This window comes from Phoenix dactylifera, unplaced genomic scaffold, assembly GCF_009389715.1.
Source record: "Phoenix dactylifera cultivar Barhee BC4 unplaced genomic scaffold, palm_55x_up_171113_PBpolish2nd_filt_p 000481F, whole genome shotgun sequence".
NCBI lineage: Eukaryota > Viridiplantae > Streptophyta > Magnoliopsida > Arecales > Arecaceae > Phoenix > Phoenix dactylifera.
The window spans coordinates 221789-365967 of record NW_024067902.1 but is presented as its reverse complement, the minus strand read 5'-3'; the positions used below and the strand labels follow the sequence as shown (position 1 = coordinate 365967).

At 41.4% G+C, this 144179-nt stretch overlaps 2 protein-coding genes, 1 long non-coding RNA gene and 1 pseudogene across 8 annotated transcripts; 3 read left to right on the top strand and 1 right to left on the bottom strand.

Moving 5' to 3' along the window:
• Positions 1 to 22462: 22462 nt before the first annotated feature.
• On the top strand, positions 22463 to 32867 carry LOC120103837 (probable potassium transporter 13). 5 transcript variants are annotated; one of them, XR_005508384.1, is made up of 10 exons: positions 22463 to 22729; positions 24103 to 24334; positions 24428 to 24676; positions 26176 to 26226; positions 26638 to 26898; positions 27108 to 27160; positions 30159 to 30273; positions 30763 to 31017; positions 31107 to 32458; positions 32526 to 32867. XR_005508384.1 is itself a non-coding variant. In XM_039119061.1 (9 exons), exons 1-9 carry the CDS (start codon positions 22685 to 22687, stop codon positions 32072 to 32074), a joined length of 2229 nt encoding a protein of 742 aa, XP_038974989.1. In that variant the 5' UTR covers positions 22463 to 22684; the 3' UTR covers positions 32075 to 32497. The 5 variants fall into 5 exon arrangements, 3 of the variants coding, with proteins under 3 accessions (XP_038974989.1, XP_038974992.1, XP_038974991.1); XR_005508383.1 differs by having other exon boundaries at positions 31107 to 32430; positions 32526 to 32758; XM_039119061.1 differs by lacking the exon at positions 32526 to 32867 and having other exon boundaries at positions 31107 to 32497.
• An 8294-nt stretch (positions 32868 to 41161) lies between these two features.
• Positions 41162 to 44265, top strand: LOC120106163. Its single transcript, XR_005508382.1, has 2 exons — positions 41162 to 42251; positions 42958 to 44265. It is a non-coding gene; the product is annotated as an uncharacterized LOC120106163 (long non-coding RNA).
• A 1862-nt stretch (positions 44266 to 46127) lies between these two features.
• On the bottom strand, positions 46128 to 74756 carry LOC120106162. 2 transcript variants are annotated; one of them, XR_005508381.1, is made up of 4 exons: positions 48706 to 48770; positions 48556 to 48634; positions 47045 to 47094; positions 46128 to 46286 (listed from the first exon to the last, which is right to left on the bottom strand). XR_005508381.1 is itself a non-coding variant. In XM_039119060.1 (2 exons), the coding sequence occupies exons 1-2, from the start codon at positions 74742 to 74744 to the stop codon at positions 46279 to 46281; spliced, it is 534 nt and encodes a 177-aa protein (XP_038974988.1). In that variant the 5' UTR covers positions 74745 to 74756; the 3' UTR covers positions 46128 to 46278. The 2 variants fall into 2 exon arrangements, 1 of the variants encoding a protein (XP_038974988.1); XM_039119060.1 differs by lacking the exons at positions 47045 to 47094; positions 48556 to 48634; positions 48706 to 48770 and adding an exon at positions 74219 to 74756.
• A 636-nt stretch (positions 74757 to 75392) lies between these two features.
• Positions 75393 to 121873, top strand: LOC120106161 (annotated as a pseudogene).
• The last annotated feature ends 22306 nt before the right edge of the window (positions 121874 to 144179 follow it).

The following is a 144179-nucleotide window of genomic DNA, read 5'->3' as shown; positions in this document are numbered from 1 at the left end:
TAACCTGATGGGTTGTAATCAAGCTAAGGCTATGATTAAATAGGTTTTGGTCCTGATTCGATCGTTATAATTAATTATGTATGGGGCAAAGTTTGATTAACCTTTTTATTAGGTCACGGTCCGGTTTTTAGTCTTGTCTGGTCGAGTTCGATCTGAAGCAGCTCAGCAAGAATTAAATTTAATAAATTGGGTTCAAGAACAATTTCAAGCAAATCAACGATCATGACCCACCTCAAACCCAAAGTCAATTCCCAACCAATGCCTTGCGTGCCTTCATATAAAATTTATAATTTTTTAAAAAAATATATAATAATAAATAATAATAAATAATAAAATAAATAAAATAAGTTCGGGAAGAATTACTGGATTCACTTTCATATGAACAGTATCCCGTGAAAACACTGTTCATATGACAGTGTTTTACAAATATATATATTTATGTGTATATATATATCAATAAATAAATAAATTAATAAATAATATATATATAATTCACTGTTATCTTCTTCTCTTCCACTGTTATCTTCTTCCCCCCCTCCCTCGCAGTGCATCCAAACATTCCGCATTAGCTTCCCGTCGATCCCGCGGCCGTCCACCTTCCCCGACGTCCTCCCGTCGATCCCGCGGCCAGCCGTCCGTGATCAGCCATCCACAGAGCATCCGAAGCCACCGACAAGCCGTGAAGCCCTCAGCCATTCCGTGCATTCATTCTTCCCCCTTCCGGATCTGCAGCTCCTCCGCCCTCCACGCGCGCCTCCTTCCTTCCACGATCGATCCCGTTACTGCAGCCTCCGCGTCCGACAGCCCGCGACCCCACGTTCCGCCTCCAAGCCGGCACCGCATCCGTGAATGGCGTCTCCCGTGATCGGCTCCTCCCAGCGCCCGGATCCACGTCTCCCTCCTCTTCCAAAGCTTCCGGATTAGCACTCATCCTAGCTGCTCGTGAAGCGCCTCCTTCCTTCCGCAAGCGATCCATCCCACCATCCGTGCATTCCTCCCAACGATCAAGCCATGATCCGTTTTCCGAGAAGAAGAAATCAAGCGCCCATTGATCCCGCGACCGTTTGATCCTTCGCCGGCTTCAGGCTTTGGCAAGCTATATAAATGGGAGGACGGCAGAGGAGAAGAGGGGCTCGGTTGGAAGAAAGAAAACAGGGGAGAACCCCTGTTTCGGTGAAGAAGAAGAAGCCACCAGCCGAGAGAAAGAAATAAAAAAAAAAAAAAAAAGAAGAGAGAGAGGAGGAAAGAGAAGAGTTTGTGTATTCTGGGAAGAATGAGAGGTGAAGGCTTTCATTGAAGATGGAAGGACATCCGGCCACCATGCGCGGCTGAACACCTAGTCTAGGGCTGGATGAAGCCCTAGCAATGTAACAGGGCATTGTAGTTCTTACTCTTTTAATCTTTTTGGAGTTTGTTTAAATTCTCATTCTCAATGAAAAATTATTTATGATGTTTAAACCTTGAGCATGCCATTTACTATTCATGTTGCTAAAGTAGTCTAAGATGATCCATGCCTAGGAAGATGAGATGTGCTACACCCTAGATTAGCATACTTAGGTAGACACTTCATGCTATACCGAAGATGGATCTTTCTAAAACTCTTTATGCTTTTATTTTATAAGGCTTGTAGCCAAAATTGCATGCCTCTCCAAAAGATAAGATTAAGAACACAATCTTGATGCAATGCTATGTGGTGGATTCCAAATCCTAGATCTATTTACTTTGATAAATTTCAATCCGTACTCATAGTTTGATTAGTTAAATCAAGTTAGCAAATCCTTCTTGTTGATTTATTTTTAAAAGAAAAATAACTTATTCTTCAATCCCTGTGGACCGACACCCGTAATCACTATCCTACAGTGATAACGTGCTATTTGCGGTGGTTTATTTTTGAAATTGAAATAAACCGATCAGTACTGTAGATAGAATCCGGGCCACCAGACTTAAATTCTGTTCACAATAATAAATTGTAGCCAGTAATTTTAGTCAAATAGCTGATGTTATTTAGGTTCTCATTCTCAACATATACATTGAATTGAAAGCCTTCTAGTAATATTATTAGGATCGACCGTTATAATTTCATGGGATTATTATATTAAAAGTAATATATTTTGGACTTTGATAAACTGCCACTAGTAATACCAACATCACTAATACTAATCTCAATGCGACGTATGAGGTTACACTTTCCTTTTTCTTCTTTTTTAACAATTTTTGAAATGTAATGAATACAATAAATTACAATAAATAGAAGACTTTAATATCCCAAATTTTTGTTAAACATAAAGTATATATTTTTATAATGGCTAAGCACATCGATATCGACATCATTAATATAGCATCTGTGATGCCCAAATCCTATCTGATCATGTCTCTGAATTTTAGAGGCATGAAAGGTGCATAACAACCCACTCGGTCTACTGCGTAGTGTGAAAACGGAATGCCAACTGTCGTGGAGAGTCGTGGATCTGTACATAAAGAGAAGAGACTCGCATCCTGATTTCTAAGAAAGCGCCAATGGAGAGGACTCGCAATCCTATATGCATGGTGCTTGGATCTTGGCTGGCACGAAAGGCCGGCCTTTAGGGATGCAAATCTCGGTCTCCAAAGACTCACATCTCGTCTGGAGAGGATATAGCATGCATGGATGGTTGTGGAAGAGGAGTTGGGTATAGAGGTAACTAAAAGAGATTCTTGCCATAAAAGCTTGTTTGTTATGAGAGCTTGAGAGTTAGGAGCCTATGGTTGCTCATTCCCTTCCTTTGGGAATTCCTTAGCTTTTGTCTATATAGAGGACGTTAGAATGGATCCGTTGATGATTTTTGGAGGCAAATCAAGAGATTGTCATAACTTCCTTCTTTAGTTGTATTTTTTGTAATCTCCTTCATTGGACCCCGCCAAGAATTTAGATTTTTTGAATTCAAATCTTTTCAAATAGTCCTCACATATCGACCCATGATGGACAGATTAAATTTAGGACACATCACCATCGATATGGTAAATAGAGAATTGATATGAGTTGAGCCTCTATTTAGATATATAATATGTGATAATAGGTATGATATAACATATTAGATTAGCAGATATTTAGAGATTTTACAAATAAGTGGCACTTGCGCGCATGCATGAGAGTGTGTGTGCGCGCCGCGCGCGCGTGTTGGGCCTTGGGACTGTAAGGAATGACTAACCCATCAGGTTGGCTGCCAACCTTAGTCAAGTATGAAAACATGGATTTGATCTCTATAGCTGCTGGGACTTGAGTGGAGGTTCAGGGTTGATCATATGGTTTTTAAGATATCTGAAAAGAAATAGAATTTGTTCCAAACCTTAATAATGCGGAGTTTGGAGATGTCTTAGGCTACTCCAAATGTCAATTGAGAAGGTTAGTACATTCTATGCTTGCAAGTGGACCACGCATTTGATTCAGGTCAGAGTTCAAGCAGGTTTCAGCTACATGTTCCTGTAAACGTGGTCCTAGCCTTTTAAAGTCAACCTAACGAAGCTAAAACCATGGTGACTCCTACAAGATTTGATAATAGTAGCTATCATGGCTCCTTATAGTACCTGGCAGACCAACTCTAAGGCTCCGTGGCCCAACCATGACAATCTTGAAACCCCAACCTAATAAAATCTCAAATTCATGCACGTAACGATCAAATCAAAGTTTGCCCTAAAGTAAACCTAGTTTATGAGCAAGTGAAGGTATCTCGAAATAACTTTACTTTCGGCTGTCATTCATTGAAAAAAAAAAAAAGGAAACCTATCAAATGCTCCATAAAAATTTCTTGTAAGTGTGGTTGCAAATCTGCCAGCAAAGTTATATGATGAAATTTTCAAATTATTTAAGTCCATTTTTCTTACAGCCTAGTCCACTATAATTATCGATATTATTTTACCTATAAATTCATGCCAACAAAAATACATATGTTGCATGACATGCGCAATATGAAAGGTGCTTGGCTACGATTTCAGTTGTTGATTATGATGTGCTGTGCGAGCAGTTGGAAGAATTCTTCAAAGATTCCTTAACAACTTGGAGTTAGGGCCCTTATGCCGGAAATTTGGAAAGCCTTCCTGCCGGCCGTTTGATGTCAACTGATTGTCCTCCCTATAACGCTTGATACCTTCAGCCGACAGACAGGCCGTACCAATGCCTTTTTGTTTTTCTTTTTAAATTGTTATTTTTGCCCCACACGGAAGGGAAGCAATTGAGTGGTCTTGGTGTCTTTTGGGTTTCGTGCACCCCTTGGAGCTTGACATTAGCAGTATATATGAATGAGTGGTCCTGCTCATCAGAGTCAAACTATAATCTATTTGTATAGCTTGAGAGTTGAGGTGACATGCTGAGGCTGGAAGGAAAAATGAAACTGTGATTGATTTGGACATGCGGAGACTTGAAGGGCAAATGAAATGGTGATTGATATGGACATGGTGAGACTGAAGAACAAAAAAAAAAAAAAAAATTGATGAACCATGCACTCAAGAGGAACAGTAAAAAAAAAAAAAGTGCTTGTCACAAGGGCTTCTTCCAAGTGCCCTCCCTCTCTCATTACAAAATGTTTGATTGATCTAAGGGAAGAATTTTAGATGAATGTCCGTTCCTCAATCGACGAGATATATTAATGTAATCCTCTCTTTGTCCTGATTTTTTTCTATTTAGTTGCATTGTTAAATGGACTACTTTTAGTTTGTGCAGTTTTTGTTGTCATTAGGAGGGAGACATTTCTGATGCATAATATTTATGTGAGAATAAAATACGCAATCCTCTTTATTTTCTTAGTTGGATGCATGGGATAGCCGTTGGGTAACAGTTACCAGCGAGGGAGATGCACAAAGAGAGAGATATGTTCAGTAAAGATTAGAACTTGAATTTTGTTGGTGCAAAAGCATCCATAAGTAATTTAACTAAAATTTTTAATGGTTGGATACAATGTTTCGATACAATTAGTAGGTTAGAAACTAAATTTTAATTGCTTCATGTTTTTTTTTGTGCGTGTATATCATAATCAGCTATATGAATCTGCATTTTACTTTTGATATGGTATAAGAGTATTACTGGTGTAGTTTATTTATTTTTCAACTTGATGTAAGAACAAAAAAATCCCAAAGGCCTATTTTTAGATATTTTACAATTTGTAGGTCATGATCAAGCTAGCAGATCAAATTATAACTTATGTTAAAATATAGCATCTGCCATCGAACTCAATAATCCATGGCCTTCTATATCCTAAAATACATGGAGACCAACCATCCTCTTGTGATGCATCATTATGTTGGCCATTATTAGACACAGTATTAATACTTTCTTTTTCCATGAAGGCTTGGCTTGTATAATATTTTTCATTCATTAGACATATGTTGGTATTAATGATAGAAATTTCTGCTCAATTATTGTTTGCATTTATTGTTTAATATATAACAATAATTTGACTATTAGAATATTTTATTTACTATAATTTTTTATATTTTTATATTATATTTCAAGAAGAAAAAGATAATGTACCTCAAGGATTGTAAAATTATATGCTAGTATTTTTTTCTATTTTGCAAATATAATCTTGTCACAATCATTGCTAAGTATGTTTGCAATTAAGAGAACTATTTAGTACAAACCAGCTAATTATAGTTGCCAAACACCCACAGGCTCCAATCAACCCCCAAGTGTGCCCAACAATCATATATTCTATCTAATTTCTCAGCATCTTCAACTAGCTTGCCAAGAACCATATTTTGCTTGCAACATAAAAATTTGAACCTTGACAAGATTTTGATTTTATATTTTAGTCTTATTCTCAACAAAAAATAGATTTTAGTCTTATATAAATCAGGCTAGAAAGCAACCCAAACCTTCAAAGCATATTCAAAAGGAGTTATAAACTGCTGTTTCAAATGGAAGTCAAAGATGATGGTTTACCCCAAAGAGAAATGATGCATCTTTTTTTTATTTAAGGACAAACTGCTATCAAAGAAGCCACGCGTCTTTTGGTACCAAAGTAGCTTTTGGTAATTTTGTGTACATCTAGTATCTCATATTTAGTTATAAATTTTGTGGTTAACAACTTGGACAAGCCGCATTATGCTTTCAGCAAGGCCTCTTCTTGGCTTTTTTTTTATTTTTTTAATCAAAACTAGACCCTCCTTATTGCTTGTAAATAGAGGAGCTCAATAGTGAGAATGTCATGTAAGGATGCTGATAGGTTGGATTTCGATGAAGCACAAAAGACTTACCAGGATGTTGATAGTGAGAATGTCATGTAAGATGCGAGCCAACCATCTCACCAGTATATTTGTAAATTCTCCAAGGGGGGAAATAATGATGGTAAACATTTCTTTTCGAGAAAAGAATATACCAAATAAATGAGATGATAGAAATGACTAGCAATGAATGACAAGTTTATTAGTTTTAAGAGAAATGGTTCACCATGTTTAATGGATTGGTCTCTTAAAATAGAGACCACCTCCAGAAAAATTACTCAAAACAACGGCATCGCATTGGCTCATTTGAATAGTTGGATTTAGTTTGGTTCATGGGACTACTTAATTATATTAATGTTTAAAGTTTTCAATTCTTCTCATTTTAAGATGAAATTTAAAAGAAATCTGCCATGTCACAAGTGTCAAATCACGAACAACTAGCATCACCATATATAAAAGAATTATTTGAGCCTATGACTAATAAAGCTGCGGACTGTGTTGCATCTTTTGTTGCCGATTACTCTGGAGAAATATTGTGGATGAGGGGTATAGCCTTGCCATCCCTTTCCAGAATATTTTATTTTCTGACTCCTGTAGATGTATTTATACTAGATTTGTGTGATTTATCCAACTTATTTTTAAAAAAAGAATTATTTGAGATTGTTTTCAGCTAAGCCTAATCTAGCATAACACCGCCTTGGATAAGCTAAGTTTCAACATTGAAGGCTCTTTAAACTATTTAAACTTATAAATTGATATTTTGAAATTAGAAGACTATATTGATCACATACATACATTGGTTGGTATATACATCTACTTAGACATTTTTTGGAAGGGAACTCAGAATGACAAAGTTAGACCATCTATTTAAACCACTAAAAAGTCATTCAAAAAGAGGATGCACAAGAGGTTTTTAAGATTCCATCCGTGTCTATAACAATTAGGAGAGGAGAAAGGAATAATCGTAGTTTCCATACTCACATGTTATAGCCATATAACAAACTATATCTTTAGAATTGTTGACCAGTCTAATTTTGTTGAATTAGACCAAATTGGGCATACTAAATTAGAAAAATTATTTTAAGATTTATATGATCAACGTACTAAAATATCCAACAGTAATTTGTTTATGTGTTTAGAGAGAGAGAGAGTGAGTGAGAGTAGAACTTGAATGCTTTTGAGAATTCAAACTATTGGGATTATGCGCTTTCTATTTTAGTAGAACTCTTAAAATCTACATAGTTCATCATGATTTGTAATATAAAAATGACCTAGGATCTAGATATTATGTTTTCTAAAGTCTTTTACCTATGCATCAAGTGAATGTATAAAGACTATGCAAATTTAACAAGTGGATTTCATGTTTTGGATGTGTCAATGTGTGCATGTGCACATAGATCACATAGAAAAAACTGCCACCTTTCTCTCTATTGTTTGTACTTATTTCATTTTTTGAGAAAAATATATTGATTTCACTATCTTATGAAAAATATATTGATAATCAAATTATTAATATTCAAACTTTTATTAAAATAACTAAATCAAAATTTAATATCTCACCAAACAAATAATATTCTAAATTGTTGCATCAACTTAAATAAAAATCTAATCTAAATAAACATGTCAAAATTCTATCTCTAGTTGCTCTCCCATAACGAATCTCCAGGTCAAGCTAGTTTGCCGAATATATAAAAACAATGGAATAATGAGCTAGACAACCCAGTAAGCAATGAATATTTTAGCTAGATAAATCAAGCAATAAAATAATTAATAATATGATGAAAATAAGTATATAAAATACATCAATTCAAAACCAAATCTAAACACTATCTAAAGAGGAAGAGAGAGAGAGAGGGTGGCTGTGGGTGGTGCCTTGGGGTCAGGGGACCCGCGGTTGGCCCATAACGACCGATGACCTTAAAACTGATCAAAAACAAAAATTTCAACATCTTAAATCATGAAATTTATGGCATCCTAGTAGTCTAAGCTTCGGCTATGGCTATGGTAGTCGGAGCTTCGGCTATGGCATTTTGGTGGCGTTTGGCCACGACGATAGCGCAAATGGCAATCGATGCTCAAAGAGGAATTCGAAGAAATGCTCCAGCAGTGAGCTCTAATCGAGGCTGAATCTTTGGTGGGACAAACGAGGAATCAGGGGAGCTCTAAATAGAGCTCGGTCGCAAACATGGTAGGAAGAGGACTCTCATCGCATGTGTCATGCACATGCGGCCATTTTTTGTTTGTTTTGGGCTGAAATTCTTTTCAACTAAGCTAGTCAAGTGGACCAAGCCCAACTCTCTAATTGGGTCGGGCATCATAATAATTTTAAAGATCAACACAAAGTATTATGCCAAAGGCAGAGCCATACAAAGAGCACGCTCACTGAAGAGAGCATAGAGCGCACGCCTAGTGAGCCAACACCATAAGCAAAATTCGCTCTATTTGATATAAGTTACTTATCAATGATTATCGTATAAAATAAGAATAAATAATATAACTTAGAAAATAGTAAAAGATCAAGTAGCATGTGTGTTAATAGTATATGAATAGTTACTTACAAGATTTACTATATATTTTATATGCTAGCACATAAGGATTATGGAATGCAACGGAATAATGTACATACAAGTATCAATTATTAAATAGTATTAGATAGAAAATTTTAGAATGTTAGATAAAAACTAAAAATTAATTAAAATTACTAACTAAAGTAAAAAATAAAAATAAACTATATCTAGGCATTATTAAAATGTGAATAAAATCATAACAAAAGTAGAAATAAATAAGACCAAAATTTTAAAGACTAAAATATTAAATTTAAACTATAAAATTTGAATAAATAAAAATAAAATAAAATAAAATCTTCTAGTAGAAAATATAAAAATAGAAATAGGAAACATTATATATTATGTCGTAGTGCTAAGGAAAATTCAAAAAGTTTTAGAGTGCCCAACAAAAGAATTACTGATCATTATTATAAAATTAGTTAATTTCTTAGTTAATATAAGACGTATGTTAAATTGAAATTAAATCTATTTCTTTTCTATGCATTCCTCCATTTCACGTTCAAACAATGGAATAGGAATCACGATTCAAATTTCTTGCCTTCTAATTCTATTTTATTATGATTCTTTCTATTTTTTGGAAGCCAAATGTGGCGTCAGTATTCCTGCAATGGATCATACCTGAGAACACAACAAGAAAATCAAAATTGGCCAGATTGAGATGTCGATAAATTTGATTTGGTACATTCTATTTCAAATCATATCAAGTTAGCTGTCCTAGGTTTGGATAACATAAGGAAGCTTTAGGTTTTAGGTTCAGCTTGATGCAGAGTGTGGATGCTTGTATTAGTATACCCAACTTTTTCTTATTCAAGTCTGTTATCGATTCTAATATTGGAAATTAGACCTATTCATATGTTTGGCTCGGGCCGGGTTTGCCTAAAGATTAACATTATGTACTTAGACTGGGTCCGAATCATCTCGGCTTCCAAGCCTATGATCCAAGCCCAAGCCTAGCACTTAATCGAGCTTTGAACTTCAGGCCTGGCCTTGAACTTTCTCACCATCTTTTTAATTTTTTCTTGAAATACATAAAAATACTTTAAAAAATGCTAAATATAAATAAAATATTATCAATAATCTACAGCATGTCGAGCCTCCCCCTCTCCTCTTCCCAAATGCTTCGAATTTGAGGTTGAGCTGGCTGAGCGGGCCACCCAACTTGTGAATAGGTCTACTAGAGAAGCAAATGAGCTAGCCTATCTGCCAATATTATATTTGCCCAGTTTGCAACTTTAGTCTGACCGTACATTTTGGTATATGGGGCATAGGACCAGCCCATTGCAGCCCCCCTTAAGTGATTATCATTTACATGCTATATGTCTACATGTATATGGGCATACATCTTTCTGTATCGAACACTCTTTTGTGGCTCTTTACTAGCTACACACACACTATATATAGACATATACAGAGAGAGCTAGACTGTGCTCCACTCAAGTAGATCTCTACTTAGATTTGGTTAAGTCTATGCTGGACAGTAGAGGTCTCACGTTGATGATCCGAACCATTGGATGTAATCTACTAACTTTAAGACTACTTATATATTAAAAATTATATAGTTTGAAAATTTCCTAATCTATTCATCAAGTGATTAATATATATATATATATATATATATATATATATATAATTTCGTGTAATTTAGATTGTCCATGTGTGTGTGTGTGTCTATATATATATATATATATATATATATATATATATATATATATATATAACATTGCACTGATGTTATTGATGAGAAACCTATTTCGGCAAAGAATTTTTTTGTAATCGTGCTTATCCGTAGTCACATTAACCATCAAATATGGTGTTACTACATTGGTCAAGGCTTGACAATATGTTATCTTGTCATGCTTGGACCTTGCTAGGTATATGCGGATGAGATAACACCGCAACCTTACTTAGAATTTATTTTTCATTACTTTTGACTTTAAACGCAAATCATACTTGTAAGAAACTCAATAATTTTTCGAATTCGATTCCTCCATTTCAAATTTCATGTCACAGTCGACCAAATTATCAACTAACCCAAATATGACTTTAAAATTTGGATGTCAGATCATAAACTAACATCAATTGATTTGCAGCTTGACATGGGCACCAAAGTAGAGCATAAGATACACGTGGGTCAGCATGTTCCACAAGCCGGGTGGCCCACAAGATCTCCTTCCATCATCCAATCCCAAGTTCTGCGCTTCTTTTTTTTTTTTGTTAGGAAAATGGGAAGCCGGGGATGAGGAGAACCTCACCCGCGTAGCAATCCCCACAGAGCCCCCTCTCCACTGGAGAATCTTCAATGCAGGTAGAACCCTTTTTACTCATATCCTCCCCACCTGAGGCAGAGCCCCACCAGCATGGCAGCCCTATCCCTGTGTGAGTACGTCACACCAGCACCACCTAAGCAAACGGCAGACCAGATAGCGACTTCATCGGGCAAACCAGACGGAAGGCATCCGGTCTCTATATTTAATCGACGTCCGCGCATTTCAAACCTAGGCCACTCCGGTGGAATTAAAGCCTCGGTCCCACCATGCCACCACTTCGGTGGTAGTTCTGTGCTTCTTTAACCAATTGTGAACCACGTCTAGCTATAAAATTCAGCTTCCATCCCTATAATGTCAAACTGAAGTGGCACATCTCCAACTTGATTGATAGCTTGATGATGGTCGGCCCCAAAAGTCTAGTCCCATGACCTCCCTTCAGACCCAAATATCTTTGAAAGGCAACAAACATCCATTCTCGATGGGCCCCATGGCTAATGATTTTTGACATTATTCTCATAATCAAGTGCATTATTTTTTGACTAATCTTCTTGATTTTTTGGGCTTTTGTTCCTTTTTTTTTAAAAAAATTCTGATATGGTGTCCAAATCTATATGAACCATGCAAGGTTGACATAGGCGCATTATATTCAAAATTAGTTGTTGTTTTGAATTTGAACTCCTAAATGGAGATATTTGGAAATGAAATAACACTTATTATTGTGATAATAGAAAACTAATAGTCAATAACGAAAGAAATACCATTCTTTGTTTTAATCATCATTCATTAAATAACAAATTAGATGTTTGATCTAGTTGGCATAGATATTTTAGTTTAAAAATAAAAGGATTTTATTTTGATGAAAATGATAACATCAAATGATCCAAAAAGTTTATAAAAGAAATGCCTTAGTTCCGGTTCAAGCTAAACAATCCTCTGCCACAAGTGCAATGTAGATAGAATCCGGGCCACCGGACTTAAATTCTGTTCACAATAATAAATTATATCCAGTAATTTTAGTCAAATAGTTGATGTTATTTAGGTTCTCATTCTCAACATATACATTGAATTAGAAGCCTCTAGTAATAGTATTAGGATCACCGTTATAATTTCATGGGATTATTATATTAAAAGTAATATATTTTGGACTTTGATAAACTGCCACTATTAATACCAACGTCATTAATACTAATCTCATGCGATGGATGAGGTACACTTTCTTTTTCTTCTTTTTTAACAATTTTTGAAATGTAATAATACAACAAATTACAATAAATAGAAGACTTTAATATCCAAATTTTTGTTACACATAAAGTAATATATTTTTATAATGGCTAAAAACATCAAATATCGATGTCATTAATATAGCATCTGTTGATGCCCAAATTCTACCCGATCATATTCTGATGATCTAGAGGCATGGAGGGTGCATAACAATCTGCTCGATCTATGGTGGTGAAAAATGGAATGCCAACTGCTGTGGAGAGCCGTGGATCTGTACATAAGAAAAATGTGATCCTACAACTGCTGGGACTTGAGAGGAGGTTCAGGGTTGATCATATGTGTTTTAAGATATATGAAAAGAAACAGAATTTGTTCCAAACCTTAATAATGTGGAGTTTGGAGATCTAAAGATTTCTTAGTTACTCTAAACATCAAATGAGAAGGTTGGTACTTTCTACGTATGAACTTACGCACAGGAAGGTTGGTGATACATTCTCTGCTTTGAAAGTGGACCATACATTTGATTCAAGTCAGAGTTCAAGCAAGTTTCAGCTACATGTTCCTGTAAACATTGTCCTAACCTTTTAAAGTCAACCTAACGAAGCTAAAACCATGGTGACTCCTACAAGATTTGATAATAGTAGCTATCATGGCTCCTTGTAGTATCTAGCAGACAACCCCAAGGCTCCATGGCCCAACCATGACAATCTTGGAACCCAGCCCAATGAAAACTCAAATTCATGCACGTAACAATCAAATCAAAGTTTGCCCTAAAACAGACCTAGTTTATGAGCAGGTCAAGATATCTCGAAATAACTTTAAGTTTAAATTCATGTCGAACACGTATACAGGCGACTTGAATCAATGTAATAGCCACATTTTAATCGACGCCGCAGCGACTCGAACTTGGAACCATGAGGATAGAAAATACACCCAATACCACTAGGCTACCACCTTGGTGGCAATATGAGTTTTACTTTTGACCGTCATTCATTGGAAAAAAAAGGGAAAAAAAGGGATAGTCAGAAGTCCGACCAAAATGAGCAAGTGAGTGCACAACTCAAACTTTGCCATCGACGATGAATCTTGAGTAACTTCGCCAATCGAAGCGATTGGCACTCAGACCATCCAAACGAATATTAGATATATGGTGTAATAAGAGAAAATAGATGATACAACTCTATAAGAAATATGGAAACCTATCAAATGCTTCCGTGTGCTCCATAAAAATTTCTTGTTAGTGTGGTGGTTGCAGAAGATCTGCCAACAAATTTATGTGGTGGAGTTTTTATTTGATGAAATTTTCAAATTATTCAAGTCCATTTTTCTTATAGCCCAGTCACTATAATTATCGATATTATTTCATTCATAAATTCATGCCGACAAAAATACCACGCATTGTATGACACGTGCAATATGAAAGGTGCTTGGTTACAATTTCAGTTGGTTGATTATGATGTGCTGTACGGGCAGAGTGATTTTTCAGGATCTGCTCTCATCATCCGATCCTTTTTTTTGGAAGATTTTTTCAAAGATTTCTCCAATAGTTTGGAGCTAAAACCCTAATGCCGGAAATTTTGAAAGCCTTCGTGCCAGCTCGTTTGATGTCAACTGATTGTCCTCCCTTATCTACTGAAAAAATTGGTAGTTTGGATTCCTTTTTCACACCTCATTAGGAAACGTGAAAGGCCACATACTTATAACACCTAATTTGATACCTTCTGCCGACAGACAGACCGTACCAATGCCTTTTGTTTTTCTTTTTAAACTGTTATTTTTGTCCCGCACTGAAGGGAGGCAATTGAGTGGTCTTGGTGTCTTTTGGGTTCCGTGCACTCCTTGGAGCTTGACATTAGGCGTATATGTGAATGAGTGGTCCTCCTCATCAGAGTCAAACTATAATCTATTTGTATAGCCTGAGAGTTGAGGTGACATGCTGAGGCTGGAATGGACATGCGGAGACTTGAAGAGCAAATGAAATGGTGATTGATATGGACATGGTGACACCTCAGCATATTGCGTCAGACGGGGTATTGTCGTCCGTTGTTGTGCCTCAGGTCAAAAAAAGAAAAACAAAAAAAAAGTGCTTGTCATGAGGGCTTCATCCTTCCTCTCTCATTACAAAATGATTGGTTGATCTAAGGGAAGAATTTTAGATGAATGTCTGTTCCTTAATCGACGAGATATGTGAACGTAATCCGCTCTTTGTCATGATTTTTTTTAATATTTACTTGATTGATAAATGTGCTCTTACTTTTAGTTTGTGCAGTTTTTGTTGCTATTAAGAGGGAGACATTTTTGAAGTATAATAATTATATGAGAATAAAATGCGCAATCCTTTTTTTTTTTTTAATTAGATGCTTGGGCTAGCCGTTGGATGATAGTTACCAGAGAGAGATACTTTCAGTAGGGATTAGAACTTGAATTCAACTAAAATTTTTAATGGTTGGATACAATGTTTTGATACAATTAGTAGTTTAGAAACTAAATTGCTTCATGCTTTTTTTTGGGTGCATGTAAATTTTAATCAGCTATATGAATCTGAATTTTACTTTGGATATCGCTTAAGAGTATTACTGGTGTAGTTTATTTCTTTAGCAACTTGATGTAAAAACAAAAAAATCCCCAAAGCCTATCTTTAGACATTTTACAATATGTAGATCATAAACAACCTAGCAGATCAAATTATGCCTTATGCTAAAATAGAGCATTTGCCATCGAATTCAATGGTCCATGGCCTTCTATATCCTAAAATACATGCAGACCAACCATCCTCTTGTGATGCACCACTATATTGCCCATTATTAGACACGGTATTAATAAAAAAAATTTCCATGAAGGCTTAGCTCGTACAGTATTTTTCATTCATTATACATATGCTGCTATTAATGATAAAAATTTCTACTTAGCTATTGTTCGCATTTATTGTTTAATATAAAACAAAAATTTGACTATTAGAATATTTTATTTACTATAATTTATTATATTTTATATTATATTTCAAGAAGAAAAAGATAATGTACCTCAAGGATTGTTATATGCTAGTATTTTTTTCTATTTCGGAAATATAATCTTGTCACAATCATCGCTAAGTATGTTTGCAATTAAGAGAATTATTTAGTACAAACCAACTAATTGTAGTTGCCAAACACCCACAGACTCCAATCAACCACTAAGTGTGCCCAACGTTCATAAATTCTATCTAATTTCTTAGCATCTTCCACTAGCTTGCCAAGAACCATATTTTGCTTGCAACATAAAAATTTGAACCTAGACAAGATTTTGATTTTATATTTTATCTTATTCTCAACCAAAAATAGATTTTAGTCTTATACAAATCAGGCTAGAAGGCAACCCAAACCTTCAAAGCATATTTCAAAAGTAGTTATAAAGCATCCTGTTTCGAATGGAAGTCAAAGATGATGGTTTACCCCAAAGAGAAATGATGCATCCTTTTTTTCTTAGAAGCTAACCTACATATTGGTTATAAGCATCTGGCCATTAAGCATAAGATAGGTTTCAGCAAAATGAACTTTTTTCCCTACAAACACGGCCAACTATTCAACAAAAACTCCATGCTAGCCTTCTATTTCTCTCCAGCCATAATGACCAAGTCATAATAACTACGAGAACAATCTATCCTTTGTGAAGTTGCTCTTCATTGAATTGCTCCTCCAAATAGCTGGTAAATTCACAAGGTCCTCGGGTACAAGAGGCAATCCAACAAACTAAGTGATGAAATTCCAAATCTATTTGGAAAATGCACAACCCAATAATAAATTGCCACTAGCCTCCTCCTTGTTCATGTAGTTCAAGCAAAGGGGCATTCTAGCATTGCTTCTTCGAATTTTCCTCCCCTAATATTCTATCTTGAGTAGTTAGCCAATTAGAAAACACAAGGAACTGGGATCCTCTATGGTGCGAGTTTTGCACAGCAAAGTCTCGTGTATATTTGGATGGGTAGCATGTTGCCTTTCACAAAAATAGATGGTTATCACCTATCTTCCAACCTACCATGTTCGGTATACTAGCCATATTTGGCATAGCAAGTGATGGGCGATAGCCATCTATGTCCAAGATGGGCAATATATCGCCGATCCAAATATGCACAGCTCTTTGCGATGCAAAGCAAACACTGTAGAGGATCCAAACTCAAAAATGAAAGCTTTTGATGGAAGAGACCAGTTTCCAAGGATACTTAAAGCACTATATGACAATACTACATAATTAAGAACTCTGAAAGCTTCCTTTTTGAAAGTTTACCCCTTCCAATCCATCTCCATTGGACTATATCCTTCCTTCAGTTAATTATAAGAATACCATGCATCACTTGAGCTTCCTTCGCAGCTTCATTTGAAATCGGTTCTCTAAGTTTAATGCTCCCCGTGCCTTGACCTCTTCAAGCATTGTTTAACTAAGCTATCCTGGTTTAGAGATAATGAAAGCAAGTTGAGAAGTGACCAAAAATTGTCATTGTTAGCCAAAAGTTAGTACTCAACCAATCTTGTGAGAGCCTGTATCGGCATATATTTAGTCCTACATTACTTATACAATGAGGAGATTTTGGGTACTTAAGAGTCAAAAAATTTTAAACAATACCTTTCGATCAGATATTTTTGAGTGAGATCATGCATTGCTACAAATGATAATAGAGCAAATGCAACCCATAACTCATATAGACTAGGAGACACTATAGCATGGGCTAATCTTGGTGTTTCTAACTGGATTTGGATCTTTAGCCTAGAGAATGCCAAGGCTTAAACGGAGAGAGCCCGTGTTGGCGTGTGTATAGTTCTACATTAGTTATATAGTGGGGAGATTATGGGCGTTTATATGTGGTTAAGAAATCTAAATAATACATTCTTGGATAGCTTTTTTGAATAAGGTTCTACGTCATTACAAATCTTTCACATGAAGCTCGAGCCTTTCAAAGTTTAGCTTCTCACAATTATTTACCCCGCTTTTGAGAATGGTGACACCATGCTAATTTCATTAATGTAGTTACCTCCAAGTTTTCTTCTCTGATGGTACTTGCTCTTTATTAATGGCTTCCAAATACTTCTTTGTTCATAGCACCACTATTTAGCTAGCATTGTTCCATTAAACTTCTTTACATCTTTCATACTTTTTCATTTAGACAAACTCCAACAAGAGCTTACCCTCCTCCTTGCCTTTCTATACAAAATTTTCTCTCTATTGATCCTTTTAATTAGCCAATTTGAAAAAAATGTAGCTATCCAATGTAACAATTGAAGATAAAACTGGATTGAGAAGTATAAACTATCCTCCTATTGAAAGAATATTTTTCTTCCATCCAGCATGTTTCCTCTCAATGCTTTTTAGTAAGAAGTACCAGTGTTTCTTTGTAGGTTGTAATGTATTGGCACCCCCACACGTAAAGCCTGGTGCACCACACTCCATCGATGCAGGGTTACTACTAATGCGATATTCCAACTGCTGTGTTGGGCTCTACTCAGGCTGGATGATCACCACTCGATCGTTGATCGTGGAGATGCCTCCTTGATAAATATTGTGGCAATTTGTGATGTGGACTCTTTCTCCCTAGCTTAGAGCATGCTTAGCATTAGGGGCTTCATGAGACAGCTACATAAATAGGTGGGATTGAGGACTAGACTCATAGAAACATAGTATCATAGTCAATACATGCATTATGAATAACACTACCGTTAAGTGATACACATTGGTGTATGGTGGGGAAGCAATGGGGTATGAGACTCTCTCTAAACTACTTAAGAAAAGAGTAGGTAGGTCAAATAGTACTGTATATGTTTGCATAGGAGGTATGAATGAAAAAATGTGAATGAAGGGAAAAAAAAGGAAGAGAGAGTAAAAGAGAGAGAGTAGGTTTGATGTAGGATAATCCCTGAGCACCTCTATAATGCCTAGCACCTCCAGCTCTACCCTCGCAATTTAAGATGACCCTTTTAAAGCCTTCCATTACTCAAGAACTAGGAGTGGAATATGAATATTGACCATCATTTGTGAGGCGAGGGTGGAGGCCTATTTATAGAGGCCTTTGGAGGTGGATAACCTTAGCCTATCCACCAAGCAAATTTGAAATTTTGTTGCACCAAAATCACATCAAGGAAAAGAACTTTTAATGGTAGAACTCTACCATAAGAAAGCTTCAAGGCAAAAAAAAAAAAAAAAAATGCCACTAGAAGTCCCTGATGGTAGAATCTACCATGGGGTACTAGCATGCTGTTAGGCCATTCCATGATCTCAAGGACAAATCCAAGGACAACAAAATTCAAAATTTGAATCTGATTACGAAACTATACTAGTCCGAATATCAAAACAAAAAAGAAAAGATTTGAAACCCTTTCGAAGAAAGAAATTTACCATCAGAAGGCCTAATGCTAGGGCTGCTGTGATTGAGGCATAGTGCATGAATGAATGATGAGTTGGACTGCAAAAGCTCAATAGGCCTAAGTTTTTGGCTAATTATGTATGGTGACACCTGCAAATAGTGTGCAGTGAGTCAAGAATAGAGTGTCTACAACTATCCCTTTATAACTTGTGTTTTAAGACGAAGTTCTTGTTGAGGCTCCAAACAATCCTGTATTTGCTGCCACAAGAAATAAGTGCAAACCATAACAAGACTTTTATTTTTGAGAGAGAAAGATGTAATATTATCAAAAGATCCTTATATTTTGATCGATAAATACTATAGTAACAATGTATTCCTCGGAACGACAAGCATCAGTTTTGGATCATATGCATTATAATACAAAATTATTGTGAGGCACGTGCTAGTACTTTATTAAAAAGAAAGAAAAAAAAATAAAAAGGTGAAAGAGAATAAGTTTTTTTTTCTTTTTATGAGATAAAGATTGGAAGTGAGAATAAATTTCCAAAAAAAAATACACTCGTGTGCCAATAAAATTATTTAACTATAGTTCAATAATGGTGGTCATGTTGAAGATCAATCAAGCTGGATGTAGACGTTATACATAAAATACAAATCTTTTTGAAGAAGTCTTACATAGAAATTAATGGCCCATCATGTTGCCGGTCCATTACGACTGCTGAAGTCTTATCAATCTAGAACATGATTAATGAAAAATTACATGATTTAGAAATCACAATCTTCGTCTTGACATTCTCATAAGCACTAACTAGTTTTTCTTTTCTTCCAGTTCTTTCTTTCTTTTTCTTTTTTTTTTTGCTAAATCGGTCCTATACCTCATGTTCAAGTAGTGGCCGAAGCCACATTTTAATCGTCGCCGCAGCAACTCGAACTTGGGACCATAAAGTTAGAATCCCCGTCCAGTACCATTAGGCTATCACCTTGGTGGCCCTTCCTGTTTTCCAAACATAACTAGTTTCAAGTAGTGGCCGAAGCCACATTTTAATCGTCGCCGCAGCAACTCGAACTTGGGACCATAAGGTTAGAATCCCCGTCCAGTACCATTAGGCTATCACCTTGGTGGCCCTTCCTGTTTTCCAGATGCCGGTCTCCACACAGCCACAATGTATGTATGAGTAATGGATGGATGGAATCCAATGTTGGGTAAATATTCTTCATGAGAAACTTTCTCAGAATGTGTAATCCAATATTGGGTAAATACTCCTCATGAAGAACCTTCTCAGAATATGTATTCTTTGACAAAAAAAAGTGATACATTTTAAATGAGAAAAATGTTTGAGATAACAATTTTGAAAAACTTGTGTTGTGAGCATGTTGTATGGCAGAAGAAGATCAGTATTTTGTACTAGGTTTAGCTCCCTTACTTTCAAATTTTTTTTGAGGATAACTAAGTTTGAGAGTTTAGCATTACTTCTTAAATCATTGGATCTAACAAGTAATGAGTTTTCATTACGCATTGGAGGCAAATTCGATCCTTGATAAAATAAGCAAGGCTTTGGTCTCTTGGGAGGAGATTGCTTAACCTACAATGGACTATATCATATAAATTACTAGAAAATAAATATTTTTTATGGGATTTAACTTCGGGTTAAACTCTATGTATTCGTTAAACATAGCAATCTCCATAAGCTTCTCCCGCACAAAATTAGCTATGCATTTTGCCAAAAAAAAAAGGGTAAAACTCAGTATGTGTTTGTGATCCATGTCCAATAAATATTTAGGCTGATTGAAGTCTAATGCAAGCTTAAAAACACTACATACAACATATGAATTTGAATTCAACTCGATCCATACTGGCATAGAGCAAGAATAAGTTTAATTAACCTCGTATACATAGAGCCACACTAATCGTGGCCTTGCTCTTTAAAGGTCTAGTAATACTATTTGTCAAACTTAGGTCAGAGTCATCACTTCTCTTCATTAATTACAAGCACATGAGCCGAAATGGCCCATTACACATATAGAAGGTCCAATTGCTAGAGCAAATTTTGTAAATACCGACTATGTTTCTAATCTAATCTCTAGTAGATTAGTCGATTTCCTTCGAGTTAATATCCAATTCGATATGGTCCATCATAACCCACCTAACCAACCCAACTCAATCCATCATCATTTAAATTCCATGCTAAAGTTTGGTACACATATCCTGCCTGAATTGGGTAAAGATCATGTCAAGCCCAAACTCAAACGAGTCCTACCCAACACTGGCAACGTGCCAGGTCAGTGTCCGTAAGATACCATATCCGCTGTTTCCTTCCCACAGCTGATCCAAAACATACACCATATCTTTCATCATGTCAGCTACAGCGGTAGATCATATCCGGCATCGTACGGTAGGCTGCCATTTGCTTGCGCTTGTACCCATAAGAGGACACACGGAAGCGGAGGATTCCCACGCGGGCCCCACATGGAAAGGAATAATGAAACCAACAGCTGTCACCTTTTCTATATCCATTAGGACTCTAATTTGAGACCAAACAGCAAACCGGTGATGGGTCTTTCATCCAAAGCACCGCATAAATATTTATATGCCGAGATAATATTTACCGTCCATATGGCTACCTGAAAACATCCCGCCCGTCCAACGGGTCGAGGGTTGGTGCCGTATGCGGACAGACGGGATGACGCGCTCGTTTTTGAATGTCTATGAGGATATCCGTAAGGTAGTTTGGCCGCATCGGAGAAATGGGAGGTGGGTAGGTGTAAACGTTGGGAACGGTAAAAGTTTTTAAAACTAATAATAAAAAAACGTTAGTGCTATTGTTACTCTCTGACTTCTAAATTTTGTCCGCCGCTTTAATTTGTGGCTATTCATGGATGGGGTGGTGCTTTTTTTTTTTTTTCTCTTTGATGTTTGGCTACACCAATTTACTTGGTTGATAAATAAATAAAATAATAATCCAAACTTAAGATTAAGATCTAAATATAAAGAACTTCTTAGTTTGAAATGTGACTATTTTTTGCTTCAATCTGATTATATCAAGTGGAATAACTTGCAGATACCCTAAAATCAGATCCGCTATCTTCATTCTTCTATTTATACAAAAATAAATAGTAATTCTATTTTAATTTGGCATCTACTATGTCATTCTCTATCCATATGAAGTTTTTAGGATGTCATTAATATATAATTAAATTATGAAAAGTTATTTTTTGTTTTAAGTATACAGAAATAAAGATCAGCAAATTTGTTTAAGATAAAATTGTCATTGGCAACCAGAAATCCACCTTAAATCCTCTATATATATAATCCCAAAACAACTTATATCTTGTGAGGTGTTCTGCATTTACTAATCTAAATAATTATTATATGTTGTGCCATACTAAAGTAGGTATTTAAATTCCGATATCACAACCACCTCTAGAAGAAGTGGCCAGCCCTGATGGTTTCTTGTCGAAAAGTTTAGGTAGCAACCAAATTTAGTTCTTACTTACATTGGAAACAAAAACCGTTATTATCTTATATAACCAAAATATTCCTTAGCTATAAAGAAACCCTTCAATGAATCAAAGGTTGTCATCCTCTATTCCTTTTCACAACTTGCCTATCAGTGACATTATCTTATTCCTTTTCATAACTAGCCTATCAGAGGCATCTTGAGCTCGAGTCGAACCAGAAAGTAACCAAATTCCTGTAGGCTTGGAAGCCAGTCCTCAGGCTAGTCGAGGCCGTGCAGTACACTGTACTGTTTACACAGTATCAGAGTGCGAGGACAAAAAAAAAAATTGGGGGGTGTAGAATATCAAATTTGGCTATAAAAGGAAGTGGGCTCAAGATGCCCCTGAAAGAGGAGAGACGTTTTGGCGCTCCCTCTCTCTCTCTCTCTCTCACAGTCTTCTAGGACACGTCTTCCCCCTTAACCGCTCTCTCTCTCTCTCTCTCTCGGCGCGCGACGCGAACGAAACTTCGAGAGGCGTTCGATCGAGCTCTCCGTTCGGAATTCCTTCTTCCGGGCGAAATTTTTATCCCCTGGCGGTGGATTTCGGCGGTGGCGTTGTTCGGGAGTGGGAGTATTAAGGGGTTTGTGACCGGGGCTCGGGTGATGGATCCGGAGTCCGGCTCTCGGTCTCCCGGGAGTCGCTCTTGGGTGAGTGTTTCTTCGGCGTTCTTAAATTTCCCCTTTTCTTTGTCCTTCCTCTTGTTGTTTGAAGGTTGATTTTTTCAGTGACTTTACTGACTTATCTTGCTGTTCTTGTTTTATTTGTTGCATGTTAAAACATTTTCCTTTTATCAAATTTCTTCAATGCGAGTGTACTCTTCTGGTGTCTACCGGGCACAATGAAGAATTCTTCTGATTTTACGGGAGATAGCTGTTGACATTTTACTTTTTATAGAATTAAATTTTAATTTGTTGAGGTGTTTACTTCGTAAAATTCTGAGAAAATCTAATTTTTATTATCTGTACTGGAATCTTGATTACAAAAATGTAATTTTTATGGTCATTCAGTATACAAATGTACAGATTTTGTTTCAGGTCTTATTTATTTCAAATTGTTTTCTTTAGAAAATTATGAAAAAAATCTGTTTTGTATGCTGACTGACATTTTGGTCAATGAAAAAGAGATAAGGTTTTGTTCTTGTTTAATTTTCTTTATATTTTCTTGTTAAGGGATTTGCGGACTGCGAAATTCTCGGGTGATCAGATCATTTTATTTTATTTTTTTCAAAGTCTTTCCTTTTAAGATTCTGAGAAATCCTTAAGTATGTGTGTGTGTGTGTGTGTGTAATTTTAACGAAATAATGATTATTGCAATGGAAGTTTAATATTTCCGCGTTCAATTATCTAGAATTTTATTTTTTTAAGAGAATAATTTTTAAAGCATTTGCTTCTTAAATTTTGAAAAAATATGATTTTCTTTTAGTATCACCAGTGTCTTGATTATTAAAGCCATATCATTATTCCCCATGGGTTCTCAATTTTTTTTATTATCTGTGAAGATTTTCAACGATTCGTTTAACTAAGTTTATATTCTGTTTTCCAACAATTAACTATAATGTTTTTGCTGGAGTGTTATTGGAGGAAAAGTATGAAATTTTTAATCCACTGCACTTACGCAATTCTGTAAATTTTGGTTTAATCTGGTTATCGCGTAAGATAACAGTTCCATGGATTATATGTTCTGGCTACCAAACTATCTTGAGCGGTCTTTTTCATGCTTAAGAACCTGCTTAACTGCAGAAATATCAAGTTAATCATTGTTTTTTTATTGGATATCTTCTTTCTTTTTTCTTACATTTAGTTTCCTCCAATCACACCCTTTATCTTATCCCTCTGATTCTTCGTAGTTTTTTATTTCTCAGATTGTTCTGATTCCTTTTTTTTTTTTGGTTTATTGTAGAATTTGTCAAATCCATTCATACCAACCCTTTTTTAAATTTTATTGATTCCACTTCATCAATTTTTCCCTTGTCTGTTTGTTTGGATGAAAGACCTGATGGGTTTTGCTATTTCACTTGTAGAAAGCATACAGAACCACTCTTTTGTTGGCCTACCAGAGCTTTGGTGTTGTATATGGTGATCTAAGCATTTCACCCATCTACGTCTACAAGAGCACTTTCTCGGGAAAGCTACGCCTCCACGAGGAAGAAGCTGAAGTCCTTGGAGTCCTCTCTCTGGTATTCTGGACTCTGACTCTGATTCCTCTTTGCAAGTACATCATCTTTGTGTTAGGAGCAGATGACAACGGCGAAGGTGGTCCCAGGATCCACAAAATGTCTGTCTAAAATTCTTCTTTCTTCTATGAATTGGTTCAAGCCCTTTTCTTAGTTGTTATAACGTGTGCAGGTGGGACATTTGCTTTGTATTCATTAATGTGCCGGAAAACAAAGATGGGACTTCTGGCTACCCCTCAAGCTGCCAACGAGCATTTATCTGCTTATAAACTGGAAACATCTAGCAAGGAGACACGGACTAGTTTGTTGGTGAAGAATTTTTTTGAGAAGCATCGGACTTCTCGAATTGCATTGCTTCTTTTTGTGCTTCTGGGGACAAGCATGGTTATCGGTGATGGTGTTTTGACCCCAGCAATGTCGGGTATGGTTGGCCTGCTTGTTAAAAATGATATAATATGTCTACTTCAATCAAATAAATAGGTCTTATTTACCAAAAAAAATCCTATAAATAGGTCTTTATTTTGAATGGGGAATGATTTGATGTTTTGATGAACTATTATTTATTCTAAATGCTTCTTGACATACGAAATCCATATTCTTTAGTTTACAAATTTATGACAGTTATAGGTTTTTAAAGATCTGGCATGGTCTGCCGAATTGACTGGAACCGGTCGGTTCAGGTTGTACCGAATCGGTGCTGACAGCTACCGGTACGGTTCGGCTGTGAAAACCAGTACCGAACTGAAACCGGTGCGATCGGCACCGGTAGAAGCAGGAAAGAAGAGGAGGAAGAAGAGGAAGAAAGAAGAGAAGAAGCGGGGAAGAAGAGAAAGAAAGAAGAGAAGAAGCGGGGAAGAAGAAAAAGCAAGTACCGGAAAAAGGATGACCTCTCTTCCTTGCTCGCGAGCGGAACCTCTCTTCCTTCCTTGCTCGCGGGAGAACGGGGGAATCGGAAAAGAGAGGAGAAGAGAGGAGAGAGGGGAAGAAGAAGGGTTCGGGAAGAAGAAGGGGAAGAAAAAATAAAGAAAGGTTCCTTGCTCGCGAGCAGAACCTCTCTTCCTTCCTTGCTCGTGGGAGAACGGGGGAATCGGGAAAGAGAGGAGAAGAGAGGAGAGAGGGGAAGAAGAAGGGTTCGGGAAGAAGAAGGGGAAGAAAAAAAATAAAGGGGAAAAAAAACTCCCGCGCGTGGGGCCGAGTGGGGAACTGGGCACGAGTGGGGAATCGCGAGCCCGCTTGCAGGGAACCGTGCCCGCACGCGGTTACCTGCGCTGGCTCGATTCCCTGTGCGGGCTCACCGCACGGGGCAGCAAGCCTACGTGGGGCAGCCCGCGTGGGCTTTAAATGCTGCACAGAGTGGCTTTAACGCGCAGGCGTGCGGGTGCGTGCGCGTCCGCACGTCGGACGTAGGTTTTTTTTCTATCTCAACCGGTTCGGTACCGGTTCCGACCGGTACCGATTCTGACCGGTACCGTACCGAAACCGGTCTTCACCGGTACACTGGTACTATTGGTATTTGCAAACCTTGAGATCTGGTAACGTTAATCTGCAAAACATTCTCTCCCTCTCTCTCTCTCTCTTTTTTTCTGTGTTGAGAAATATGGGATGACAGGTCGATTGCAGGCTTCGAGTTTGGCAATTTTGGGAAATCCACCTCATATTTGATAGCATTTCTGTTCTAGTTTCACATGACAGGTTGAAGGTTTTACAGATAGTAAAATTGTTTAGTGCTGAAATTTAGAATTTTTGTAGTAGTAGCTGACTGACTCTCTTGCTCAAATTTGCTGAAAATGATGGAAACCTTTTTTCTTCGTATATGTTTGTAGAACACGAAGATTCTGATACTTTTAGAAGTTTTTATATCAAGTTATTAACACCTTTGTGAAATTTTCACTAACCTTTGTTTCATTTGCATTTTTCCAGTCCTCTCTGCAGTATCTGGCCTCAAAATTAAGATTCCCAGACTACATGAAAGTAAGCATCAACTTCTCTACCTGAACTGTGGGTTCTTCCATATGATAATTTCTTACTTTTGAAAAGTCACCAGCGCCTGGAAAGATAACCTCACTGATGCTGTAAGTCTACAGCGTTGTTTTTGAATATGCACTGAAGGCTCCTTACTGGAGTATGCTATCGTTATTATGTAGAGCTCTTACATTATCAGCTTTTATGCTTTGATCTATGATCTGTTTTTGTCCTTGGTACTGTTATACCATTCCTTCCCAGATAATTTCTTTCTGCCCGGGAGTTGTTATTAGTGCATGTATATATTTTATTTTGTCATAGATTTACATACTTAACCCAAACAGGAAAATATTATCCCAATAGTACATGCATTATCATCTACAACTGTTCTGTCTTATTGAACTATCTTTTGGCATACAGATTGCATTGTATTTGTGTCCTGCATTGTGTTAGTGGGCCTTTTTGCATTGCAACACTATGGGACACATCGTGTCAGCTTTCTTTTTGCTCCAATCTTGATTGCGTGGCTTGGCTGCATTAGTGGAATTGGGATTTACAACATATTCAAGTGGAATCCTGGTGTTGTCCGTGCCCTATCACCATATTATGTTTATAACTTCTTTAAGAAAGCTGGAAAAGATGGCTGGAGTTCACTTGGAGGTGTTGTTCTTTGCATTACAGGTTGGTGGCATTTTGGTTGTATACAAATGCATATATACATATTTATACATATATCTGTACAAACATACAAACATATGTACATGTATATGTGTCTGTGTACAAATAAACATCTATATATATATATTCATGTATGTACATATGTATATGTCTATGTAGAATATAGTCTTTACTCTTTCACTTGGGCTCATAAACTGGGTATGCTTGACCAGGTGCTGAGGCCATGTTTGCTGACCTGGGGCACTTCTCAAAGCTTTCAATCAGGGTAAGGTCATTTTTTAGACGCAAACATGTTGACTATATAATTTAGAAGGTATCCGAGTAATGAAAAAAGATAGGTTCAAAAGTTCCTTTGATCTTTATAACATGACTTTTACATCCAAGAAACTCTTTTTATCTTTTACTAGTTTATTTGTTGGGCTAAAAATTTTCAGTTATGTGCACATGCGTACGTATATACATGTACATTCAGAAAATACATTTGTATCTATGTACAGGCATATAATATAAAATATGCTTGGACTACTGCTATTCTTTTTTTAGAATTAAGATTCTTCATCTTTAGCTGCTGCTGGTTTAATATTTCTGATAATAGTTTTTGTTGTCAAATTTATGGAATCATAAATTTGATCAAGATCAAGGAACTAACTTTACATTCCATATCATTGCAATAGTTTTGTTAAAAGAACTTTTGTCAAACTGAAGAAGCTAGCATGTTGAAGGTTATTTTGTTAGCTGAGGTTCTTTTAAATAAAATGAAAGCCGAAAGTTTGAAGCCAAAATTTTTCATAAAGTTGAGTATGCTGTCTCGATGCCCTTTGCGTAATCATGGAACAGTTCCAATAAGTTGAGTATTATCGAAAAGCATCACTTGCTCCAACCTCATAATGTTTTTAGTTCTTGCAATAGCCAAGTTACATCTAAAAATAAAGATATGCAGCCATGCTGCATGTCTCTTTCTCAGCCCATGGTCATATGTGGAAGCCCACTTATTTTTCGATTTTATTCAAATTTGGGCCTTTATCACTATGCGCATGATTGTACCTAAACTTGAATAAAGTGACATTAAATGTTGGTCGAGTGTAGCATGCATACCCCTAAAGATGCTTGTTATTTTATAGTATTTTATTATTATTAATTTATTTCTTATTTTTAATCCAAAAATATATATTTTTAAATTTAAAAATTACAGATTTATTAAAAAATAAAGATTTCGGTGTCTTGTAGATCATTTCCAGATCTACAATAGTAGCATGAAATCATGCCAAAATTGAAAAATTTGGCATGACCTTTCCTATTTTTCTAATTTACTGCCGGCATCAAAATGAAAAGAAAAGAGAAGAAATGAAGAGGGAGAGAGAGGAACGATACATTTCTTTGGTTTGGATCCAGCTTGAAATCATCAAAATCCCCTCTCTTTTTGTGAGTTTTCAAGATTTTACAAAAAATGAGAGAAGAGGCATTGAGAAGGCACGAGAAGCCTTCTCAGCCTCTATATATTCAGCCCAATTTTTTTTTTTTTGCAGGAAATTACCATTCACTCTCTTGTGATACCACCTTCTCATGGAGGCCTACAATTGAAGGCCTTCTTATGACTTGTACTGGGGTTGGAGTGAGGGTGGATTGGATTTATAGATCAGCAGTGGAGAGAAGGAAGGTCCATGAGATAGATAAGAGGGGATACGGGGTAAGGGGATCAATGTGGTCTGAAGCTGCATGAGAGAGGGAAAAGAAAGTAGGGAGGAGGTGAGAGGGACAGGGAACTTGACAACCAGGGGATTGGAATTGTATGAGGTGGGGCAAAGGTAGTTGGTATATGGATTAAGAGGACTGTTGCGATAATCTTTTTGCTTTCAGGGAACAGGTGTGGCCAGTTTCAGATGACTGGCATATCAGTTGGGAGAGCTAGGTGTGGCTTCCTAGCTTTTATCTTACTTCAAACACTGTTAGGCTAAAGATATCCGAACCTCCCCACATCAAGAATACCAAATTGTTCTTAAAATTGATCTTCTTATCTAGTATCTATCTGGAGATTTTGTTATGCACCAATTTTATAAGATATATGCGTCGTAACTTTGCTCTTCTACCTTTTACCTGATGATATCATGATCATAATTTTAATAGGCAACCCTTATTAGTACAGGGTTTGCTTTATGCATCTTGTCCTCCATGATTCCATGTATACCTCTTCAGTTCATGAGTTCTTAATTAATTCAAATATTTAGCATGACCGCAAGATGCAAACTCTAGAATGATGATATCATTCAAAAGGTTATCTCTATTTTGTGAATATCTTGGTATCTCACATGCACTTTCACATGTATGGATGTACCCTGACTTGAAGGTAAAACTACAAATATCCTTGCATTTTATGCATTTGGGAAGATACGAGGACACATCAATTAGAGGAGGCAAGTATGGAAGGGATGAGGATTCTCTCATCTTTGTATGTAGAAGACATGTACTCATAAAATATATGCAACTCTATCCATTAATTGGGTACCGGATTGTTTTATTGTTGTCATAGTGTTATGCACTATGAATATCACTTCTGGAGAAGGGAAACAGATGGATTTGATTTATAAATGTATTATTTGTAACTTTCACTTTAATGATTCATGAAACAACTAGTTGTCTAGGATTGGATAAAATGACAACAATCGTAATTTTGTTTATCAAGGTTTGAAAAATCAATTTCAGTTTAGGCTGGACCAATTAAGCTTCAATGTCTGTACTTACACTTTGAGTTTAGGATTTTTGGCCAGAAAAAGAGATAAAACTAAAAAATTAATGAAGTTAATATATGATTATGTATTTAAAGTAAACAAGCCAATATACACATTATGTATTTAAAGTAATACAAACAGTCAATATACACATTAAATTGGGCCAGTATGTCATTTTTGGCCAAAACTTTGAAACCAACCTAGTTTCAGACTGATTCTTAGCATAATCAAGTCCAGTTTCCAAGTATGGCCAAAATTCAAAATCATGGTCTATTTATGGTGATGCAAAAGATAGCAGAGGCCTTGCATTTTGCTTCGCCAATTACGCATCAATATTCACAGTCATTTACATATATTCTTGTGGTTGTTTGAGACTTGTGATCTCATTTTCTTGAATTCCCAAGTTATCTTGTTGTGCATTCCATATTTTCTTCATACTATCATGTTGATTATTATCATTAATATACCTCTAGTCTGCCAAATACTGTGCTTATTCAGTGTTAATTTATATTTATGTTAGATGTGTTCTGGTGGCAGGTGGCATTTACAGCAGTAGTTTATCCCTGCTTGGTAGTGGCATACATGGGTGAAGCTGCCTACCTATCAAAGCATAGGGAGGACCTCCACAGTAGCTTCTACAAAGCCCTTCCTGGTATATTAGCTTACAGCTCCTGTTTTATGACATGGAAACATAAGATATGCTTTGTTTATGAACATACTGGAAGATGAAGATCACGTTTGTTGTCCTACATAATTAAAAAAAGTCAAAGTGCCTGTGTTTTTTTAACCACTTGCTTTTAGAGTGATTCATGGACATCAACAAAGGAAATCTTAACTTGTCCCTTTAATAATCCTATAAAATTGAAGAAGGAAATGTTAGGAATTTACATGATTATTTAGTTTGTTACTGACAACTATAACCTTATGAGCTTTTTTTGTTTCACCTAATATTGCTCGCTAATATTTGCTGGGTCCTCTATTATTTACTTGTAGATGTAAGAACTGGGTCAAGCTGGTCCTTTATTATGATGGCTTTATCATATAAAACATTTAGTATTTATTCATGAGCTACTAGTTTACTAATCATTTTTAAGTGATATAATCTTATGCTTTCTCTGCAATCTGTTTTCCCCCAATCCAGAGAGCGTATTTTGGCCAGTGCTTGTCATTGCAACGTTAGCCACGGTTGTTGGGAGTCAGGCAATTATCTCAGCTACCTTCTCCATAATTAGTCAATGTAGGGCTTTGGGATGTTTCCCCCGTGTGAAAATTATACACACATCGAGCCATGTACATGGGCAGATATACATACCAGAGGTGAACTGGCTTCTCATGCTGTTATGTCTTGCTGTCACCATTGGCTTTAGAGACATTGATATGATAGGAAATGCTTATGGTATGTGTTTCTTCACTTTCCATTTTGATTATAACGAAACAGAGTGGACTGGTGTTATGTGAGCATATGACATATATTTCCTTTTGCAGGCCTTGCTGTGATTATTGTAATGTTTGTAACAACTTGTCTTATGTTCCTAATCATCACTACTGTCTGGAAGCGATCCATATTCTTGGTGCTCCTCTTTGTTATTACCTTCGGATCCTTGGAGCTCCTCTACTTCTCCGCATGCCTTGTCAAAGTTCCTCATGGAGGCTGGTTTCCCCTCATCTTTTCACTAATCATTTTGCTTGTTATGTCCGCATGGCACTATGGCACTGCTAAGAAACAGGCCTTCGAGCTACAGAACAAGGTCTGCCTCGACTATCTCCTCAGCATCAGCCCCAGCCTTGGCCTTGTTCGAGTGCCTGGAGTTGGCCTTGTATACTCCAACATCATGACTGGTGTCCCTCCCATGTTTGCTCACTTTGTCACAAACTTTCCTGCATTCCATCGCATCCTCATCTTTGTCTGCTTACGGACACTTACAGTGCCAAAAGTTCCAGTTGATGAGCGCTTCTTGATTGGAAGGATTGGCCCACCAGAGTATCGCCTCTTTCGGTGCATTGTGAGGTATGGGTACAAGGATGGAGGAAGGGACAGTTACGAGTTTGAGAATCAGCTGCTCATGAAAGTGGCAGAATATCTGCAGCAGGAAGTGGGGGATTCGTTGGTTAATGGTGAGATGTCAGTGGTTGGTCAGCCATCTAACCTGGTGGTGGATGCTGTGATGGGGTCTGAAAGGACTGAGAGAAGTAAGAAGAGGGTGCGATTCAAAGAGGCGGTTGGTGCAGATGTGAGGCAAGAGGTGAGGGAATTGGCGGACGAGAGGGAGGCTGGTGTGTCATACATGATGGGCCATACATGTGTGGTGGCTCATGAGTCCTCATCATTTATCAAGAAGTTTGTGATTGATGTTGTGTACGGGTTTCTTCGGCGTAACTCCCGCAGGCCAGCCGTCGCACTTGGGATCCCACATGCCTCCCTGATTGAGGTCGGCATGGTTTATCATGTATGATGCTGAAGACTCCTGCTATTATAGAAGATTATGCTCGGTTCATATACAAGTGGAAAAGAACAAACATCCTTTTTAGCTCTGAACATTTTTGCGGTCAAGGAGAAAAAAAATCAATCCAGCATTTACTATTTCTTCCACTGGAGTAATGGCCGATGCAAAACATGGATGAAGATTTAATATACTGTTTGGAGAATGCAATGGTTCCTGCGTAGTAATTAAAACCATACCTATGAGTTGAATTGATTAGGAGGTGGGGAAGAAAGTAGGCACTGCACCAACTTGGCCTGGCATTCAAGAGAAACTACTAGGGTGGGAAAGAATTGATATTTGAAAAGGTTGACATTGTATTAGAAGAGGTCTGACATTTCTGTACATAATAAAGAGGTATTTTTTTCATGACATAAATTTATTGCTTTTGAAGTATTTCTTAGCATCTACATTCTTTCGACAGATAAGATTCTGCCCAGCTGAGAAGCCTGCTGATACCTCTTTTTCGCTCACGGCCAAACATATACCTAGTGTTGTATATAAGTTGATTAGCAATTTGTCAACAAGGTGAATTGGAGCTCACTATCTTATGTTCGAGAGCAGCTTCCCAAAGAATAGGCAGTGTTAAGAGCTTAATTTTGTATTTTTTTCTGAATTTAAAGTTGCAGATCAATGTGCAAGATCTCTTCCATAATAGTATTTCCATCTCAAAAAAAAGTATTTTTTGTGTGCATTCATATATATGTCAAATGTGTTGGGGTTGTGTACAAGTCCTTTTGCCTGAACATGTATCCATGGATCATGAAATCCAAGATGCGATGATTGATTTTTTTTCAAAAGATTATTTATTTATAAGATATTTTTAATAGTTCCGTATAACCACACCAATTCAAAAAATTATTCTACATGCATTCAGAATTTCTTTATGACTTTCTGACTATTTATATAGCTTCTGATGTCCTATGCAAAATTAATCCAGGGAGTATATTCTTCTTGTATAAATCTTTGACAGTTTGGTGAGCAAGTCTGTCTGTCTGCCAGTCTAGTAAAGTTTCAAACACAATGAATATATGCACCCAAAACAGGGAACATTGTTTTCACGAACTCCCCATGCTTTTTATCTGTCTGTTTGTTTGTTTGCTTCTCCATTTTGTAAGCTTGGAGGATAAAGGCCCACCTTGCCTCCTATTGTAACATTCATGCCCTTGAAGGATTAATGCATATGGAAAGTGAATAAGAGGTTGGGATAAGGCAGTTACCTGCATAATCCGTGGAATTAATGGCAATTGACAAATGGACTGTTTCAGTGGGACGCAGTTACTGGTCCTTGACAATTATGGTCAGGTCTGGGACAATTGGTGTTTAGCGGATTGTTGGCATCCGGGGGATAATTTATCTTTAAGGGTAACCAAGCAAGAAGGTAAAGTCTTGTTAGTCATTTAATCCAAAAGTAATTACTATAATATTTTTTTGATAAAGAATAAGGCACGGATCGCTCGCTTTCAAGATAGTTATTATAATATCAGTTAGTGCAATTGTACAGCATAATCATGAGACAGGATAAAAATGATTTATCCCAAAAAAGACAAGCCTTTTCCTACATTATTCTTGAATTAGTTATACTCATTGAGGATAACAACATCTTGTCCTTGGATTGCTTCTCCTTTTTCCATAGTAGGTCATGAGATCCAGTTTGGTTGGAGAATAGGGGGGAAGTGGGGATAAATTGGAGTTACTCGGGTGGATACTGGTGGTTCCAGGATAAGGAAATTGTGTTCTGGGATAAAGGCTGTTATCCCCAGTAGTGATTACCTGTAAGCTGAAATTGCTGTTTGTGTCTTTTATGAGTATCAGGGTAGAAAAGGTGATATTTCATTGGATTGCACAAGTTTGCCCTTCCTATTCTCATTGGTTTTGTGAGATTATGTGAAAAATATTTGGGGATGAATTAAGATAAGGTGTTTGGGGCTGTTCGAAGGAAAAAATTGGCCTAGTCCTGAAAACATATATATGGTTAGCAAGTTTGTAGCTATTAGAAATGCATGCATGGGTTCATATAAAAAATTTGGAAGGTACCAAGGAATAGGCTACATGCCAAGCACGCGTAGATACATATAAGGGCTGAAACAGAGTCCGAATTTATTTTTTGGGCCGGGCTCGGGTATGTCCCTGGTCTGACCGAGCCTGGGCCCGAATAAAGGTTGAAACAAAACCGAATTTAGGCTCGAATCATTTTATTTTTGTATTTTATTTTTTTAGAAAAATAATGAGGAAATGAAGGACAAATGAAAACAAATTTAGCTAAAAATATGAGCCTTCAAACTTTGAGATGTCAATTTGAGCTTTTACAAATGATAAATGTCAAAACTATTTCTTCCTAATATTTCGAGTGTTGGCCTTGACAAACTAGATGAGAGCAAATGGAGATTGCTATGGCAGAAAGGATCTTGCGAATACTAATAGCAACATTTGAACACATTGTCATCGCAAGTGATTAGTCTTGTGAATACTAATAGTATGGTTTGAACAATTAAAGAGTCGAAGGATTTATCCATAATGACAATGGATGAGTTAACAGGCTCACTAGAAGCTCATGAGCAGCGGTTGAATGTGAAAAGTGCAGAGAAACCGATCAAGCAAGCTCTCCAAAGCCAACTTCCATCAAAGCTGAGAAAAACAGGTCACGCCCAATTCCACTAGCAAGGTGCCTAACATCCTAAATCCGACCCGAACCAAGGGGCAATCAACAAGGTCAAGGGAAGGGGGATCCAATATAAGCAAGGATTAGGGGTCCAAAGTCGTGAATGACCTGCCAAAAGAGGATGGTCGGTAGGGGTGTCATCACGGGAATCAAACGGTGCAAATGGCGTCAGGGGAAGGAGAGAGAAAGTGAGAGGGAGCTGGCTTCATCATTAGGGGTTCAGACGGCTCCAGATTTTCGATACCTTTATCCTCGAGGTAGAATTGAGGACTGCCTAGACCGGCCTAAAGTATGCTTGACGTGTGTTGCAGGTCAATACCTTAGTGCTTAAGAGCGACTCAGCTACTGTCATTAGTTGGATCTAGCAGAGTGTGGGAGGAGCGGATGATTACCATGTGGGCACAAGTGTGGTGCATCCAAAGCAGAAAATACAAGAAACTGTAGAAAAAACAGTGTAAAGGTCGACTCATGTTGTTAAAGAGTCGACTCTTGAAGAGCAAGGGTCGGCTCATGCTGTTAAAGAGTCGACTCCTGAAGAGCAAGGGTCGGCTCATGCTGTTAAAGTGTCGACTCCTGAAGAGCAAGGGTCGACCCCTGGTCTGTTTCAAATTTAGGTAGAGATGAGATTTGGTCTTCTACCTGCTTAAGACTCAAGTACTTGGGTCTTGAGGTGGCTAACTATTATTGGTCTAGGTTTAGGCTCAAAGGGAGAGAGAGCATGCAAGTCATGGGTGTACATGGGCTTGGGTTGAGTGCTTTCTCACGTGGTTTAGCCTAGAGGAGTTTTTGGATTTGGGTCATGATTAACCAAGTATATATACACTCACGTCTTTTGTGTATGGGGAATGAAATTAGATGATATTCCTTTCTCCTTGAAAACCCTATTCTCTTCTCTTCTCTTCCTCTCATGCACGTAAGCCGCTGTCCCTAAGAACCCTAGGTCGTAAGGAAGAAGAGCCTATTTTCGCTTGGCTCTTGTTCTCCTCTACCATTAAAGAACCAGCGATCCACACCTCTAGCAGCCAAGGAAAGTCTACAGGTGCTGTGGTTTGAGGCAGTTCATCTTCTCAAGATTGGGATCAAATCCGTAAGGTCTCCCACAATTGGTATCAGAGCTATTGGTTACTGATTCGGTGGAGGAAAATCAAAATCTGTGGTAAGTCTTCAAAATAGAATTTTCTGCGTTCATTAAATCTCTGTTTGGCGTTATGGCTTCGGAAAATCTCAAAACAGATTTTGAGAAGTTTGATGGCAAGGGAAACTTCACCCTATGGCAGCAAAGAGTGAAGGATTTGCTGGTGCAACAGCGGATCTATAAGGTCTTGGTTAGGGAAAGACCGGAAAGGATTAGTTTGGAAGACTGGGAGGAGTTAGAAGAGATTGCTTTTAGCACGATTCGTATGTGCTTGGCTGTTCAGGTACTACCTGAGATTTGTTCAAAGACAACGGCCAGAGGGCTATGAGAGAGGTTAGAGAACACCTACATGGGCAAGAGCATGACAAATAAACTGTGGTTGAAGAAACAGTTGTATAGTCTGCGGATGCCGGAGGGAGGAGATTTGATTTCTCATATTTAGAAATTCAATCAAGTTTGCTCAGAGGTCATGAGCCTTGATGTGAAGATTGAGGAAGAAGATAGGACCCTTCTACTACTGTGTTCTCTTCCAGGATCATATGATGGGTTGATCACTACCCTGGTGTATGGGAAAAACACCCTGAATTATGAAGAGGTGATTGGTGTTCTTCGGTCTAATAAGCAAAGGAAGAAAAAATGCAAGGGGAGTTCTAACTCAGAGGTTCTTGCTATTAATGAGAGGTAAGGGAGGCCTCGGGAAAGGATTAGAGAGAAGTCCAAGGGCAGATCTAAGTCTCGGGGCAAGCAGAAGGCTTGGAAGTGCTATAAGTGTCATCAGATTGGTCACATAAGGAGAAATTGTCCTTTGCTGAAATCTGATAAGGAAAAAAACTCTTCAAAGGGTGGTTCGGCCAGTCATGGTGGTGCTCTTACATCTGAAGACAGTGGAGATGATATCCTGGTTGTTTCAGATGGTCACATGAAGGAAGACAGTCGGTGGACATTGGATTCAGCATGTTCGCATCACTACACTTCACATCGGGAGTGGTTTGATACCTATGAGAAAATCGATGGAGGGAGTGTGAGTTTAGGTGATGATCATCCTTGCAAGGTTGCTGGGGTAGGCACCATTAAGGTGAGGATGTATGATGGAGTCATCAGAACATTGACCAATACCAAGCATGTCCCGGAGTTGAAGAAAAATCTGATTTTATTAGGCTACTTGGAGAAGCACGGGTGTGCTTTTGGTAGCCAACCGGGCAGCGGCTGTTTGAGGATCACTAAGGGGGCCTTGGTGGTGATGAAGGGCAGAAGGATGGCCAATAATCTCTATGAGATGGAAGACTCAGTGGTGACAGATGGTGCAGAGGTGTTGGCGGCAGCACAGGAGAAGCAGTTGGTCTACAAACTGTGGCACTATTGGATGGGTCACATGAGCGACAGAGAGCTCACAAAACTCGGTAAGAGGGTCTGATTCCAGTAGTTGAAAAGGAAGGAAATAACATATGTGAGCCTTGCATTTATGGCAAACAGCATAGGGTAAAGTTTGCCAACAGTTTCAAGCGGAGTGAAGGCGTTCTACAGCTAGTTCACTCGGATGTTTGGGGACCGGCGCCTGTTTCAGCTAGAGGTGGAACAAGGTATTTTTTGACCTTCATTGATGACTTCTCCAGGAAGGTATGGGTCTATCTGACTAGAGAAAAATCAGAGGTGTTTGCTCGGTTTAAATCCTAGAGGGCTGAAGTTAAAAAAGAAACAGGGCAGTCAGTAAGGTACCTGAGGTCTGACAATGGAGGGGAGTACACAAGCTTTGAGTTCAGAAGATACTGTGAGAAGAATGGGATCAAACGCCATTTCACAGTGAGGATGACTCCCCAACAGAATGGTGTGGCCAAGAGGATGAACCGTACATTGACAGAGAAGGCTAGGAGTTTGAGGCTGCAGACATCACTTCCCAAAATATTTTGGGGTGATGCGATAACTTTCTCTTGTTTTCTTGTTAACAGGTCCCCCAATAGAAAACTTGATGGAGGCATTCCAGAGGAGATCTGGAGTGGAAAGAAGATGGAGCTTGGCCACCTAAAGGTATTTGGTTGCCCGGCCTAAGCATTAGTGGAGGCAACCGAAAGAAGCAAACTTGATCCAAAATCGCAGAAGATGGTCTTCATCGGATATCCATAAGGGATCAAGGGTTATTTGCTATGGGATCCTCATTCACAGAAATCCACCATCAGTAAAAATGTTATCTTTGATGAAGAGAGCATCCTGAAGAGGCCGGGAGTAGCAGATGAAGCGCAAAAGGCTGGACAGGACAGCAGTGGACAACACTCACTAACAGGTGATATTCCTTCAAATTCTATCTCGAAACGTGTTTCTTTTGAGATGAAATTTGGTAGGCATGTTCCCACACGTGTGGAGGACCAGCTAGGAGGGCCATCAGTCCAGGAAGAGGTGCAGGTAGAGCCATAGAGTTCCGGTTTGAGGGACCTTGTTAGGGGAGTGGCATCGCACAGGCAAAAACATATCATCTTTAAGCCTATCAGGTATGGCATTGATGAGACCATCTCCTATGCTCTCATCACTGCAAATGGAGATCCAGAGACATTTGAAGAGGCCATGGAGAGCTCTGAAAGGGAATCATGGATTCAAACCATGATGGAAGAGATGCAATCTCTTGAGAAGAACGGGACATGGCAGCTTGTGGATCAACCGGAAGGTGCTCGGGCCATTGGTTCTAAATGGGTTTTCACAAAGAAAGAGGTGCCTTCAGAGCAAAGTGGAGTTAGGTACAAGGCAAGGCTAGTAGCCAAGGGGTATTCACAGAGAGAGGGAGTGGACCACACAGAGGTATTCTCTCCGGTAGTGCGACATGCTTCAATTCGGGTGTTATTGTCTTTGGTAGCACAGTATGATATGGAATTGGAGCAGATGGATGTGAAGACGGCATTCTTACATGGGAGCCTAGAGGAGAGGATATACATGCAGCAACCAGCTGGTTTCAGACAACCGGGGTTGGAAGAAAAGGTGTATCTACAGAAGAGATCTCTTTACGGTTTGAAGCAGTCACCCCGAAAGTGGTATAAGAGGTTTGATACATTTGTTCTTAGCCTTGAATTTTTCAGATGTGAGCATGATAATTGTGTCTATGTGAAGGAAGTGGATGAGGAGAATGCTCTATATTTGCTTCTACATGTGGATGATATGCTCATTGCCAGCAGGAGTATCAATGCAGTGAATGAGCTGAAATCAGCATTGTCAGCAGAATTTGAGATGAAAAATTTAGATCCTTCCAAGAAAATTCATGGAATGGAGATTTGTAGAGATAGAAATGAAGGTGTCCTCCACTTGTCATTGGGAGGATACATTCAGAAGGTTTTGATTAGGTTTGGATGGATAAATCTAAATCAGTTGGAACACCGCTTGCAAGCCACATGTCTCTTTCGAAGTTGCAGTCCTCCCAGACGGATGAGGAGAAAGAGTACATGGATAGAGTTCCATATGCCAATGTCGTGGGCAGCATGATGTATGCTATGGTGTGTTGTAGGCCAGACATAGCACATGCAGTGAGCCAGGTGAGCAAGTATATGGCAAACCCGGGGAAGGAGCACTGGCAGACACTAAAGTGGATATTTCGATATCTACAAGGAACTCGGAAACTTGGTCTGACTTTTGAGCAGCAAGATGGACATGGGAGGAACTCCAATGCCTCAAGGGAGTTTTCAGGTCCATTGCAAGAGTTTGTGGATGCAAATTTTGCAGGTGATCTAAATACGAGGAGGTCTACTACAGGTTATGTGTTCAGTATGTTTAGTGGACCGGTTTCATGGAGATCAACCCTTCAACCTATCATGGCCTTGTCCACCACAGAGGCCGAGTACATAGGGATCACAAAGGCTGCCAAGGAGGCTCTTTGGTTCAAGAGACTCATTTAGGAGATGGGGGTGAAGCAGAGTACAGTGGTGCTACACAGCGACAGTCAGAGTACTCCGCAATTGGTTCAGAATCCAGTCTATCATGGTCGCACAAAGTATATAGACGCGAGGTACCACAAGATCAGAGAGTTAGTGGAGGATGGTGAAATGATGTTGGTGAAAGTTCATACGAAGAAGAACCAGTCGGATACACTTACGAAGATTCTTATACGGGATAGTTTTCTCTCTTATGTGGGGTTGATGGGGTTGACGAACCAGGTGGAGCTTGCGGAGGCTTTGGAGCACCAAGGTGGAGATTGTGGGCACAAGTGTGGTGCATCCAAAGCAAGGAATGCAAGAAACTGCAGAAAAAATAGTGTAAGGGTCGACTCATGCTGTTAAAGAGTTGACCCCTAAAGAGCAAAGGTTGGCTCATGCTGTTAAAGAGTCGACTCCTGAAAAGCAAGGGTCGCCTCATGCTGTTAAAGAGTCGACTCCTGAAGAGCAAGGGTCGACTCATGCTGTTAAAGGGTCGACCCCTGGTCTGTTTCAGATTTAGGTAGAGACGGAATTTAGTCTTCTACCTGCTTGAGACTCAAGTACTTGGATCTTGAGGTGGCTAACTATTATTGGGCTAGGTTTAGGCTCAAAGGGAGAGAGAGCATGCAAGTCATGGGTGTACATGGGCTTGGGTTGAGTGCTTTCTCACGTGCTTTAGCCTAGGGGAGTTTTTGGATTTGGGTCATGAGTAACTATGTATGTATACACTCACGTCTTTTGTGTATGGGGAATGAAATTAGATGATACTCCTTTCTCCCTGAAAACCCTATTTTCTTCTCTTCTCTTCTCTTCCTCTTATGCATGTAAGCCGCCGTCCCTAAGAACCCTAGGCCATAAGGAAGAAGAGCCTATTTTCGCTTAGCTCTTGTTCTTTACTACCATTAAAGAACCAGTGATCCACGCCTTTAGCATCCAAGAAAAGTCTCCAGGTATTGTAGTTTGAGGCGGTTCATCTTCTCAAGATTGGGATCAGATCCGTAAGGTCTCCCACATACCATCCGCTATTTAGAAATATTCGGAAGATGGTGAAGGAGGATGGCCCTGCAGGCCAAGCTTGTGTATCGAGAGGCAAACGGGACAGTAGATTAGATACCCTCCTATATAGCTAACCACTGTGGGGAAACCTTATGGCTGGGGGAGAAGGAACTATCCGGTGAATTTTTTTTTTATTTTTTTTTTTTTTGAGTGCACTCGTGTCCGTTATGTATGATTCATTCATAATAATAATAATAATAATAATAAAAAGAGGAAAAGAAAGGAAAAAGTGTGAGAGGGAAAGGGACGAGGGAAGTGAAATGGAGGGGGTTGGGACCCATCTACGATGACACCATAGGTAGGCGGAGGATCCACAGGCGGCGTCAGGCATGATGGCGATGGGAGGAAGGAGAAGGGTCAAAACAGGGCAGTTCCAGAACAGGGACTTCTCGACCAAGAAAATAAGGGATTTGGCGGTCGGCTTGGCTCAGATCGGCCGCTCGAGTGAGTCGCAATGTCCGGCCACCCTGCCGGCAAGATGAGCGATGGTTGGAAGTAGGGAAAAAAATTGGTGAAATGAGTCTATGGGATCGGTACCCCAAAGACAAACTCGGGATCGATCGCCGCCGGGTGGTGGAATCCGGCGGGATGTCGATGTGCAAGCCTTCAGAGGGTGGAATAGAGAGAGAAGAAGAAAAAGATAAAGAATTCCTACACGAGCTTGCCGGGATTGGAATGGAAACTCAATGCTTGGAATCCAGCAAGGAGAAAGAGGCTGGCGCAAGGTCAAGGGTTGAGGAGGTAGAAAGGAATTTGAGGGAGAGAAACGGGATGAGAAAAAGGAAAAGGGGCGAGGGTTCTGGGAATCCTTGCATGCTTCGCCGATTGATTCGCGACGGCGCCGACCTAATCTCGCCGCTCGGCCGGGTTTTGCATCCCTCCCATGTAACCAGTTACCGTTGGTTTGATTCAGCTGAGTCGAGGTTGAGTTAGGGATCGGATGCAAGCAATGATGATATTGGTGCTGAAAAGCTATGGAAATAGTAGAGGCCGTGGTAGAGGCCAGCGAGGTAATTGTAGAGGATGTGGTGGTAGAAGCACTCATGGTCATGGTTATGGTATAATAAATAGAAGGAATGAGTTTTTACTAATCAGATGGTCACCAATCTGACTCAGGTCAATGAAGCTCGCAAAGAGGACATGGATGATGGTCGACAAGCTAAATGTTAAATGCTATAAATGTTATCCTTATGGGCATTACGCATCTGAGTGCAGATTTCAAAAAGAAGATCAGTCTGGAGAATAAGCTCGTTTCTTCAAAAGAGGAAGATGGAGGCAAAGATACTTGGTTCCTTGACACTGGCTGCACCAACCACATGACCAGAAGCAAGGAGTTGTTCGTTGATTTGGATGAATCAGTGTGGACTGTAGTCAGATTTGTAGATGACAATATGGTGCCAGTAATAGGTAAAAGGAGGATTTTTATTCAACTAAAAAATAGTAATCATTCATGTATTTCTGATGTGTTTTTTATTCCTGCCACGAAGCGTAATTTACTCAGTCCAGGATAATATATTGAAATGGGGTATGATATGCAGTGGGATAATAAGCATATTGCTTGCCATTTATGATGATAGAGGTATCTAAAGGCTCCATTGTCAAAGAATTGCATGTTTCTAGTAGAAATTAAGAGTCATGTTTATCGTTACTTGAGTGCTACTGTAAAAGATGAGTCATGGTTGTGGCATCTTAGATTTGGTCATTTAAATTTTTCGGAGACCAAATTTGTTGCCAAAAAATATATGGTGAAGAGCCTACCTATGATAGATTATCCTGAATAATTTTGTGAGGGATGTGTTTTTGGAAAGCAGCAAAGAAGCCTACTTTTAGGAGTAAATGTCCGGCGTGTCCCAAAACCACTAGTATTAGTGCATTCCGATGCATGTGGTTCAATGAATGCTCCATCCATTGAGAAAAATCGATATTTTCTTACTTCATAGAAAATTTTAGTAGGAAAATATGGATTTATTCTTTGAAGAGAAAACCTGAAGTTTTTGATAATGTCAAGTATTTCAAGGCATTAGTTGAAAAGGAAAGTGGTTATGTTTTTAAATTTTAAGAACTAATAGTGGGTGTGAATACACTTCTAAAGAATTTGAGGACTATTATGCAGATCAAGAAATTGAGTATGAAATCACCATTCCTCACATGTCAAATCATAATGGAGTTGTTGAGAGAAAGAATGGGACCATCATGGACATGACCAGGAGCATGCTAAAGGCCAAAGTTATGCTAAATAGTTTTTGGGCTGAATTTATCTCATATGCTGTTTATTTGTTGAACAGATCTACCAGGAGCTTTGTATAAAATGTCACACTGGAAGATGGTTGGAGTGGATTCAGGCCAAGTGTAAAGCATCTCAAATTATTTGGCTCGATTGCCTATGTTCATGTTCCTAGTGAAGGAGGGAGAAAACTGGATGATAGAGGAGAGAAGGTTGTATTTATTGGCTACAAATTCTGCCATGGGGTACAAGCTGTACAAATGTACAATCCTACTACGAATAAAATGATTTTGAGTAGAGATGTCATCTTTTATGAAGAAAGCATGTAGCATTGGGATGAAGCAACATAGCAATACTTGCAACAAAATCCACACTTAATTGAAATTGAAGATGAAGCTCCTCAAGATGTAATCCCCACTGCAAATAGAGAGACACAAGCTGCCCCCTTAGTTGAAGCTTCAATGATGCAAGCCCCACTTAATAAGAGGCCAGGAGGAGTGCGACAACCATACATACGGCTAAGAGAATTTGAGGTTATAGATGAGGATACAATTAATGATGATGAAGAATTAGTTCACTTTATGATATTTGCAGATTATGATCCTCTTATGAAGAAATGGCCAAAAGTGACAAATGGGTGGAAGCCATGAATGAAGAGATACAGAGAAATGATACGTGGAAACTCAAAAGTATTCCATGAGGACACAAAGCGATTGATGTGAACTGGGTTTTCAAGAGAAAAATCAAACAAAGTGGTGAAGTTGAATGGTACAAAGCGAGTGGTAGCAAAGGGCTATGAGCAACGTCCTAAACTTGATTATCAAAGAGCTTTTTTCTCCAATTGCCAGAATATAACTGTTAGATTATTTATTGCTTTACCTGCACAAAAGTACTGGAAGATTCATCAAATAAACATAAAGTTAGCATTGTTGAATGGTCCACTTGATGAAGAAGTATATGTCAAACAACCGCTGAATTTCATGAAGAAAGGGAGTGAAGGAAAAGTGTATTGGTTTAAAAAAAACTTTATTCGTGTTGAAGCAAGCTCCAAGAGTATAGAATAAGTGCATTAATATATGTCCTTCCAAGAAAATGGGTTTGAAAAATGCTTGTATGAGTATGCTTTATATGTGAAAATTGGAGTTTCCAATGATGTACTGATTGTGTGCCTTTTATGTTGATGACTTAGTTTTTACAGGAAACAACCTTAGCATGATTGAAGAATTCAAGTGAGCAGTGGTGAAAGAATTTGATATGTCCGATTTGGTAATGATGTCGTAATTTATTGGGTTGAGGTTGTGCTAAGCAAATATACAAATTTTCTCTGTTAAAAGAGGTATGCTGTAGAAATTTTGAAGAAGTTTAATATTTTTGACTGCAATCCTGTGCATACTCTAGTTGAAGTTGGAACCAAACTATCCAGAAAATATCATGATTCAGCTATGGATCCTAGATACTTCAAGAGAATAGTTGGTAGCTTGAGGTATTTAACCTGCACAAGGCTTGATATAGCTTACAGAGTTGGTTTGATAAGCAAGTTTTTTTAACACTTAACGCGTAGGCTAGAAGTCTCCAAATCATAAATTTTTTGATAAGTAAATAATATAAAGATAGTAGATCACATCTAATGGCTCGGATCATCAATGTGGAACCTCCCTTGTTCGATCTAAAGCTGATCCGATTCGAGTGGAGATCCACTTGAGTCATATAACGAAGTTTACTTTTCGCTCTCTCTCTATGTGTATATATGTGCGCATATATATATATATATATATATATATATATATATATATATATATATATATATATATATATATATATATATATAGAGAGAGAGAGAGAGAGAGAGAGAGAGAGAGAGAGAGAGATTTGGGTACACTTGAGTGGATCTTCACTCAAATTTGATCTTTGGTCAGATCTAGATAGAACGATGGAGCCCCACACTAATAACTAGAGTTGTTAAATTATTTCCATACTAAAAATCATATGACTTAGAGATCTTCAGCATATGCATCAAGTGATAAAAAAATTGGACAGTTTAAAAAATATGAAATAATGTATATTTTTTCGACCACTTGATTTATAGGTCAATGGTCTTAAATCATATACTTTTTGGTGCCTAAGAAGTTTAGAGATAATAAATTATATCCAATAGCTCAAATTATCTCTAAATTTGTCTGAATCTTAGCAAAAATAGGCTCTTTCGAAAAGAGAATGTGAGTTCAACATAGCAAGATTAAATAAAGAAAATAAAAATGTGATACATTCTAGAAAGGGAAGAATCAAGTTCGTTCCTTGTAACACAATAGAATCTATAATATGGAAGGTGGTTCAAATCTGGCGGCCAAGGAGTACCTTCAGATTGGTTTCGGGTGGTATCTTTCATGCGAAAGAATGATTAATCTTCTTTAGTGATGTCAACCGTTGGATCATTCTGCATGGATCTCAAAGCACTCCAAACTCTATTCATGCACCTCGAAACAGCTATTGCATAATCCAATGATGGATTCGCTCAAGGGAATGATGGTGAGTCCCACTGTGAGGACCCGTGCAGGCGTGTGTTTAGTCCCACATCGGTTATTCGCTGGGTAGATCTTGGGTACTTATACAGGATCAAGGAACCCAAACAATAATCTTCCGGCTAGCCATTTTGGGTGAGGTCCTGGGTTGTTACAAATGGTATCAGAGCGGACCCGGCCCATAACTTATGTGGACTAGGGGACACTGCAGCACGGATCCATTGGGGTTGACCACGGACCGATCGTGGTGTTTGTGATTAGATTTGAATGGATTTGAACCCTTAGCCTGACGAGGACGTCAGGGCTTGAACGGGGGGAATATGTGAGGACCCGTGCGGGCGTGTGTTTAGTCCCACATCGGTTATTCGCTGGGTAGATCTTGTGTACTTATACAGGATCAAGGAACCCAAACAATAACTTCCGGCTAGCTATTTTGGGTGAGGTCCTGGGTTGTTACAAAATGTCACGCCCCAAATCCGGATCATGACACGGCCGTGCTATTGCTATCTTATGCACACAATAACACGAAGCCACATAAAATTTCATAATAAAAATAAATAGTTTCATTTACTAATATCATAACATTGTTCATGAAGTTGGAACAGTACAGAGCTTCTAAAATCTGATTATTACATAACATTTTCAATTACCCCAACCCTGAATAACATCAAGCTCCCTGCTCCTAGTGGTCTTAATCATCTGTAGGAAAAAAATAGATAAAAGGTATGAGCTACACAGCTCAGTAAGTAACCAGGTACTATCTTATTGGATCAAGTACAATTATGCCAATGCAGTGATTAAAAAGCCAACAGTTGATGTAAAATAAAATATTTTATAGATGATATACACAAATCAGGTCATAAAGCAATGCATGTTCTATCCATAAAAGTTTATAATCATGATAATGCAAGTCATATAAAAATATTGCCATTTATCCATACTTTATAAAACATACTCTCAGACAGATGTGCTGCTATGGTCACTATAATCCCGTGACAGGGCCTGTTAATCTTAGTCGACTAATTCTGTTATTCGTTACCAACTTTAACCCGTTGGCAGAGGGCCTGTTATTCTTTGGATGCTAGCTCCAGGGTGTCGACTGGCCTCTATTTCTAGAGGTGGTCATAGCTATCTGAGAGTTCATAAATCATATTCTTTTTCTTTCATAAATCATAATCATCATAAATAGGTTTGAAAATGATAAATGGCATTATATAATTTAAAATGCATAACCATGCCTCAAATATCATTTTTCATACAATTTAACATAATCATAATTTCATAACTCATACATCATCAAATATTCATGAAGGATGCTCTTTAATCAAATTCATGTATCACATGCAATCATATACTTGATCCTAATTTTGAGGAAAATATATCATAAGCAATACATTTTCATAATGATGAATAAACAGTAATTTAAAAACTTTAAGATCAGTGCCAAGGTTACTTACTGCAATATGCTTTCCAATTTCTTACGTCCGGGTGACAAATCCTTGATCACCTAAATAAATCACATAAGGGTCGCATTATTCTCTATTTATTTTATAATTTTCTAATTTATCATAACATGAATTTACTTGCTTGGATCTCAAGTCCAATTTATTTAATTTAGAGCCCTTGGCCTCGATTTAGAACCAGATTGGGTTCACGTAGGTCAATTGGGTCTTTAATTAAAGAATTGGGCTCGGTTCCTGATTGGGTCTAGCCCTATCGGGTCAATTTGGTCTTCTGATTATGTTATTGGGCTCAATTTCAAGTCCAATTAAGTTTAATTTTGGTCCAGGGTCAATGTGGCTCATCTAGGCTTGAGTCAGGGTCAGCCCAAAGTCAATTCGGTCTCAATTTAGTTAAACTGGTTTTGAATTGGGCTTGATTCATATTCAATTTGGGTCTGCTGAGACTAACTCAGCTTAATTAGGTTCAGATCCAACTCAATTGGGTTTAATTTGGTTCGGATTTAACCTAATTTATAGTTTGGGTTCGTCCGGACTTAGCCTAATCTGACTGGGCTCGGTATTAATCAAATTTGGCTAAACCCTTTTTTGTTTTTTTTATTTGAGCCTAACAGGTTCGGATCCGTACCCGGATCAGACCCGTTAGGTCGGACCCGTTAAGGGTCTCTCACTTCTTTTCTTTTTTTTTTTCCTTTCCTTTTCTTTTCTTTTTCTTTTCTTTTTCTTCTTTTCTTCTTTTTCTTTTCTTCCTTCTTCCTTCTTCCTTCCCGAACCTTCTTCTCCCTTTTTTTTTTCTTTCTTTTTCTTCTCCTCCTCTTCTCTTCTCCCGATTTCTCCTTCCCCCTTTTCTTCCCATTTCTTCTCCCATGGAGGGAGGAGGGCGAGCTCGGGAGGAACAGGCAGCGGCCGATGGCGCCCGGCGGCCGGCCCGCGGCCGTGCCCGTGGTCGTGCTCGGGGGCGCATCGGCGGCCCGCGGCCGCGTCTGCCTCCCGCTGCCGGCGACCCGCGTCCCACGGCCGACGACCCGCGGCCCACGGCCGAGGCCGGTGTCCGCGGTTGCGGCTGCGGATCACCCACTGGTAAGTCTTTTTTTTTTTTTTTTAATCTTCTCCTCCCCCTTCCTTCTCCTGTGAAGGGGAATAGGCTCGGGAGAGGGTCGGCTTGGGGCCGACGGCACCAGCTGCGCCTATGGCAGCCTCGGTAGCCGCGGTCTGCCTCCCCCTCTTCATCTCTCTTATTCTTTTTTTTTTTTTTTTCTTCCTCCCCTTCTTTCTCCCGTGGAGTGGAGATCGGACTCGGGGAGGGCCTGAGCCACAGTCGGTGGCGCTCCCCGGCCGGTCAGCGACACCAGCCGCGCCTGCAGCCGCAACTGGTGCTCACGGCCGACGGCCTGCGGCCGCCGTGGCCTGTGACCGATGCTGCTCGGCCACCCCGACCGACGCCCGTCTTTTTTTTTTTTTATCTCTAAGCTGGATCTTAAAAAAAAATAAATGAAGAAGGGCTTTACCTGCTTTGAAGGGGATCGTTCGTCTCCTACTCCGACGATGCAGCCCTCTGCTCCGATGGCGTGGGTCTAACACCGGATCCTGCCAACCGTGAAGGTTTGTGAGAGAGAGAGACAGTGGAGAAGAGGGAAGAGGATGATGAAATTCCCCACCGATCGAGGCTTCTTGAAGCCTCCGATTGCTGGGAAAGGCGGGCGGTTGTAACCGCCCACCATCGACGGTGTAATGCCCCCCCCCCCTCCGTTTCTCTTGGGAGTGAGGCGGTTATCACATTCTCCCCTCCTTATTAAAATTTCGTCCTCGAAATTTACATACCTGCATTGTCAAAGAGTTGTGGATGTCTCGCTCGCATATCCTCCTCAAGTTCCCATGTGGCCTCTCTCTCCGAATGGTTGCTCCACTGAACTTTCACATAGGGGATGATACGTCGCCTCAGGACCTGCTCCTTATGATCAATGATGCGTATAGGATACTCTTTATAAATCAGGTCTCAATCAATCTGCAGGGGCTTGTGCTGTACTATATGGTTGGGATCAGGAATGTATCTCCGTAGAAGAGAAACGTGAAAGACATTATGCACACTGGATAACTCTGGTGGCAAAGCTAGTGTTAGCATCCCACATATGCCAAATTTTCAGATTGCAGCGGAAAAACTATGCGGGATCCGTTCATCGCATGAACGTATTTTAAAACCATTCGTTTGTAGATAGATTAGAATTAAATTATTTTAAACCATTTTAAAATCATTAAGAAGATCAGATCTTCACCTTGTGCGGGTAGATGGTCTCCGCAAATCTGATTTACGTGGATTTGTAGAAGGTTCGATGGAAGCCGAACAAACGTCCGGCCTCTACGGGTATCCACACGAGGTAATGATTCGATCGAAGCCTATGTATCTCCCCGGGGTGCTAGCTCCCTTGCAGAGATGGCTTTTGATGGCTGAAGTCCTCCCTTTCAATCAACTCTTGAATGCTTAGGGAGGAGGAGGAAGAAAGACGGATCAAAGGGAACAAGAACAAAACACTTTCAGCCTTTTTCCCTTTTCTTTTGTTGGCACCAAGAATAAAGAAGGAGGAGAGCCACCAAGGATTCTTCTTCCTCTTCTCTTGCTTGCAGATGAAAGGAGGAGGAAGGGGGTCCTATTTGCTGCCGTGAACACCAAAAGAGGGATTAGAGGAGGGGCTGAACCCCTCCTCCTTTTATTTCTCCATGAGATAAGGATGAGCTCCTTATTTTTAGGAGCTCACCCTTATCTCCCCAATTCGGCGGCAAGGAGGGGCTTACGCCCCTCCTTTTTCTTCCACGCACTTCCCAAGGGGAGGGGCGTGGGCCCCTCCCCCATATCCCATTTTATTAGCCATTTAATCAAATTAAGTGGCAAGATGGTTTGGGTTCATTTTATGAGTCCAATCCTAGTCAAAATAGGATTTTTATGAACCCATTTCAATTTCCTCCAATTCCTAATCCAATTAGAATTTAATTGAGCCATGACTCTATTGAACTCTTCAATCCTAACCTAATTAGGAGTCATGAAATTAATTAAATTAAATTTAAAATTAATTAGGACTTAAAATAATCCTAATCTAATTAGGACTTATTAAATTTCAGCCCTAAGACAATTAGGACTTTAAAAATCCTATTCCAAATAGGATTCTAATTTAATTTGAAATCCTAATCCAATTAGGACTCCAAGGATCCTACTCCAAGTAGGACTCGTGATCAAGTCCAATTAATTAAATTTAATTAATTAAATTAAATTACAATTCGATTGCAATTGTTCCTTCTTCCAACCACTAACTCTTAGCGGGTTATCCATTTATCAATCTAATTGATTATTTGTGATTCCTAATCACATTCAACCATCGGATCGGTCAATACCTCTAATATGTGTGACCCCATAGGTTCTATTATGACTGGTAGTGAGATATATTGCGATCTCTATCACAATATCATTGAAAACTCCTTTCAATGGGTTGAAACAATTTCAACTCAACTCATCAGGGTTTATCGACCATCAAGATGATCCCTGTGAGTCTCACCATCCACCAGTGACACCTAGCAGTATGTAGTGGCCACCCAGTAGAATAGAATGATGAACCTCTAGGTGCAGTTATCGTATGATACAGTCCTTCTATCGTGGATTCCTACAGACCGGAGGTCATGGATAACTCGTCAAACCCCGTTGTCTGTCATATGTCTAGATTTATTCGACTTGAGTTCGATAGTGGAAAACTCTTTCTCCACTTTATATTATTGCCCTGGCCAAGGTCTTAGAACTCAGTCTAATAAATCACATAGGATCACTCCTCTTCTATCAAGGTCGATAGATTCCATGTAAGTGCATACCCTACTCCTACAGTGAACTTACTGCAGCCAATCTACACTACAAGGACCCATATGGCTAGAGACCATGTATACGTGTAGTCAAACTACAATAACCTCACTGTGAGTAGCCGAAGCACCGCAGGTCAAAGGACCAGTCATACTACTGCAACATCAAGCAAGTCATTGACGAGTGGATAGACATCCAAGTGACTTCTTGTCTTGGTCACGCTCAGTACCCTTGTTCTCTAACAAGCACCTGCACTATCACTTCAGTGTCCCTACACTGTGGACTCGAGTCTCGTCCATCCAGAAGAATAGTGATCTGTGCACTGATCGGATCGATCACCGTCCTCGTGATGATCCATTGATCAGGAGCATTTAGAAGTTAATCACCAATGATACATGGCTCAAATTCTCAACTCTTGAGAATATGTATCATCATCTTATTAATTCCTTGGACGATTCATAGACACATAAACAATATGAATGAAAAAGATGCCCATTTATTATTCAATAATAATAAAGTCAAGTACAAATTTATGTCCTAGAATTAATAATGTGTCCGCCAGATTGGCTTCTAGGGCATACATCTAACAATCTCCCACTTGCACTAAAGCCAATCAGATATATATCTAAGTCCCATCTTCTCAAGGTGGGCTTCTGTCTTCTGTTAATTTAACTACTTAGTGAGCGGGTCTGCCACGTTGTCCGCGGAGTCTACTCTCTGCACCTCGACATATTTCTTCTCGAGGTATTCGCGTATGAGGTGAAAGCGCCGCTCTATGTGCTTGGACTTCTGATGAGACCTTGGCTCCTTAGCAAGAGCTATGGCACCATTATTATCGCAGTAGAGTGTGATGGCATCCGATGGCATTACATCTAGCTCTGCAATGAATTTGTTGAACCAGAAGGCTTCCTTTGCAGCTTCAGAGGCGGCGATATACTCAGCTTCATGGTAGAATCAGCAATGATCGGTTGTTTGGAACTCTTCCAATTTACCGTACCACCATTGCACAAGAACACATATCCAGATGTAGACTTTCTATCATCAATATCAGTCATAAAATCTGAATCTGTGTATCCTTCTATCTTTAACTCTGATGATCCTCCAAAAACCAAGAACAAATCTTTAGTTCTTCTCAAGTACTTAAGAATGTTCTTCACAGCTGTCCAGTGCTCTTCACCTGGATTCGACTGATATCTGCTAGTGACACTCACAGCAAGGGCTATATCAGGTCGTGTACACAGCATGGCATACATGAGGCTTCCTATTGCAGAAGCATAAGGAATCCTGCTCATGCGTTGAATCTCTTCAGATGTGTTGGGGCACATCTTTCTGGAGAGATGAATCCCATGCCTAAGGGGTAATAGACCCCTCTTGGAGTTTTTCATACTGAACCTCTTCAGTACCTCCTCTATGTACATCTTTTGTGATAGGCCAAGCATCCTTTTAGATCTATCCCTATAGACCTTTATCCCCAAAATGTAGGATGCTTCCCCAAGGTCTTTCATGGAGAACTCTTTTGATAACCAGACCTTGACCGAGGTTAGCATAGGAATATCATTTCCTATCAGGAGGATGTCATCCACGTACAGTACGAGGAACACGACAGTACTCCCACTAACCTTCTTGTAAACACACGGTTCCTCTTCGTTCTTGATGAACTCAAACGATTTGATCGCATCATTAAAACGAGTGTTCCAACTCCGAGATGCTTGCTTTAGTCCATAGATGGACCTTTGCAGCTTACAGACCTTGTGATCACCATCACTGGAAGTGAAACCCAAAGGCTGCTCCATATAGATATCTTCATCAAGATATCCATTCAGGAAAGCAGTTTTCACATCCATCTGCCATATTTCATAATCATGAAATGCTGCAATGGCAAGCAATGTTCGAATGGATTTCAGCATGGCTACAGGTGAAAAGGTCTCCTGATAGTCAATGCCTTCGCGCTGACTATACCCTTTCGCTACTAGCCTTGCCTTATAGGTCTCTACCTTTCCATCCGAACCTATCTTCCTTTTATAGATCCATTTACATCCAATAGGTACTATACCTTCTGGTGGATCTACTAAGATCCAGACTTGGTTGGAATACATGGAGTCTATCTCTGACTTCATGGCTTCCAGCCATTTCTCGGAATCGATATCAGATATCGCCTCGTCGTAGGTATTGGGATCCTGTACATGTTCCCTATCTCCCATGAGGAACATTTTCTCGGTGTCCTCTACTAGTATACCTAAGTATCTATCGGGAGGATGGGAGACCCTACTAGATCTACGAGGTGGAGGAGGTACTACGTGTACTGGCTCTGTATGAATAGGTTCTATAGGATCCATGACTCGTTGCTTTTTAGAGACTCTCTCTTCAAGCTCAATTTTTCTCTCACTGCCTCTATCAAGGATAAACTGTTTTTCCAGAAAGACGGCATGTCGGCTCACAAACACATTGTGATCCTCAGAGATGTAAAAATTGTATCCTAATGACTCTTTAGGATATCCAATGAAACGAGCACTTATGGTCCTAGGCTCTAACTTGTCCGCCTGTAGTCGCTTGACGTGGGCCGGACATCCCCAAATCTTGAGATGACCAAGACTCGGCTTCTTACCATGCCATATCTCATACGGTGTGGTAGGAACGGATTTAGAGGGAATTCTATTCAATAAATAAATCGCGGATAATAAGGCATCTTTCCAAAGAAACATAGGCAGATCTGTGAAGCTCATCATGGATCGGACCATATCCAATAGAGTCCGATTCCTCCTTTCTGACACCCCGTTGAGTTGAGGTGTACCCGGAGGTGTCCATTGTGAGACTATGCCATTCTCCTTGAGATAGTCCCGGAATTTCCCACTAAGGTATTCTCCTCCTCGATCTGATCAAAGAACCTTAAGGGTTTTTCCTGTCTGTTTTTCTACTTCATTTCTGAACTCTTTGAACTTTTCGAAAGACTCAGATTTGTATCTCATAAGATACACATACCCATATCGTGAATAGTCATCGGTAAAGGTAATGAAGTATGAATAATTACCCCTGGCTAGCACATCGAATGGGCCACACACATCAGTGTGTAGCAGGGTAAGTATTTCAGTGGTCCTCTCCCCATGTCCTACAAAGGGTAATCTAGCCATTTTTCCTTGAAGACAGGACTCACAAACTGGATATGACTCAGAAGTCAATGGGCCGAGAAACCCATCTTTCTCCAATTTGTTCATTCTGTCCTCTCCAATATGGCCAAGCCTGAGGTGCCACAAATACTTCTGGTTTATCTCATCTCTCGATCTTTTAGATCCTATGGCATCCACTACTTGCTCAGACACATTCACAGACACATCAATATGCAAGTGATAGAGACTGTCAATCATGAAACCACGTGCAACTAATTTATTTCTGAAATAAATAGAACAGCAGTCTTTGTCAAAAGTCAAAACATGACCATCCTGTGCTAAACACGAAACAGAAATCAAATTCCTGCTAGCAGCAGGGACATAATAACAGTCTCCAAGCAATAAACTAAATCTAGACGGTAATCGCAGAGGGTAGGTGCCCACAGCTACAGCAGCAACTCTTGCCCCGTTGCCAACCCGAAGGGTCACTGCACCTTCCGCCAGCCTCCTACTTTCCTTTAGACCCTGCATAGTAGTGCACAAATGAGCACTAGAACCAGAATCTATAACCCAACTAGAAGTAGAAGAAACCGTAAGGTTAGTTTCAATCACGAGCAAGTCTAGCATACCTTCAGAAGGTGTGTCCTTTTTGTTCTTCAGGCTCTCGAGGTATGAAGGGCAGTTCCTTTTCCAGTGGCCATTGACGTTGCAGTGGAAACATTTTCCTTTGTCATCAGCCCTTTTCTTATGAACTTCCTTCTTAGGCTTTTTGTCTTTCTTGTGCTTCTTTGCAGGCTTCTTTTTCTTCCAAGTAGACTTTCTCTTGGAACTAGAAGTCAGCTCAGTAGCCAGAACAGAGCCCCTTGAACCTTTCAAGGCCCCTTCAGCAGTTACCAACATATTCAACAATTCGGTCTTTGCGCATTCAATTTTATTCATATGGTAGTTTACTATAAACTGACAAAATGAATCAGGAAGGGATTGCAGGATCAGATCTATCTGCAGTTCCTTATGCATGGACATACCGAGCTTCTCAAGTTCCTCGAGGTCCTTGATCATAGTCAAACAGTGATCGTGGACAGACTGCCCCTCACGCATCTTTGCCTTGAAGAGCCTCTTGGACACTTCAAAGCGTGCAGTGCGGCTCTGCTCACCATACAACTCTTGCAGATGAGCCAGTATTTCCCTAGCAGTCTTTATGTTCTCATGCTGGCATTGAAGTTCGTTAGTCATGGATGCCATGATGTAGCACTTGACCCTAATGTCGTCATCAGTCCATTTCTGATGCGTCTCACGCTGATCATCAGTAGGACGTGCTGGTAGCCTAGGGATATCTTTTTCGAGCACATACCCTATTTTCTCACAATTCAGAACAATTTTCAGGTTCCTAAGCCAGTCTTTATAGTTGGTTCCGGTCAGTCTGTTGGTCTCAAGGATTCGGGTCAAAGGGTTTGAAGCTGACATTGTGATCTGTAGAGAGTAAAGATTCTAGTTAGACTTTGTACTTGAACTAAATTTGTTCTAGGGACTTTTAAAACAAATATGCTCCCACTATTTTCTCGAATCCTTCATACTCCCCTGATGGAGAAACGAAAATCCTACGCGACTAGGATTTTTAGTGGGTACTGCGGTCTCACCGATTTACATGCCGCCTCACCTAACAGTTATTGGTGACATATAAATGGATGAGTGTACAACTCTTGTACAATGTTTCTCAAGCAAATTGCAGTGGTACTTGGTCTCTAAGTCATGAAGACCTCACCTAACAGTTATTGGCCCCATTACTTAGTTAAGTCAGACCCACCATATAACCGCAGAAATAAAGTCGTCATTGGGTCCTCACCTAACAGTTATTGGTGCCCAACCCCACCTTTACCCCACAACATCTCATGTCTAATAGAGAGGTCCAGTCCCCCGATGCAACTTGCCCACTATGTCCAGCCGAGACAAATCAACACCGAAAAGACCTTAGCAGCTCTACTATGGTGGAAGACCTATGGACTTAATATTGCATAATCAAGTCTTAGTGTTTGCAACTTGAGTTCTTCATAAGAGGTAATCGAACAATTGGCCAGGTAAGCAGGTGGGAGGCTCCCCTTACTCAGAGAGTAAGGTCCTAATTAAGTAATCACCTTATAGGCTTGCCTAGACACCAATTAGATCAATTAATCTAATATGACTAACTCATGTTGGTTCACCCTCGACTGATTAGGGAGGTTTCAATTTAGGTCTCACTCGATCGCGTATTCACATCTCATGCAAATATAAGTCTACCCGCATAGACATAAGCATTAAACATCCAAGCATTTATCAAAAATAAAATTAAATGGTGATGATCATGGATCCAAGATGGGGTCATTTTACAAGCACATGCACGTCAATTGGTTTGATCGTCTTCAACTCTTGACTCGATCTTGATCCTCTAGGTCCAATTGTGATCAACTCCTTGATCCATCTTCAATCAACCCTTGATCTTGATCCGCGCATGTTGAGCTTGTTGATGTACATATCGATCAACCATCGACGTGCAACACACATCACAGTTTACATCCCAGATTGCTTTAAAAATTAAATAAAAATAAAAATAAAATTACAACCCTTTTCATTGAGACACACAGGTCTCTAATACATGAATTTAAGATGCACGCAGGCATCTGAAAATTAAAATTACATGCATCACAGAACATCACAGAACATTTCAGCACATTCAAAGGGTCCATCCATGATCATCACCATACGCATCACATGCATAAAAAATTATTTTCAGATCTGTAATTTAACTGATTATATCATCTCATGACTTGCTGATCATGCATGATTTGATTCTAAACATTTGTAATTACATTATTAATGCATTAGAATCATTAATCTAAGCATCCATTAATTAGTATGCAGAAAAAACAGCAAGCTGAAAATTCTGCATACTTAATTTTCAGCAAGCATAATCCCTTAAATTTCAGATCTAAAATGCCTTGAAAAATTTAATTCTAATCTTAATCTACATAACCATGGCTCTGATATCACTGTTAGCATCCCACATATGCCATGAAAATTTCGAATAATTTTCAGATTGCAGCGAAAAAACTATGCGGGATCCGTTCATCGCATGAACGTATTTTAAAACCATTTGTTTGTAGATAGATTAGAATTAAATTATTTTAAACCATTTTAAAATCATTAAGAAGATCAGATCTTCACCTTGTGCGGGTAGATGGTCTCCGCAAATCTGATTTACGTGGATTTGTAGAAGGTTCGATGGAAGCCGCACACGCGTCCGGCCTCTACGGGTATCCACACAAGGTAATGATTCGATCGAAGCCTATGTATCTCCCCGGGGTGCTAGCTCCCTTGCAGAGATGGCTTTTGATGGCTGAAGTCCTCCCTTTCAATCAACTCTTGAATGCTTAGGGAGGAGGAGGAAGAAAGACGGATCAAAGGGAACAAGAACAAAACACTTTCAGCCTTTTTCCCTTTTCTTTTGTTGGCACCAAGAATGAAGAAGGAGGAGAGCCACCAAGGATTCTTCTTCCTCTTCTCTTGCTTGCAGATGAAAGGAGGAGGAAGGGGGTCCTATTTGCTGCCGTGAACACCAAAAGAGGGATTAGAGGAGGGGCCGAACCCCTCCTCCTTTTATTTCTCCATGAGATAAGGATGAGCTCCTTATTTTTAGGAGCTCACCCTTATCTCCCCAATTCGGCAGCAAGGAGGGGCTTACGCCCCTCCTTTTTCTTCCACGCACTTCCCAAGGGGAGGGGCGTGGGCCCCTCCCCCATATCCCATTTTATTAGCCATTTAATCAAATTAAGTGGCAAGATGGTTTGGGTTCATTTTATGAGTCCAATCCTAGTCAAAATAGGATTTTTATGAACCCATTTCAATTTCCTCCAATTCCTAATCCAATTAGAATTTAATTGAGCCATGACTCTATTGAACTCTTCAATCCTAATCTAATTAGAAGTCATGAAATTAATTAAATTAAATTTAAAATTAATTAGGACTTAAAATAATCCTAATCTAATTAGGACTTATTAAATTTCAGCCCTAAGACAATTAGGACTTTAAAAATCCTATTCCAAATAGGATTCTAATTTAATTTGAAATCCTAATCCAATTAGGACTCCAAGGATCCTACTCCAAGTAGGACTCGTGATCAAGTCCAATTAATTAAATTTAATTAATTAAATTAAATTACAATTCGATTGCAATTGTTCCTTCTTCCAACCACTAACTCTTAGCGGGTTATCCATTTATCAATCTAATTGATTATTTGTGATTCCTAATCACATTCAACCATCGGATCGGTCAATACCTCTAATGTGTGTGACCCCATAGGTTCTATTCTGACTGGTAGTGAGATATATTGCGATCTCTATCACAATATCATTGAAAACTCCTTTCAATGGGTTGAAACAATTTCAACTCAACTCATCAGGGTTTATCGACCATCAAGATGATCCCTGTGAGTCTCACCATCCACCAGTGACACCTAGCAGTATGTAGTGGCCACCCAGTAGAATAGAATGATGAACCTCTAGGTGCAGTTATCGTATGATACAGTCCTTCTATCGTGGATCCCTACAGACCGGAGGTCATGGATAACTCGTCAAACTCTGTTGTCTGTCATATGTCTAGATTTATTCGACTTGAGTTCGATAGTGGAAAACTCTTTCTCCACTTTATATTACTGCCCTGGCCAAGGTCTTAGAACTCAGTCTAATAAATCACATAGGATCACTCCTCTTCTATCAAGGTCGATAGATTCCATGTAAGTGCATACCCTACTCCTACAGTGAACTTACTGCAGCCAATCTACACTACAAGGACCCATATGGCTAGAGACCATGTATACGTGTAGTCAAACTACAATAACCTCACTGTGAGTAGCCGAAGCACCGCAGGTCAAAGGACCAGTCATACTACTGCAACATCAAGCAAGTCACTGACGAGTGGATAGACATCCAAGTGACTTCTTGTCTTGGTCACGCTCAGTACCCTTGTTCTCTAACAAGCACCTGCACTATCACTTCAGTGTCCCTACACTGTGGACTCGAGTCTCGTCCATCCAGAAGAATAGTAATCTGTGCACTGATCGGATCGATCACCGTCCTCGTGATGATCCATTGATCAGGAGCATTTAGAAATTAATCACCAATGATACATGGCTCAAATTCTCAACTCTTGAGAATATGTATCATCATCTTATTAATTTCTTGGACGATTCATAGACACATAAACAATATGAATGAAAAAGATGCCCATTTATTATTCAATAATAATAAAGTCAAGTACAAATTTATGTCCTAGAATTAATAATGTGTCCGCCAGATTGGCTTCTAGGGCATACATCTAACAGCTAGTTTGTAAGCAACCTCCCCTACTCTGGAAAGAATCTCAAAGGGTCCAATGTAGCGAGGATTCAATTTACTATGTCTTCCAAATCTTGTAACACCTTTCGAGGGTGAAACCTTTAAGAATACAAAGTCCCCCTCCTGAAATTTCACTTCTCTTCTTTTCTTATCTGCCCAGCTTTTCTGTCTATCTTGAGCTGCCTTGAGCCTTTTCCTGATCAGTAGAATCTTCTCCCTAGCACTTTGAACTAATTCAGGGCCCAACAACTTCTTCTCTCCAACATCATCCCAATGTAGAGGAGACCGACATTTTCTTCCATACAAGGCTTCATAAGGTGCCATCTGGATGCTAGAATGATAGCTATTATTGTAAGCAAACTCCACTAGTGATATATGATTGTGGAGTGATCGATTAAAACCCCGTTTGATTTTGATGAGCTCAAAGCATTTGAGTATATCTTGTGATTACTAATGAATTCAATTGAGTGTTTCAGTGAAAATCCTGTCCAAGTGTCTCTAGACTTGGTTCATAGCATTTTGGATAAGTTAAGAAGTCTGCATGAACCAATGTCTGAGATACGAGTCGACTCCCGAGTTTCACGAGTCGACTCCAAGCGTATCAAGGTCACTGGCACGAGCTCGAGTCGACTCCTGATCAGTACGAGTCGACTCCGACTGAAAACAGACAGAAGGACAGAAGAGCAGTTTTTCAGGTCTGAGATTCGAGTCGACTCCAGTGGAATGCGAGTCGACTCCCAGCGGTACACACAGAAAAAGTCAGAGAGCGTTTTATGGACTCTGAGATTCGAGTCGACTCCAGTGGAACGCGAGTCGACTCCCAGCGGTACACAAAGAAAAAGTCAGAGAGCGTTTTATGGACTCTGAGATTCGAGTCGACTCCCGCTGTACGTGAGTCGACTCCGAGACTGTGCGACCATCGACAGACAGAAGACCATGTTACTGCCTCTGAGATTCGAGTCGACTCCCAGACAGCTCGAGTCGACTCCAAGACAAGCTTCACGTCAAAAGGCAGAAGACCAACTTTCGGAAACTGAGAGCCGAGTCGACTCCAAGGAAGTTCGAGTCGACTCCAAGACTGGATGAGCCAAAAGACAGAGAATCGGGAGTTCGGGCTCTGAGATTCGAGTCGACTTCCAGGACAGTCGAGTCGACTCGAGTGGACAAAATTCAAATTTGGATCCACGGACTACAGAGGATGAGCCGACTCCAAAATTGCCAGGTCAGCGCCAGAAGTTGGCGAGTCGACTCCGGGTCAAGACGAGTCGACTCCCAGTCAAGACGGCAACTTTAATTCAAACTGGAAACAGTTGCCGAGTCGACTCCGGAAAAGCTCGAGTCGACTCCTGCTACAGCCGAGTCGACTCCTGATCGCGCGAGTCGACTCCAACCCACCAACGGTCACATTGTCAGGCTGCGCAGAGTGTGCAGAACGGCCAGAAAAAGCAGAGTAACGGCTAGTTTCCGTGGGGGTTGGCTTAAATAGCCACAGAAGACTGTAGCAAGGTAGAGAACACACATTCCACTCCTAGCATTCAAGTCTTCAAGCTCTCTAAGTGCTCTTCAACGAGAAAAAGGGAAGATCTGCATTTACTGCTCCACCAACATCTTCCCAGCATTCAAAGCTTCCTCCTCCTGCTTTCAAGTCGATCACTCTTTCAAGAGGAGACCGGAGTTCCAGAAGCCACACCTCTTCACCATCTTAAAAGCGTTTGAGGGCTTCTAACTCCTTTACGATTATATTGTTTTAAATCTGCTTTTTGAGAAGCTATTTTCTGTTTTCTTCTATCTCGTGTATTTACTTGATTCAATCGGGGGATTGAATCAAGGGGATTAAGGTTGGTTGGTGAGCCGGTTTAAAACCAACGAGTGTAAGGGTTTGATTGTGAGCCCGGGAAAACAATCGGGGTTGGTTCTAGTCGGTGAGCCTGGGAAAACCGACCGAGTTCGTTGTGAGCTCGTAAAACAACAAGTTCGGTTGTGAGCTTGCAAAACAACCGGCTGTAATCCAAGGGGGTTATAGTGAAATTCCCAAGTGAGACTTGGGGAGTGGACGTAGGAGCAAGGGTTAGCTCCGAACCACTATAAAACTTTGTGTTTGTAGTGCATTGTCTCTCATCTTCTTCCCCACACATTACTCACAGCACTTAGCCTTAATTAAATAACTGGCTATAGTATTTAGTTAATCATCCACAAAGTTTTAATTAGCTAAGTTAATTTAAAAACCCAATTCACCCCCCCCCCCTCTTGGGTTGTCTATCTGGGCAACAAGTGGTATCAGAGCCAAAAACTCTTCCACTCAAGAGTTAAAAGATCAAAATGACAACCCCATTTGGATCTTCTCACATTGAGGGTCAGTCCACCTAAAGACCTCCTTTCTTCAATGGATCCGACTACTCATACTGGAAGGCTAGGATGAGAATATTCATCCAAGCCCAAGACTATGAGATGTGGACCATTGTAGTGAATGGCCCATACATCCCATCCACATATGTAGAGGGTGTTAAGGTACCCAAACTAGAAACGGATTGGGATGAACATGACATGAGGAAGGCACAACTAAACTCTAAAGCAATGAATGTGTTTTATTGTGCCTTAGACCGTAATGAATTCAATAGAGTTTCAACTTGTAATTCTGCAAAAGAAATTTGGGACAGACTTGAAGTGACCCATGAGGGCACGAATCAAGTCAAGGAATCCAAAATAAACATCTTGGTTCATAAATATGAACTATTTAAAATGGATTCAAATGAAACAATCACAAGCATGTTCACTAGGTTTACTGATATTGTCAATGGCCTAAAAAGCCTTGGCAAGAACTATACTAACAGTGAACTTGTCAGGAAAATCCTTCGGTGTCTACCAAGGTCGTGGGAAGCCAAGGTGACGGCGATCCAAGAAGCTAAAGACTTGAACAAGCTTCAACTTGAAGAGCTCCTTGGATCCCTGATGACGCATGAGCTTACCATGAAACAACACAACGAGGAAGAGTCCTCCCATAAGAAAAAGGTAATAGCTTTAAAATCTACTTCTTCTAACAAGGACCTGTCTTGCAGCAGCAGCAGTGAAGAGGAAGAAGATGAGGAAGATGGTGGTGAGGCACTTCTTGTGCGCAAGTTCAAGAAGTTTATCAATCACAAGAAGACGTATCATCAAAGGAGAGGTCCCTCAAATTCCTACCGCAGAGACAAAGGTAAGAAAAGGGAAAATGAGGGGATTGGGTGTTACGAGTGCAAGAAGCCGGGACACATAAGAGCAGAGTGCCCCTTACTGAAGAAGGGGAATAAGTACAAGAAGAAGAAGGCACTTGTCACTACCCTATCGGACTCCGACGCATCATCTTCATCATCGGATGAAGAACAAGAAGAGAAGGCCAATTTCTGTTTCATGGCCAACGAAAATGAGGTAATTTCCGATACGCATTTTGATTTTACATTTGATGAACTTTATGATGCGTTCAATGGATTAATGATTGAGTATAAGAATATAAATGTTAAAAACAGAGAACTAAAAGTAACTAACCAAAGTTATATTCATAAGCATGATTCATTAATTAAGGATAAAGATAATCTCACCAAAGAAAATCTAGAACTTAAGACAAGCAACCAACTCCTAATTAGGAAGACTAACACCTTAACGAAAGATATTGAGAAACTAACAAAGGAATTTTCAGATCTCAAAAACCATAAACAAGTCTTAAACAAGGATCTAACTAAAGAGCTAAATGATCTAAAAACCGAAAATCAGACATTAACTAAAGAACTAAACAAATACAAACCCTTAGTTGAAAAATTCACATATAGTTCTGAAAAGTTAAACATGATACTTAATAATCAACGAGCCGTATTTAATAAAGCGGGTTTAGGGTATAAACCAAGGAATAAGCAAAAACTTCTTAGTAACTTCTTTGTTAAAGCTGGGGAAACTAAAATTGAGAAAATAACTTGCTTTTGTTGTGGAATAGTAGGACATAAAGCAAATGCATGTAATTTTAGGAAAAGTAAAACTAAAAGAAAAAATAAAAGGGTATGGGTTCCAAAAGGAACCAACTTGACTAACCATGAAGGACCCAAGAAAACTTGGGTATCTAAGATGACATGATTTGCTTGTGTAGGAGTGTCTTGCAGCCAAGGTCAACAAAAACTGCTGGTATTTGGATAGTGGCTGTTCAAGGCACATGACGGGTGATAAAGATCAATTTTTCACCCTTGAAGCTAAGAAGGGAGGTGCTGTGACTTTTGGAGACAACAACCAAGGTCACATCATTGGTATTGGTAAAGTTCAAATCACCCCTTCTATCTTTATAGATAATGTTAGATATGTTGATGGTCTTAAGCATAACTTGTTAAGCATTAGTCAATTATGTGATAAAGGATATGATGTTATGTTTAAACCATCACTATGTATTATAACAAATCCTAATGATAATAGTTTAGTTTTTAAAGGGATGAGACGTGGAAATGTATATGTGGTAGATCTAGAAGACCTTACAAAACATAACCAATGTTTAGTTGTTAATGAAACTAAAGAAAATGATGCTAGTTGGTTATGGCACCGTAAGTTAGGTCATGCAAGCATGGACACAATAACTAAACTAGTTAAAAGAGACTCCGTGATAGGTTTGCCAAAATTAAAATTTGAAAAGAACAAAATATGTGAAGCATGTCAATTTGGCAAACAATCTAGAAACTCTTTTAAATCCATAAAATGTGTCTCTACTTCTAGGCCTCTAGAATTACTACACATGGACCTATTTGGTCCAACTAGAACAACAAGCCTAGGTGGAAATAAATATGGTCTAGTTATAGTAGATGATTACTCTAGGTACACATGGGTCATGTTTCTAGCGCATAAGGATCAAGCATTTTCTATGTTTAAGAAGTTCCATAAGGAAGTAACAAATGCTAGAGAGTCCTCAGTTATAGCTATTAGAAGTGACCATGGTACCGAATTCGAAAATCAATTATTTGATGAATTTTGTAGTAAAAAGGGGATAACCCATAATTTCTCAGCACCTAGGACACCACAACAAAATGGAGTTGTGGAAAGGAAAAATAGAACCCTAGAGGAAATGGCTAGAACGATGTTATGTGAAAGTAACCTCCCTAAGTACTTTTGGGGAGAAGCCATTAATACTTCTTGCCATGTATTAAATAGAGTTCTATTAAGACCCATCATAAAGAAAACACCATATGAACTGTGGAAAAACAGAAAACCAAAGGTTAACTATTTTCATGTTTTCGGATGTAGGTGTTTTGTACATAATAATGGGAAAGATAATCTAGGGAAATTTGATCCAAAATCTGATGAAGGAATATCCCTAGGTTATTCTACAACTAGTAAAGCCTATAGAATCTTTAATAAAAGAATCCTAGTTATAGAAGAATCTATACATGTTGTTTTTGATGACTCTAGTGACATCTCATCTAGTAAGAAGGTTAATTTTGATGATGATATTGAAATACTTGAAGAAAAGATAGATGAGATGGGATTACAAGATGATAATCAAAAGTTGATTGAAGGAGAATCATCAAACCAAGAGCCTATAGTGGATCATGGGCTAACTAAAGCTTGGAGGTATGCTCATGGGCATCCTAAGGAACTAATTCTAGATGATCCATCCCAACCCGTTAGGACTAGAGCATCCCTTAGAAATTTGAATAACCATCTAGCTTTTGTTTCACACTTTGAGCCCAAACATATAGAAGAAGCCGAAAATGATGTAAATTGGATAAATGCAATGCAAGAAGAACTAAACCAATTTACTAGAAACAAAGTGTGGGATCTAGTACAGAGACCTTCTGAATATCCAATTATAGGTACAAAATGGATATATAAAAATAAGCTAGATGAAAATGGAATTGTTATAAGGAATAAGGCTAGACTAGTAGCAAAGGGTTATAATCAAGAAGAAGGTGTAGACTTTGATGAAACCTTTGCTCCCGTAGCTAGACTTGAGGCTATTAGACTTATGCATGCTCTAAGGACTTCAAGCTATATCAAATGGATGTAAAAAGTGCTTTTCTAAATGGGTTTATTAATGAGGAGGTATATGTGGAACAACCTCCTGGTTTTGAAAATCATCAATACCCCAATCATGTGTATAAACTGAACAAAGCACTTTATGGACTAAAACAAGCACCTAGAGCATGGTATGAGAGACTTAGTAAATTTCTATTAGAACATGAATTCTCTAGGAGAAATGTAGATACAACATTATTTCTGAAAAAGAAAAATAAGGATATGTTATTAGTACAGATTTATGTTGATGATATCATTTTCGGTGCTACTAACAATCGCCTTTGCGAGGAATTTGCTGATTTGATGCAGAGTGAGTTTGAGATGAGCATGATGGGAGAGCTGAACTACTTCCTCGGGCTTCAAATCAAACAATCTGAAGGAGGCATCTTCATCAATCAAGCCAAATATATCAAGGAGATGCTCAAGAAGTTTGATATGGAGGGAAACAAGTCAATCAGCACCCCCATGAGCTCATCATGTAAGTTAGACCAAGATGAATCAGGTAAATCTGTAGATCAAAAACTTTATAGAGGTATGATAGGTTCTTTACTGTATCTTACTGCAAGTAGGCCTGATATTATGTTTAGTGTGTGCATGTGTGCTAGATATCAGGCTAATCCTAAAGAATCACACCTAGCTGCAGTTAAGAGAATCTTTAAATACTTAATAGGAACTAAGAACATAGGGCTGTGGTACTCTAAAGAATCTAGCCTAAACTTAATAGGGTACACAGATTCAGACTTCGCTGGATGTAAGCTTGATAGAAAAAGTACCAGCGGGTCTTGTCAATTTCTAGGAGAAAACCTAATCTCATGGTTTAGCAAGAAACAAAACTCGGTTGCATTATCCACTGCAGAAGCTGAATATGTTGCAGCCGGGAGTTGTTGTGCTGAAATCTTGTGGATTAAACAACAATTAGAAGATTATGGCATTAAACAAGATAAAATCCCCATTAATTGTGATAATACAAGTGCCATAAACCTAACTAAAAATCTAATTCAACACTCAAGAACTAAACACATTGAGATAAGACATCACTTCATAAGAGATCATGTATTGAATGGTGATGTGACTCTCCAATTTGTTTGTACTGATAATCAATTAGCAGATATTTTCACAAAACCCCTAAGTGAAGAGAGGTTCAGTGTACTTAGGAGGGGATTAGGAGTGATTGACCCATCCTAGTGGAAGTTTCCACTAGATTAATTGATTTTGATGGTTAAAATGAGGTTAAAATAGAGTTTCTATTCAATGATCATCAAATCAGATCCCAACTAGGTGATTTTCCCTCATTTGGCACGGTTATAGCATGATTTTTAAGTGCGTGCCAAGGTTAGAGACGACTCGAGTAAGTTTCAGAGCCGGCTCCTAAGGGGGAGTCGACTCGCGCATTTGGGGGAGTCGACTCGCAAAGTTGGCAGCTGAGGGGGAGTCGACTCGCACATTGTCGGGAGTCGACTCGAAGTCTACAGGCGCATAAGGAGAGTCGACTCGCGCATTTTCTGGAGTCGACTCGAGGTCGAGTCGACTCGCGATCCAGGGGAGTCGACACGCAGTCGGGATCCGACTTTTTAACCCTAGGTTTGTCGTTTCGCAAACACTTTTTCTCAAGCCGCCACTGTTCACAAAGCCCTAGAGCCGACTCCTAGGTCATCCTCGATCGTCTCCAAGCCCTTTTCCGTCGATTCTTCGCCGGACATTGAGTTTCCGTCCGTTCCTAGGTCTTTTCAGGTCAGTCCCGAGCTTCCTCTATCGATCCTTCTTCGTTCTCTAGGTTTTCATCTCGTTTAGGTCAAGATGCCTCGCAAGGGAGTTGTTAGAAAGAGGTCCCGTCCCGTGGCCGGTCCCGAGCGGCGCTCCAAGGCGCGGCACGATCCCGCAAGGCAACCTCCTCCGGATCGTTCCCCGCCTAGGGTGGTTCATGTTAGGCCGTTGGCTGGGAAGGCCGTCACCTCCGGGAGGTATGTCACTTTCGACTATCTCTCCCGGGAAGGATTCACCATAGGCGATAGGCTTAGAGCCCAGGGTCTAGAGTACTTCCTCACCTTGGACCTTCCCACCTATCCTGGCCTAGTTCAAGAGTTCTACAGTACCGTCCATCGGGGAGATGGAGGTATTGAGGGCACGGTATTAGGTGTCCCATTGCGTGTCACAGAGGACCTCATTGCCCATATCCTCCACCTTCCATTAGTAGGGGTGGCTCCTGCACATCCTGAGGATAGATTTGAGGCCCTTACGATCGTCTTAGGGCATCCACCTCAGTCTCCCCTAGATGAGGTATCTGCTAGCTCACTTCCTATTGAAGTGAGAATCCTTTTGAGCATTTTGTCCAGGTCCATCTTCCCTAAGACAGGGAGATTTGATTTTGTGAATGAGAGGGACCTAGCTATTATGTCTTACATTCTTCAGGACACCCCGGTCAACTTCCCCAAGCTCATTTATAGGTATATGTGTGAGCCCCTGGATAGACCTAGGCTCTCCCTCCCATGCGGAATGATATTCACTCTTCTCTTTAGGCAGTACGAAATTTCCATTCCTGAGAAGGAACCCTCTCGTGCCTTGCGATGGACTGATCGCTTGGGTACGGGGACCATGCACAGGATGGGATTTCGGAAGAGAGAAGGGATCTGGGTTAGGAAGTCCACTCTCACCGCTCAGACCACCAGACCATCACCCAGTCCTGAGCCAGATTCTGACTACCCAGAGTTCCCAGACTATCCAGACCTTCCATCCACTCCTCCTGCTCCTACCACCTCTGCCGGACCTTCCTCCTCAGCTCCACCATCTATGGAGGTCCGTATTGATCCAGAGCAGCTCCGGGAGCTGCGGCAGGAGATCGTCCGAGATTTGAGGGACGAGCTGCTCCGGGAGCTCCGAGGTTCCGTGCCAGCTCCCACTCCTGCACCCACTCCATCCTCAGCATTGGTCCCATCCTTGACAGCCGTGACAGACATGACGGCTGAGGTGCGGCAGGAGATCTACAACATTAGGACCCTGGTGCAGGCCCAGTTCCACAGCATGAGCGAGGTCACGAGCACCACGAGGAGGATGCGGGATGACATCCGCCGTGACATGCACACCACCACCGAGGGGGCCGAGCGCTTGTCGAATGTGCTCATCGACAAGCTGGACGCACTTCAGACCTCGGTGACTGGGCTTCAGACGTCGGTGACTGAGCTCTCCACTACACATAGCAGAGCCACCACGTCTATTATCACGCAGCTGGGCCATGTTACAGAGGCAGTCGCCCTCCTCATGGAGCAGAGCCGATTGAGAGGAGGAGTCACATCCTCGAGAGGAGGAGCTACATCCTCCAGAGGAGGAGATGTATCCTCGAGAGGGGGAGCTACATCCTCCAGAGGAGGAGATGTATCCTCGAGAGGGGGAGCCACATCCTCCAGAGGAGGAGATGTATCCTCGAGAGGGGGAGGCACATCCTCGAGGAGGTCATAGATGATTTTGAGTTGTGTTTTGTCTTCTTTTGTATTGTTCTTGCTTTACCTATTGTATGCTCAAATGTATTCACCTTCATATCAATACAATGAGTAGACATCTTATCTTCATTTCTGTGCCATTTGATGATTGACTGTGCCATTTGTGCCATTGATTGTGTGTGATTACCTCCTTTTTGGTATGATGACAAAAAGGGGGAGAAATGTGTAAGTATAAAATATGTAAAAGGGGAGAAATATTAAAAAATATGTAAAAGAAATCAATGGAAATAAATAAAACGATAAACTCTTAAAAACACACATAAATTTGTTCTAAGTGGATTCCGTACCTCGAGGCTCATTATCTCTCTTTTGGGGCTCCTAATGGAGTAATCTCCAGAATCTATTCAAGGGATATTCGGAGATTAGCTGAATCCTACTCAAGAACAAATTGACAGATTTTTCCTCTAAAAACAAAAATTTTAGTTCAAAAATTTCAAAGCATTAAAAGGAAATTCAGAAAATCAAAACATAGTTGAATGCATATGTTGAGGGGGAGAATCTGAATTTTAATCAAGCTAAATCATTAATGTCATATAAGCCAAACAATTGATTGCAGAATATGAAGGCTTATATAATTCCAAATGAAAGGGAGAACTTTAACTCCGAAATTTAATGTTTCACTCCTTTCAAACTTGGATAAATTAAATTATCAGACATTTGAATTCATTTATGGAGTTTATTTCATTATTTACTGAGCAACTCATTTTACATATACTCAAAGTTTTGTCATCATCAAAAAGGGGGAGATTGTGGAGTGATCGATTAAAACCCCGTTTGATTTTGATGAGCTCAAAGCATTTGAGTATATCTTGTGATTACTAATGAATTCAATTGAGTGTTTCAGTGAAAATCCTGTCCAAGTGTCTCTAGACTTGGTTCATAGCATTTTGGATAAGTTAAGAAGTCTGCATGAACCAATGTCTGAGATACGAGTCGACTCCCGAGTTTCACGAGTCGACTCCAAGCGTATCAAGGTCACTGGCACGAGCTCGAGTCGACTCCTGATCAGTACGAGTCGACTCCGACTGAAAACAGACAGAAGGACAGAAGAGCAGTTTTTCAGGTCTGAGATTCGAGTCGACTCCAGTGGAATGCGAGTCGACTCCCAGCGGTACACACAGAAAAAGTCAGAGAGCGTTTTATGGACTCTGAGATTCGAGTCGACTCCAGTGGAACGCGAGTCGACTCCCAGCGGTACATAAAGAAAAAGTCAGAGAGCGTTTTATGGACTCTGAGATTCGAGTCGACTCCCGCTGTACGCGAGTCGACTCCGAGACTGTGCGACCATCGACAGACAGAAGACCATGTTACTGCCTCTGAGATTCGAGTCGACTCCCAGACAGCTCGAGTCGACTCCAAGACAAGCTTCACGTCAAAAGGCAGAAGACCAACTTTCGGAAACTGAGAGCCGAGTCGACTCCAAGGAAGTTCGAGTCGACTCCAAGACTGGATGAGCCAAAAGACAGAGAATCGGGAGTTCGGGCTCTGAGATTCGAGTCGACTCCCAGGACAGTCGAGTCGACTCGAGTGGACAAAATTCAAATTTGGATCCACGGACTACAGAGAATGAGCCGACTCCAAAATTGCCAGGTCAGCGCCAGAAGTTGGCGAGTCGACTCCGGGTCAAGACGAGTCGACTCCCAGTCAAGACGGCAACTTTAATTCAAACTGGGAACAGTTGCCGAGTCGACTCCGGAAAAGCTCGAGTCGACTCCTGCTACAGCCGAGTCGACTCCTGATCGCGCGAGTCGACTCCAACCCACCAACGGTCACATTGTCAGGCTGCGCAGAGTGTGCAGAACGGCCAGAAAAAGCAGAGTAACGGCTAGTTTCCGTGGGGGTTGGCTTAAATAGCCACAGAAGACTGTAGCAAGGTAGAGAACACACATTCCACTCCTAGCATTCAAGTCTTCAAGCTCTCTAAGTGCTCTTCAACGAGAAAAAGGGAAGATCTGCATTTACTGCTCCACCAACATCTTCCCAGCATTCAAAGCTTCCTCCTCCTGCTTTCAAGTCGATCACTCTTTCAAGAGGAGACCGGAGTTCCAGAAGCCACACCTCTTCACCATCTTAAAAGCGTTTGAGGGCTTCTAACTCCTTTACGATTATATTGTTTTAAATCTGCTTTTTGAGAAGCTATTTTCTGTTTTCTTCTATCTCGTGTATTTACTTGATTCAATCGGGGGATTGAATCAAGGGGATTAAGGTTGGTTGGTGAGCCGGTTTAAAACCAACGAGTGTAAGGGTTTGATTGTGAGCCCGGGAAAACAATCGGGGTTGGTTCTAGTCGGTGAGCCTGGGAAAACCGACCGAGTTCGTTGTGAGCTCGTAAAACAACAAGTTCGGTTGTGAGCTTGCAAAACAACCGGCTGTAATCCAAGGGGGTTATAGTGAAATTTCCAAGTGAGACTTGGGGAGTGGACGTAGGAGCAAGGGTTAGCTCCGAACCACTATAAAACTTTGTGTTTGTAGTGCATTGTCTCTCATCTTCTTCCCCACACATTACTCACAGCACTTAGCCTTAATTAAATAACTGGCTATAGTATTTAGTTAATCATCCACAAAGTTTTAATTAGCTAAGTTAATTTAGAAACCCAATTCACCCCCCCCCCCTCTTGGGTTGTCTATCTGGGCAACAATGATCATCCCAACAACCTCCCAGATCAACAGTACTAGTCCGCAGCATATCCTCCAGGGTCTGGATCGTCCTCTCTGACTGACCATCAGTCTGAGGGTGATAAGCAGTGCTGAGTCTCAGATCAGTGCCCATAGCAGTCTGAAAGCTTCTCCAAAATCCAGATACAAAGCAGGGGTCCCGATCAGATGCAATGCTTACTGGTACCCCATGTAAGCGCACAATATCATCAATATACCTCCGAGCCAGCCTATCAAGTGAAGTGCCAACCCTAAAGGGTAAAAAGTGAGCTGACTTCGTGAGGCGATCAACAATTACCCATACTGCATCATTCCTCCTTACTGTCCTCGGAAGCCCAGTAACAAAATCCATAGTAATGTGCTCCCATTTCCACTCTGGAATCTCTAGTGGTTCTAGCAAACCAGCCGGCCTCTGATGCTCAGCTTTTACTTGCTGACATACCAAACACCGAGCTACAAATTCTGCTATCTCTCTCTTCATGCCGTTCCACCAGAAATGTTTCCGTAAATCTCTATACATTTTAGTGCTGCCGGGATGAATAGAGAAACGAGACTGATGAGCTTCCTCCAGAATCTCTCTTTTTAGATCAGCATCCCTGGGCACACATAATCTACTGCCAAAACGCAGAGTACCATCTGGGTGTATTCGGAGTTCGGGTCGTAACCCTCTCTCCACATCATTTCTAAGCTGACATAAACGTGCATCTGTCTGTTGAGCAGCTTTTATTCTTTCTATCAAGGTAGGTTGCACCAACAAACTAGCCAACATACTTCCAGCACCCTTGGTAATCACCTCAATCTGCATCATATCAAGATCTTTCAAAATCTGCTTCTGAGTGGTAAGCAAAGATATGGAGCCCACTGCTGACTTCCCACTAAGAGCATCTGCCACAACATTAGCCTTTCCCGGATGATATTTGATGCTTAGATCATAATCTTTTAGTAGCTCAAGCCATCTTCTTTGCCTCATGTTTAATTCCTTCTGAGTAAATATATACTTTAGGCTTTTGTGATCAGTAAAAACCTCACAAGGCTCACCATATAGATAATGTCGCCAAATCTTCAGAGCAAAAACCACTGCTGCCAACTCCAAATCATGTGTCAGATAGTTCTGCTCATATGGCTTCAGCTGTCTAGAGGCATAGGCTACTACTTTATCATTCTGCATTAGTACACAGCCTAATCCTTTCTTAGAGGCATCACTATAGATGATGAAACCTCCAGTACTGGTTGGCAAAGTAAGAATAGGAGCAGATACCAGCCTTTGCTTTAGCTCTTGAAAACTTTGCTCACAATCTTCACTCCATACAAACTTTGCTCGTTTCTGGGTCAAACGAGTCAAAGGAGTAGCGATCCGAGAGAATCCTTCCACAAATCTTCTATAATAACCAGCCAAACCCAAGAAGCTTCTGATTTCAGTGACATTAGTAGGACGAGGCCAATCCACCACTGCTTCTATTTTCTTTGGGTCTACTGATACCCCTTCTTTAGAGATTACATGACCAAGAAATGCAATACTATCCAGCCAGAAATCACATTTGCTCAGTTTGGCATATAATCTATTCTCCTGAAGAATCTGTAATACCACTCTCAAGTGATCTTCATGTTCTTCTTTGCTCTTAGAATAGATCAGTATATCATCAATGAAAACAATAACAAACTGATCCAAATACTGCTTAAAGATCCTGTTCATCAGATCCATAAAAGCAGCTGGCGCATTGGTTAGTCCAAATGGCATAACTAAAAATTCATAGTGCCCATACCTGGTTCGAAATGCAGTCTTCGGCACATCATCTGCTAGGATTTTCAATTGATGATACCCAGATCGCAGATCTATCTTGAGAAGACTTGGGCACCTTGTAGCTGATCAAATAAATCATCAATCCGGGGCAGAGGGTATTTGTTCTTCACTGTCACCTTGTTCAACTCCCGGTAATCAATACACAGCCGCATACTTCCATCCTTCTTCTTGACAAATAGTACAGGAGCTCCCCATGGTGAAACACTCGGGCGGATGAATTTCTTCTCTAGAAGTTCCTGTAGCTAAACCTTCAACTCTCTCAGCTCTGCCGGGGCCATCCGATAAGGAGCCTTCGAGATAGGCCCAACACCGGGTAAGAGATCGATCCGAAAATCAATCTCTCGATCAGGAGGTAATCCAGGTAGATCATCAGGGAATACTTCTGGATACTCTCTCACAACAGGGATATCCTCTAGCCTTGTTTCTTTTGTAGTGTCTACCACACAAGCTAGGTAGGCCTGACACCCCTTTCTGAGGGCCTTCCTTGCACTCATTGCAGAGATAATGTGCAAAGAGGGATTCTTAGTGGGTGCATCACCCTGATAGAAGATTTCCTGTTCACCAGATATCTGAAACACTACCCTCTTGCCAAAGCAATCAATGTGAGCATGATATTCAGACAACCAATTCATACCAAGGATGACATCAAAATCATACATGTCTAACAGTACTAAGTCAGCCAAAAATTTTCTGTCCTTTATCTGAATTATGCAGTTTTTATGAACAGAATCCACCACTACTGTCTTCTTGAGAGGGGTAGCAACAAGTAAAGGCTCATCTAACTTATCAGGCATAAGATGCAAGGATGTAGAGAACTTGGAGGATATAAAGGAATGTATAGCGCCAGAATCAAATAGTACTGAAGCATCAACAGAGTTGATGGGAATCATACCTGCCACAACTCTGTCACTGGCACTAGCATCCTGTTGTGTCAGTGCGTACACCCGTGCAGCTCCTCTCTGCATCTGATCAGTTGGTCTAGAAGGTCCAGATTCAACTTTCTTTTTGTTCGGGCAATCTCTGGCTATGTGTCCTGGCTGCCCACATATAAAACAGGCTCCCATCCTCTTCAAGCAAGGACCAGAATGCATTTTGTCACAGTAATAACAAGCCTTAAATTTCTTCTTCTTGTTAGGAGGGCCTTCAAAGTTTCTTGGTCGGTTCATTAGATTCCTTGATGTCTCGGCCCTTTTCTGCTCACCTCTTTCCTTCTCTGATTTCTTCTGATCTGCTTCTACCTTCAGTGCTCTCTCCAGGGCCTCTCCGTAGCTGGTAAAAATCAGAACTGACAACCGGGATCGAATTTCATCCCTCAAGCCTTGCTCAAATCTATTAGCCTTGCTTCTCTCAATCTCTATCATCTGAGGGCAGAACCGGCCCAGCTTAGTAAATTTGTTGGCATATTCTAGCACAGTCATATCATCTGTCTGCCTCAGAGATAAAAATTCATTTTTTTTAAATATTCTGACTGACTCAGGAAAATACTGGTCATAAAACATCTTCTTGAATTCCTCCCATGTCGGTAGCTCGTCCTCTAGTCCACATAAGTTCACATCGGAAAGACTCGTTCCAGAGCCTGGGCATATGAGGCGGGTGTCTCCTAATCCTGCAGACGCGTTTTGGGTGGAAAACAAAACCGGGGAGGGGTGAAGGACGCTTGCGTGAAGCTCCAGAACCGGACAATATCTGGCAGGGGAGCCCCGTGTTCCCTCCTCATGTGGCCCCCACGTGGGCACTGGGTGCCTCACGTGCCTCGCAGAGGCGGGGGCGTGACATTTGGTATCAGAGCCGAGGACGGCTCTTGTCCGATGGTGGAAAGGGTGTGAGGCCCAATAGTCCCACATCGGAAAGACTCGTTCCAGAGCCTGGGCATATGAGGCGGGTGTCTCCTAATCCTGCAGACGCGTTTTGGATGGAAAACAAAACCGGGGAGTGGTGAAGGACGCTTGCGTGAAGCTCCAGAACCGGACAATATCTGGCAGGGGAGCCCCGTGTTCCCTCCTCATGTGGCCCCCACGTGGGCACTGGGTGCCTCACGTGCCTCGCAGAGGCGGGGGCGTGACATTTACAACCCTGGTCCCATACACAAGCCACTTGCAGCATGGAACCCTTCAATATAATCAGCACTCCTGCTTGGGACCATGGATCTGAATGCACTTGATACAAACAAAACCGACCACTCTTCATCGGTGTGCTTAAAAAATATGGCTCCACTTGCATCTCCCAAACAAGTTGTAAATTAAGAGAGGTAGAACCTTTCCCCCACCTTCTTATAAGAAACAGGACATGATGCCAGCAAGAGCCTCTGCAGGGGTTAGGTTGAGTTTTCTCCATCAAAGGGAGGGAAGATGGTGGTGTCAAGATCTCCAACCAACACCCAGTCGCAAGCCTTTCGGTTGTTCTTCATCCTCTCTTTGTTGCTCTTTGCGGAGAGAGCCACAGCTCAAGCTAAGACAGATCCATCTGAAGGTATGTTTGCCTTCCAAGGAAACATTCTTCTTACAGAACTTTTCTTCATCTTGTAGATTCTCTGCCTTCTAATAAATTTAAACTTCTGAAGGGAAAAGATGATTATAGAGACACTCAAAAATAAAAACAGAATTTATTGATTGTTGAAGAAAGCAATTGATCGATATCAGATGATTTCATTAGATTTCTCTAAGAAACTATGATTAGACTAAAGCTCTCTCTCTCTCTCTCTCTCTCTCTCTCTCTCTCTCTCTCTCTGTATTTGTGTGTGTATGTTCTCACTCCTGTGTTAACCTTACAATATGCTATCTGATTTAAGGGAACAATTCTAACACCTTGAATAAAATTCCATTTTTTTGCCCTTCACTGGTGCCATCTATTCATAAAACCAAAAGGAGCAAGCCCATAAAAATGTATGTGGTAACTACTTTCTCTAGGCTGCATAAACATCCATTTTTTTATATAGTTTATATGTAATTATGACACCATCAACAACCTTTGAATTTTAGATATACCTACTGAGGCTAGAAAGGATTAGAAGGAACAAGCTTAAAGTGTGTGTGGGTGGGTAGTAATGAATGGGAGATCTATGGTGCTAACAATGCCACGAGGAAGATAACTTAAGAAAACAACAACTTACCTTTCTGAAAATAAAACTAAACGAAAACTAATTTTCCAACCTCCAATGAAAATTCTACCTACTGCTGCCCCTTCAATGCCTGATGTAATTTGACCATGACATTTGCCCATTTTCCTCCTCGAGAAGAGTGCCAAGTTTGTTGGCACAACAATATTCCCCTTATAAATTAATTATATATCATAGGGTGCATAACTAAAATATACACTTAATGGAGTAATTAGACTTTGAAAATTTCTTTCCACTCCCATCCATGTCAACATGAGCATTGCAACCCTAAGCAAGACTACTTAAATACTTGGTTCTAAAATATCAACATCCTTCCAAGCCATAGGTGGCCATTCCTGCACCTCTTTTTTATCTTTTCTTTTTTTTTTTGGTTCTGCTGGCTGCCCTCATATTAGAATGGTATGAGTAGCTGTCGTAAAATATATACATATATATATATACATATACATATATATATATACATATACATATATATATATATACATATACATATATATACACATATACATATATATATATATACACATATACATATACATATACATATATATACACATATACATATATATATATATACACATATACATATACATATACATATATATACATATACATATATATACATATATATATATATATACATATATATATATTTTATATATATATATATACATATATATATTTTATATATATATATATACATATATATATATATATATATATATATATATATATATATATATATATATATATATATCTCAACATCCTTAAAGTAATAAAATCTTAGTTGTCACTGTAGCTAGATGTGCCATGTCACCTATCAAGTGGATTCCTTCTTTGTTTTGCTAGGCGGCATTCAACTTGGAGGGCTTTGTTCTCTTGTGCGGATGGCATCAATAATTGTTCATACTTAAAAACCCAAAGTGGGTCCCAAAAGCACCAACTTCTAATCCTTGATATATTTTGGAAATTCAAATCATGTGATTTTGTGGTGCTGTCATGTTAAAAAAGTCTCCACAAACGACGGCGCACGTTAGGTTTGTCGTATGTTTTTTCGCTAATGTGAGCGAGGTGGATGCAGTGCGAGCGTTGAATGCGATTTTGGGGAGGTGGGGAAAGCCGGCGGCGGCGGCTTGGAACATCAGCGGCGAGCCGTGCAGTGGAGCCGCCATCGACTCCACCAACTTCGACAACAAGGATTTCAACCCTTTCATCAAATGTGACTGCAGCAACGATAGCAAGACCACATGCCACATCACCCAATTGTATGGCCCTCTTACTTAATTTTGAATATTTTAGAGGAATCAATAATATTTTTTTATCAATAAAGTTTTGAAAATAATTATAAAGTTAGGAAACTTAATTTTGTTATCAAAATGTTTGTTGCAAGCTAGCATGCGGATTGGTGTCATCAGGGCAATTGGCACTATAATAATGCTCTACTTTTTTTTGTTTTGTTTTTTGTTTTATTTTTTTGTCTATAAATCCATTTACCTTACGATCAAAGGAGGGTTTTGAATTGGTTTTGATGGCTGAAGGGGCTTACTAGTAATGTACCTTTTGCAAGAGTTCACCGTTGGATCGCCCACCCTAGAGATTTCAAAGCGCTTTAAACTTTATCGTCCATCCATCTTCACATATGTCAAAATAATGAGTGGATGATTCAACAGTGGATTCATACGAAAAAAAAAGGTTTTTTTTTTTTTTTTTTTTTGCAAAAGATGCAACTTATAGGTTAGAGAATATGGCACTATAGGACCGCCCTTGCTGTGTGTGTCATTTATCGTATTTGTGTGGGTAATGCAAATATAGCCTGCCATATCATCGATCGGGATCTCAAGGCTACATTTGGATGCCGAGTAGTTAACTAGGAGAATAATATATTAATTTGATTAATAACCATTTTCTCATCAAATAACAATGGATTAGAATTATTTATTTGATTGACATTCTAAGGTTAGTGAGATAAAATGTGAAAAAATGAAAAAGTAAAGAGAGAAAAGAAAGCTCAGGTGATTAAATTTATTTCACTCACATAAAAAAAGTAAATTGGATTAACTTTCTTGTGTATTGATTTGATTAAGTTTCACACGCTATTTGGGCTCTTGATTTGGCTGGTTAAACTTATATCTAGTAATCACCTGGACGAGACTGTAACAGATTCAGCACTAGTAGGTTTGATTGTGGTCTTCTCTTGGCTCGAGCAAGAGAAAAAAGCCATATGGATTCCTGTATGCTGCTCCTAAATGAGAGCCCCTGTTAACTATTTCTAGGGCACAGCAAGCATACCTAGGATGCTTGCCATCTTATTTGACAATTCATCACTTGCATCTTATTTCTTTTATACTGTCTCTCTATCCCACCGAATACCAGAGACCGTAAATCCAGATAACCTATATTTCTTTTATGATAATTTTTTAGGCTACTTAGTATCGGCATGTGATAATTGAGATCTACAAATGGTTGTGCCCTTTGATTCACATATGTATATGTTCAAGTACATGCATGCGCATATATATGCACACACACACTTACATGAGAAGGTACGAGCACATACGGATGCACATACATGCATGTGGATACATATGTACATGCACGCACAAAAAAAAAGTAAAAACAAAAATATGATATATAGCAGTATAGGGTACTGGTGAGAGGAGGCATGTATCAAGAAGTACAATATTAGATGGTCAATCGAGCAGTTATTTTGTAATTTCATACTGAAGCTTTTGGTTTCTTCAGGAAAGTATATGCTTTGGATGTGGTTGGTCCAATACCAGAGGAGCTTCAAAATCTCACATACCTTTGGAATCTGTAAGCTTGCTTGCTTACCCGCTCTCTTGCAAATTATATTCTTTTTGCTTAGATATAATTTAGATTTGTTGACACTTTGATGTTGAGCAATCTTGAAATTAATAATCAAGATACCATGGACTCGGAGGCAGGGGTACAATCAAGCCAAGTTTGATCGAGCTTGGCTCTAATCAAACTTGATTTGAAATTAATTTTGAGTTTGAATTTTGAGATCAAGTTTGATTTGTTTATCATTATTTCGATCTCAAATTGAACTTAACTTCAAACACTGAACATAAGCATAGTTGAGCAACTTGATAATCCTATTGAGCTGAAATCAATTCAAACTTGAATCTAGTTCTGTTCGAGCTTGATATGTAGTTGGACTCTAGTTTGATTTCAAGCCTATATAACATTTAGCTGACTCAAAAATAAATAAAATACATTAACTAAATCATGATCTAATAGTTCATTATCTATATAACACAAATATATTCTAGTCTTTGATTTGAAATTAAGTTCGAACCTGTTTTTTCTAGTTCAAGCTTTATTTATTTAGTTTTGGAGCTTGATTTGAGTTTTTCTCAAGTTGAGCTTTAGCAGAGCTTGAGCTACTTAGTTTGTTTGATAGCCTTAATTAATAATTAACATCACAATTTTATAACAAGATCATGGTCTCAATTTTGTTGTTGTTAAAAGAGTTTGGATGGACCATATTACCTAGCAAGCCAATGCCTTAACATCATTTAACACAATCAACAACCAACAAGTACTACACCTAATTACTTATCAAAAATTGATTGGTTATTAAATTTTAAATCTCTACATATCGGTTATGCATTAGTTAGTATTGACAGGCACAGATTTCAAATCTTAATACATCCATTATCTGAGTTAGTGGCCAAGACCTAAATGAACCGACTTCTTGATTTATCTCGATCCATATAAATCGTAGGGAAGTTTTGAGCAAAGCAAGAATTTTTAAGATCTCCATGATATTTTTGGACCAATATATTGAAATTTTGGTTGATTGGTAAATTCAAGATTAAAATTATATTTAAACATCAAAATTTAGATTTATTAGTTAAGAGAGTTTATTTAAGAAAGTAACAAAAAAATATCAGTTGTTGCCCAGATAGACAACCCAAGAGGGGGGGTGAATTGGGTTTTAAAATAATTTAGCTATTTAAAACGTTGTGAATGACTAATTAAAACTATTGCAAGTTGTTTAATTAATTGCTATGTGCTGTGAGTGATATGAGAGGAAGAAGAAGAGAGACAATCAATCACAAACACCAAGTTTTATAGTGGTTCGGAGCTAACCCTTGCTCCTACGTCCACTCCCCAAGTCTCACTTGGGAATTCACTATAACCCCCTTGGATTACAACCGGTTGTTTTCCAAGCTCACAACCAAACTTGTTGTTTTACGAGCTCACAACAAACTCGGTCGGTTTTTCCAGGCTCACCGACTAGAACCACCCCGATTGTTTTTCCGGGATCACAATCGAACCCTTACACACGTTGGTTTTACACTCGGCTCACCAACCAACCTCAATACCCTTGATTCAATCCCCCGATTGAACCAAGCAGATACAAGTTGTAAATAATATAGACAAACAGAAAACTAAGCTTCTCAAAAGCAGATGGAAAACAATATAATCTGAAAAGAGTTTAGAAGCCCTCAAACGCTTTTAAGTTGGAGAAGAGGAATGGCTTCTTAAACTTCGGGTCTCCTCTTGAATGTGTAGTCGACTTGAATGCAGGAGGAGGATTCTTTAATTGATGGGAAGATGTAGGTGGATGCAGTTAATGCAGCTCTTCCCTCTTTTTTCGTTGAAGAACAGGTTGCAGAGATTGAATGCTTGAATACTTGGAGTGGAATGGTTGTTCTCTACTTTGCTACAGTCTTCTGTGGCTATTTAAACCAACCCCCACGGAAACTAGCCGTTAGACACCTTTTTCTGCCCGTTCTGCACACTCTGCACAGCCTGACAATGTGTCCGTTGGTGGGTTGGAGTCGACTCGCGCGATCAGGAGTCGACTCGTCTGTAGCGGGAGTCGACTCATACTTTTTCGGAGTCGACTCGGCAACTGTTCCAGATTTGAATTAAAGTTGCCTTCGCGACTGGGAGTCGACTCGTCTTGACCCAGAGTCGTCTCGCCAACTTTTGGAGCTGACTTGGCTTTCTCGGAGTCGGCTCATCCCATGGAGTCCGTGGATTTATTTTTGAATTTGGTCCACTCGAGTCGACTCGTCAATCCTGGGAGTCGACTCGGCGCTCGGAGCCCGAACTCCCTATCTTCTGTCTTTTTGGCTCGTCCAGTCTTGGAGTCGACTCGAACTTCCTCGGAGTCGACTCGGCTCTCAGTTTCCGAAATTTGGTCTTCTGCCTTTTTGATGTGAAGCTGCCTTGGAGTCGACTCTAGCTGTCTGGGAGTCGACTCGAATCTCAGAGGCAGTAACTTGGTCTTCTGTCTTCTTTGTGGTCGCGGAGTCTCGGAGTCGACTCGCGTATTGCGGGAGTCGACTCGAATCTCAGAGTCCGAAAAATGCTTTCTGTCTTTTTTCTTGTGTTCCTCTGAGAGTCGACTCTCACTTTCTTTGGAGTCGACTTGCCAACCATCGGAGTCGACTCGCGTTCCACTGGAGTCGACTCGAATCTCAGACCCGAAAACTGCTCTCTGACTTTTCTGCCTGTGACTCCTTGGAGTCGACTCATACTTCTCCGGAGTCGACTCGGTAAACATTGGAGTCGACTCGTGCACTTCGGGAGTCGACTCGCTGACAGGTTTTGAATTGAAGCTTTCTGTTCGTCTGTCTGTTCTCAGTCGGAGTCGACTCGTACCGATCCGGAGTCGACTCGAGCCCGTGCCAGTGAACTTGATACGCTTGGAGTCGACTCGTGATACTCTGGAGTCGACTCGAGTCTCAGACTTTGGTTCAAGCTGACTTCTTAACTTATCCAAAATACTATGAACCAAGTCTAGAGACACTTAGAGAAGATTTTCACTGAAAATACTTAATTGAATTCATTAGTAAACAAGAAATATACTCAAATGCTTTGAGCTCATCAAAATCAAATAGGGTTTTAATCAATCACTCCACAATCTCTCTCTTTTTGATGATGACAAAACATTGAGTATATGTAAAGTGAATTGCACAATAAACAATGAAATAAAATCCATAAATGAATTCAAATGTCTGGTAATTCAATTTATCCAAGCTTGAAAGGAGTGAAACAGTAAATTTCCGAGTTAAAGCTCCTCCTTTCATTTGGAATTATATAAGCCTTCATATTATGCAATCAATTGTTTGGCTTATATATCTTTAATGATTTAGCTTTGTTAAAATTTCAGATTCTCCCCCTCAACATATGCATTCTACTTTGTTTTGATTCTTTGAATTTCCTTTTAATGCTTTGAAGTTTTTGAACTGAAATTTTGGTTTTTAGAGGAAAAATCTGTCAATTTGTTCTTGAGTAGGATTCAGCTAATCTCCGAATATCCCTTGAATAGATTCTGGAGATTACTCCATTAGGAGCCCCAAAAGAGAGATAATGAGCCTCGAGGTACCGAATCCACTTAGAACAAATTTGTGTGTTTTAAGAGTTTATCTTTTTATTGATTTCTATTGATTCCTTTTACATATTTTATGCATATTTCTCCCCCTTTTACATATTTTATACATATTTCTCCCCCTTTTTGTCATCATATCAAAAAGGAGGTAATCAGAACACACAATCAAACATAGATCAAAAGGCACAGTATTGAAGAAAAATGCAGCTACTCATTGTATTAATTTGTATGTAAGTACATTTCAGAATACAATAAGTAAAGCAAAACAATACATGTCAAAATAAAACACAAAAAGTAGCTATGGTCTCCTCGAGGATGTAGCTCCTCCTCTCGAGGATGTATCTCCTCCTCTCGAGGATGTGGCTCCTCCTCTCGAGGATGTGTCTCCTCGAGGCATGCGCTCCACGAGTGATTGGACCGCATTGGTGACGTTCTCGAGCTGGCGAATGATGGCCTGGATGGCCCTGCTCTGTGTCATATCCAGCTCGAGCACCGACTTCTGCAGTCCGTCCAGCTTGTCGATGAGCACATTCGACAAGCGCTCGGCCCCCGCGGTAGTGGTGGACATGTCACGGCCGATGTCATCCCGCATCTGTCGAGTGGTGCTCGTGACCTCACCCATGCTATGGAACTGGGCCTGCATCAAGGTCCTCATGTTGTATATCTCTTGCCGCACCTCAGCCGTCATGTCAGTCACGGCTGTCAGGGAAGGAACCAACGCGGAAGATGTGGGCACAGGAGAGGGAGTAGGCATCGAACCTCGGAGCTCCCGAAGCAACTCATCCCTCAGATCTCGGACTATCTCCTGCCGCAGCTCCCGGAGCTGCTCAGGATCAATGCGGACCTCCATGGGTGGTGGAGCCGAGGAGGAGGGTCCGGCGGAAGTGGTAGGAGCAGAAGTGGGTGGAAAGTCTGGTACGTCAGGAAAGTCAGAATCGGGCTCAGGACTGGGGGAAGGTCTGGTGGTCTGTGTGGTGATGGATGACTTCCTAACCCAAATCCCCTCTCTCTTCCGAAACCCCATCCTGTGTAGGGTCCCTGCACGCGTGCGATCAGTCCATCGCAATGCGCGAAAGGGTTCCCCCTCAGGGATAGGAATCTCGTACTCCCTAAATAATAATGTGAAGACCATGCCGTAGGGTAGGGTGAGCCTAGGTCTGTCTAGGGGCTCACACATGTATCGATATATGAGTTTGGGGAAGTTGATTGGGGTGTCATGAAGCATATAGAACATGAGAGCTAGGTCTCTCTCAGATACAAAGTCAAATCTCCCGGTCTTAGGGAAGATGGACCTAGACAATATACTCAAGAGGATCCGCATCTCAATTGGTAGTGAGCTAGCGGATACCTCGTCTATGGGTGACTGGGGTGGATGCCCTAGAACGGCCGTAAGGGCCTCAACCCTGTCCTCAGGGTGTGTGGGAGCCACCCCTACTAGTGGAAGGTGGAGGATGTGGGCAATAAGATCCTCCGTAACGAACAGAGGGACACCGGCTACTGTGCCCTCGATACCCCCATCTCCCCGATGGACGGTACCGTAGAACTCTCTAATGAGCCCTGGATATGTGGGGAGATCTAAGGTGAGGAAGTACTCTAAGCCCTGGGCCCTGAGTCTATCACCTATAGTGAACCCTTCCCGGGAGAGATAGTCGAAGTCGACATATCTCCCGGTGGTGACGGCCTTCCCGGCTAATGGCCTCGCGGGAACCGCCCTAGGCGGGGAACGAGCCGGAGGTTGTGGCCTCACGGGATCGTGCCGAGCCTTGGAGCGCCGCTCGGGACCGGCCTCGGGTCGGGACCTCTTCCGGACTACGGTCTTACGCGGCATAATGACCTAAAATGGGAGGAAAACCTAATGAACGGTGAAGAACCGACGGGAAAGTCTTGGGGACGACCGGGGATGACCTAGAAAGGGAGGAAAACCCTAGGGGACGGTGAAGGGTCGACGGAAAAAGCCTTGGGGACGACCTAGGAGTCGGCTCTAGGGCTTGTGAACAGTGGCAGCTTGAGAAAGAAGTGTTTTCGAAACGACAAAGTTAGGGTTAAAAAGTCGGATCCCGACTGCGAGTCGACTCCACTGAGTCGCGAGTCGACTCGACCTCGAGTCGACTCCAGAATATGCGCGAGTCAACTCTCCTTATGCGCCTGTAGACCTCGAGTCGACTCCCGACTATATGTGAGTCGACTCCCCCTCAGCTGCCATCTCTGCGAGTCGACTCCCGCAAATGCGCGAGTCGACTCTCCCTCAGGAGCCGACTCTGAAACTTACTCGAGTCGTCTCTAACTTTGGCACGCACCTAAAAATCATGCTACATTCGTGCCAAATGAGGGAAAAACACTAAAGTATGATCTGATTTGATGATCAGTGAAAAGAAACTCTATTTTAACCACAATCTAATCATTAAAATCAATGAATCTAGTGGAAACTACCACTAGGATGGATCAATCACTCCTAATCCCCTCCTAAGCACACTAAACCTCTCTTCACTTAGGGGTTTTGTAAAAATATCTGCTAATTGATCATCAGTACAAACAAATTGGAGTGTCACATCACCATTCAATACATGATCTCTTATGAAGTGATGTCTTATCTCAATGTGTTTAGTTCTTGAATGCTGAATTGGATTTTTAGTTAGATTAATGGCACTTGTATTATCACAATTAATGGAAATTTTATCTTGTTTAATGCCATAATCTTCTAGTTGTTGTTTAATCCACAAGATTTGAGCACAACAACTCCCGGCTGCAACATATTCAGCTTCAGCAGTAGACAATGCAACCGAGTTTTGTTTCTTGCTAAACCATGAGATAAGGTTTTCTCCTAGAAATTGACAAGACCCGCTGGTACTTTTTCTATCAAGCTTACATCCAGCGAAGTCTGAATCTGTGTATCCTATTAAGTTTAGGCTAGATTCTTTAGAGTACCATAATTCTATATTCTTAGTTCCTATTAAGTATTTAAAAATTCTCTTAACTGCAACTAGATGTGATTCTTTAGGATTAGCCTGATATCTAGCACACATGCAAACGCTAAACATAATATCAGGTCTACTTGCAGTAAGATACAATAAGGATCCTATCATACCTCTATACAGTTTCTGATCTACAGATTTACCTGATTCATCTTGGTCTAATTTGCATGATGAGCTCATGGGGGTGCTGATTGACTTGTTTCCCTCCATATCAAACTTCTTGAGCATCTCCTTGATATATTTGGCTTGATTGATGAAGATGCCTCCTTCAGACTGTTTGATTTGAAGCCCGAGGAAGTAGTTCAGCTCTCCCATCATGCTCATCTCAAATTCACTCTGCATTAAATCAGCAAATTCTTCGCAGAGGCGATTGTTAGTAGCACCGAAAATGATATCATCAACATAAATCTGTACTAATAACATATCTTTGTTTTGCTTTTTCAGAAACAGTGTTGTATCTACATTTCCCCTAGAGAATTTATGTTCTAATAGGAATTTGCTAAGCCTCTCATACCATGCTCTAGGTGCTTGTTTTAAACCATAAAGTGCTTTGTTCAGTTTATATACATGATTAGGGTATTGATGATTTTCAAAACCAGGAGGTTGTTCTACATATACCTCCTCATTAATATACCCATTTAAAAATGCACTTTTTACATCCATTTGAAATAGTTTGAAGTCCTTAGAGCATGCATACGCTAATAATAATCTAATGGCCTCAAGTCTAGCTACTGGAGCAAAGGTTTCATCAAAATCTATACCTTCTTCTTGATTATAACCCTTTGCTACTAGTCTAGCCTTATTCCTTATAACAATTCTATTTTCATCAAGTTTATTTTTATAAATCCATTTAGTACCTATAATTGGATATTCAGAAGGTCTCTCTACTAGATTCCATACCTTATTTCTAGTAAATTGGTTTAATTCTTCTTGCATTGCATTTATCCAATTTACATCATTTTCGGCTTCTTCTCTATGTTTGGGCTCAAAGTGTGAGACAAAAGCTAGATGGTTATTTAAATTTCTAAGGGATGCTCTAGTCCTAACCGGTTGAGATGGATCATCTAGAATTAGTTCCTTAGGATGCCCGTGAGCATACCTCCAAGCTTTAGTTAGCCCATGATCCACAATAGCCTCTTGGCTTGATGATGCTCCTTCACTCAACTTTTGATTATCATCTTGTAATGCCATTTCATCTATCTTTTCTTCAAGAATTTCAACATCATCATCAAAATTAACTTTCTTACTAGAGGAAAAATCACTAGAGTCATCAAATACAACATGTATAGATTCTTCTATAACTAACGTTCTTTTATTAAAGACTCTATAGGCTTTACTAGTTGTAGAGTAACCTAAGAATATTCCCTCATCAGATTTAGAGTCAAATTTACCTAGATTATCTTTCCCATTATTATGAACAAAACACCTACATCAGAAAACATGAAAGTAATTGACTTTTGGTTTTCTGTTTTTCCAAAGTTCATAAGGTGTTTTCTTTATGATGGGTCTCAATAGAACTCTATTTAATATATGACAAGAGGTATTAATGGCTTCTCCCCAAAAGTACTTAGGGAGGTTACTTTCACATAACATAGTTCTAGCCATTTCCTCTAGAGTTCTATTTTTCCTCTCCACAACTCCATTTTGTTGTGGTGTCCTAGGTGCAGAAAAATTATGGGTTATCCCCTTTTTACTACAAAACTCATCAAATGACAGATTTTCGAATTCGGTACCATGGTCACTTCTAATAGCTATTACAGAGGTATCTCTAGCATTGGTTACTTCTTTATGGAATTTCTTAAAAACAGAAAATGCTTGATCCTTATGTGCTAGGAACATGACCCATGTGTACCTAGAATAATCATCTACAATAACTAGACCATATTTATTTCCACCTAGGCTTGTTGTTCTAGTTGGTCCGAATAGGTCCATGTGTAATAATTCTAGAGGCCTAGAGGTAGAGACACATTTTATGGATTTAAATGAGTTCCTAGATTGTTTGCCAAATTGACATGCTTCACATATTTTGTTCTTTTCAAATTTTAATTTTGGCAAACCTATCACGGAATCTCTTTTAACTAGTTTAGTTATTGTGTCCATGCTTGCATGACCTAACTTGCGGTGCCATAACCAACTAGCATCATTATCTTTAGTTTCATTAACAACTAAACATTGGTTATGTTTTGCAAGATCTTCAAGGTCTACAACATATACATTTCCACGTCTAATTCCTTTAAAAACTAAACTATTGTCATTAGGGTTTGTTATAATGCATAGTGATGGTTTAAACATAACATCATACCCTTTATCACATAGTTGACTAATGCTTAATAAGTTATGCTTTAGACCATCAACATATCTAACATTATCAATAAAAGTAGAAGGGGTGATTTGAACTTTACCAATACCAATGATGTGACCTTGGTTGTTGTCTCCAAAAGTCACAGTACCTCCCTTCTTAGCTTCAAGGGTGAAAAAATTGATCCTTATCACCCGTCATGTGCCTTGAGCAGCCACTATCCAAATACCAGCAGTTTTTGTTGACCTTGGCTGCAAGACACTCCTACACAAGCAGATTATATAATTTTAGGTACCCAAGTTTTCTTGGGTCCTTCATGGTTAGTCATGTTGGTTCCTTTTGGAACCCATACCCTTTTAATTTTCCTTTTTGTTTTACCTTTCCTAAAATTACACACATTTGCTTTATGACCTATAGTTCCACAACAAAAGCAGGTTATTTTCTTAGTTTTACTTTTCCCAGCTTTAACAAAGAAGTTACTAAGAAGTTTTTGTTTATTTCTTAGTTTATACCCTAAACCCGCTTTATTAAATACTGCTCGTTGACTATTGAGTATCATATTTAACTTTTCAGAACTACATGTAAATTTTTCAACCAAAGGTTTGTATTTGTTAAGTTCTTTGGTTAGTGTTTGATTTTCTGCCTTTAGATCATTTAGTTCTTTTGTGATCCTTGTTTAAGATTTGTTTATGGTTTTTAAGTTCTGAAAGTTCCTTAGTTAGTTTTTCATTATCCTTAGTTAAGGTATTAGTCTTTTGAGTTAAAAGTTGGTTGCTTGTCTTAAGGTCTATATTTTCTTTGGTGATTAAATCCTTATCCTTAACTAATGAATCATACTTACGGATATAAGTTTGGTTAGTTACTTTTAATTCTCTGTTTTTAACATTTATAGCCTTATATTCAATCATTAGTTCATTAAAAGCATCATAAAGCTCATCAAAAGTAAAATCTAAAGGCGATTCGAGCGTTACCTCATTTCCATTGGCCATGAAGCAGAAATTGGCCTTTTCCTCTTGTTCCTCATCCGATGAAGAGGATGATGAGTCCGAGTCGGATAGTGTCGTGACAAGAGCCTTCTTCTTCTTGTACTTGCTCCTCTTCTTCAGTAAAGGGCACTCAGCTCTTATGTGACCCGACTTCTTGCATTCGTAACACCCAATCCCCTCATTTTTCCTTTCCTTACCTTTGTCCTTGCGGTAGGAATTTGAGGGGCCTCTCCTTTGATGATAGGACTTCTTGTGGTTGATGAATTTTCTGAATTTGCGCACAAGAAGTTCCTCACCATCATCTTCCTCATGTTCTTCTTCTTCACTGCTGCTACTGCAAGATAAGTCCTTGTTAGATGAAGTAGATTTTAGAGCTATTACCTTTTTCTTATGGGAGGACTCTTCCTCGTTGTGTTGTTTCATGGTTAGCTCGTGCGTCATTAGGGATCCAAGAAGCTCCTCAAGTGGTAACTTGTTCAAGTCCTTGGCTTCTTGGATTGCCGTCACTTTAGCTTCCCATGACCTTGGTAGACACCGAAGGATTTTCCTGACAAGCTCACTGTTAGTATAGTTCTTGCCAAGGCTTTTTAGGCCATTGACAATATCAGTAAACCTAGTAAACATGCATGTGATTGTTTCATTAGAATCCATTTTAAATAGTTCATATTTATGAACCAAAATATTTATTTTGGATTCTTTGACTTGATTCGTGCCCTCATGGGTCACTTCAAGTCTGTCCCAAATCTCTTTGCAGAATTGCAAGTTGAGACCCTATTGAATTCATTTCTATCTAAGGCACAATAAAGCACATTCATAGCTTTAGAATTTAGTTGTGCCTTTCTCATGTCATGTTCATCCCAATCCTTTTCTAGTTTGGGTACCGTGACACCTTCTACATATATGGATGGGATGTATGGGCCATTTACTATAATGGTCCACATCTCATAGTCTTGGGCTTGGATGAATATTCTCATCCTAGCCTTCCAATATGAGTAGTCGGATCCATTAAAGAATGGGGGTCTTTGGGTGGACTGACCCTCAATGTGAGAAGATCCAAATGGAGTTGTCATTTCGATCTTTTACTCTTGGGTGGAAGAGTTTAGGCTCTGATACCACTTGTTGCCCAGATAGACAACCCAAGAGGGGGGGTGAATTGGGTTTTAAAATAATTTAGCTATTTAAAACGTTGTGAATGACTAATTAAAACTATTGCAAGTTGTTTAATTAATTGCTATGTGCTGTGAGTGATATGAGAGGAAGAAGAAGAGAGACAATCAATCACAAACACCAAGTTTTATAGTGGTTCGGAGCTAACCCTTGCTCCTACGTCCACTCCCCAAGTCTCACTTGGGAATTCACTATAACCCCCTTGGATTACAGCCGGTTGTTTTCCAAGCTCATAACCAAACTTGTTGTTTTACGAGCTCACAACGAACTTGGTCGGTTTTTCCAGGCTCACCGACTAGAACCACCCCGATTGTTTTCTCGGGATCACAATCGAACCCTTACACACGTTGGTTTTACACTCGGCTCACCAACCAACCTCAATACCCTTGATTCAATCCCCCGATTGAACCAAGCAGATACAAGTTGTAAATAATATAGACAAACAGAAAACTAAGCTTCTCAAAAGCAGATGGAAAACAATATAATCTGAAAAGAGTTTAGAAGCCCTCAAACGCTTTTAAGTTGGAGAAGAGGAATGGCTTCTTAAACTTCGGGTCTCCTCTTGAATGTGTAGTCGACTTGAATGCAGGAGGAGGATTCTTTAATTGCTGGGAAGATGTAGGTGGATGCAGTTAATGCAGCTCTTCCCTCTTTTTTCGTTGAAGAACAGGTTGCAGAGATTGAATGCTTGAATACTTGGAGTGGAATGGTTGTTCTCTACTTTGCTACAGTCTTCTGTGGCTATTTAAACCAATCCCCACGGAAACTAGCCGTTAGACACCTTTTTCTGCCCGTTCTGCACACTTTGCACAGCCTGACAATGTGTCCGTTGGTGGGTTGGAGTCGACTCGCGCGATCAGGAGTCGACTCGTCTGTAGCGGGAGTCGACTCATACTTTTTCGGAGTCGACTCGGCAACTGTTCCAGATTTGAATTAAAGTTGCCTTCGCGACTGGGAGTCGACTCGTCTTGACCCAGAGTCGTCTCGCCAACTTCTGGAGCTGACTTGGCTTTCTCGGAGTCGGCTCATCCCATGGAGTCCGTGGATTTATTTTTGAATTTGGTCCACTCGAGTCGACTCGTCAATCCTGGGAGTCGACTCGGCGCTCAGAGCCCGAACTCCCTATCTTCTGTCTTTTTGGCTCGTCCAGTCTTGGAGTCGACTCGAACTTCCTCGGAGTCGACTCGGCTCTCAGTTTCCGAAACTTGGTCTTCTGCCTTTTTGATGTGAAGCTGCCTTGGAGTCGAATCTAGCTGTCTGGGAGTCGACTCGAATCTCAGAGGCAGTAACTTGGTCTTCTGTCTTCTTTGTGGTCGCGGAGTCTCGGAGTCGACTCGCGTATTGCGGGAGTCGACTCGAATCTCAGAGTCCGAAAAATGCTTTCTGTCTTTTTTCTTGTGTTCCTCTGAGAGTCGACTCTCACTTTCTTTGGAGTCGACTTGCCAACCATCGGAGTCGACTCGTGTTCCACTGGAGTCGACTCGAATCTCAGACCCGAAAACTGCTCTCTGACTTTTCTGCCTGTGACTCCTTGGAGTCGACTCATACTTCTCCGGAGTCGACTCGGTAAACATTGGAGTCGACTCGCGCACTTCGGGAGTCGACTCGCTGACAGGTTTTGAATTGAAGCTTTCTGTTCGTCTGTCTGTTCTCAGTCGGAGTCGACTCGTACCGATCCGGAGTCGACTCGAGCCCGTGCCAGTGAACTTGATACGCTTGGAGTCGACTCGTGATACTCTGGAGTCGACTCGAGTCTCAGACTTTGGTTCAAGCTGACTTCTTAACTTATCCAAAATACTATGAACCAAGTCTAGAGACACTTAGAGAAGATTTTCACTGAAAACACTTAATTGAATTCATTAGTAAACAAGAAATATACTCAAATGCTTTGAGCTCATCAAAATCAAATAGGATTTTAATCAATCACTCCACATCAGTTAATATGAATAGATCATGTTGATCGATATCAAGGATTTCATCAATTTATATCGATGAAGAAAAAATGGGCTAAAACAACCTCTCAATCTTGTTTCTTTTACACACCAATGAATGCTCTCCATTGGCCTCTCTAACATATGGTTGAGGGATTATATAACAGCCCTGAGATAAGTGATGTGGCAGCTATCCTAGCTTGCATAATTATTTATGGTATCAAAACTCATGCTTACTAAAGAACATTATATAGGTACTGGTAAAGAAAGAGATACATGGTGACCTTCAACAACCCTGGATATATGTGTCATTTTAATTATATATGACACGAAATCCTGGGGTCAGTAGATGCTTAAGGGGAGACCATGTGTCTCACTTTCCTTTCTTTCAATTATTACAACTCTCCTCCATATTTACTATCTAATAAGTAGCAAAAAAATTCATAAACTTAAAAATATGATATTTTTTTTGTAAATTTAAAAAATTAAATACACATAGAACATGATCATCTCTCGAAATACTTGTAGAGACCCATACATCCTAGATGACATAAAATAGTTGCTGAGGAGCAGTGGAGCCTTATCTGATGGACCCCATCATGAGCGTACCCAAATAGTGCCAATGATGACCAGATCCTGCTCTATACATCCTAAATCATGTATACATAAACCGATGGATTTCTTATTCGAGAATAACCATCTCATATATTGTTAGCATAATTTTAGAAATTACATAACAACCAATATCAGCTCATATTTTTTTTTTTTTTAGTGTGATCCTGTATCGGTTAGTATAATTTTCTTTTGTTAGCATAATCCTGTATCGGTCAGTATTATTTTTCTTTGTTAGCATAATCTTGTTAGAGTAATTTTAGAGATCATATAACAACTTCTATCAATGAGTATTATTTTTTTATTAGCATGATTATATATCAACCTATATTATTTTTCTTGTATGGAGTCTGTACACAAATATATATAACCTCTAAGATATACCGAATATGATAGAATAGAGAAATAAAATTCTTTTTTATGTCTTTTTCTTTTATTTCTCTCTTCTTCTGCAAATATTTGAATATGGTATCAGATCTACTGATCACCTAATATGTCGTGAGCATCTCTTCTATATTTGTTGTGGTCATCGTTGCCATGTCTAGAAGCTTTGAAGACTCCCACTGCCGATCTATGTTTCTGGATGAATCAACACCCGAAAATCCTCAATTTGTTAGTGGATCCGCAAATTCTCTATTTCCCCTAAGGCTGCAAATGGGTCGGGTCGACCCGTGACCCGACCCACGTAGACCCGATCCAATCCGAATTTTAGGATCCACGAGTCCAGGTCGGGTCCTAAAATAGACCCGAATCATTTTCTGGGTCGGGCCTGGGTTCACCAAACAGACCCGACCCGATCCGAATGGACCCGAAGAGAGAGAGAGAGAGAAAGAGAGAGAGAGAGGGGAAAAGCAAAAGACATTTTTTTTTTTTTGGTGTGGGTTGTGGTACTGTTGGTCAGTGTGGGAGGATAGGAAGTTAGCAACAAGCATAGGTTCACAGAATCCAAAGGAACGTCGGCCCGTCAGGAGTCTCTCTCGATCTATTACACTGTTGATACCTCTGGTGTCTCGGTAGCTGCCTTTTTTTTTTTCCTTTTGTTTTTTGGTTTTTGTTTCTTTTAACTTTTGAAGAGAGAAAGTGAGGGAACACGGCAACTGAATATGGGTCATGTGCCAGTTTTCTGTAATGGAATTGGATTTTGGAAAAAGGCATGGGATTTTTCTTGCCCTCGTGAGAGGGGAGCTGGGAGACACCGAGTTCCGTCCAATCAGTCATATAGATAAAAAATAGTGTGATATGAAATTTGGCTTGTAGACCGACTTAGTTAGTAAGTCATGGGTCATCTCTTCTGACTGGAGCTCAATTGCAAGTTTTTCGAGTCATGGGTCACCCAGCACCCCATAATTATGATATGACCAAATTAGATTTGCCTAAATTTTTTCTCAAAAGCACAAAAAAATTGGACCCGATCGGATCCAGACCCGACCCGACTCAGATCCGGACCTGACCCGAACCCGACTCGGACCCGACCCGACCCAATCTTCAACCGGATCAGGTCCAGGTCCAAAATTGGGACCCGAACAAAAAACCGGGTCGGATCAGGGTCACCTAGGACCCGACCCGACCCGACCCGACCCGACCCATTTGCACCCCTAATTTCCCCATATATCTTTTATTTCTAGTAGTCAAAGATCCTTTATTTTCTAATGGATCCGCAGCTCCTCTCCACCACTTTTCTTCTGAGCTTCAGATCTTTGGTCGTCTCTCCTCACCGTGGCTCGGTCCCTTTTTCTCCATCTTTGGTTTCATTTGCCGATATATATTTCCAGATGAATCACACCCGAAAATACTCAATTTGTCAGTGGATCCATAAATTCTCTATTTCTCCGCATGTCTTTTATTTTTGGTAGTCAAAGATCCTTTATTTTCTAATGGATCCACAGCTCTTGTCCACTACCTTTCTTCTCAGCTTCAGATCTTCGGTCGTCTCTCCTCACCATGGCTCGGTCCCTTTTTCTCCATCTTCGGTTTCATTTGCTACCTCTGGCTCTTTAACCATCCAGTTTGAAGTCTCTTACTCCTCTTCCATGGTGCCTCCGTCTACGAGAATCATCGACCTTCGATTGCCTTTTTTCTGAGCTCTGTCCTTGCTATAACTATTAGTTTTTATATGTCTTCTCACTGCCACATCATTAGACAAATCAATCAACCAATGCTCCTCTTTCATAGTGCCTCCGTCTGCAAAGATCGTCGACCTTTGGTTGCCTTCTCTCTGAGCTCTGTCCTCGCTGCAGCTGTCATCTTCTATGCGTCTTCTCGCTGCCACATCATCAGACAAGTTAATCAGTTACATTGACAGATATATCAGTCTGTCACATCAGTCGGACACATCAGTCTGTCATATTGGCTTCTGAATTGTTATGTCAACTTTTTATTTCCTATATCAGCTTCTAAGCTGCATAACAGCTCATATTCTATCATATCAGGCTCTATGCTGCCACATCAACTCTTGATCTACCACCACGTTAGTCTCTAAGTTGCTATTTCAGCTCCTAGTCTATCATCTCTTGATTTAGTACGTCGGTTTCTAAGTATATTCATGATTTAGTTTCCAAACTCAAATTGGCACTTATAGTACTATCTTGAGTTTGAGAGAAGATGTTATCATAATTTTAGAAATCACGTAATAACCTATATCAGCCCATATTATTTTTCTTTATCGGTCAGTATTATTTTTCTTTGTTAGCGTGATCTTGTATTAGTCAATATTATTTTTCTTTGTTAGCATAATCATGTTAGAGTGATTTTAGGGATCACATAACAACTTGTATCAACGAGTATTATTTTCTTTTATTAACATGATCTTATACCGAATATGATGGAATTAAAAAAATAAAATTATTTTTTCTCTCATTTTCTTTTGTTTTTCTCTTCTTCTATAAATATTTTAACATATATATTAGTAAGATTCTTAATTAATAATTGCCATGAAAGGAGAAAACGAAGTTGCTCGCTACTGTTTCAGCACCCAACGAGTTCCCGATTGTAGATTTCATGGTAGAGACGTAGGAGAAACATGAGTTTTTAGAAACCACAGCTTATTAGTCACATGTAAATATGAACATTTAGAATTTCTTCACTCTCTCAATGTTAAAATTTAATATAAAAACAGTTCCGGGGGAACTCTAATATCTACATAATATGCAAAAAGGCCTTGAAATTGAGGGGATATCTCTTTAATATTCCAGCTTGGGCAACCAAACCATATGCCGCTTCTCTCTCCCTTTGTTTGGTGCAGAATTTTATAGTAGAGATGTAGGTGATCTAAGTGTGGGAAACGAACAACAAAGTTTTTATCTCCACGTGTTCAAGGAGTAGTGTTAAGGGCCTTGAGATTCTAAAATAACTGGTTGCTCTCAACACTGGCAACTTATATACTATCAAAATTTTTCTTATTTTCTTTTTGGGTAAGAAGATGTTATTACATATTCATTAGCATCAAAGTATAGCAAGTCACGAAACTGTAAAGTTTCACTCAAGAAAATTTTCAAATTATTAAATTAATATTGTGACACCTCGAATACAATACCAAGGTCCGAACACGACCGCACACTTTTTAGGGTAGAGCTCTAGAGAATATTATATTATAGGCGTGAAAATTTATCACAACCTTACTATCCGTAAACCAAAACGATTTCATTTCATAACAAATAACAAAACTGGTCCAATTATAAAATTTATTCATCTAATCATTTAATTTTATCCATTCATCCCTTTCTAATATGATCCCAACTATAGCCAAGCAATCATAGCCAAGTATTAAGCCACATACAGCCTGCAACTCTAAAAAAAAAAAAAAAGGAGGTTGTGAGTTTTACAGCCCAGTAAGAATTGTGAATTGCTACACCATAAGTAATAAAAAAATAATCAATTAGCAATACTAGATAAAATAAATATTGTATCAATACTCGAAAAGCTTGTACAAATAATATGTACATAACTTCTTATTATCATCTTTTCAAAAAAAGCATATACATACATATATATACACACACACACACCCATGTATACATATATACATATATACACATGTATACATATATACACACACATGTATATATATATATTTTAAATATAACCTGTTGCTGGAAATTGGACCCGGGGGCAATCTTCGGCTGAGGAGAGGGAGCGGCAGGTCCTCACAGGGGAGCGGCGATCCGTCGGCGAGCGGCGTCCTCCGTCCGGGTGCCTGCAGACAAACCGGTGGCCGGGTTTTCCGGCGCCGGCCCTCCGACGCTCAAGTCAGATGGGGGGCAAAGTGTATAAAGAGAAGAAGAACAGTGTTTGTAGAGTGTGGAATTTTTCCCAACCCCCCTCTGAGGAGCAAAGGTCCCCTTTTATAGGAGGGTCGGTTTACCTGTGATGTGATGGGGTGAGGCCATTGTACGGCTTGGCATGTTGCTCAGATCGGCGCACGATCGAGTGAATTATTACGTTGATGTCGGAGGTGAAGTCGTCGTACGACCCGAGCTGGCACGCAATCGGGCGAATTATTGCATTGGTATCGGGAGTAAGGCCGAGATCGGGAACTTATCATAGCTGATTGGACTCCGCTAGCCTGACTTGCCGTGGAGAGCTGTGAATCCGTAGATAACAGGAGCCACGCGCATTAATTGTGGAGTAAGCCGGAGATCCGCATTAATTGTGGAGTAAGCCGGAGATCCGCATTAATTGTGGAGTGAACTAGAGGTTTGTAGGGGTCATGCGCAATAAATGTCGGGGCAGTGGCAGGATATGGCCCTTGGCCGGACCTCGGAGAGGTATGGCCGTGGTAGGTGGCTGACAGGAGTAGACCTCGGGTGTCAGGAATCTTCCGGGTCGGGAGTTCTGAGGTCGGATATGTTGAGGTCGGACGTTCCGAGGTCGGACGCCGACTTCGGCTATCCAGGGTCGGCGATTGTGCGACTTCTTAGGGGTACTTGCGTCACTGGGGGGGGGGAAATCTTATTCCCCCAACACTACCCCCCGACTTCCGAGTTCGAGCAGCTTGCAGGCTCGGACGTGGGGAGTAAAGACTATCATTAGAGTTGGAGGGAATCTCATCCGCACCCTTATGCTCCTCGGAGCCTTTATGACGGGACCTGCGCCCTTTGGCGCTTCGAGGTCGCTTTATTCAGCGAACTTATGATAGGGCTCGTATCTTTATGTTTTTCGAAATAGCTGTAACAGGAGTGGCGCCTCTTGGATCTCCGAGATCGCTTCGTGCGGCGAACCCATGATGAGGGTCCCCGAGCCCGACGAGGCGGCGCCTCGATTTCGTGGTCGAGGCTCCCCGTCCATCAATGAGTATGCCGTTTCGTGCTTCGAAACGGACACGCGGCATGATCTGAGGTCGGACGTTTCCGATCTCGTATTATCGGATCATTGATCTGGGGAAGTGGAGGCTGCATCGGGGCTCCACGTGTCCCAGAGACTTATTAAACGAGGGGAGTGGGGGTGACGTCCGCTCGTTCTTCAAGGTGATCTGATCCTGCGGACCCATGATGAGGCCCCGGGATCCGATGGGACAGCGTTTCGATTTCGCACTCGATTTATTGATCTGGAGTGAATGCGGTGTCTCGGCCTCCGAGGTCGATACGTGGCGTAATCCAGTCGGGGGATGGGGACCGACTCTATCGATCTGGGCCGTCAGGGGGGTCTATATAAACCCCACGGGTCTACCCTAAGGGTTCCATTTGGTTGCCTTGCATTTTCGCCGTCCTCTTTCTTGTCCCACCCCTTGACTAAATCTTGCCATCGGTGCCCGGAGCGATTTCCGGCGATGTCCCGTAGGTTCCTATCCTGTAACTGCTAGGGTTCTTCTTCCTCCTCCTTTCTCTGTTTTCAATCTAGTTTTATTCTTCTGCAAAATGGGTCTCGGTCCTGAGGAGGTAGGGTCAAGTCTGTCGTGGGAGGAGTTGGAGTTGATCTGCTCCCGGTTCTTCTTCCAGCCCGGGTTTCGCCTCAAAACTGCAGGGCCGGAAGATAGGGTGACGCGGCCGCCCCCAGGTCGGATCGCGGTCCATCGCGAGACGCTCTGGGCCGGCCTACGGTTCCCTGTTCACGAGTTCGTGAACAACTTGCTGGTCGAGTACCAACTCGTTCCAGCACAGCTTGCTCCGAACTCGTGGAGGACTATAATCGGGTTCCTATCCTTGTGCCTCGGGCATGGGATCCCGATCTCGGTGAGCGTTTTCCGCCGGTGTTTTTTATTGAAGAAAAACCCGGCGGACGCGGAGTGGCTATACTTCGCCTTTCGGGGCAGTATGTCACTTTTTCATGGGGCCCCTTCCTCTATTCATGAGTGGAAGGGGAAGTTTTTCTTCCTCGCGTCCGAGGCGCCGTGGGGGTTCAACCCGAGGTGGGGGCACCCTCGGCTGAAGACCCTCAACAAGCTCTCCGAGCCCTCGGGGAGGGAGCTGAGGGTCCTGGACTCTTTGCGGGCCCTCGGAAAGGGGTACGACCTGACCGAGCTCCTACGGGAGGACGCCCTGGCGAGCGTGGGTCTGAGCTCGGCGCGCCCCGAGGGTAAGAGCAGTTGCATTACCTTCTTGTCTTTCCTTTTCACTTACATTGGTCTAACACTTGGGAAAATTTTTGATCTCAGATATCCCTCACATACCGACCAGCAATGTATCCCTCTTCTCCCGCCTGAAGAGGCGAGAGGCCGAGGCCGGGGGAGCTATTCCCCAGCCTCGGAAGAAGGCGAGGTCGGCCGGTGCTTCTACGTCGGCCGGGGCAAGTGGCCCAGAGGCGGGGGCCTCCGCAGCCGACCCAGGGCGGACGCGGGTCGCCGGCAACACGGGCCCAGCGGCCCCCCTTTGTCCTCCCCCTATCGCCCAGCGGGAGGGGCCGGCCGTGGTCCAATTGCGGCGCCCGGGGCCCGAGCCGACCCGAGGCCCCGAAGTGAGCGGCTCCGGGACCTCAGGCTCGGGTGTGCCGGGCTTTTTCTGGGCTTTCCGAGAAGAGTTGGTCGAGCCGAACTCCCCTGTTCCCGAGGGGAGCTCGGCTATTCATGATGCCGAGGTCGCACGCTCTGTATTCCGGCGTGCGATGCTTCCAGCGGACCGGGCCGAGTTCCGGAACTTGCCGTTGGAGGAGGTCGTTGACGGTACCTACTGCAACACCGCCCGGGTAAGTCCTCTTCGGAATCTCCTCGAAGTTATTAGTGAACTTGTGTGCTTTTCAACTCACGGCCATCTTTGTTCCTTTCTTTGCAGCATATTCACGAACTTGACACCCTGGTGTTCATCGCCCAAGGGTGTCAAGAGGAGGCCCGGCGGCTCGGCCGACAATTGGAGCCGGCCAAGAAAAGAATCGCCGAGCTGGAGGCGGCGTTGGCCGAGGCCGAGGCTCGGAGGGAGGCTACCGAGGCTGGGCGCCTCGCTATGGCGGAGGTGCTCGAGGAGGAAAAGGCCGCCCACGCCTTGACCAAGTCGGCCTTGCGCGCTTCGGAGGCGCGCCTGGGGGAGGCCCAATCCGAGGTTGCAGGCCTCAAATACGAGGGCGGGGTCTTTCGCCTCAAAATCGAGCAGCTTGAGGCTCGGGAGAAGAGGGCGCTCGAGCGAGCCGAGCATGCCGTGGAACTCTTCAAGGAGTCGGAAGAGTTCCGCGATATGTTGGAGGAGGAGACGGTGGACGGGTTTCTCCGGAGTTTCGATAACTTCCGGAAGCAGATGGCTCGGATCTGCCCCTAGTTCGATCTTTCGACGGTTCGTCCGAGAATGAACCTGGGCTACGGGTCCGACACGGACGACATTCCCGCCATTTTGACATCCGAGGCGGGATTGTACGAAGGTGACGCCGCCGAGCCCGCGACGGCGGTGGCCGAGTCGGAGGCACCTGCCGAGGCCCCCGCTACAGACCCCGAGCCCGCACCTGCCGAAGGCCCCCAGGTCATCACCGTGGACGACCCCGAGGGTGATGCGGACGCTGCTGCCGCCGCTTAGGACTCGCATACATTTTTTCTTTTTCGTTGTAATCGAGGTCGGCTTTTGAATGGCCGACCTCCAATTTTGTAATTGGCCTTCCGGCCCTTTATTAATGAAAGGTCCCTTTTATCACTTCGTTTTTCTTCCTTTCTCTTGTCGTAAATAAGGCCGGAGCCTTAACCTATCGTTCCTCCGACTTTTAACTTTGTATCTTAGTTTTCGAGTTGCTTAACGAAGTCGCCCTTTTTCCTTGGCTATATCTTGGCCTTCTTGAGTTCTGGTCATTCCAACCAAAGGGAGCTCCGAGCTTAGGTTTCTAGAAAATTTCTCTAAGTCCTACAACTCGGATCTTAGAATCGCGGAAGTTGCCATGTTTGGCCTTTAGGTTCCCAAGGCATTGAGGTCGAGCCTTAGCCCTTCAAGTAAGATCGTGCTAGGTTTGTATGTGCCGCTATTCGAGGAGTCTAGTCGGGCTTCCGAACTTAACTCTCCGGATTGTAGGATCATAGAAAAAGTCGGTGCCGTCCCGCAAGGGAGAGCATGAGCCAATAATCGAGTTGTCGCCAGGGTTTCCTAATTTTCATCCTCGGATTTTGCCGAGGTCTCGGTGAGCGGGGTCGGTACCCTTAAAAGATACCTCGGCCCTTCCGGACCCAATTGGTATGTCCGCGGTCACGGTTGTCTTCGTAGCTCGACATTGGAGACTACGTATGGGGGCCGAGTTGGGCCCTAATTTATGAGGACTTGCATAAGTCGTGGAGACTTGACGGGCGGAGCATGCATAATGTTGATGGGAGATCGGTCTTAAGCCGACTCATAGGAGTGGTCCGACTTTGGGCGAAATAAGGCTCCGACTTCGACTGAGATTCCGCTAGCAGTGCGTAGATAAAATCTGACAAGGAGGGCGTCGAGTTAGATGTACCTTTTGCATTCCCAGAATTGTACCCCACATGGCGGAGTGGGTTGTTTCCCTTCCTCGTCAGCTTTCGGAGTCGTTTTTTGACTTGTTAGGGGACTCGGGCTTCTCACAGACCCGATGACGCCCGCCGAAGTCGAGAGGATCTGGGAAGGCTTCATTGATCCGTAGCTCTTTCCAAGGTCAAGGGAGTTTGAGATCCTACGGTCGGACCTCGGGGCGCCCCAACCTTGGTCGAGGGATCTTGCGTCAGGTCGGCGGGTCTGAGGACGCTTTGCTGACCTGCGGTGCATCCCGAGGTCGAGGGAGTTTGGGACTCTACGGTCGACCCTCGGGGCATCCCGACCTTAGTCGAGGGATCGTTCGTCAGGTCGATGGGTCTGGGCACGCTCTATCGACCTGCGACGCTTCCCGAGATCGAGGGAGTTTGGGACTCTACGGTTGACCCTCGGGGCATCCCGACCTTAGTCGAGGAATCGTTCGTCAGGTCGATGGGTCTGGGCACGCTCTATCGACCTGCGACACTTCCCGAGGTCGAGGGAGTTTGGGACTCTACGGTCGACCCTCGGGGCATCCCGACCTTAGTCGAGGAATCATTCGTCAGGTCGATGGGTCTGGGCACGCTCTATCGACCTGCAACGCTTCCCGAGGTCGAGAGAGTTTGGGACTCTACGGTCGACCCTCGGGGCATCCCGACCTTAGTCGAGGAATCGTTCGTCAGGTCGATGGGTCTGGGCACGCTCTATCGACCTGCGACGCTTTCCGAGGTCGAGGGAGTTTGAGACTCTACGGTCGATCCTCGGGGCATCCCGACCTTAGTCGAGGAATCGTTCGTCAGGTCGATGGGTCTGGGCACGCTCTATCGACCTGCGACGCTTCCCGAGGTCGAGGGAGTTTGGGACTCTACGGTCGACCCTCGGGCCATCCCGACCTTAGTCGAGGAATCGTTCGTCAGGTCGATGGGTCTGGGCACGCTCTATCGACCTGCGACGCTTCCCGAGGTCGAGGGAGTTTGGGACTCTACGGTCGACCCTCGGGGCATCCCGACCTTAGTCGAGGGATCTTGCGTCAAGTCGACGTTTCGTCGTCCTGCGATACTTCCCGAGGTCGAGGGAGTTTGGAGCTCTACGGTCGAGCCTCGAGGCATCCCGATTTTAGTCGAGGAATCTGAGGATCACAGACGACCCAACATTAGAGGAGAATTATAATCATTGAAATAGGCGAATCATTTGCGGAAAAGAGACTGAGTCCATAGTCCTGATTGTCTTGAACCCCTAGGGGTTTTATTGGTAGTACATTCGTAGATTCTCGGAGTTCCAGCTTCGCGGAATCAGAGTCCCCTCTAGGGACTTTAATTTGTATGCTCCGAGTCACTGTACTCGGGCGATCTGGTACGGCCCTTCCCAATTTGGGGCGAGCTTTCCTTGCTCAGTTGGTTGAGAAGCCTCGGCTCTCCTGAGGACGAGGTCCCCTACTTTGAAGAGCTTGGGCTTGACTCTGGAGTTGTAGTATTGGGCCGTCCTCTGTTGGTATCTCGCCATACGGACCCGGGCGACCTCTCGTGTCTCTTCAACGAGGTCCAAGTTGCTCCTGAGCCGAGAGGAATTGGTGTCGGGGTCGTAATGCTCCACCCTTGAAGAAGGGAGGCCGATCTCGAGCGGGATGACGGCCTCAGTGCCGTATGCTAGGTTGAAGGGGGTCTCTCCCGTGGGTAGTTGGAACGTAGTCCGGTATGCCCAGAGGACGTTGTACAAGTCCTCGACCCACTGTCCTTTGGACCGATCAAGCCTAGCCTTGAGCCCCTGCAAAATAGTACGGTTAGTTACCTCAGTTTCCCCGTTTGTCTGGGGATGGGCAACCGAGGTGAAGCGGTGGTCAATGCCGAGCTCAGAGCAAAATTCCCTGAAGTGGACATTGTCGAACTGCCGACCATTGTCGGATATAAGGATACGGGGTAGTCCGAATCTGCAAATTATGGACTTCCACATAAAGTCCCGCATCTTTTGCTCGATGATCCGGGCTACAGGTTCGGCTTCGACCCATTTGGTGAAGTAGTCGATGGAGACGACCCGGAACTTTCTTTGTCCGGTGGCCAGGGGAAAAGGCCCCAGAATGTCGATCCCCCATTGGGCGAACGGCCAGGGGGCGATAATGGAGGTCAGCAGGGCTGAAGGTCGGCGCTGGATATTAGCGTTCCGTTGGCACCGATCGCACTTCCGGACGAAATCCGTCGCATCTTTCTGGAGCGTGGGCCAATAGTATCCTTGCCGCAGGATCTTATGGGCTAATGCCCGACCCCCCAGGTGATTTCCACAGATTCCTTCATGGACCTCTCGGAGGGCATAGTCCGCCTCAGAGGGGCGGAGGCATCTGAGAAGAGGAGAAGTAAATGATCGACGATAAAGTCTGTTTTCGTACAAGACATACCGGGGAGCTTGGCGTTTGATTCGACGAGCTTCTGCCTTGTCATGGGGTAGGGTTCCGTCCTGAAGGTAGCAGACGAACCCGTCGATCCAGCTCGGTTCAAAGTCGATACACATGGTAGGTTCTGGCTCCTCCGTGCTGGGAGCCTGTAGGTACTCGAGCGTTGTCCCCTTGGGAAGCTCGCTCATGCGGGAGGTTGCCAGCTTGGACAACTGGTCTGCCCTGAGATTCTCCGCTCTGGGAATGTGCTGAATGTCAAAAGAGTTCAGAGTAGACGTGAATTCCTGCACCTTTTGGAGGTACTTCTGCATGGATGGCTCTTTTGCTTCGAAGTCTCCCTGGATCTGGCTTACCACCAGCTGGGAATCACTGAAGGCTCTTAAGTCTTCCACTTTCAGTTCTTTCGCCAGCTTGAGCCCGGCGATGAGAGCCTCGTACTCAGCCTCGTTGTTCGAGGCCGGGAACTCGAGGCGCAAGGCTTGCTCGGCCACCACTCCGTCTAGACTGGTGAGGATGAGTCCGGCCCCGCTACCCCCCGAAGTTGAAGACCCGTCCGAGTGCAGGACCCATGGTGGCCTTGGTGCTTCCTCCATGGATATGGACGGCAGCTCGGGGTCGTCCGGCAGGGTACACTCTACGATGAAATCAGCGAGTATTTGAGCTTTGATAGCCGGCCTGGGCCGATATTCGAGGTCAAATTCCTCGAGCTCGACTGCCCATTTGGCGATCCTTCCCGCACAATCCGACCTTTGCAATATTTGCTTCATGGGCTGGTCGGTCAGTATAGCTATTGTGTGGGCTTGGAAGTAAGGCCTGAGTCTTCGAGCCGAAATGATAAGAGCGAAGATGGTCTTCTCGAGCTTGGAGTATCGGGTCTCAGCATCCCTGAGGACCCGACTGATGTAGTAAACCGGCTTTTGGAGCTTGTCCTCTTCCCGGACGAGGACTGAGCTCACTGCAACTGGGGAGACGGCCAGGTATAAGTAAAGGACTTCGCCCCTCTGTGGCTTGGTGAGTAGCGGGGGAGAGGCCAGAAGGCTCCGGAGCTCCTCAAAGGTTAACTGGCATTCTTCTGACCACCGGAAGTCCTTCGGCCGTTTAAGGCTTTTGAAGAATGGGAGGCAGCATTCAGCTGATCGGGAGACAAACCTCCCCAAGGCGGCAACCCGCCCTGTGAGCCGCTGCACCTCCTTGACTGTCTTCGGAGGCGCCATTTCTTGCAGTGCTCGGATTTTCTCAGGGTTGGCTTCAATTCCGCGCTGGGTCACTATGAAACCCAGGAACTTGCCCGAGGTGACTCCGAACGCGCACTTCGCCGGGTTGAGCTTCATTCGGTATCTCCTGAGCTTGGAGAACGTCTCGTTGAGGTCAGCTACGTGATGTTCCGCCGTTCGGCTCTTCATCAGCATGTCATCCACGTAAACTTCCATATTTCGGCCGATCTGGTCTTTAAAAATTTGGCTGACCAGTCTCTGATAGGTGGCTCCAGCGTTCTTCAGGCCAAAGGGCATTACCTTGTAGCAGTAGGTGCCCTTGTCGGTGATGAAGGCCGTCTTCTCCTCGTCCTCTGGCGCCATTCGGATTTGATTGTACCCTGAAAAGGCGTCCATAAAAGTTAGCAGTTGGTGTCCTGAGGTGGAATCGACGAGTTGGTCGATGCTTGGGAGGGGGAAGCTGTCTTTTGGGCAGGCCTTGTTCAGGTCGGTGTAGTCCACGCACATGCGCCACTTTCCGTTGGCCTTCTTTACGAGGACTACGTTGGCGAGCCAGTCCGGGTAGGAGACCTCCCGAATGAAGCCGGCTCCGAGGAGTTTGTCCACCTCCTCGGCTGCAGCTCGTTGTCGTTCCGGGGCGGAGCCCCTTTTCTTCTGCTTTACAGGTCTGCTGGTTGGCTTCACCTGGAGTCGATGGACCATGACCTCAGGGTCAATTCCCGGCACATCCGCGGGCGACCAGGCGAAGACGTCAGCGTTGTCCCGCAGGAAGCTGATGAGGTGATCCCTCTCGCGGGCGCCAAGGCCGGAGCCGACCTGCACAGTTAGCTCGGAAAAATTTTCTTGTAGTGGAACTTGAACAAGAAGCTCACCGGGCTCTACTTGCTTCTTCCAAAGGGTGTCCCTCGCATCGAGGGTTTCTATAGGTAGTGAGGGACCCGTTGGCTGAACCGGCACCTCGGTTGGCTGCCTTACTTTGTGGGCCGCCACGTAGCATTGCTTGGCAACCAGCTGATCTCCGCGGGCCTCGCCTACCCCTTGGCCGGTGGGGAACCGCATGAGCAAATGGCGGGTTGAAATCACGGCTCGAAGGGCGTTTAGCCCCGGCCGCCCAAGGATGGCGTTGTAGACCGAGGGCAGACGGACCACAAGAAAGTCCGTCCTCACAGTGCTCTCTCGGGGAGCGAGGCCAATTGTGACAAGGAAGCTGGCCTCACCTTCAACCGGGACCGAATCTCCTGTGAACCCAACCAGTGGGGCATTAATTTTTCGGAGATGTCCTTCCGGCAACCCCATTTTTTGGTAGGCATGATAATACAAAATGTTGGCTGAACTTCCATTGTCAACTAGGACACGCTTTACATCAAACCTATTTACAATCATAGAGATGACCACAGCGTCATCATGAGGGGTCTCGACCCCTTCCAAGTCCTCGTTCGAGAACGAGATGACTTCATCAGCACGCGGGCGCTTTGGGGGTGCTTCCTGGGCGACTGCTCCCGCCGAGGCCCTTCCAATCATATTGATGGTGCCGGCGATAGGCCTGTTGTCGTCCGGATTTTCGGGCGGTACGGGGTTCTCCGCCGGCCTCCTTTCCTCACGTCGGTTCCTCACGAACCGGTTGAGTACTCCCCGACGGATGAGCGCTTCTATCTCGTCCCGGAGCTGGAAGCAATCCTCCGTGTCATGCCCATGGTCTCGATGGAAGCGACAGTACTACCTGGGATTACGGGGGACCCCCGTGTCTCGCATGGGAGGCGGGGGTCGGAAGAAGTCCCGGCCCTCGATTTCCATCAGGATCTCGGCCCGGGGAGCATTGACAGGTGTGTAGTTCTCGTATCTCCCCGGGTATGTCCGAGGCTGTGGTGGAGACCTCGGTCGAGGAGGGGTCCTCTGCTGAGGTCGTCCCTGCTGCCGGGGCGGGCTCCTCAGTCGGGGGAGATTCTTCTCTCGACGGGGAGATCGGCTCCTTTGTCGGCCGCGTTTCTCGCGGCGTTTCTTCTGCTTCTTTGAGGCGGGCTCAATTGCTCCCCGCCTGGAGGCGACCGCCTCCTCGGCCTTGGCATACTTCCGGGCTTGGGCCAACATATCAGTGAAGTCGGCCGGGAAGCTCTTCTCGATGGAGAAGAGGAATCGGTAGGAGCGAACCCCAGTCTTCAGAGCCGACATGGCTATCGACTGGTCTAGCTCGCGAACTTCCCACGTGGCGGCGGTAAAGCGGTCCAGATACTCCTTGAGGGATTCCCCCTCCTTCTGTTTGATGTCCAAGAGGGAATCTGACGTCCGTCGTTGACGTCGGCTGGCAGCAAAATTGGTGGCGAACTGCCTGCCGAGTTGCTCAAAGGAGGATACCGTGTTCGGCTTCAGTCCAGAAAACCAAAGCCGAGCGGTCCCTCGGAGGGTTGCTGGGAAGGCCTTGCAGAGCATGGCCTCCGAGGACCCTTGTAGAGCCATAAGGGCTCGATAACTCTCCAAATGGTCGAGGGGGTCGGTCATTCCGCTGTAGGGCTCTACTTGAGGCATTTTGAACCTCGCGGGGACCGGCTCATCCTCGATCTGGCAGGAAAAGGGGGACTTGGTAGTAAATTCGAAGTCTCCCTCCTGCCTTGCCTTCTTGCTGTGGAGCGCTGCAATTTGGCGCTCCAAATGCTCAACTTTCCTGTCGAGCTCCCCCACCCGTGGGATTGTCGCCGTAGTCTGTGCCGGCCCACGGTGGTCTGGGGCTGACTCAGCCTCAGAAGGTTGGGGTCTTCTGTTGAAATCTTCCCCCGATAGCTCTCTTTGGGGGGAAGTCCGCTCTTCATTGTTGGCTCTGGAGGAGCCATGCAAATTCTGGCCTGGGAGAACCGGGCCGTTGGGAAGAAATTTCGGCAGGACCTGGGCCTGCAGGGGAAGCGTTGGTAGGGCCTCCTCGCACCGCAGGCCTTGAACGGCGGCGGCCAGGGTCTGGACTTGCTGTACCAGGGCATTAAACTGTTCCGGCTGGACCTGAGGAATCGGGTCAGCCGGAGTAGGCGAATTCTGGATGGAATGTCCAGGACTCTGTGGGGGACGCCGGGAGATGTTGGAGGCTCCCTTGCTTCTCAACTTCATGATTGCTACTCGCGCCCTTCCTCTAGCGCCAACTGTTGCTGGAAATTGGACCCGGGGGCAATCTTCGGCTGAGGAGAGGGAGCGGCAGGTCCTCACAGGGGAGCGGCGATCCGTCGACGAGCGGCGTCCTCCGTCCGGGTGCCTGCAGACAAACCGGTGGCCGGGTTTTCCGGCGCCGGCCCTCCGACGCTCAAGTCAGATGGGGGCAAAGTGTATAAAGAGAAGAAGAACAGTGTTTGTAGAGTGTGGAATTTTTCCCAACCCCCCTCTGAGGAGCAAAGGTCCCCTTTTATAGGAGGGTCGGTTTACCTGTGATGTGATGGGGCGAGGCCATTGTACGGCTCGGCATGTTGCTCAGATCGGCGCACGATCGAGTGAATTATTACGTTGATGTCGGAGGTGAAGTCGTCGTACGACCCGAGCTGGCACGCAATCGGGCGAATTATTGCATTGGTATCGGGAGTAAGGCCGAGATCGGGAACTTATCATAGCTGATTGGACTCCGCTAGCCTGACTTGCCGTGGAGAGCTGTGAATCCGTAGATAACAGGAGCCACGCGCATTAATTGTGGAGTAAGCCGGAGATCCGCATTGATTGTGGAGTAAGCCGGAGATCCGCATTAATTGTAGAGTAAGCCGGAGATCCGCATTAATTGTGGAGTGAACTAGAGGTTTGTAGGGGTCATGCGCAATAAATGCCGGGGCAGTGGCAGGATATGGCCCTTGGCCGGACCTCGGAGGGATATGGCCGTGGTAGGTGGCTGACAGGAGTAGACCTCGGGTGTCAGGAATCTTCCGGGTCGGGAGTTCTGAGGTCGGATATGTTGAGGTCGGACGCCGACTTTGGCTATCCAGGGTCGGCGATTGTGCGACTTCTTAGGGGTACTTGCGTCACTGGGGGGGGGGGAAATCTTATTCCCCCAACATAACCAATTGTTCAACAACAGTTTCTTATGTCATATCATCTGCTTCTCATTAACTTGATTTTCATGTTTCTTATCAATTATTTTCCAGCTATGGACTAACCAAGATCATAACCCAGTCCAAGATTGACAAAATCTATGCATAAGCTCGTAGAGGCTATCCTGTGCATAAGCTCGTAGAGGCTATTCTATATATAAGCTCGTGGAGGCTATCCCATGCGTAAGCCCGTGGAGGCTATCCCATGCATAAGCTCATGGAGGCTATCCTATACATAAGCCCATAGACACTATCCCATGCGTAAGCCCGTCAAGGCTGTCCCATGATGAGGTTAATCCAAACTATAACTCGCCAGTCAGATTTACATGTTACTCTTATCAAATCGATTTCTACTTATATAATAAGTTTCTCTCAAATTCAACGTATCTTTGTTCACATATTTATGTTTTAAATATATAATACATATAATAACTATACGAATATATTTGTACTGAAAATTATATAAAACATGCCATCACATGCCAAGCCAAATTTATCAATGTAAATCTCATGATGCAAATCTAGCATTACAAACCAATATATATATATAATCGGTGACCCACTATAAAGATTCTTAGCTCTATCGCAATCCAACACAGCTACAACGCTACCAATCCACACATAACTTGTCTGGTTAATTTAATATCAATATAAAACTAACTTATACCTTCACAATCATCAACAATGTTGATTAATTAATTTCTCACTAATTTCATAATTTTAGAGTTCCAGTATTTGAATTATCCACATTCTCTATCCTTCTTTAATTGAAAATTAAAATAAAAGGTCAGGGCCATACCTTGATTTAGAAACTAAGGTATAAGATCTCATTGGGCTTCTTCTTATCCAGATGACTGTAGCCCCAATACAAAACCAAGACCAACTTTATATAGAAAGAAGTATAAGGCCAGTTAGATGACAATACCTAATAATTTGTAACTCAATCCATCTGATCAAGGAATATATATCCAATAAAAAAAACATAATAGATCAGGGGTCAATTATGGGTTCAATGGTAGCGGACAACAATCAAGGTGAAGGAAGGATAGGGTTGATTAGATAGCAGCATCTGATCATCAGAGTCGGTCTGCTCTTGCCAATCAAACCAGTCAACTCATGAAACAAGAATCAGGATATAATGTAGAAAGGTCAATAAAGATTGATAATAATAATGATGAAATTCAAACGTGCTCAGTAAGTGCTATGGTGGAGGCCAACATGTTGCATGGCTAACCGAGGTTATCACAATGATGTCCGTCCTAGAACCTCTACGGGGTTGACCAAAGAGCACAAAGGGGAACAAAGGAGAGAGAAGGATTCTTCAGTTAGAAGCATACAGAGAGAAAAAGGAAGAAGAGAGAAGAAAAGGGAGGAATCTATCTCCTTTCTCAAAATAGGGGAGGTTTGTGATTGATCGGAATGGATGCAGCCTTGGCGGTCGGTAGTGGCGGCGGCCTGATGTTCAGTCTTTGGTGATAACCACGACGGCATCAAGACCCACGTCGGTTGGTGATCGAGGCTCGAATATGGTAGTAGAGCATGCTAGAAGCTTGATCGAAGCTTCGACAAAGACCTCGACCTCAAATCATGGTGAAGAATGCAGAGAAAAACCAGAGCAAACAGGGCATTGCGTCATCATCCGAATATGGTGACTCGCCAGTGAAAATTGGGCTAATGTAGTCATTGATGATGGCTGAGGAATTCTAGAATAAATATATAAGAGAGGTGGGGTTGATTACCTTGCTCCGGTGAGGCAAATCGACAGTAGTTTGTTGAGAAATATCGATAGAAATTAGGGACACTTCATGCTTGATTGATCGAGAATTAGAAGTGGGATCATGAGAGAAAAGAGAGGAGGGTGTTTTATAGATCGATTTTCATGGTCTCGCCGGTTTTTGGATCGCAATGAGACTCCTAGTCTCTGGCATAATTGGGGAGGATGAAGACTCCCAGCCGGTGTCTTCTGCGCCCCTCCCTCATGTGCATTGCACGTTTGAAGCCCAAGGGTCTAGGCCTCTTTAGGCCGGCCCACCAGCTCATGAAAATTTTGGATTATTACAAATATAATTTGTCTAAGGCTGTAAATAGATCGGATTTAATATATCTATATTTATATCTATATTTTTCAACAAATACAAATATAAATATAAATAATAAATAGATATTAAAATTAATATTCATATTTGTTCTAAACGGATATAGATACGAATTGGATATTAAACATATCTATATTTGTTATAAATGGATAGATATTACATATATCCATATTTTCTTATCCAAATATGGATATAAATTAAATACTTTTTTGGATATTAATTAAATTTTAGTAAAACTTACTGATGAAAACTAGCAATAAAGATATGATCCAAAAAGATTCAATTAAAAAATTTAATTTTAAAAAGTATTTATCAATAATAAAAACTAACAATTTCATAAAGGATATACTATTCAAGGTTGCTTGTCACCAAAGTAAACGAGATCTACGGCGCCTCTAAAGTGTCTCACGGCTACTGCTAATTGCAATCGTCAGTAGAAACTAGGAAGTGGATAGAATCTTTAAAACCCTGGTTATTTGAAGACATTGAAGAGGAAAGAGAAACGAGACGGACGAACAAAAGGTTTGAATCTTTGATGATGGTTATCCGATATTTGGATTCCTTTTAGTGTAAATTTGATTAATCACTTAATTGGTTTTTTGATTTAACTTAACTTAAATCCGAATCCAGAAAAATCAATTATATGTGCATCCGTATCTGTATCCAGAAGCTTTTGAATTGACTATCCAGATTTATACTCAAAATTAATTGAACCAAATAAATAGTATCCAAATCTAATCCGAATTAGATATGAAGATGACCGATTATAATCTGACCTTCTTTTAGCTCTAAATTCTTAAAAAGCTACCCAATACACCATATTGTTTCCTATATTGTTTCCCTATATCCTCTTAAGTCCTCCTCCTAAGGTGGACGGCCACTATCATATTAAATAAAAATTATTCCGTACTTAAAAAGTAAAAATCATTAAAATAAAGGAAAGAATTTCGTCTCACATGCGACACTTTTTTCTATCCGTACAGCAGCCAGAGAGCAAGCTACGAACTCCAAATCCTACTCTCATCCACCAAAATCAAGATTTTTTAATTCCCGACACAATATCTCTCTGAATCATGATCTTGATTAACTTCAATCAACATGATAAGTGAAAAAAAAACTCGGTTTAATTAGTAATTTTAAAATTAAAATTTAAAGTTTGGTAATATCTCAGTTTTAAAATATTGATCAATATGAGCATATTGTATTGATTAATATCTCAGATTTTATCAACTTATATTGATCGAGATAATAAAGCCGAAATTTCGACCTTTAAATCACAAAATCAGCCCTGAATTATATATATATATATATATATATATATATATATATATATATATATATATATATATATATATATATATAAACCCAAAAAAGAAAGCAAGGCCCTGTCAGAACCCAGAAGCAAAGCATCAAAAAATGTCAATATGAGCATAATTGATTAATATCTCAGATTTTATCAACTTATATTGATCGAGATAATAAAGCCAAAATTTCGACCCATAAATCATAAATCAGCCGTGAATTATATATATATATATATATATACCCAAAAAAGAAAGCAAGGCCCTGTCAGAACCCAGAAGCAAAGCATCAAACTGGACAAAAACCATTCTCTCCATTAAAAAGATGCAGATAACCCTAACAAGATCAACTCAGAGATTTCTAATTTATATAAAAAACAAAGAAAAAGAGTGAGGAAAGAAAAAGATCGCCATCACCACCACAACGGCTAAGACCCTACACTGTCTTCTTTTTCTTCTTCTTCTTCTTCTTCTTCTTTTTGTTCTTCTTGTTCTTGCTCTTCTTGGTCACAGCGCCGGCGCCGCCCCCCCAGATCCGGTTACTGATCTCGAAGGAGGCGGTGTTGAAGGCCCCCACGGCGGCGCCGACGCGGATCTTGTAGCGCTTCTCCTCGTAGCTCCGCCGGAGCTCGCGGATCTTGGCGAGGACCTCCTCGCTGGTGAAGGAGGAACCTCGGAGGGCCCGGGCGATCCGGCCGAAGAGGGGCACCGACGGGTCGAAGGCCGTCGCCGCCTCCTCCGCGATCTCCAGCGCCGCTCGCAGGAGCCGCACCTCGTCCGTCTCCGTCCACCCCTTCCGCCTCTCCGCCGGACCGGCGCCGCCGGCCACGTGCGGTGGGGATGACGACATCAACGCGTTGGGACGTGCGTGGCGGTAAAAACAAACAAAAAGGATGGGTGGAATCATTTATATTAGAGGTGGGGTGGTGGGCACGTGCGAACTGCGTGGTTTGTCGCAGCGGGAGGTTCGTTTGATGGAGGGCTGTGAATCCATTGGATACAATCTTGGGTTATATTAGTGCCTCTTTTTCACGACCACTCAAAACAAAACTCGGAAATCCCACCCAGAAAAATTTGGGGCACGATTCAGGTGGTTCCAATTTCTAACATGATGATCTTTCTCATTGCAGGAATTTAGCCCAAAATTACCTGACTGGTCCGTTGCCAGCATTTATTGGCAATTTGACTGCCATGCAATACTTGTAAGATTCTCATATCTTTATTTCTATTTTTTGGTGGGGCTTGCAAAGTCAATTTTGAAGGTAACTTACCTCTTCTCATCTGGTCCCATAATCATCACTAGGAGTGTAGGGATTAATGCATTGTCAGGTCCTATACCAAAGGAACTTGGGAAACTTCAGAAGCTGCTATCACTGTAAGAAATCTTTCCTTTTAATCCTTGGTAAATTTTGTTTTTTACTTGTTCTTCTATATTATGATGACACCATGGTTATATTGCATTTCTTTCTGAAGATTAATGTAATCTTTACAGAAACTTGGTAAGCAGACAGGGCTAAGTCTATTTATCTTTTACTCTTTTTCACAGGGGTATGGGTACCAATAATTTTAGTGGTCCACTCCCTCCAGAGCTTGGGAATTTGACAAGTCTAGAACAATGGTTAAATCTCTATTACTGCTTTAATTTTTATTATCTTGCAGTCAAGCACCACATTTCTTTTCTTGGTTTTCTTGTGCCATTATAGGCAGCAAAATATAAACTTAAGTGAATTGGCTGATGCCCCATCTGTAACACCCCCTCCACTGCCTAAGGGAGGTTCTCTCTGTTTGAGTGCTGGGTGGTGCATCTCCTTGTACTTGACCTTGGCAATTTACATTGGGTGGGTGGGGCTTCCCTCCCCTTCTCTCAAAAAAATGTGAATATAAACTTAATTCCATTAATCTATTATCTTATGTGCAGGTACATGGATAGTTCTGGAGTCAGTGGTGACTTGCCATCCACATTGTCTAATCTCAAAAGCTTGCAGATCCTGTAAGTCCTAATAAATAATTTTTGAGTATTTAGTTGTGGGCAAGATTAAGTGCCTTATAGAATTCTTCTTGTATTTTCAGGTGGGCATCAGACAACAATTTCACAGGCAAAATACCTGAGTTTATTGGGGGCTGGACAAACCTAACCACTTTGTAAGATTAATTACTAGTACGTTCAGTAGTCATTCTTTAACATTACATGGTCTATTTCTAAGAAAATATACATGGTATTATTTTCTCATTTTCATAAAATTCACTCCGACACACCATGATGTCCTTTCTGCAACGAACGCCTTTGCCATCAATATCATATTTCGTCCACTGAGCAGGGTGAATATATCCTCACAAAGTCATAATGTACTTGCTTTTCCATAATTACTGGGCAAACTATTGGTGATGGATTTACCATGAGCTTAAAGATGTTTCAGACTATGTCTTGTACATGTCGAAATATATTAATGTTTTTCTGATCACTGGATAATCATCACATATTTTCCATGACAAACTCAGTGTAATTATATACAGGTTATTGCGCTCACATACAGAACACTTTCAATTGCATTCCATCTAATATTAATTTTGAAGTTTGGTGGGAAGAAACAAGAAGCATAGCATTTTTTTTATATATATAATTTTGAATTACTATCTAATCATGCAATTTATCTTGTAGGAGATTCCAAGGCAACTCTTTCGAAGGTCCAATTCCTTCAAGTTTTTCTAATCTCGTCAAATTGAGTGACTTGTAATGTCTTGTAGCTTCTTGTCTCTATAAGATGTTTTTATGATTTCAATTAATATGTCAGTGTGATGACTTGCAGTCAGCTTGCATGATTATCCAGCTGACAACTACTCATTTTATGATGCAGAAGGATAGGTGATATAATAAATGGGAGCTCTTCTTTGGGCTTTATTAGTAATTTTACATCTTTGACAACCTTGTAAGGCCACATAGTTTTTATCAAATATTTAAATCCAATATTGTACTTTATTGTGCTCTAAAATAAATCCTGCCATATGATGTTTTCCTTGCCCAGGATCTTAAGGAATAGCAAGGTGTCTGATACTATTCCATCAAACTTTGCACAGTACCCAAAATTACTGAAGTTGTAAGAACTTTTTGCGGCACATAATTTAAGTTAAACAAGGCCCACGACAATCTTTATGTGTTTTTTTTTTCGTTACTGCTATAGTAATTATTCTTATTACCCATTTCTTCAGGGATTTGAGCTTCAACAACATTACAGGCCAACTCCCTCAGTCGCTCTTCAATTTAAGCTCACTCAACTACTTGTAAGAATGTCTTTAAACAGATAATCGATCCATTCCTTCTATTAGATTTCGACTAACATATTAACTTTTCTACATTCATTATAATGTCTCTCCATACAGATTTCTGGGCAACAATAGCCTATCTGGAAATTTGCCGACTCAAAAAAGCACATCACTTATCAATATGTATGTGCATCTTGTTTATTTCATCTGAACTGATGCAAGTTGGCTAAATTTTCTATTGCATGAGTCTTAGAGTAATTTACTCATTTCTGTTAAATAGAATTCTAATGCTTGTCATATTTGTTTTTTCAAACTATAACTTGCATTCAGCTGATGAAAGAATGTCCATTTTTTCTTCTTTCTAATGAGGGAAATGAAAGATTGTTCCTTTCAGTTTTCTTGGTTCTTTTTTTCTTCTTTTTGTCTTAACATGTTTTTCCTTATTGTTATATAGATATGCGAGGTTAATGTTGTTTGATGAATGATGATATATTCTGCTTCCTCTAGAGTTTGCATTATTAGCTCTAAACTCTGTCTTTCTCTGCAGAGATTTATCATACAATCAACTTTCAGGACAATTTCCTTCTTGGGTTAGCCAACAAAATTTACAGCTGTACGTTTCATATTTTTAATGTGGCTCAATATTTTATAACTAAATTTTGAGCATATATATGAATATGAGCAATAGTTTCTGTGATTAGCATGAAAAAAGCCATACTATATTTCTTTTTACTCTTTTGACTAAAGGGAGGATAATTCCACCCTTAAATAATGAAAGAAAAATAAAACATTAAAATTCAAAAGTACAGGCTAGATTTAAACATTGTTAGCTTTTTTTTTTGTGAGAAATATGGTAGTAATGTGTTACCACCAGTTTTGAACAGCTTAACAGCTGTTGGCCAAAATTAGCTTTTCCTGGATTGCTTTTGTCCATGGAACTTTTTTATTTCTTACAATAACCACAGGCTAATAGTGTTAATTAAGTGGCTAATAATGCCTAGATCTTCCGATAATAAAGTCCCTTCGCTGTATTTTCCACAGGAACTTGGTGGCCAACAATTTTGTGATTGATAGTTCCAACGGCAGGTAGCTACCACTATTTAGCACACACTGTAATAAATTTCATGGTAAGAACTATTTCATTCCCAAGTGTCACTAAAATCATTTCATTTGCAGTGTTTTGCCTTCAGGATTAAATTGCCTTCAGCGAGACATACCATGCTATCGTGATTCTCCAATATGTAAGCTATACTCCTTTAATTTTTTCATCGTTGCAGCTCTTAATTATGTTACAGAGAGAGCATACCCTCTAAATAATTACCCAAAAAGAGTCATGTTTACCATTTTTTTTTTCACTTAATTACAGATTCTTCCTTTGCAATAGAGTGTGGCGGTAGTAAAACCATTACAGCTTCTGATGGAACTGTTTATGAAATTGATAATGCCACTCTCACCACCGCATCATACTATGTGACCGACACAACTAAGTGGGGTGTTAGTAGCGTTGGAAGCTTTGCAGACTCTTCAGGTGCTAACTATATAATTAACAGCTTATCTCAATTCCAAAATACTCTGGATTCAGAATTGTTCCAAACTGCAAGGCTATCGCCATCATCCCTGAGATACTACGGGATCGGGCTTCAGAATGGAAATTACACTGTAAAGCTGCAATTTTCTGAGACTGCATATCCCAATCCACCTACATGGAAGAGTGTGGGAAGAAGGGTTTTTGATATTTATATACAGGTAAGAGAATTAGATGTACTGTGTCATAAGTTACACAACTTATTTTTTATGATCAGGGAAAACCTATAACAAAATCAATAGATTTTATTGGTTCAGCTGCTTTGCATGAAAATTAGAATCATAATAAATCATTACTTAATAATGTGAGCAAGAATTCCATAAAAAGGAATCACTCTGTTAGTATGATTTCTAGCACTTATTTTTTTTTTACAATACTGATTCAGTACTGGTGTAGAAACTTTTTTTATTGTGTCTGAATGTTTTGGTAAAGTAATATGCATATTTTTACTATACAAATCGTGGCCCTTTATGTTATGCTTCGCCTTATTTATGTGATTGGTTTTTCAATTGTCCTTTTGTCAAACCATTATGATACTCCAATTTATATGGGAACTTGAAACTTGATCATGATATTTGTTGCAATTAGAGAAATTCAAAGAAGAAGAAATCAAAATGCTTGAATTTGATAGTACTCAGTGGAAAAACCTAAAATGGGGCTGTCACAACCATAAATATAACTTGTTCTTGAATGCGTATGTGTGTTTTTGAGAACGAAAATGCAAATGTTTTTCTTCAGGTTAATGGCAACAATGCACATTTCAGTCAATATGGACTTTTGAACATCTAGCATAGTCCTGATTTTGGTTCTCTTTCCGGCATTATTGGTTTTCTAATGTTCTAGGGGGCTCTCAAAGAGAAGGACTTTGATATAAGAAAAGAGGCTGGTGGGAGCTCTTTCGTTGCTGTTGCGAAGGAGTTCACAGTTCCAGTAACCAAAAATTTCCTTGAACTCCATTTCTTTTGGGCTGGAAAGGGTACTTGCTGTGTGCCTATGCAAGGATACTATGGTGCATCCGTTTCAGCTATCAGTGTTTCTCCTTATGGTATTCAACTATATGGTTTGTATAATGAATATTTTAAAACATTGGGATGCCAACTTCTAATTGTTCAATATATTTTCCAGATTTCACTCCTACAGTACCTAACAAACTACCAACTCAGAGTTCAACCAAGAAACATACAGGTTTGATTGTGGGGATCGTAGCTGCTTTTGCTGGTTTAGGATTATTGTTGGCTATTTTTGGAACTTTCATATGGAGACAGAAGAAAAAAAGGCTAAGCATGGAGGATGAAGGTATAAACTTCTGCTAGATATAGATCAACAGTTACTTGCATCAGGAGTGAATGTAATCATTGAATGTAGTGAACTCTGTGCTTCTTTCAAAATGTTTCAGAGTTGTTAGGAATGACCACCAGGCCAGACACTTTCAGTTACGCAGAAATGAAGGCTGCTACGGATGACTTCCATCTGTCAAATATGCTGGGAGAGGGAGGATTTGGGCCTGTATTTAAGGTTAGTTTGTTTGTCATTTTATTGTTGTATGAAACAGTTTATTATCAACTGGCCTCTTAATTTGACTATTTTAAGATTCTCTTTCGAATCCAGAAAAGGAAAAAAAATACACAATAGTCAGAAGAACAAATACTAGCATTTCATAAATATAAGTGCCTGTTGTGTCATTGTTGTGGTCTTTTGCATTTTTGTTTCTCTACATATTAGAGAAATACCGTATGGAGATTGATGTTGAAGATGGCAATTGCACAAAACTTTTACTATTTCTTGCTTCTATATTCCCTTCTTTTTGAAAGCAATAACCCTTTGCTACCAAAACCTCTAAATATTTTACAAACAATTTCAAAAAAACAAAAGGGGTTCATCATAGATGTTGTTTAGTCTATCTCAATTTTCTAGCTCATTAGGCCAAATGAGTGTATCCATGAGTTCTCTTGCTGCACTTTTCATTATCTTCCTGATTAGTCATTAAACAGCCCGCTAATAGTCATCGTAGGAAAGAGGATAAAAATAATTTTAGCATCAAGATCCATCATAACTATATATTGACTCAATTTTTTGTGTAGGGTAAACTGTCTGATGGGAGAATAGTGGCTGTAAAGCAACTTTCAGCAACATCTCACCAAGGGAAGCGCCAATTCATGACAGAGATTGCAACTATATCTGCAGTACAACACCGGAACCTTGTGAAATTGTATGGTTGCTGTATTGAGTGTGCCAAATGGCTCTTGGTTTATGAGTACCTAGAAAACAGGAGCCTAGACCTAGCAATCTTCGGTATGCTTTATAGACTTGATCGCTCAAATTTCCTTTCATTTTCACAGCTGTAGAATTTCTGTATACATATTTAGGCAACGGGTTGTCCAACCCTCATAGGTTTGCCCCAAACAGAAATAGATCTGTTAAAGATGCAATATAGACATTTACCCAAATGTACAGATCGCACATCATTTTTGTTGGATTGCTTTGCATACTAACTGTGAAGGGCATGCATCCACTGCAAGTGTCGTACAAATTGAATCATCAGATTCAATCCCTCATTCATTCATGCTTTCCAGTTTCCAAATTTCAGAATTCATGTACATGATTGTGGTCTCGTTGCAGGGAACAGTAATTTGCACCTTGATTGGCCTAAACGCTTTGAAATATGTTTGGGTGTAGCAAGAGGTCTAGCATACCTTCACGAGGAATCAAGTGTGCGTATCGTCCATAGAGATGTCAAAGCCAGTAACATTCTCCTTGATGCTGATCTGAACCCAAAGATATCAGATTTTGGTCTAGCTAAGCTCTATGATGATAAGAAACTCACATTAGCACAAGAGTTGCTGGTACAATGTAAGGGTCACTGTTCTTTCCACTAAAGTCATTCTTACTTAACAAGCTATCATTTATATGTTTTTCATTTATTAAGTGTACTTGGACACTAACTAACAGTATATGCTGCTTGATTAAGTGGTTATCTCGCACCAGAGTATGCCATGAGAGGGCATCTTACAGAAAAGGCTGATGTGTTTGCATTTGGGGTTGTCGCACTCGAGATTCTTTGTGGACGGCCTAATTCAGATTCAAGCCTCAGCGAAGAGAAGGTCTATCTTCTTGAATGGGTATGTTGATAAATTTAATTAACTTACAAGAATCTTATGATCATGATTTGCTATTGTATATTTCTCTGTATTAGGCATTCTTAAGGGCTAATTACATGCCCCATTTACCAAGAGAATTCCCCAAGGGTACCATAGGATGCTCAATATTATCTTCTTCACATATCCAACTAATTTAATCCTTTCTTTGATTCTGGAAAATCAACAATACTTTTTAAGTAACCCATGATCATATATTCAAATTTTGGTTGTAAGAATCTTTGAGGAAGTATCTCTCATAGCACTCGTCAATTGTTATCTCGCAGGCTTGGAATTTGCATGAAAACAAGCGTGAATTGGAAATGGTAGACCCTAAACTCACATCCTACAACAAGGAAGAGGCCACTCGAGTTATTAGTGTGGCTCTTCTTTGCACCCAAGCATCACTCATGCTGCGACCGACCATGTCAAGGGTGGTGGCGATGTTGGTAGGAGACATCGAAGTGAGTGAGGTCACAATGAAGCCTAGTTACTTAACGGAATGGAAGGATATTAGCAGGAGCTTTGCCACTGACTACTTCTCTGAAACCTCAACCCAACAATCTGCAAATAACCAAGTTAGCATGGCATCAAATGCAACCATATCACAAGAAATACGCAGCGAAGCTTTTCCCTCCCAACTACTGATGGATAAGACCATTAGTGAAGGAAGGTGATTGTTGCTTGCCTGTCATCCTAAATCGTGATGCTTTTATTTGGGCAAATCTTCGGAAAGAACCAGCAAACCCTGATGCTTATGTCCATATCAAAATCATTTTTCCAGTATCTTGAGTTTTTATGTAACTTCTGACCATCGAGTGTTGGCCTTAAGGCTTGTGAAACCTTTTTCACCAATCCTGTCAACTTCTCCAAACACTTTCACATAGCTTTCATTCACATTACTCTAGGTTTTCTTCTCCTCTTTTCTGGATCTTCAACACAAAAGCAAGCTTCTGTCTTTCTTGGGCCATCTGATATTTTCGTGGTTTTTGTTCATAACATCCTGAAAGTTCAGTCATTTTCCTCGATTACTGCAACTTCTATACCTTGTTTGATGCACTCAGCTATTATAAGAGAGTATTCTGCAACTAGCTATTTTTTATTAAAATTTATCCTTGGGTGATGTACTATTACCTCGTTGCATATTTTGTTGTAGATATAACATCAACAAGCTCTATATATATTGGATTTTCTGAGTACTTATTTCCCATTTTTTAAGTGAGGGATTCTATGGATGATGACCAGGAGGGAATCTATTGATTCTGACCAAGAGTGCTTCTTCCTTCCCCATTATACCTCCAATAGAAATCTTTCCATGATTTATGAATTAAATCATTTTGGCAAAAGTATAATTAACTGAAGCTTATAAGAACATGTTGTGAAGATCATTTAGGATTTTGATCAGGTTGCCCAGACTTGTGAATTATATGTTAATGAGAAAAAGGATCAGAGGACAATTAAGTTTTATTGAATAACACCGACTGCTAAGAGCTATTCAGGAGTATTTCAATTCTGGCAAAGTAGGTTAATGCGTTTGAGCACTTAAAATTGAGGATTAAAGAAAAAGAAAGAAAGCAAGAAAGAAAAAATGACTGTGATTTGGATGCTATTCCGTGGATTCCTAGGATCAAGCTATTATTGCTCTAATAGCATCATGAGTATTTCAATTCTGGAGAAGTTTGTGATTAGAATTTATCATACCTAAGATCTTGGTGACTTTGAAATGGCTTTATAATGGGTGTGGGTTAGGTCTTGCAAGGTGGAAAGAAAAACTCGGCTCCAGTATTGGACCATAATACAGCTAGAACTTGTAGATTTATGCTGGGCATGATATATACTACATTGTATTATTGAGTTAACAATGATGCATCTAAAGTTGAGCTGAATGATGATCAATTCAAGAGGAAAACATCTTATTTGTGGCTTCACAACAAAGATGACCACTATCTTTCACAAAATTGCGAAGATGAAATTCCCTTAAAGAAACAGAATAAAAAATTACCAAAAAAACACTAAAAACAAGACCTCGACAAGTCATGGTTGGGGTGAAGATTTCCTCCTATTTAGTCACCATTTGGGTCTAAATCTTTGTAGTATTTAACAGTCCAGTTTATCTCGGTGGAACTCATATTATTTAATAATCTAGTTATATCTAATATGATAACTGTTTTATCCAAATTATATATACCATCCAGTTTTCAGGGGTGTGCTCTTATATAATGAACATAGTGGATAAGAAAAAGAAAAAATTGCTCACCCTCACAGCCACCCACCATCCCCTGGCCCAGAGCAAGTCGCCTCGCCTATAGATTATGAAGCTTCATGCTTCACTCAAGCCTCCAAAAGTGCCAAATGGAGGGCAGCATGCGATGCATTACATAAGTGTAGGACATGGCCATTAGTCTCTATGGCTTCTCGCATGAATGTCGTCTATCACATTAGAAGATGAGCTGATGGCTCTCTTAAATAGTATAAAGTCCGCTTGGTTGCTAAAGGCTCTATTAACAACCTATTAGTTGACATTGGCCTTCCATGGTACACAGATGTTTATTTATATATGTCCTCATCATATTCATATATGTTGATGATATTATTGTCGTAGAAAAAAATATAAATTCTTTGCATCACTTTATCAAAAATCTTAGTGCGCAATTTGCATTGAAAGATCTCGATCTTCTCTACTTTTGGGCATTGAGGTACACCCTGATTGAACCAGGATTTTTTTTCCCAAACCAAATATTCACTAGATCTTCTTGCTTGATCACCTATTATGACAATATTAATGCCATTAGATTCACTTTAAACCCATCTTTGCCCGAACTAAGCATATTAAAGTTGGCCACCACTTTGTCGAAGAGTAAGGTTGTTCAACATGATCTTGATGTTCAATATATGGCCTCGCATGACCAAATTACCAATAATTTCACAAAAGATCTATCATCGCACCAATTTCGATTTTTGAATAGCAAGCTAATAGTGTGTATGCACCACCCATCAGCTTGAGGAAGCATGATAGATCCCAAGATTAAGGTAGACAAAATCCCAAAATCAAGCTTACAAAGAAGAAAGATGAGCTATGGTTGTTTGGACAAGATTCAAAAATCAAGATTTTGAAGATGGAAAATCAAACCAATCAAGGAAACAAATAAAAAAATGTACTAAACATGATTGATTTATTCTTTACTAGTTTATGGTATATTCCATATATATATATATATATATATATATATATATATATAATTTATAATATATACTTATGCAGGGTTAAGAAACTCAAAATAATATCTTTTAACTAGCCTTAGATTCTAGGTTTGGACCAAATGAGTTATCACTTCAGGGTAAATAATACCTTTCTAGTAATGCTCCACCGCATAAGAAGCAGCCTAGTTGACCGGAAAAAAAAAGAATTATATTTATACTAGAATTGTATGATCATCCAATCCGACTAGAAAAAAAAAAGAATTTGTACCGTCTACAAGCACAACTGGGGAAGGAATTCTGGAATTGCGGATGGGTGTAAAAGCTGTCTTTGACTTGCAAATTTACCATGCTTGGAACCTTGCCAGGAGCCTGAGACAGTAGGACTTCTATTACATTTGTAGTTTTACAGTAAAACTTCAAAGCCTTGTCCATACTTGGGCCCGTTGGTGGGCCGTCAAGAAGCTTTCTTGGCACAGGATTGAGATCTTATCTCCCCCTCGCCAAAACCCTCCTCTCTCTCCCCCAGGGGTAATTCCTTATCGGAGTTAACATATTTGAGTTAATAATAAATTTAAAGAGAAGATCTTAATAAATTTTATTATTGGTATGTAAGTAAATATAAATGGCAAGTCTTCCATACCTTGATCTGATCTAACATAGTGATGCAGGACGAAGGTAAAGGATGGAGAGGCAGAGTGAAAGAGGAGAAGAAGAGGGGAAGAAGCAGAAAAGAGAAGAGGAAGAGGAAAAGGAAGAAGACTAATTTTCATGCATCATTTCATTAAAAAAAAAAAAATCCATGCCCCCAATATACATATAGGGCCACAAAAATAACAGATAGGTCCCCTACAAAGAAAACAATCTGAACAATGTCCTCAAATGACAATATGCAAATTAATCCTACCAACATAAAATAATAAAAAAAATAACATAAATCAATCCAACCACAACGAAAGTGGCTGGACCGTCCTCCTGCAACGACCGTGATCCCGCAAAATAATTAGTCCAGTACTAGTGTCCGCACGCACATAGTTTATGAATCCATGTCATAGCTATGAAATATGCCTTGCAGAGAATTATCTGGCATAAGAATTTTTATTTTCTTCAAAATCCGAGACTCTATTCTCTTATGTTTAGACCTGCATAGTTTGATATTCCATTCCTTGGTTTCCTGAACTTGTACTTGAACAAAAAGCCAGTAACACATCTGTTGCTGGAAACTGGACCCGGGGGTGACCACTGGCTGAGAAGGAGGAGCTCCGGCGGTGGTGCGTCGGCGGGCTGCGTCCTCCAGGAGACCTGCAAAAAGCCGGTGGCTGGGGTTTCCGGCGCCGGCCCTCCCGATGCTTAAGTCAGATGGGGTTTTTGTGGAGAAAAAGAGAGTCTGTATGCAGGAGTCAAAGTCAGAAGTCCCCAGTCCTCCTTTAGAAAAAAAAAGTTTCTTTTTTATAGGAGGGGTGCCAGGATTACCCTGCGATGTGACTGGGCGAGTTAATGGGTTTACCGTCATGATTGGGGCGTGATCGTGTGAATTAATGAGTTGCCCGTGGGTGACTGGACGAAGTTGAGTGAGTCAAGAGTTACCGTGGATGGCCTGAGATTTTGGGCTGGCTGGAGGTCCGTAGAGATCGTGCACATTTAATTGATGACAATTGCTCAGGTAGAGATCGCGGGATTGATCCCGGATGAGGAGGAGAGGTCTGCTTCATTCTTTGACTGGGTCTTCTTCGGACTTAAGGTCGGTCGGGCTCAGCTTAGCCGAGATCAAGGCTGCAAGACTGTGAGCTCTGAGTCGGGCGCCCTGAGGGTTGCTGCCGTTGCATCCGTACATCACATTGCCGGACATATTCCACTATGTTCATTTGGGGCGGTCCCATTCTTCCCCAACAACATCTAAGGTATCCGGGCTATATTATGACAGACCATAATGATTAGAATATACTTGTAACCTACTATAGACAGCGTTGACAACTTTATAAAAAGTTACTGGGCGTAGCCTTGTAAAATAAGAGAACCTGATGTGGATACTAATTAAGCAGGCCATGACTCCGGAAAAAATGGAAATAGGAAGGCCTAGAGGGACACTCCAATATAATACACTCATGGTGAACTTTAGGAAAACATTTTGAAAAATCTATAGTGATAGATGATAGTTCAGTTCGTTGCAAAACGTTTCAGATATGCTAAAAGAAGAAAACTAAAGATTAATCCATAAATGATTGGTAGGAAAAAAGCGGCAAACATGCATTATCTACCACACATGCACAGATTTTGTGTCTAGGCCCAAAATCAAATGTTGTCAGAGCTCAATCCGTTGCTCTGGCTCACATTAGGACTCCTAATAATTATGAAAATATTAATCATCCAGCAAACCCACATAATAAAGGTTTACCATCAAGACCATTAGCAACTTGTAAGTAATTTGATCCGGACCAATGCATCTGGCAACTAAAAAAAGTGCCATTACCAAGGCCTAGTATTAATAGTTAAGGATCTCTAATGACGACTGAATTATTTCTAATTTCTAGCAAGAGATTTGCTTCCAATACTTTACAATTAGATAGCTCGTGCTTAAATTAGTGCAATGCTAACAACACAGACCACAAAAAATAATGCCCTCTAGCAACATCACATCGTACAAATTATAAGTGAAATGTACGATCCTATAAAAATGTATAAACACTTCACCAGGCAATAAAGACTCGAGTATGTGCAAGTGAATTGGAGAAATATATCCTATACCGTATGCACCATATAGCCGTGCACGCCTTTAATGACAGTCCGTTTGTGTGGGATCCATTCAAGTATTCATCTCTACGCATTGCTATAGAAACAGATAGATGTGATTAGCGGCATCATGGCTATACGGTGCATGTCATGTAAGATATAATTTCAGATGAATTGACTCAAATCTCCAGCAAAAATGAGGTCATGAACCGTAATTCACGTGAGCAAATAATGAAAACTTGAAAGCATCATCTGATTGCCACCCAAAATCTGCTAAATATACGGAAAATGTGACATTAGCAACGCAAATCTTAACATTAAAGTTAAAAGAAAGGGCGATTTAATCTCTTTTTTACACTAATAAGTCCACGGCCTAACCAGCTTCCATTCCAACAAATCCCCCTGCCTACCTAATAATATTCCAAAAGAAAAGAAAGAGTAAATAAAATCTCCAGATTGCCCTCCACCTCATTTACCACAGACAGAGTTAAAACATACACGGTACACGGGTCTAGAAAGGGCAAAATGGGAACAGGCGAAGCTGGTGGTGTCAGCAGTTTTGTCGACCAGGCCTACTGCTCGCCGTCCGAGTAAGTTGTCTTCCTGCTTTGGTTTTCATATCCTTTTAAGTTTCGATCTCGGCTCACTTTCATTTTCCTTCCCCACAGCACCTACACGAAATCGATATGCTGGTTGCTGTGGCGTCCGAGTGTTAGAACCAGGCTCAGAGGAGCCAGAGGGGGCAGGAGGATGCCGAGAAGAAGCTCGGCGAGGCCGAGGCCGGCGGAGGGAGGCCACCGCGAGGATGGAGGCTGCTGAGGCTGAGCGCCTTGATGAGGAAGAGGCCTCACATGCCTGACCAGGTCAGAGCTCCGTGCCTCTGAGGCACGTTTGGCTGACGCTCGCTCTGAGCTCGCCGGCCAAAAATATGAGGCGGGGGTCCTTCGATTGAAGATTCAAGCAACTCAAAGCTCGAGAGAAGAAGGCCGTGGAGCAAGCTCAGGAATGTGGTGCAGATCTTCCGTGAGTTGGCCGAGTTCTGGGACCTGATGGAGGAAGAGGCGGTTGACGGGCTCATCCGTGGCTTCGAAGATTTTCGGAGGCAGATGCAGAGGATTTACCCCAAGCTCGACCTCAACGGTCTTCAGCCTTGTCTAGGGTCATTGTGGACAATAGCGAACCCGGAAGCCCCGAGGATGACGACGCTCGATAGTGCGCTCGGAGAGCCCTGAATTAAGACTGAGCATGCGGGTCGTCGAGGCTGAGATCGAGGGGGCTGAGCGGGGTTGCTCGCGAGGCCCCATCTGGGGGAGCCACTGAAGGTGCTCCTAAAGAAGCTTCTGAGGCTGCTCCCGAGGCCGCTCATGAAGCTTCACTTGAGGCCGCTACGGACGCTCGTGAAGACGGGCCTGCAGAGGATACTGGGGCTGCTCCTGCAAGGGATTCCAAGGTGGTTCTTGTGGAAGACTTTGACGTCGACGCCGAGACCACGCCGCTCCAGAAATGCCTTAGGACTAGTTTTTCTTTTCTCTTTTTGTAAATAAGGTCGGCCGCTGCGGCCATTGTGCGCCAAGTGGGTCGGCCTCGGACCAAAATCTTGTAATTAGCCCTACGGCTTTTATCAATGAAATATATGCTTTCTCCACCTTGTTGTGTCTTTGGACTCGTTTTCATTCCACTTTCAATGGGCTTTTATTTTGACTGTTTGAGTAGAACTTCATGCATCGTTTGTTTTCGCATGTGACTCCAACATTTTTGAAGAATCTGCTAAATCTACAGGCCAGCTTTGTTGTAGTGCGAGTTAGGGCTGGGTTGCTGTCTCGGCCGCTGGAATTTGAGTGCTTTTTGACCCCGTAGTCGAATCTTCGTTAGATAGTTCCCGAGATTGGAGGAGCCTTAGCTCGCAGTTGACTCGGCGGGCGTCTCGAACTTGGTCGAACGTCTTTATGTTGTACTTGAGGTTGTCAGCAGGTTATCTCGAATTTGGTCGAGGCATCCCGAACTGGTCGGACATCGTTAAGTGGGACCGAGGTCGAGGGAGGCTTGGCTCGCGGTCGACGCAATGGGCGTCCCGAGCTTGGTCAGGACGTCATTAGGTAGGACCGAGGTCGTCACAAGCGGGTCATCTCGAACTTGGTCGAGGCATCTTAGGCTTGTCGAGGCATCCAACTTATCGGGGTATTCCGAGCTCGGTCGAGGCATCCCGAGCTTAGTTGAGGCCACCCGAGCTTGATCGAGGCATCCCGAACTTGATCGAGCGTCACTAGATTTCCCTAAGGACTCGAGTTATCTCAGGGACATCCTGGGTTCACAAGCAGATTATCATTAGAAGAAGCGTTGAATAATTAAGAGAAAATTTTGAGAAATGTCTTATTGGCTGTGTTTTCAAACACTGGAGACCCTTAGGAGGGCTTCACTGATATACATCCGAAGGTTCTCGGAGTGCCAACGTTCGGGAAGGGGTCTCATCAAGGGACTCCAACTTGTATGCTCGGGCCGTTGACTCGAGCAACTCGATACGGTCCCTTCCTAATTGAGGCAAGCTTCCCTTGCTCCGTAGGTCAGAGGCTTCAACTTTTCTCAAACAATGTCTCCTTCTTTGAAGAACTTGACTTTCACCCAGCATTGTAGTATTGTGCCGCTTTCCACTGGTACCTAGCCATGGGCTTGAGTGGCTTCCCTCATCCTTCAAGAAGATCCAGGTACCTCTGAGCTGTGATAAGTTGGAGCTGCGTCGTAGCTCTCCACTTGGCGATGGGAGCCCGATTTCCAAGGATGATTGCTTCCGCTCCATAAGCCAGGTTGAAGGGTTTCACCAGAGGAATTCGGAATGTAGTTTGTGGCCCAGAGTACATGTAGAGAATCTTCGACCCATTGTCCTTGGACCTGTCAAGTCTGACTTTTAGCCTTGAGGATAGTCTGATTTATCACCTCCGTCTCTCCGTTGGTCTAGGATGGGCGACCGAGTGAAGCGATAGTCGATACCGATCTCGGAGCAGAATCTCTGAAGCGAGCGTTGTCAAACTGTCAGCCGTTGTCAGATATGAGGACGCGGGGAGCCCAAACCTGCAGATTATCGATTTTCAAACGAAGTCTCGCATCTTGGCGGTGATTGCCACGGCCGGCCCGACACTTGGTGAAGTAATTGAGGAGATGAAAAATTCTTTGTCCAGTGGCTTGAGAAAAAGGTCCCAAAGTCGAGTTTCCCATTGGGCAAACGGCCAAGGGCATTGATTGAGGTCAAGAACTGAGGTCGGCCTGAATATTGATCGCTGGCATCGTCAACTTTGGATGAAAATCCACTATGTCTCTCTGAAGTGTAGCCAATAATATCCCTAGCGTAGAATCTTAATGGGCAAGGCCCTACCTCCTAGTGATCCTGCAGATCTCCTCATGCACCTCTCGCAAGCGTAGTCCGCCTCAAGGGACGGAGGCACTGAGAGGGACTTGAAGGATCTGCGATAATTGCCTTCATACAGGAGGTATCGGGAAGCCTGCATTTAATTCGCGAGCTTCGAGCTCATCATCAGGGAGGACATCATTTGCAGGTAATTGCGAATGCACTCTATCCAGCTCGGCTCGGTGTCAACGCAGAGAACCGGTTCGGGCTCCTCGTGCTTGGTGCTTGGAGGTACTCACAGTTGTAGTCTTCGGGAGCTCGTTCATGCGGAAAGTTGCCAGTTTTGACAGCTGGTCCCGCTTGCATTCTCTGCTCTAGGATGTGTGGATGTCGAAGGTGCTTAATGTGGAGGTGATATCTCGCACCTTTGGAGATATTTTTGCATTGACGGCTCCTTGCCTCAAAATCTCCAAACCTAGCTCACGACCAGTTGGGAGTCACTGAAGACCTTCAAGCTTTTGACCTCGAGCTCTTTGTCAACTTGAGCTCGGTAATGACGCCTCGTATTCTGCTTCGTTGTTAGAGGCAGAAAACTCGAAGCGTAGAGCTTGTTCCGCAACCACCTCATCTGGGCTGGTAAGAATGAGGCCTGCACCGCTACCCCCGAGGTTGAAGAGCCATCACATGTAGAACCCATGGTTTCCCCGGGCATCCTCTTTTGGCGCGAGCTCGATCTCGGGGTGTCTAGTAGGTGCACTCTACTATAAGTCAACGAGCACTTGTGCCTTGATTGGCGGCCTCGGCGGTACTCGAGGTCGAATTTTCAAGCTCGACCGCCCACTTTGCGATTCTCTCCGCTCGATCCGACCGTGCAGAACTTGCTTTATGGTTGGTCGGTCAATATGTCTACTGTTGAGCTTGAAAGTACGGTCGGAGCCTTCGGGTTGAGAGATGAGCAATGCGTAGAACCGTTTCTCTAGCTGGAGTACCAAGTCTCTGCGTCCCGTAGAACTCGACTGGTGTAGTATATCGGTCTTTGAGATTTGTCTTCTTTGAGAACAGAACCGAGCTGACTGCTACCAGGAGACAGCCAGTACAGACAAAGAGCTCGCCCTGCTGGGGTTCGTGAGCAACGGAGGGGAGGCGAGATGGCCTGAGCTCTTCGAAGGCTTGTTGACATTCTTCGATCCACACGAAATCCTTCGATCGTTGAGAATCTTAAAGAACGGGAGGCATCGTTCTGCTGACTTCGAGACAAACCTTCCTAAGATCGCGATTTGTCCAACGAGCTGCTGTTCTTCTTTGACCGTCCTTGGTGGCGTCATCTCTTGCAGCGCTCGATCTTTTCTGGATTTGCTTCAATTCCACGTTGAGTTAACCACAAAATCGAAGAATTTGCCCGAGGTGACTCTGAAAGCACACTTTCGTGGTTGAGCTTTATCTGGTACCTTCTGAGGTGGAGAATGCCTCGTCGAGGTCGGTTATGTGGTGCTCGAACGGAAGCTAGGAATTTTAAAATTTTCTTAATAAAGTCCCTATGCATGAAACCCTTTTAAGCCTAGATCACCTTAATGATTACAATCAAATAATATAAAATAAATACAGAATTAGTAAATACCTCAAACGCTAATCCAAAGTGTACAATCTCCACGAGGCATCCAAGTGTCCGCCCTCCAATGGTGATCCACACGAAAACTTGATCAAGACTTTAGCTCCAAAGACTTTGATCCTTAATGCAGAATTCTTCTAAAGAACTCTAATGGCTTGCTTTCCTTCCTTTCTATTTTTTTTAGCCTTCTAAAATCACTTCTAATCCTTTTGTCCTAAGGAAGACCACCTTGTCTTGGCTTAGGACACACTAGAAGCAATGTTAGAAAGAAAGAAACTAATGTAAGAAAGAAGGGATATGAGAGAGAGAGAGTTGGATTGATTTCCGATGATTAGAAAACACCGGGAGCATTCCTATTTATAGATGGCGTGGGGATGCATCACCAAAGGATGCATCCCATCCACACATCCTTCAGATGGGGCGTGATAAGAGGAGAGAAGGCGCCACAAAAATAGGGAGAGGCGTATCAAAAGTGGTTAGATAAGATCAAGCGCTTATGATGTGGCGCTTGATTCCCTAAGCACCTCTTCATGAAAATGCGCCGTACTCTTCCCTTTCTTCACTTCTTCTCACGCAAGGAAAAATAGGAACCAACCTTATCCATTCATCAAGGGTTGATGATGATCCAAAGGCCATGAAAGAAGGCGCCATATATCCCTTAGGCGTGATGAAGAGAGAAGAGAGAGAATGGATAAGATCAAATAAATGGTTCATCCTTATCCATTTAATCTTCACGTATCTCTCTCTTTCCTTCACCTATTTTTCATCTCCACGCCTCCAATGATATCCATCACGTCATCATGATCTCCCATCATCCTATGATGAAAATCCAATGGCTCCAATTCATGGTGCCATCCATTTGATCCATCTCTTCATCCAAATGTTGATCCAACGGTCAAAAATGAATGATTTATCAAATCTAATCCAATTAGACTCAAACCAAGCCAATTAGGTGCCAACTCTTGGCTAACCCATATTAGAATATGATCTAATCAAATTAGATCAATTAAGAATCAGATTCGAATCCAATTCGAATCAGATTCGAATCCAGTTCGAATCAGGAGCTAAGGTTTGCAACACCTGCTAGGATGTTTATCTTGCAAACATGATCTAATCCAATTAGACCCTTGATAAGTTTCTTGTGTGTGACCCATTGGGTTCCATACTTAGCCAGCAATAGGTGTGAGTGCGAGTTGACCCAACTTGATTAGAACTCTTCTAATCGATTTAAGTCCAAACTGCGCGAACCCGAACTTAACAATTAGAATCCTTTCTAATTGGTGATCGAATTAAACTCTTTAATTCGATCAACCTATAAGACAAGATTGACGTCTAGCAACGTGTCATGTCTACCCGAAAAAATATGGAATTTGGTGAAAATACCAAAAATACCCTTCAGTGGCAAGTTACCATGCAATTCAATCCTTTAATCAAACTGCATCCCAAATATGTATATGAGTATGAATATATGTCAAACTCAATTTCATATTCATATTTTTTTCAATCTTTTAATGATAATTCAAATAATGAAACATTAGAAAACTCTTTCTAATTTTCATTCTGCTTTGATCAAAGGCTTCCTGAATTATCATATGATTAGAATAAATAGGATGCTATCTTCTCTTACTAGAAGTGATTAATTCCTTGTTGACCTACTCATAATCTTCGTACACAATCCACCATATCCAGAAGACCTCGTACATAACTTATTGTCATGAATGAGTGTAAACCAAAACATAGGTTCATGTGCACAAGATACCATGGTGATCTCAGGTCAAAGGATCAGTTGCACAACTCCCACTAAGAGAATCATCTTTTGACATGTAAGTAAGACTTCATAAGATTTCTCTTTGTAGGTCAATTCAGTGAACTCATTCTTCTAATGAGCACCCATATCTTTGTATTAGTGTCTCCACACAAATGATTGTGAGATCAATCATCCTCTGCATCGAGCATACATAAGACATGCCAGTCTTTCCGGTAATCATTGATCCCCGACTCAATGTACCAATGACTTGGAATATTTAAGATTAGGATTTTAGGATTTTAAGTCTCACTAGTATGATCTCATCATAGTCTTAAAACCATTGCCCTAATCTAAGGAGTTTATCATAAATATAATCAACAGCATATGATAAAACATAAACGCCTTTATTCATATTTAAAAGTCATGTACATGATTTGGACAAATCAAAAGAAAAACCCTTCGCAATACATATTGCGATTGGCTTGTAGGGCATCTACTCTTTCAATCTCCCACTTGCACTAAAGCCAATCGCTCTTATATTTCATCCCCATACAATCGAGGGTGGCGATCGAACTGCTGTTGTGGTAGAGCTTTAGTGAACGGGTCTGCTAGGTTGTTCTTGGTGTCTACTCGTTCAATGACTATGTCTTGTCTCTCGACAATCTCTCGAACAAGATGGAAGCGTCTTAGAATGTGCTTGGATTTGTGATGAGACTTGGTTCCTTCGCTTGAGCAACAGCTCCAGTGTTATCACAATAAACTGGAGACTGGTCCAGCAATCTCGGAAACTACTCCTAACTCAGAGATGAACTTCTTCATCCAGACAGCTTTCCTTAGCGGCTTCACTTACAGCAATGTATTCTGCCTCAGTAGTTGAGTCAGCTACAGTTTGCTGTTTGGACTCTTCCAGCTCACTGCACCACCATTTAGGGTAAAGACATACTCTGAAGTGGATTGCTATCATCTGGGTCTGATTGAAAACTAGAATCAGAAAATCCTTCTAGTTTCAACTCAGATCCTCCATAAACTAGAAAAATATCTTTAGTCCTTCTCAAGTACTTAAGAATATTTTTCACAGCTATCCAATGATCCTCTCCTGATCAGCCTGGAATCTACTTGTTATGCCTAAGGCATAAGCAACATCAGGCCTAGTACATAGCATAGCATACATAATCGATCCTACTGCCGAAGCATAGGGAATAGAATTCATTCTATTCCTCTCTTCAGATGTCTTAGGAGACATCTTCTTAGAGAGACGTATGCCATGACTCATAGGCAAATAACCTCTTTTACTTTCTTCCATGCTGAATCTTTTCAGCACATTATCTATGTACCTAGACTGGGACAAGCCTAGCATCCTTTTAGATCTATCCCTATAGATCTTTATACCAAGTATATAGGATGCTTCTCCCAAGTCTTTCATGGAAAAGCTTTTTGACAGCCAAGTCTTGACCGATTGTAACATTGGAATATCATTTCCAATGATCAGTATGTCATCTACATACAATATTAAGAAGACAATGGCACTCCCACTAGTCTTCTTGTACACACATGGTTCATCCACATTTTTGATAAAACCAAACTCTTTGACTGTTGTATCAAAACGGATGTTCCAACTCCTCGATGCTTGCTTTAATCCATAAATGGATCTCTTAAGCTTGCATACTTGATTTGCTCTCTTACTTGAGACAAATCCTTCTGGCTGTGTCATGTAAACCTCTTCCTCAAGATAACCATTAAGGAAGGCGGTTTTGACATCCATCTGCCAGATTTCATAATCATAGTATGCAGCTATTGCAAGCAAAATCCGAATAGATTTGAGCATAGCTACTGGCGAAAAAGTTTCATCATAGTCAATTCCTTGCTTTTGCCTGAAACCTTTTGCCACCAATCTAGCCTTGTAGGTTTCTACTTGGCCATCTGCTCCAATCTTTTTCTTATAGACCCATTTGCAACCTATAGGGTTTACACCCTCTGGTGCATCAACCAAAGTCCATACTTGGTTGGTATACATAGAATCTATTTCGGATTTCATGGCTTCTAGCCATTTGTCAGAGTCACTACTCATGACAGCTTCCGAATAGGTCAGAGGATCATTATTCTGAACAATGTGGGCTTCATCCATTGTTTCCCAATGATGAACCATAATCTTCCAGGTGGCTCTTCGCACTCCTATCTGACCTTCGGAGAGGAGGATGTGTGTGTGGTTGTACCTCATCATGGGTACATCTGGTTGAAGAATTTCTGTGTTTCTATTTGTAGGTCTTGAACTTCTTCAAGTTCAATTTTTCTATCCTTACCCTTTTCTAAGATAAACTCTTTTTCTAAGAAAATGGCATGCCTACCTACAAAAACTTTTTTGTTCGGTAGGAGGATAGAAGATGTATCCTATACTATCTTTAGGATAACCTACAAAAATATATTTATCTGATCTAGCACTTAGCTTGTGTCCAAAATTTCTTTTGACATAAGCTTGAACAACCCCATATTCTTAAGATACTTAAGATTAGGCTTCTTTCCTCTCCATCATCTCATATGGAGTGCTAGTCTAAGACTTAGAAGGTACCCTGTTTATATTAGTGCAGGCGGTCTTAGGGCAAAACCCCAGAAGGAAATAGGAAGATCAGTAAAGCACATCATGGACCTTACCATATCTAATAGAGTACGATTCCTCCGTTCAGCTACACCATTTAATTGTGGCGTATACGGAGGTGTCCATTCAGAGAGAATGCCCTTTTCTTTAAGATGATTTAAAAACTCACTAGAAAGGTATTCACCGCCTCGATCAGATCGAAGGATTTTAATACACTTTCCGGTTTGTTTTTCAACCATACTTTGATACTCTTTAAACTTATCAAAAGCTTCAGATTTATGTTTCATAAGATACACATATCCGAACCTTGATAAATCATCAGTGAATGTGATGAAGTAAGAGTATCCACCTCTAGCTGGAGTTGTCATAGGACCACATACATCTGTGTGTATAAGTCCTAATAACTCACTTGCCCTTTCTCCATGTCCAGTGAATGGAGACTTAGTCATTTTACCCATAAGACAAGATTCACAAGTTCCTAATGATTCATAATCATAAGGATCAAAGAACTCTTCTTTGTATAACTTGTTTGATTCTTGATTCACTTATGTGACCAAGTCGGCAATGCCAAAGAAGGGTGTTATTTACTTCCTCTCTCTTTCTTTTATTGCTTTTATTAATATGAAAGACATTGTCATTAAGTAATAAAACAAGAAGACCATTTTCCATAATGCCATTGCAAAGATGCTTATTAGAAAAATAAATAGAGCAACCATTGCCCTTTCCATTAATTTCAAATCCTTTCTTTAACAACAAAGGAATGGAAATTACATTTCTAATAATTTGGGGCATATAATAACAATCTTCTAATTGTAGGAGCTCTCCCGAAGGTAACTCCAAGTTGTAGGTTCCAACAGCTTCAGCCTGGATGGACTCTCCTCCAGCGCCATACAGCTCGAAGTCACCTTTCTTCAAAATTTTAATTTTCTGTAGTCCATGCAAAGATTTGCAAATGTGAAAACCACAGCCGGTATCCAATACCCATGAATTTGAATTTGAAGAACTTAATGACAAGTTGGCATGTAACATAAACATACCTTTTGATGCAACTCTTGCATCGGTCTTCATACTTGCAAGAAAACTCTTGCAATTCCTTTTCCAGTGGCCAGCTTTGCCGCAATGAAAACAGGTACTTGATCCGGAGTTTTTCTTTCCTTTTTTCTTTTTGATGCTACTCTTAGGGTTCAATCTTTCTTAGAACCCTTATTGCCCGATTTTCTCTTAGAAGGTGCCATCTATAAGAAGGAGTGGACCTTTATCCTTCTTAATATGGCCTTCAGCTGTTTTGAGCATATTTAACAGCTCGGGCAGGGAGGTGTTCAGCTTGTTCATGTGAAAGTTCACAACAAACTGAGAGAATGAATCAGGCAGTGATTGCAGGATCAAATCCTGACTGAGCTCACTATCCATAGCAAAACCTAATTGACTTAATCTAGTGATTAAGTCTATAACCATAAGAACATGGTTTTGCACTGGAGTTCCTTCATTCATTCTAGCACGGAACAACTGCTTAGATATCTCATACCTAGCAGTCCTGCTTTGTTCTCCATACAACTCTTTTAAATTGAGAAGTATGGATTGAGTGTCCATGCCTTCATGTTGCCTCTGTAATTCATTGCTCATAGAGGCAAGTATGATACATTTGACAGTCAAACTGTCATTTTTCCACATCTTATGTGTGGCAACCTCCTCTTCTGTAGCATCATCCCCTAGATCTCCAAGATCAGGGGTTTCAAGTATATAGGAAATTTTCTCCTGAGTGAGTACTATCTTTAAATTCCTCAACCAGTCCACATAGTTTGGTCCGGTCAACTTGTTGGCATCTAAGATGCCTCTTAGTGAAAGTGAAGCCATTTAATAATTCTACATATGCAAGAACATAACTAATATAAGCAGACCAATCATGATGACATGTTTGCAACTAGATAAGGACTTTAATCTAATTTGTCTCCTACTATTTTTATCGAATATCATAGCCCTCTCCTATGATAAACGTGAAAATATAATTTTTCTTAGTAGGGTTGAGATCCTAATTCATCATAAAAAGCCTTGTGGTTACACAACAAACTCTTATGAGTTCAAAGGTAGGAAACTCTTTCCAATTGCATCTCATGCAATTCTCAACTTTATCTTGTCCTCTTAAAATACTTATTGCCTTGTGTTAGCACAACAAACAATAATATTTTAGTTAAGTCAAACCCTTCATTTCCATATAGTCATATTCGAATAATATTGCCCTTGTGGTTGCACAACAAGGCAATATATTAAAATATGCCATAAGCATCTTAATGCACCAAGACAGTATAACATCAGTCCCCATTGCAAGTTTTGTGTTAGCACAACAAACTAGCATGGATCTTGACATAATAATATCGAGGCATGAAGGAAGGCTATCAATAGTGTTATATCAATATTAAGCTTATCCATAATAGACAATCAAACAATTGGCCAGGTAAGCAGGTGGGAGGCTCCCCTTACTCAAAGAGTAAGGTCCTAATTAAGTAACCACCTTTAGTGCTTTCCTTAGACACCAATTAGATTAATTGTTCTAGAATGGGTTAGCTCAAAATTTTTAACACTATGACTTAATATAATTTTTATTGAGGGCTTACTAGTCTCTAGCACATTCTTTAATTGTAACATATATTTAACATATCTAAAATAAGCTATCATGCATCATAGCTATCTCATAGCATGTATAAATCATAAGCAACTAATTAACATGCTTCAACATATCTTTCATATGGAAAATTTCATATCATGACATTTTATTACATATCATATCATATATGAATCATATATTTCAGCATTTCATTAAGCATATGACATTACTATCTCATAGTAAATTAATAATCATACATCATGCATTATTATTTGATTGAACCAATTAAGGATAGCTCTGATACCACTGTAGGGTTCTAGCATGTCATAATGGGCAGCGGAAGCTAGGGATTTTAAAATTTTCTTAATAAAGTCCCTATGCATGAAACCCTTTTAAGCCTAGATCACCTTAATGATTACAATCAAATAATATAAAATAAATGCAGAATTAGTAGAATACCTCAAACGCTAATCCAAAGTGTACAATCTCCACGAGGCGTCCAAGTGTCCGCCCTCCAATGGTGATCCACACGAAAACTTGATCAAGACTTTAGCTCCAAAGACTTTTGATCCTTAATGCAGAATTCTTCTAAAGAACTCTAATGGCTTGCTTTCCTTCCTTTCTATTTTTCTTTAGCCTTCTAAAATCACTTCTAATCCTTTTGTCCTAAGGAAGACCACCTTGTCTTGGCTTAGGACACACTAGAAGCAATGTTAGAAAGAAAGAAACTAATGTAAGAAAGAAGGGATATGAGAGAGAGAGAGTTGGATTGATTTCCGATGATTAGAAAACACCGGGAGCATTCCTATTTATAGATGGCGTGGGGATGCATCACCAAAGGATGCATCCCATCCACACATCCTTCAGATGGGGCGTGATAAGAGGAGAGAAGGCGCCACAAAAATAGGGAGAGGCGTATCAAAAGTGGTTAGGATAAGATCAAGCGCTTATGATGTGGCGCTTGATTCCCTAAGCACCTCTTCATGAAAATGCGCCGTACTCTTCCCTTTCTTCACTTCTTCTCACGCAAGAAAAATAGGAACCAACCTTATCCATTCATCAAGGGTTGATGATGATCCAAAGGCCATGAAAGAAGGCGCCATATATCCCTTAGGCGTGATGAAGAGAGAAGAGAGAGAATGGATAAGATCAAATAAATGGTTCATCCTTATCCATTTAATCTTCACGTATTCTCTCTCTTTCCTTCACCTATTTTTCATCTCCACGCCTCCCAATGATATCCATCACGTCATCATGATCTCCCATCATCCTATGATGAAAATCCAATGGCTCCAATTCATGGTGCCATCCATTTGATCCATCTCTTCATCCAAATGTTGATCCAACGGTCAAAAATGAATGATTTATCAAATCTAATCCAATTAGACTCAAACCAAGCCAATTAGGTGCCAACTCTTGGCTAACCCATATTAGAATATGATCTAATCAAATTAGATCAATTAAGAATCAGATTCGAATCCAATTCGAATCAGATTCGAATCCAGTTCGAATCAGGAGCTAAGGTTTGCAACACCTGCTAGGATGTTTATCTTGCAAACATGATCTAATCCAATTAGACCCTTGATAAGTTTTCTTGTGTGTGACCCATTGGGTTCCATACTTAGCCAGCAATAGGTGTGAGTGCGAGTTGACCCAACTTGATTAGAACTCTTCTAATCGATTTAAGTCCAAACTGCGCGAACCCGAACTTAACAATTAGAATCCTTTCTAATTGGTGATCGAATTAAACTCTTTAATTCGATCAAACCTATAAGACAAGATTGACGTCTAGCAACGTGTCATGTCTACCCGGAAAATATGGAATTTGGTGGAAATACCAAAAATACCCTTCAGTGGCAAGTTACCATGCAATTCAATCCTTTAATCAAACTGCATCCCAAATATGTATATGAGTATGAATATATGTCAAACTCAATTTCATATTCATATTTTTCTCAATCTTTTAATGATAATTCAAATAATGAAACATTAGAAACTCTTTCTAATTTTCATTCTGCTTTGATCAAAGGCTTCCTGAATTATCATATGATTAGAATAAATAGGATGCTATCTTCTCTTACTAGAAGTGATTAATTCCTTGTTGACCTACTCATAATCTTCGTACACAATCCACCATATCCAGAAGACCTCGTACATAACTTATTGTCATGAATGAGTGTAAACCAAAACATAGGTTCATGTGCACAAGATACCATGGTGATCTCAGGTCAAAGGATCAGTTGCACAACTCCCACTAAGAGAATCATCTTTTGACATGTAAGTAAGACTTCATAAGATTTCTCTTTGTAGGTCAATTCAGTGAACTCATTCTTCTAATGAGCACCCATATCTTTGTATTAGTGTCTCCACACAAATGATTGTGAGATCAATCATCCTCTGCATCGAGCATACATAAGACATGCCAGTCTTTCCGGTAATCATTGATCCCCGACTCAATGTACCAATGACTGGGAATATTTAAGATTAGGATTTTAGGATTTTAAGTCTCACTAGTATGATCTCATCATAGTCTTAAAACCATTGCCCTAATCTAAGGAGTTTATCATAAATATAATCAACAGCATATGATAAAACATAACGCCTTTATTCATATTTAAATGTCATGTACATGATTTGGACAAATCAAAAGAAAAACCCTTCGCAATACATATTGCGATTGGCTTGTAGGGCATCTACTCTTTCAGTCATTTGCCATTAGCTTTCTTCACGAGGATCATATTGGCGAGCCAGTTCGGATAGGAGACTTCTTGGATGAAGCTGGCCTCGAGGAGTTTGTCTACCCTCCCGGCCGCTGCCTGCTGTCGTTCCGGCGCGAAGCTCTTATTTTTCTAGCTCACGGGCTTGTAGTTGGCTTGACCTGAAGTCGGTGAACCATGACCTTGGGATCTATTCCAGGCATATCAGTGGGCGACCAGGCGAATACATCTGTGTTGGACTGGAGAAACTCAATCAAGGGATTCTGCTCGTGAGGGCTCAGGCCGGAGCCAATCTGTACGGTCTGCTCCGGGCGATATTTTCTCAAGGGGATTTGAAGAGAAGCTCGCCAGGCTCTGCTCGTTGCTTTTTAAGCTCGTCGCGTACCTCCAGGGTTTCGATGGGCAATGGCTGGGCTGAGACTTGGGCTGATGCCTTCAACTGGTTGTTCTACTCAGCTCGGCGTTTCGATTGGTTGCTTTGCTTTAAGTGTCACCATGTAGCATTGTTTGGTTGTCGCTTGGTCTCCTCGGACTTCACCGACTCCCTGTTTGGTGGGGAACCGCACGAGCAGATGAGAGGTTGAGACCAAAGCTCGGAGGGCATTGAGTCCTGGTCGGCCGAGGATAGCATTGTAGGCCGAGATCATGCGGACCACTAGAAAGTCCATCCTCACAGTACTTTCTCTGAGGGCGAGCCCCGACCGTGACAGGTAAGTTGATTATACCTTCGATCGGGACCAAATCTCCGGTGAACCCGATCAGCGGAGCATTTATTCTTCGAGCTGACCCTCCGTCATTCCCATTCTTTGGAAAGCATCAAAATAATACGTTTGCTGAGCTTCTATTATCAACCAAAATTTGTTTACATCAAACTTGTTTACAATCATAGAGATGACCATAGCGTCATCATGGGGAGTCTCAACTCCTTTCAGATCTTCATCCGAGAATGAGATGGATGCGGTCATGCGTTGACGCTTCGGGTGGGCTTCTTTTGTAGCTGGTTCTTCGCCGAGCTCCCTTCGGCAAGGCCTCCCCCTATGGTGTTAATAGTGCCGGCAATGGGTCTACTGTCGTTTTGTTTTTCAGGTGGCGCGGCATTCTCCGTTGGTGCTCTTTCGTCTCACCGGTTTCGCACGAACTGGTTGAGTACTCCGCGACGGATGAGCACTTCGATCTCGTCTCAGAGCTGGAAGCACTCCTCGGTGTCATGGCCATGATCTCGATGGAAGCGACAGTACTTCAAGAGCGTTGCCGAGCTTCTGATTCCCGCATCGGTGGCGGCAGTTGGAGATAGCCTCGGCCTTCTATCTCCATGAGAATCTCGGACCGAGTAGTAGTGAGGGGAGTAATAGTTCCCACACTCCCTGGTGGTGTTCTTTGCCGAGGAGGTGATCTCGGTTGGGGCTGCGGTCTTGGGCATGGTGGACTCCTCAATCGAAGCAGGTTCTTCTCGCGACGAGGTGATCGCTCCTTGGGCGGCCACGCTCCTCGTGATGTCTTTTCTGCCCCTTTGAGGGCTTTTCGGCGGTGTCTCGCCGAAAACCATGGCTTCTTCAGCCTTTGCATATTTCCAAGCTCGGGCCAGCATTTCGTGAAGTCGACAGAGAAATTCTTCTTGATGGAGAAGAGAAACTTATAGAACCGAGCTCCTATTTTTAAAGCTGACATGGAATCGATTGGTCGAGCTTGCGGACCTCCAAGTGGTGGCAGTGAAGTGGTTGATGTAGTCTTTCAGGGATTCTCCTTCCTTCTACTTGATGTCGAGAAGAAAATCCGATGTTCGCCGCTGGCGCCTGTTGGCGGCAAAATTGGCTGCAAACTGCCTATCGAGTTGCTCGAAGGAGAGCATGGTGCTCGGCTTTAACCCGGAGAACCAGAGTCGAACCGTTCCCTTGGAGGGTTGCAGCGAAAGCCTTGCACAGTAGAGCCTCCGAGGATCCTTGCAGCACCATGAGGGCTCTGTAACTCTCCAGATGATCCAGGGGATCTGTGGTCCCGTTGTAGGTTCTATTTGGGGCATTTTGAATCTTGGTGGGATCGGCTTGTCCTCGATTAGGCGGGAGAACGGTGACTTGGTAGTGAAGTCAGGGTCGCCCTCACGCTTGATTTTTTGATCCCAAAACGCCTCGATTCGCCGCTCGAGCTCTTCGACCTTCTTGTCGAGTTCTCCATCTTGGGAAGTCGCCATGGTGGGTCTGTTTCGGTACTGACTGACCCGGGGTCGATTCGGCTTTCCGAAGGCTATGGCCTTTTATCCTGGTTTCTTTCTAACGGCTCTCTCCGGGGAGACGCTCGGTTGAACCCTGGTGAACCGTCGTTCTCCATTGTTGATCCTTGAAGAGTCATGGGGATCTCGGCCTTGGGGACATTAGGTCCATCTGGAAGGAGCGCCGATTGAACATGAACCGCGGAGGTGGCATACGGGGGGCCTCCACGTGTTGTAGGCCTTGGACTATTGCTGCCAGTGCTGGACTTGCTGCACCAGCGTGTTTGAATTGCTCAGGCTGGATCTACGGAACTTGATCTGCCGAAGGCTTGGAAGCGTGTTCTGGACTGAGTGGCCAGGACTTGGTATGCGATGCGAGAGACATTAGAGGCTCCTCTGCTCCTCAATCTAATGATCACACTCGGCCCTTCCTCTAGTGTCAACTATTGCTGGAAATTGGACCCGGGGGGTGACCGCGGACCGAGGAGGAAGAGCCTCCAGCTGGTGGTGCGGCGGCTGGCGGCTGACGGCTGTTCTTCGACGGACCTTGCAAGAAGCCCTGTGGCCGGGGGTTTTCGGTGCAGGCCTCCGATGCTTAAGTTAGAGAGAGATTTTTTACGGAGACAAGTAATGTAGCAGTGTATTTTTGCCAGGGAGGAAGAAGAGAGAGAGAGAGAGTCCCCCCCTGGGGCTTCTCCCTCTCTTTTTAATAGGAGGGGGTGCAACGATTACAAGTGATCGGGCGTGATTGCACGAATCAATG

Excerpts from the sequence above, each read along its gene's own strand:
- LOC120106162 (XM_039119060.1), bottom strand. The coding sequence starts at position 74,744 with ATGACTGTGCTAGAATATGCCAACAAATTTACTAAGCTGGGCCGGTTC.
- LOC120103837 (XM_039119061.1), top strand. The coding sequence starts at position 22,685 with ATGGATCCGGAGTCCGGCTCTCGGTCTCCCGGGAGTCGCTCTTGG. Across the intron at positions 26,227-26,637 it reads GATTCCCAGACTACATGAAA|ATTGCATTGTATTTGTGTCC; the intron begins GTAAGCATCAAC and ends TTTGGCATACAG. Across the intron at positions 30,274-30,762 it reads CTTCTACAAAGCCCTTCCTG|AGAGCGTATTTTGGCCAGTG; the intron begins GTATATTAGCTT and ends CCCCCAATCCAG.